This window comes from Paramisgurnus dabryanus, chromosome 23 (assembly GCF_030506205.2).
Source record: "Paramisgurnus dabryanus chromosome 23, PD_genome_1.1, whole genome shotgun sequence".
In the NCBI taxonomy this organism is placed as follows: Eukaryota; Metazoa; Chordata; class Actinopteri; order Cypriniformes; family Cobitidae; genus Paramisgurnus; species Paramisgurnus dabryanus.
Window position 1 is genome coordinate 28,430,240 of NC_133359.1, and position 139,699 is coordinate 28,569,938.

Genomic DNA, 139,699 nt, shown 5'->3' on the forward strand with positions numbered 1-139,699 from the left:
AAAGTTATTAAGTTCTCCTTGGTCAAGCTGTGGTTTTTTAATCAGCGGTTTAATAACTGCTAGTTTGAAAGCTGTTGGAACGTATCCTATTTCTAGCGATGAGTTAAAGATATTTAGAACCGGGGTTGACACTACAGGGAATACTTCTTTAAGTAGTTTTGTGGGAACGGGGTCTAATATACAGGACGATGATTTGGATGATGTGACTAGTTTAGAGAGCTCATCTATTGTAGTAGGTTTAAATGAATCAAGATGTTCGTATGGTAGTCTAGTGTTAAGTGAACTAATGGGTAGAGTGGTGGCTGCCTGGGTAGCTACGATGTTTTCCCTAATAGCCGAAATTTTGTTAGAAAAGAAGTTCATGAAGTCGTTACTATTGTGTTGAAGTTTACTATTGGTTTCTGTTTGTTCTTTGTTTCTAGTCAGTTTCGCAACTGTGCTAAAGAGGAAACGAGGGTTATTATGATTCTCATTTATAAGCTTGCTAAGATATGTAGATCTGGCGGTTTTAATAGCCTGTCTGTAGTGTTTAACACTCTGTTTCCATGCTGCGCGCCATACTTCTAACTTTGTGCTTCTATAATTTCTTTCCATTTTTCTAGCTGCCTTTTTAAGGGCTGCTGTGTGATGGTCATACCATGGAGCTGGCGGTTTTTCTTTAAATCTCTTTTTTCGAATGGGAGCAACGGCATCCAATGTGTTAGAACAGACATTGTTTAGGTTTTCTATTTCAATATCTAGATCGTCACAGTTATCTGCTACATGTTTCATTTGGGACAGGTCTGGAAGAGTGCTAATAAAGCTATCTTTAGTGGTGGAAATTTATTGTTCTGGCTAGTCGGTAGCATGTTGTAGATTGAGTGATCCTATCTAGAAGTACAGTGTATGACACAAGGTAATGGTCAGAAACTGCATCACTCTGAGGTGATATTTCGACGTCATTAATATTGAGTCCGAGTGACAGATTTAAGTCTAATGTGTGATTACGAGTATGCGTTGGCCCTGTCACGTTTTGTCTAATATTGAGAGAATTTAGAACATCTATAAACGCACGTCCTAATGCGTCTTTTGGGTTGTCCACATGGACATTAAAATCACCAACAATAAGAGCTTTATCTACAGTGACTACAAGCTCAGATAGGAAATCTGCTATTTCATTAAAGAAATCTGTATGGTGGCCCGGTGGTCTATAGATTGTCGCTAAAGCAAAAGAAAGCTGTTTGTGGTTACGATCAGTTATTTCCATATTTAACAACATTACTTCAAATGATTTAAATTTTAGCTCAGATTTTTGGTTTACTTTAAGCATTGTGTTGTATATTGTAGCTACACCACCCCCTCTCCCCTTTAATCGAGGTTCGTGTTTATAATAATAGTCTTGTGGGGTGGATTCATTTAAACTAATGTAGTCGTCTGCTTTAAGCCAGGTTTCTGTTAAACAGAGTACATCTAAGTTTTGGTCTGTAATTATTTCATTGACAATAGGTTCTTTATTGGTAAGCGATCTAATGTTAAGAAGGCCGAATTTTAAGATTCGAGATTCATCTGTTAATGTATTGTTTTCTAATTTTATTTGAATCAGATTTGTACCAGATGTAACAAGCGGTGCCCTGTATTTATTTGTTCGGGGAACAGATACAGTTGAAATGTGCTGATATTTCGGTAAGATTGACTCGAAGTGCTGGAATATAAGTGGTCTTGACATATCACGGCAGCTAACAGATGGACGGTTAAGCCGATCCGTCTGTTTCCTGACCTGGGCCCTGGATAGTCAGACTATATCAGAATTAAGACTATTGATCAGATTTTTAGTGAGTATAGCACTTCCTTCCGATGACGGATGAAGGCCATCTCGGGTTAAGAGAAATGGTCTTCCACAGAAATGCTTCCAATTGTCTATAAACCCTACGTTATGCTGAGGGCACCACTTTGACATCCATCCATTGAGAGACACTAATCTACTATGTGTTTCATCTCCCCGGTAGGCGGGGAGGGGACCAGAGCATATTACATTGTCTGACATTGTTTTTGCAATTTCACACATCTCCTTAATATTATCTTTGGTGATTTCCGACTGGCGGAGCCTAGTGTCATTCGTGCCGGCGTGAATAACAATCTTAGAAAACTTCCGCTTAGCATTAGCCAGCACTTTAAGTTTGGATCTAATGTCAGACGTTCTGGCTCCCGGTATACAGTCGACTATGGTGTTTGGTGCCTCAATGTTAGTGTTCCTGAGTATAGAATCTCCAATGACCAGGGCACTTTTAAAAGGTGTTTCAGCTGGTATACTCCTTAGGGGATCGAATCTGTTAGAAATTGCTGTAACGTTATGGGTCTTAGAAGGACGCCTTATATGACTATGCCGCCTAACAGTCACCCAGTTTGACCGCCGACTTGACTCTGATGACGGAACCGAGCCATGTGTATTTTGATAAACACTATGCGCGCTCGATACAGTATTTGTAATATTTATATTAGCATCTGATGTCGGAACCGAGCCATTAGTCTTTTCGCTCGATAGATTATTTGCGACAGTAACATTAGCGGTTTTGCTATCCTCAACTAGCGTTCGGATGCGCGATTCTAGTTCAGCAACCTTCTCAGTTAACCTTAATACTTCAATACACTTAGTGCATGTAAACCCCTCTATGCTAACAGCAGAAGCTAAACTATACATGTGGCAAGTAGTACATGTTACAATAACAAGCGGAGTCTTACCGCTTTCATGCTGGGCGATGGCGTCTTCGTTTACCCGAACGCGGTCCCCGGAGCTGCATCGCGTGGGGTGTTAGGTTGTGACACGCCTCGGTCGCCTGCGAACGTCTGGGGCCAGGGTGATGTTTGGCTTGCCGAATCTGCGAAGGCCGGGCAGCGGTTCATCCACAGCTTCCCGATCGCTTTCATGTCGTTCACGGTCCGTGAAGCTGCATCGCGTGGAATGCATGTTTGTTGCTCGCTTGTGGACGTCGGAAGGTAGGGTGAAGTGGGCGCTGTACCTCGCCTTGGATCTGCTAAAAGCGGGAAACAACTCCTCCACAGCTTCCCGCTCAGGTGAGGATAGGTCAGAAAAGCATATATCAGATGAATCCGCCATAAGATCGGAAAATGCTAGCTTTAGCCTCCACCGTGTGGATGCTAGCGGGCTATATGCTAACACTCGGTGTTTATTAGCGATAAATAGTTTCACGTGGTAGTGCTGCTCAATAATCGTCACGGTAAAGTATTCCTATGTAAAACTAATAAGTTATATTATATAAATAGGAATAAGATGGTAAAAAAAAGCTTTTAGATGATGAACTCGACGGAGCTACGATGCACGATCTGTTCAGCGTGACGTCACAAACCGGATGTCTCACGATGTGACTCTAGCACCATCAGTGGAATTCTGACTTCCTCTGTAGATACCAAATTCAAATATGCATTTCTTCCTGTCAGATTAATAGGAGTCTGATTTGATTTCAGAACAGGTAGTCACACCTAACAACAAAGTTCTTGATCAGCCTTTAAATGTGTCTAGCTGATTTTCTCATAAAGATTGTCTGTGTCCCTATAGTAACAAGGTCTTTACTAAACATTGAACGGCTGTTTACTCTTTCCCCTTTTTCACTCAAAGGCTCGTATGAAGATGAAAAAGTTCAGTGTCCAGTGTAATATTGTCCAGTTTCTCTTGCCTCCAAGAAAATTATTGTCTTTGTGAGTCTCTTTCTGGATTCCACTCAGTCTTTTTGGTGTTTCATCCTTGTGATTGTCTCTGACCATATGCAGTGCCCCCTTCACTGCTTGAGTTCAATTATAGTCCCATTCAAATACAATGTGTTCTCAGTCCAGTTTATGAGTTACTCCTCTCTTTGCAACTCCAACACTTTGATGTCACACACAGTTTTTCATTGTCTGTTTCTTGCCAGCTTTTTAGTCACTTTCTTGAATGTCAAAGGATGAGAGCTTTCAGCCTTTCAAGGTTTAACTTAACCCATTGCAAAATATTGCCTTTCAATTTAAAATAAAATGTATCTTGTGACCACCTTCCATCATCAGATGAAGACTCCTCTTCATTTTGTTAAATCTTTTTGTCCTTTATACAATTTATCTGTGTCATTCACCTTTTAACAATTTTCTGTCCTTTTTTAATTGTTCATCTTTATTTCCACATTTAATAACTTGGTCTCTACTCTTTTCTGTAATTTGTTGTTTTTCTTTCAAAGCTTCGCCTCTGTCTTTCTGCTAGATTTTGCTTAATCCCATTTATGGTTTTAACAGACTCAATATATCACAGACACACTACATTTTCACACAAATAAAATCTACATCTACATTCAATTCACCGCTATTGATTTGAAAAACAGGCTGTTGCATTGGGGCTTTGGCTTTCTCATAAGGAGGAGGTGTGTGCAAGGAGGGGTAGATCGATTTCACTGGGGGTGGAGCTGGAGGAGGAGCCGTAGGTGTCACACTTGAGTCTGGCTGACTGTTTCCATGTTTAACTTCCTTTGGCTTTGCAGCTGCACCACTGTAAACTTCCCCTTTTCTATTTGATTTAATAGCCTGCATGGCAGCAGCAACCAGAGCCAATCTTGTCCAAATTCTCAACTCTTTCTCTGAGTCTTTTACAGTTGGTCCCTTTCCAAACTATTAGCCTTTTTTCCATTGCTCATACACCGGTGAACACACATATTCATCACACTCTTTCTGAAATTCAGCCATTCTTTATACAACTGTAAATACAATTCCTCTATATATATATATATATAATGTCAAAATGAAATATACCCAAATATAACTGCAGAATCAAGTACACAATGGAATTTCCTGGGCCTTTAACCCAAAGGTTTCCACACCCTTAATTTAATACTGTACTCAATTAGATGATTTCTAGGACTTTCACCTAAAGGTTTCTCAACCCTTAAATTTAATACTGTACTCAATTAGATAATTTCTAGGCCTTTCACCTAAAGGTTTCTCAACCCTTAAATTTAATACTGTACTCAATTAGATTATTCCTAGGACTTTCACCTAAAGGTTTCTCAACCCTTAAATTTAATACTGTACTCAATTAGATGATTCCTGGGCCCTCCACCCATTGGTTTCTCAACCCCCTACGGGCTTCAACCCGAGTTGGTATTTTATAACGCCTAATGCGTTAAAGGAATCCTCAACCTTTTATTTAACAACAAAATTCAATGATTTCAAAAACTTTTTCACTCTGATCAATTTACAAAAATGTAAATTTGTAATTCAGTTCGGATCTCCTTATCAACACAAGTAATTTGGTATATCCAAATAGCAGAATTCGATAAAACAGGCTTCTGCTTACCTTGTTTTAGTAGAGCGCTCTTTTTGTGTTGAAATGGAGCCCTCCCTTACTCTGGTTTCTTCAATGTGAAACCCTCCTTCCTCTCACTCTCTCCTTTCCCTCCACAAAACGTCGGCGGTCACCAATTGTTGGACTTTAAGGCGTCCATTGCATGTTCATAATTTAGAGGAAAGGCACAAAATACAAATATCTAAGTTCAAATATTTATTGATCAGATATGAAAAAGTTTAACAGCGCGCTGGATCTTCTCATGACCACATTTGGTAAGCGAAGACACACAGCCTCTTTTTTGACAATTATTTATATATTATGTGACGTCGATCTTTCTTCAGAAAATCTCCACCCACAAAGGCTGCTTTTCCTCGTGAATCTGACTCCCTCACCACACCCAATTTTAGCCTGTAGGCAAAAATGGACACACACAGACACGAAGAACAAACACAGGAGATTCTGTTTCTTCAAGGTTGAGCTGCCCTGCCCCCATTAAGTTATTCTATATGCAACCTTCATTTCATTGGTTAATACAAATTTATCAAAGACAACATCTTATATTTATTACATCAATTATTCAATGATTAATACTGATTAAGTAAGAAATACATTGCATATTTTATCCTGTGAATATTAAAGCATTAGTTAATAACATGGTTCCCTGTTTGCTTTTCTCCCTCAGGCCTCTCTCTCTTATCTTAACAATTTCCAGACGTACATTCCTCAGCATATGCTGTTTCTCCCCCAACCGAAACCACACAGACTCTCAACTTTACACACAGACAGTCTCTCACATATCTCAGCACAGAAAGCATAATGGCACATATCAATTATAACATGACATACTGATTAATAAAACAACATAAAAATCCCACAAAAGTCCAGATGACAACAATCAGAACAGAGACAACAGAAACACGGTTGAAACCGTGACACACAATGCATTAGTTAAAGTTTTAATAACATGTTTATACTATGGGATATTACAATAACATGCTAACGTGCTAATTTATTAGCATAATAGGTGCTCTTTAAGGTGCAATTAAGCTAAGGTGCTGGGTGATGGATGAAGTACTACTGCAAATAAAATAAAATAGAATCAGAGGATATTTACAATATAGACTTTGAAATATAAACATTTGAAGTATACAAATGTACATTTATGGAGGCACTTGAGAGGTAGAATAAAAGTATTGTACTCAGGGCCAGTTCTAGATATTTGGAGGCCCTAGGCAAAATTTATGTTGGAGGCCCCTCGGACCCCTCTAATTTTCAGAATAATGTGAGAATGTGTTTTTTTACCCTGCAAGAACTAATTTAAGCACTATAGTGATCAAACTTGTTTTTCCCAGTATTTTTCTGTTTTATCAAGTTAACAAATTGATTGAATTTATGTTAACATTTTATTAGAAATTATGCAAAACTACATGTGTTAAACATTTTAAGGCAGGTCAAATTTGTTGTTGTTCTGGATGGAGTAATTTATGTAAAACACCACTTTTTGGGGATAACAGGATTTTGCTTCCTCCAAAGAGTAAAATTAAAAAGACAACACTACATTGCAAAAACCCTAAATGTAAAAAAGACATTGATGATTTCAACATGCTTTTCATTTATTTGGCAAAAAAGAGAATGTGTATTGCCATCTACATGAACTTTGTGTGCATTTTTAGCACTTAAAAATGCTTAATGCTTAAATACTGCAGAGAGTATATGAACATAACGAGAGAGAAACATAACGTTAACACCTGTAATATTTACATCCGTCTCTTTTGTCCACTTTTGACTACTTCTGTCATGATTACTTTGAAAATAATTTATGAAATAAGATCGCGCAACTTTCATTCTTTCGTTTTATCAATGAAAGGCTAAAAATAGCGCTGAATACGAAAAGACGTAAAATGTGTTCAGTACCTCAGATTAGATAAATGGTCGGAGAGAAGGCGATCACCTGGGGCTGTTCGAACACATTCAACCCATAGACTGCAGTTCTATCTATTGTTTTATTTCCGCTGTCATCATAGGTAACATGAAATAAAAATGTTTTCACACACCAAACTTATACGACGCTGGCGCATCCTCCAACTGCGGGCAGACTTCCTTTTCTCTCCCACTTGCCATTTCTACACGTAACATAACCCGTGATGAAGTTTGTTTTAATCCGAATATAAAGGAATTAAGTATAATCTTACTTTACCATTATGTTTTTCTATATGAATATAACCAGTTATATGTATCACTAAGTTTACCAGTGTGTGTGTGTGTGTGTGTGTGTGTAAGAAATTTACCTGCATGCATTGCAGTTTGTTCAAAAATGACATGGTGAGAATCTATACATGCTGAAGGCCTAGACAAAGGACGTACTGTAATCTTGACAAAGTGATGCCATATGTTTTCTATATGATACAAACCATATGTTTCTGAATATTAGACCAATGTATGGAGTTCACATTTATGGGGGTGGGGTAGCCACCATATATATATATACCACTGGTGGTACAGTAAAACTTTAGTGGATCTTGCAAGATCTCCTCACGGCTTTATTTCGCTAACAATAAAGTCCATCTTTGAAATCAAAACCTAAGACTGAAGATTGTTTCATTTGAGGAAAAGGAAAACCACAACATTTGGTGCCGTGACCCGGATGGGACAGGGCTGGACAGTCGTACCAGCTGGGCGGACCTGACGAACAACACAAACAAGAATGGCCATATACTAAGGTAAGCACTTTTTGCTTATTAGTTAGGTTTGTGTTGTTTGCCAGAATTGCCCAAAGTGGTGAGACATTTAAGCTCTTCTAAATTTAAGAACCGTATATGTGCAAATGGGTTTTGATTTCAAGATTACAATTTAACAAAGGCATGCATGCATGAATCTGTATTGACTTACTGATGAGTTGGCTTTATGATCATAGTGATTTGACACAGATTCGTAAGTGAAGAGAACACGTATATGGTTTGTGTGTAATGTTGGGGAAGTGCTATTGTCACATAGGGTAATGTACAGTGTTTATCTGTTTATTGTTTATGTGACATGTTGGGGAAGTGGTATTGACACATAAGGTAATATTGTGTTGAGGAAGTGCTATCAATATTACAAGTTGATATACAGTGTTTATCTGTATATTGTTTATTAATCATGTGGATGGAGGTGCAATGATTAATTGTTTTTAGTGTATAAGTTAAACTGTGTGGTTTTTTGGTGTTCAGTGTTGGAGTACTCTGTGTCTGTGAGCGTGGAAATTTTGAGTGGGGTTGCAAGCTGCAGTGTGTGAGTGTGTTAAATAAACTTTGCATCTGGCAGGCAGTGAGAGCGTTTCCCTTGGACAGTCCCTAGGGCTGAAAAAGGGGGGTGTGTAATTACTGTCTGGTGGGTGTAAGGTGAATGTTTGATAAGCCCTATAAGGGATAAGTGTGATTGATAAGCCGTGTAGGATGAAGGGATAACAGTCTGACTGCACGCGGGGAAGAAAAATCACTTAGACCTTTAACAAAACAGCTCCCCATTTTACTTAAAGGAGCGCAAGGTAATTACGTCCCCTGGGCTTCACAAGATCTCGAGGGACTAGTCAACCGACTCCCGGACATCCACGAGGGGGCTGGTAAGTTCATCAGGATTTTGAAGGAGGAATTAGCTGGGAAGCTGATTGCAGTAGGAGACATCAAAGCCCTCCTAGCGAAGATCGTAGGGGGAGCTAAAACTGATCAAATCCTTCAAGACGCTAATTTACACAGAGCCGTGAATTTCTATGACATGGATGGAGTTGTTTTTGATGTGTACCGCCCCGCAGTGTGGCTAGTTTTACGAACTGAATATGAAACCAGAATCGACCCCAAGGCACTGAAGGGGGAGGAACTGGGGGAAACAGAAAACCCCATCACTTACGTTCAAAGACAATTAAAGAGATGGAAACAAGAGACTGAGGGAGACCCCGAGGGGGATCCTCTGATGACCACGCTTTTCAGAAATGCCATAGTGGATGCTATGCCACAGACTGTAAAAAGCAAACTAGAAGATGTGGTAGGTCTAAACTCTAAATCACACAAAGAGTTTTGTGACCATGTGTCTCATGCTGTGGACTTGTTGAGAAAAAATTAACAAAAGCTTAAAAAACGCAAGAGAAAGAACTGCGAAGAAAACTGACACAGTTACAGCTGGAAGAACTTTCAAACAAAAATAAGAGAAAGATTCAAGCAGCAGTGCAGAAAGACGAACCCAACCAGATGTCAGTGATGGCTCCTGTGACTTCTCCTCCACCAGCTGTCCAGCCGACTCCGCCCACAACAAACCCCCCTAATGCACACCAGACCCCTGTGCCCGTCATCAATGTATACACTCAGCCCCCAGAGCCGATGGGGTGGACAAGAAATCCACCACAAGGGGACAGGAGAGGAACAGGCAGATTTCCTGAATTAAACTGTTGGGGGTGCGGAGAGAGGGGACATATCAAGAGTGCTTGCCCGACCAATCCGTGGACTCAGTCCCCTGGGGGTAGAAGGGGGAAGAATTGGCAGCGGTCTGTGCGAGGTCCTGTGAACCCCTGGGTAGGCACAAACCCAGACTTTTAGGGGTGCCCAGAGAATCCTATTGGGGAGAGTCAGTTACCAATTTTAACCACTAATGCAAATCAAGAACCAATTTTACAGGTTGAAGTAGAAGGCAAAAGCATACCCATGATGGTAGACACAGGAGCGGTTTATACATGTGTAAATTCAAATTATGCATCACATCCCCCCATGTCTGGCAAATTTGTAAAGACAATAGGATTCTCGGGACAAACGCAGTTAATTCCAATGACCGCTCCGATTTGTCTACAAACTAAAAACAACCGCGTGACCTTACCAATCCTGATATCAAACCAGACTCCTATTAATCTTTTAGGAAGAGATGCTTTGTGTAAATTGGGTCTTAAAATTTGGTGTTCTGTAGAGGGAGTGTATGTGGATATAAAAGGAACTCAAATGATGATCTCTGAGCCAAAAGCTAATGTGTACTGGTTAGGACAGATAGAGAATGATGTGAAACAAGCATTTGATAAATGGGGTAAATTCATTGAAGCACAGATTACTGATGCACAAATACCAAAATCACAGTTCCATTGTGCAATGATGTATGATCCTTTCAGAAGTACAGAACTTGAAACGAGATGGCAGGAAGAAACCAAAAAGCAACAAATTGAGTTAATTTCAGATTCTATCATTATAGGTAAACAGGGAGCAGCTATAACCTTAATGGAGAATGACTTCACAAACAAATGGTTTACCATAGCAGATTCTGTACCACATATATCTCTATATGTAGGAAAAAGCTGGAAAACAAAAGATGTTGGGCCTATGCTGAAAAAGGCTACACAAAGTCAATGGGAGACAACAGAAAATCCTTTCATTCTGCTGATAAGAATTACATTAAAATTCTGTATGGAACCTAGTGTTGTTTTTGGCAGCCTGTTTTCATTTTAGTTTTAGTCTAGTCTTTGTGTCAAGCTGTCATTTTAGTTTTTATTAGTTTTAGTCACGTCATACTCTTTTTAGTCTAGTCAAGTTTTAGTCGACTAAAATTCTTGCCATTTACGTCTTATTTTAGTCAGACTTATCCATTACTATTTTAGTCTAGTTTTAGTCAACGAAAACTGATGACATTTTAGTCTAGTTTTAGTCAGTGAAATTGTATTTAGTCTCTTTTTAGTAATGCAATTCTATTTAACCCATATAGTATAATGACCTAATAGTATTATAGACAAAACAATATTTTCTTTTAGCCAAACCCATTTCAAACAAAAGTTATATTATTGTTACCTTATAGACCCAATAATACATCCATTCCAGACATGGAAGATGCTCTGATTTGAATAGATATTTATTTTACTATCCTCTGAGTGAGTGACTTGACTGTTCGTAAGAGTCTACATAAAAGTCTACATAATCAAAACAAAAGTAGTCTAAGCAAACACACACACACACACACACACACACACACACACACACACACACACACACACACACACACACACACACACACACACACACACACACAAGGTCAAATGGGTCACACACAACTATAGTATGTGTGAGAATAGAAATATGCTATTGTTAACATTTATAATTGTATTTTGACAGCAGCACAAACTACAATCATACATATGTAATTATATATTATTATAGTTTATATTTCTGCATCTGTACGTTACCACCAGTGTACCTAATGGACTTTGGCTTAATCTAATGTGACAAAGCTGATCTTAAATGTCAGTATAAATCCAAGCAATTTTGGAGAATTACTAAATGTTTTTCTTGTAAGTAAATTAAAAGTCAGCTTTAAGAAAACAGCAGTTGTCTATTAAGAAAAGCAAAGTTGGTATGTATGATTATGTTCTCAACAGTACAGGTGTTTGATTGATTTAATACTCAAGTATTCAGCGAAGTATGTTTTGTTTATTTAAATAATAAATAAGTGTAGTTATTAAGCATATACAAAACAACGAATGTCTTTAGCATAGATATATTTACGTTTCAAAACGCAACGCAGCACAATGTCATTTAAACAACTGTTACATGATATAAATTTGTACATTGTTATACTGGTGGTGTCAGCAATCAAAGCTATAGATTTTAACAGGCTTGTTGAACTGACCTGAAAGTGATGCACGGGATTTATTTTGGACTTTTCTTTTACATTTGGAGCCAGAATGCTGCATCTTCCCGGTCGGAATCGCCGCGCGGCTACAGCTTTTCTCATGTAGTGGAAGCGTTTTGTGCAGCATTTAGTGGAAATGTGTTTATCTTCAACAGCGACTGCCATGAAGAGTCGTGTCCGTAAAAGGGAGAGGATCTTAGGTGCACGAGCAAGGCTTGTGGACCAACTCTGCTTCACCTCTGTAACCGCCCCCGTTTCTCCGCTTTCCGCATGTCTCGCGGTTGCCGCGTACACTGTTTGAAATGCCCATTAACGTGCAAATGGAGGCGTATGATATCACAGCATCGCGAGAGCAGACTGCTCCGCATGCTTTCTACTCACTCTCGCGGTACTTTCATGTTTTGATTGATCTACGCAGCGCCAACAACACACGTGATCACCTGCAGTCAGGTGGTGGGGGCGCGGAGATGCTGAGATGGGTAAAAGACGAAATAACGTTATAACATTTCGTCTCGTCTCGTTTTGGTCAACGAAAATGAAGAGACATTTTAGCTTAGTTTTTATTTTGTAAACCACTTTTAGTCTCGTTTTTATTCGTCAACAATATTGCATTATACATTTTATTATAGTCATCGTCACATGACCAGCATTTTCGTTACGTCTCGTCTCGTTTTCGTCACGTGAAAAAGGTTCGTTGACGACTATATTTCGTCATACTTTTCGTTGACGAAAGCAACACTAATGGAACCTCACTGTTAGGAATTCCTCAGGAAGTAATTATTAATCAGCAGAAACAAATTCAAATGATGACAGAACCTGAAACAGAAGAGAGTTATACTGCTAAATTACTCCAGGATGTAGAACGACAAGTCCCATCAGAGCTATGGTCCAAATATGAAACAGATGTGGGCTTGGTAAAATCAGCCAGCCCAGTAAAAGTGAAACTTAAACCAAACGCTTGCCTTCCCAGGAAAGCACAATACCCCTTACGCCCAGAGGCTGAATCAGGCATAAAAGATACCATTGAAGGATTAATGGAAGCTGGAGTACTTTTTGAAACAAGCAGCTATTGTAACACTCCAATTTCTCCTGTAATTAAAGCAAACAAAACTAAATGGCGCCTCATACATGATCTACGAGCAATAAATGACATAGTAGAGCAGGGGTGGGCAATTCCTGGTCCTGAGGGCCACAGCCCTGCAGAGTTTAGCTCCAACCCTAATCAAACACAGCTGAAAAATCTAATTGAAGTCTTCAGGACTGTTTGGAAATGACATTCAGGTGTGTTCGATTAAGGTTGAAGCTAAACTCTGCAGGACTGTGGCCCTCGATGCCCACCCCTGTAGTAGAGGATAGTCAAGTTGATGTGCCAAACCCACACACTCTGCTAACAAATGTCCCCCCTGATGCCAAATACTTCACTGTGATTGATCTATGTTCTGCATTTTTTAGTGTACCAATTGCTGAGGAAAGTAGATATTTGTTTGCATTTACTTATGCTGGTAAACAACATACATATGCAAAATTATCCCAGGGATTCAAATTGTCACCGACAATATTTAATCAGGTACTCAAAGCTGATTTGGCAGATCTCATGATAGACAGCACTTTGCTGCAATACATGGATGATTTGATGATTTATTCAACATCACTGGAACAATGCCAGAGAGATTCAATAACGGTACTGACTAAACTAGCTCAAGGAGGTCATAAAGTATCCAAAACCAAACTACAATATTGCCAGCCACAGGTGGAATATTTAGGGCGGTTAATCTCATATGGAACAAAGGCCATAGCCCCAGCACACCTAGAAGGCATAAGTAAAGCAGCATTGCCACAAAAAGTAGGACAGATGATGACTTTTTTGGGCATGACAGGTTTCAATGCTGATTGGATAGAAGATTATGCAATCAGAACAGCACCATTGAGAGACATTATGAAACAGGCTGGGCTACAAAATCTTAGTGCTCCCTTAAAGTGGACTACAGATGCATTAGCAGCCTTTGAGTCGATTAACTCTTTCCCCGCCATTGACGAGATATCTCGTCAATTAAGAGAAAACGCTTCCCCGCCAATGACGAGATTTTCCGTCTTTCCGCAATACCGCTATTATCCACCAGGTGGCGCCCTTCCGAACTTTTTAAAACCGGAAGTATTGCCCTATGGCAAGCTGCTGCATGTCCGTGTCTGTTTTAAAGATCGCTCTGAATGGGATCTCTATGAAAAGTCCGTCACAAAAATGGAATTCTCTCTGCTTTTTGCTCAAAATATGGTTTTTGCAAAAACCTACCCATATTCAAAAGCTGATTGCAAAAGAACCACTAAAGGTAGGATGAAACGGTTTTTTTTGTTTGAAAGCAGAGGGTCTGTTCTTTCATTTGGTGTATTGTTTGTTTATATATTTAAAGAAGAACATTTTCTGGAAGGCATTAAACTTTGGTGAAAATCATGAAAAACGCTGGCGCTGGCTGGCAACTTTTTTTAAAAACGCTGGCGGTGAAAGAGTTAAACAGGAGCTTCAAAAAGCACCTGCTTTAAGTACACCTGATTATACAAAACCCTTTCACCTGTATGTTGCTAACAGAGCTGATGGATATGCTTCTGCAGTATTAATGCAAGAAACCTGCAGTGGTAGGAAAAACAACCAATAGCATACTACAGTACTAAACTAGACAATGTAGCACAAGGATATCCACCTTGTTATCAACAAGGTCTTGCAGCAGTATTTCAGACATATGAAAAGGCCTCTTCAATAACTATGGGGTATCCAGTTCTCATATATACCCATCACAAAATTGCAGAGTTAATAGAACAGGGAAAGTTTGTTTTGACACAAGCCCGTATTTTGGCATATTTGTTACTACTGACACATCCAGATATAACAATTAAACGGTGTAACACAGTGAATCCTGTGGAGTTGATTCCTTTGGCTTATGAAGGTGAGCCACATGAATGTGTTGCTGACTCGTTAGCATTCACCAGGTTACGACCCGATCTCGAATCTGTCCCAATTACCGAAGCAGAAGTCACTTACTTTGTGGATGGATCCAGTTTCGGGGATCATTCAGGAATTCACACTGGTTATGCAGTAGTGAAAAAGAGGGAGAAGATTTTGTGTCTGTACTGTCCCAACACTGCACACAGCCGATTGGCAGAATTAAAAGCTCTTACAGCAGCATGTAAATTGGCAAAAGGGCAAACAGCAAAAATTTTGACCGACTCTGCCTATAGCCACGACATCTGTCACCACTATGGGGCAGTATGGAAACAAAGGGGTTTCAAAAGGAGTGATGGAACTCCTATTCAACATGTTGAACAGATAGTTGAATTAATCTCTGCTATGATGTTGCCAAAACGACTAGCCATTATCAAATGTCAAGCTCACAAAAAAGGAAATGGTTATGTCATCAAGGGTAATAATGCTGCAGATTTGGAGGTTAAAAAGGCCTCCGGGTGTCAGGTGGCAATAATAGCTCCAGGGGCCCTATTTTAACGATCTGAAACGCAAGTGCGAAGCGCAACGCGCAAGTGAGTTTGTGGGCGGATCTTGGGCGCTGTTGCTATTTTCCCGGCGTGAGAAATAACTCTAAAATTCCCTTTAAACGCAAGGGTGCAAGTTCCATGGCGGGTTGCTATTATTAGGACGGATTTACCAGGCGTACGCCAGAAGCGGTTTACAGCTGAGGAGACCCACGTTCTTGTAAGAACAGTTAAAGACAGAGAAGTTGTTTTGTATGGGGATATGAGAAATCCGCCCAAATCAGCGTATGTTAAACAGGCGTGAGAGGAAATAGCCACAATCTCATCAGCTGGGATCCCCATTGTTGCGCCAAGCGCTACAATGATGTCAGGAGACGGAGGAATCCCAAGCTTGCCAGCATAAATCGGGCACGCCATGTAACAGGAGGTGGATCTGCCTCAGGACCTGACGCCAGCAGAGGACATCGCTGCGTCCACCCTCACCGCTGAAAGGGTTTGGGGGCTTTGAAATCGGACCCAAGAAACGCAAGCAAGGTCCAACCCCAAAGTACTCTTACAAATCAAGTTCATGTACATTAAGGTTTCTTATGAAAACATTTTAATTATTATTTATATAAAATAAACGTAATACAGCCACACAACAAACTTATGAAAATATTTTAATCGTTATTTGCATGAGAATTTTTTAACGCAGCCACACAATAAATAAAAACTAACACCACAATGCTCACCACTATGATGTGTTAATATTTTTTATTGTAACAATTTATGATTTTAAAAAATAACTGTTGCATCTGTGTAGATTAGATAAGCAAAGTGTGTGCGCGTTGTGCACGCTATACATTATGGTCAAGCATGCGCCCTTAAAATAGCATAATGAACAACGCGCAACGCGCCACTGACTTTTTTTTTCTGGTCAGTGGCGCAATTGTTTTTTGAAACTGCAAAACAGCATCAGTGACCGACTGCAAACCCGTTTTGTTCGCAGCCGATTAATGATGATGATGATGATGATGATGATGATGAAAATAGCATCAGGGATGGTTTGCGCCGGAACACGCCTCCTTTTTTTGCGCTGAACCGCCCAGGGAGCGCAAGTTCATTCCCTAGTTTGCCGACGTGCGTCTGTGGAGGGAAAAACACGCTGTGCGCCGGTGCAAAATACGAATGATACATGCGTCACTGACAAAGTCAATTGCGCTGGGTGCAAGATAGGGCCCCTGAAGTTCTTATTGAACCCAACCCAAACATTGATGATATTGCTCAGATTCAACAACATGCAGGACCATATGAGCAATCTATGTGGCACCGAAGAGGGGCCACAAAAGACTCTCAAACTCGCATGGATTTGACCACTGTGCTCGAGCGGAAGTGATTAGAAAAATGAAAGAACAGGGATATTGGTCTCCTTATTTGTATGCAACAGTAGAGGAATTTTTGTCAGCATGTGAAATTTGTGTTAAGTACAATGTCAGAAAAGGAATAACAACAGCAATAGGTCATATTCCGGTACCAGAGGGACCGTTAAAACACTTGGTGATGGATTATGTGGATATGATTAAGAGAGTGCAGGGTAAGAAATATTTGCTTGTTGTTATTTGTAGGTTTAGTCGTTGGGTGAAGGCTGTACCGTCCGCTGACGAAGGAGCCGGAACAGTAATCAAATTTCCTAGATTCGGAATACCATCAGAAATAAGTTCAGACAATGGGTCAGTGTTCATACAAAAAACAGTAAAACAAGTACTTCAACATTTAAGAATAAAGCAAAGATTGGGATGTGTTTATCATCCACAATCTCAAGGGATGGTTGAAAAAGCCAATGGAATCATTAAGGCAAAACTCAAAAAAATATGTGCTAGTACTAAACTTAACTGGATTTATGCTTTACCTCTTGCACTAATGAGCTATCGCATGCAAACTAACAGAAATACACATTTAACACTGCATGAAATGCTTACAGGTCGACCTATGCCCGCTCCACACTGTAGAGGCCTCCATTAGAGCAATTGCAAATGGAATTAAGGTCATACATGAAAAAACTAACTGCTATCCATAAAGCTATTTATGTGCAGGAACAGAGAAAGCAGCCGAGTGAGGAGACGGAGACCACATGTCCAATTGTCCCAGGGGACCAAGTCTATCTGAGGGTTTTCAGGAGGAAATGGAACGAAGCCAGAAGGGAGGGACCATATAAAGTGGTGGCCGCTACCCCAACAGCAGTTCGAGTGGAAGGCAGTAACATGTGGTACCACTTAAACCACTGCACCAAAGCTCATAGAGAAAACACAGAGACCAGAGAGGACAGCCTTGGAACAAACAACCAAGAAACTTCTGCTAAAAGCAACGAGGCACAATGTGTGGCATCAGGAAATGACCATGGACAGAACACATCTGACGACATGCCTGATCATCATATGCTTGTGGCCAGTTCATGCTTTGAACAACATCACGACGCCGCCTCCGGTTACTCAGGTCCGGAATCACACCACACAGCCATTGACTCCAACACCTGTAACTCCGATTCTGAACCACACTTCCCTGTTATCAAATTCACTTGCAACCACACAGCCTTTTAATCTTACAACCTTCACATCAACGTAGCGTGAAACCAGACACACTCTGAACCATACCTCCTTTGCGTCAACTACGTTTGCAACCACACAAACTTTGAACTTTACATCCCTTACGTCAACATCGCTTGCACCCACACAGCCTTTGAATCACACATCTCTTATGTCAATGTCATATACAAACACAGAGACTTTGAATAACACATCCCTTACGTCTTCAACATTACTAACGTAAGGACTCTGCGTTGTGGCCGCAGCAACCCCGGTTCGAATCCGGGTCACGGCAGCCCTTCCAGGAAAGTCTGTTGGGGTCTTCTATGGAGCGAATTTTGTGCCAAAATTTTACAAACAAATCCAGCATTTTGCAAACAAACTCAATCTGCTTTGCAAAGGGAAAACTTGACTCGCAAACAAACAGAAAACGCTTTGCAAATAATAAAGGCAATTTGAGAGAAAATGCAGAGGTGTTACAAATATGTACTGTGTTTTGTAAATGTGACCATGATTTTCTCACAAATGTGACCATGATTTTCTCACAAATGTGACCATGATTTTCTCACAAATGGGACCATGATTTTCTCACAAATGTGACCATGATTTTCTCACCAATGGGGCCATGCAATCCAAAACAGCAGATGGTGCTGTTTCAACTTTTTCAGGCATTGGAAAAAAGCCCAGGGGAAAAGCCCTGAATTTTAACGTACATATCACCCCTGACAGTGGCAGCAACTGAATAAAGACATTTCATTTGTCGGGCTTCGTTCTGTTAATCTCACTGAATTTATTGTAAGTGTTAATAATAATAAATGTTTGTTAATAGTAAACAAATTCTGTGTGTCAAGACATTGAATTCAACTTGCAATGCTTATCAAAAGATGCAGGATAATAAATGAAACTCTTTGGAGAAAGTGTGTGGTAAGGACATAATAAACCCAACATCGGCTGTCTGGACAGAGTGGCCAGTTCAAACAACAGTAACCAACCAACCAGGATCATAGTCATTTGAGCACTTTGAACAAGATAAACTTCTACAAAATGTTAATCCTTTTAAAGTTGGTCTTAGCTTGTCAGGCTAGGAGTCCCAGTTTAAACCAGCTTCTTTCACCCTAGCCAAGCTGGCAAAGCTTCCAGCCTAGTCAAGCTGGTTTGGGCTGGTGTGATCAGCCTGACCAGCTACAGTATAAAAGCAAAAATCCTTCTAATACTAGCTTAAGCTAAAACCAGGCTGGAACACCATCTTGAACCAGTCAACCGGCATAGGCTGGTATTAGCTGTTATTTTTGTGCAGGGAATATAATACATTTTATTTATAATGCACTTTCTAGAACTCAAAGCACCATAATATAAGAGATTCTCAGGAACATACACTTACAACAGTAAACAAGTTAGTAATAATCATTTAGCAATAGTAAGCTATTGTAAAAGGATAAGTCTTTAAGGATCACTTAAAACAGTCCAGTGATGGTGAGTTTCTTATCACCAAAAGAAGAGAATTTCAGAGACAGAGAATTTAGAGAATCAGACGGGGAATAGGGATTGACAATTGCAAATGTATAGAATTCAGATGGAATTCAATGTCTTTACACACAGAGTGTGTTTACTATTAACAGACATTTATTATTATCAACACTTTCAATAATTCCAGAGATTAACAACATGAACCCCGAAAAATTAATTTTGTCTTCATTCAGTTGTTTGCACTGTCAGGGGTGATATGTAAGTTAAAATTCAGGGCTTTTCAGGGAGACTAGTTGAAAATGCCTGAAAAAAGTTGAAACAGCGCCATCTGCTGATTTGGATTGCATGGTCACATTTGTGAGAAAATCATGGTCCCATTTGTGAGAAAATCATGGTCACATTTGTGAGAAAATCATGGTCACATTTACAAAACACAGTACATATTTGTAACACCTCTGCATTTCTCTCAAATTGCCTTTATTATTTACAAAGCATTTTCTGTTTGTTTGCGAGTCAAGTTTTCCCTTTGCAAAGCAGATTGAGTTTGTTTGCAAAATGCTGGATTTGTTTGTAAAATTTTGGCACAAAATTCGCTCCATAGTCTTCCCGCTCCTGCCCCTTTTGTGATCGGCTGGTTGCCTGACCGTCAAGTTCTTTTCCAGCACACACCAGGCCCAGAGAGCTCACCAGCTTACCCTGTTGTAGTCGTGGCCGAGTGGTTAAGGCGATGGATTTGAAATCCATTGGGGTCTTCCTGCACAGGTTCAAGCCCTGCCGACTACGAGTGTCTGTTCCCTGGCTTCGGCCTCTCTCTTGTTGGATGTTCCAGCTCACGATTTGCTTTATTTCTGCAGCTCAAGTTGGTACCATGGGTTGCACAGTGGGAAAACTATGCAGCCTTTCATAGTTTCTCCTGTGTGTGTGTGAGATCGGCTCTGTTGTGAAGTGATGTGGCTTCCATTGTCATTTTGACCATATACTGCACGTGCAGCATGAAACCATAGAAGAGCTGGAACAAGACTTTGTTTACAACTGTTGTAGATCGTCGCTAATCGAGTTGATCCTGACCTGAGCAATTTTCTGAGAGGTTAAGGACTATGGCTCTACCCTCTTTGTTTTCAGGATTCCCACAATTCTCTCCCCCGGATTGTTTTCCTTAAATAATTCAAACGTGTATTTGCACTTTTGCTTTTCTAAGTAGAAAGCGGATAATGAACAAACTTTTTGTGCAGATCTCTCACCTGCTGAAAAGGCACAACATGCAGCAAAGCAGTACCTGAAGTCTAATTTCAGTTTAAAGCCTGAATACCACCCTGTCGTCCAGCGTCCGGGTATGTGCACAGGAGAGGTCGTGACCTTTTCCATCATTCTTTCGCAGAGGCAATATCGTAGCCTATGAGGTTTATCCGAGGCGTGATCATTGCTGGTTGAAAACTTTACACAATACCCCGCCAGGATGACTTGAAATACAGTCAGCTTTGGCAATTTTTCACAGTCTCTTGAGAGACTTACGAGTTTGTTGCAAAGAGAAGTTTGTTGTGTGTGTTTGTTTGTTTTGATGTTTATAGTCCTGAGGTTAAAAGCATCAAAGTTTGATTCCGGTACTTGACATCGCATTGATTTCCATCCTCTGTGTGGCAATCAGTACCAAGGACATCACGATGATGTTTTCAAACGACACCCTTTATGTATGTTGGACGGTTTTATGTAGAAAAGACCAAATCACAAAAAAGATTTTAGCTGGGTTTTCACGGGCAGGGTCACGTTTTGTCAAATGTGCTTTTTCTCGTGCAGCTCAAGAGTCACTTCGGCATGTTACGTAGATGTAGCTACATTTCCTTGAGCTTAGAAACGTTGCCTCTCTGGTGACGTTTTGGATGAAGAGTGTTTTTCCTGAAGTAAAGAGAGTCTCATGCAGAAGCAAGATTTCTCCACTTAAATAGATAATACGCACTCTGTTTGAAGACTGAAGCAGTTTCCTGCTCATTCTGGCATTCTAGTAATATTTAACCTGTCCATAGACCAAAGAGTAGCTAACAGGACATGGTACTGAAGTCCCGTACTTGGCTGAGGCGTGAAGCCCTGGAACTCAGGTGCGAGCCCGGATAGCTCAGTCGGTAGAGCATCAGACTTTTAATCTGAGGGTCCAGGGTTCAAGTCCCTGTTCGGGCGATGAGTAGCCTCGATCGCCTTTTGTGCTGCTGTGTCTAGAGCTCCGTTTCGTAGGGAACGGGGAAAGGATAAAGTTTCCCAACATCGACAGCATGTAGTCGTGGCCGTACCCACCAGTGTCTGGACTGCCTCCGAGGTCCTAACATCCGAACGAGGTCTGAACCAGCTCCTAACCAGGTCCGAACACATTCCTAACGAGATCAAAGAATTTCAAACGAGGTCCTAACACAGGTCCGGACAGTGACGTAGTCGTTGTGACGCGGGAGGGGGCGTGGTTATCGCTTTAGCGTGGCGGCCATTTTTTCACCGCATCAACTCAAAACACGGGATAAAGGTTTGGAAAATTGATTAATACTCATTAAGCAACACTCATAAAACACAAATCAATAAACGATTTCATTTCCCGTCCCGTTAGCATGATATTCAAATTGTATTTCAACGTTCTTATTACGTGGCCGCTTATAATAACCATCATTAATAGATGGTAAATTGATTGTTAATTAATCTTTAATTAACGTTAATTGTCATTTAACTGTTAGCAAACAGTCTTTTTACTGTAAACAAACAATGAAATTATAATTAATAATGTTTACTAATTATAAGTTGTGCTGTAAATTAACAGTTACAGTTATATTCGTCATATAATGTATAAGGTAACTTATCGGGTAATGGTTAATAACAATGTGTGTAAATCTTTAAGAAACCATTTTTAAAACATCTTCAACATTACATAGGCGGACCAGATATTCCTAACACTTTGTTAAGGGTTACTAGTAGTTGGTTTGTAAAGTTATGTGGCTATAAACATTATCTGGGTGGTTATTATAAGGTCGCAACAGATTACTATAATACCTTGTTAAATAGTTAATAAATACTTTGTAAACCATCTATAAACATTATTTTACCAGAAGGAGGCAGAGGAACATACTTTTAAACATATATTTATTTGTTTATTTGCCATATAAACTGTCGATTTCTCGGGAAAAGCCATAAGATGTGTAATAGTTGTGGCAAGTTTCATCCCCTCCGGTAATGGAGCCTGGTTTTGTGTTTGAGCAGAGCGAACAGATGTGCCCAGATGTGTTAATTTATTATATAGTACCTTTTAAATAACGTATATAGTACCTTTTAAAACATACATTTTCAAATTGCTTCACAACAACTATAAAACAATCATGCAAACATACCTACCTACCTACATAACATACACTCATACAAGTATAATTTCCTCTGCTCTGTTTGTCTGTCTACACACATAGTCTGGCTTGACCTTAACTTATTTTTTGTTTATTGTTTTCAGATGACTAAGACAGGAAAGCCAGATAGTTACTGGAGGGACATCTGCTTCAAATATGCTCGGGGCCAATACCACTTTTCAACTGGCAAACGGCCAGGGGCCAAGAAATGGAAAAAGGCCTTGGAGAGAATTGATGCTTGCCCCCTGCAGAGCCATTCTACTAAGGATCTGTTTGGGAGAAGCCTTCGGTGCTCCTGTGGGTTCCATAAGGTAGGTGAAACTATTTACTAATTTATTGTTTCTGGTTTGTTTGGTTGTTTTTCCTCTGGTGGGCTTCAGTGATTTTGCAGTAATGCCTGTTTATAAAGCCTGTTTGCTTTTTGTCTTTTTTCAAATTTTTTCTTTAATTGACATTGTATGAATAAACATTATTTTACATATTGTTCTATTTTTAAAGCTGCATTGTGTAAGAACTTCTCCCATCTAGCTGTGAAATTCTATTCCAACTGAATATTACTTTCTAGCCCTCCGCCCAATTCCGAGCGTGTTTTCACTCCTACGGTGGCCGTTTCATGCCAAGATTAACATGGCTTCCAGTACTACGACTTTGTCCAGTGTGAGTGTAGTATAACAGTGCGAAAGGTGAAGCGAAAGTATTTCAAAGATGAAGGCGCAACATGTATTCAGCCATTTGAGGGACTCGCCAGTATGTATTCTGAATAGCAGATTCTACACTTACGAGAATACTTTGATTAGTAGGTGGAAGTAATGACACATGAATGAGCACATATTTTTGAAAGAACAAAGGGGTTTTTGCAAAGAATTAACATAATCTAGGTTTAAAGGAAAATTCCGGTGTTTAGCACATTGAGTCTCTTTTCTGGTTTGTTTTGGATGAACTAGAGTGGTGGATACCGAAATTTTGACAATGCCAAATAAAAAACACCACAGAAACTGTATTTCGCTAAGCTACTTGTTTTGCAACCTTAACGAAAAAGTGAAAAAGTCGAGACAGGACCAATCTTCAAAATTTCTTTGTCAACCACTCTAGGTCATCCAAAACAAACCAGAAAAGAGACTCAAAGTGCTAAATACCGAAATTTTCCTTTAAGTCATGATAGTCATTGTAGCATCCCTTACGAAAATTAACCATGGTTTTATTGTGGTAAAAGTGTATTAACTGTGTTTTTTTGGTGTATTGATTACTATCAGCAAAACCATGGTTTTACTACAGTAACCATGTTTTTTTTGTTGTTTTAACTGTAGTAAAACCATGTTTAATTTTCGTAAGGGATGTGGATTTATTTATTGAATAATATATATATCTGTACAATTCTGGAGAAAACTATTAGTGTAGGATTCTTTATTAGTGTATGGCCCTCTTTTTGTACTCCTCCCCAGCCAGCAGATCTGTCATCAGGTGCTGGGTCCAGTGAGGCAGGAGTAGTTGAGACGGAGGCAGGGCAAGTCCAAGTCAGCATGGAGGTAGGGAGAGGAGGCATGGAGACATGTAGAGGAGACACAGAGGCAGGGAGAGTTCAAGACAACACAGAGGCAGCAAGAGGAGACACAGAGGCAGGAGGAGTCGGAGACCACACAGAGGCAGGGAGAGGAGACACAGAGGCAGGGGCATCAGTGGCAGGACAGAAAGTGCAGTGCTACAAGTGCAACCAGCTTGTGGAGGGAGACAAATTTTCAGAGCACCTGTCTGACCACCATGTGGAGGAGATGTGTGACACCTGTGGGACCAAGGTGCAGGGTACTCTTGGTCTTTTGAATCACATCCAAACGGCTCACTATAAAGCATTTATTGTGCCATCACCGCAAAAGCCACCCCCGAAAAACTACAAAAGCACTACCACCACAAAAGTTCTACCATCAAAGACAACACCATCTCTGCTCCCTCCTTCAAGTAGCTCTGCCACACCACACCACACTGCAACTCCACCAACTTCAAAACCAACTTCAATCAATTGGAAAGGTTTTCTTCCTGAGCAGTTTCGGAGAGTAGTCCAGGAAGCAGATCAGGTGTGGATTTCCAAATGCCTATATGAGCCTACAGGCCGGCTGAAACAAAAAATCCAAGCCTGCTGGTTTCACCCCCCACTGAAGCCCAAACCATCTCCTCCTGAGCCTGGGTGGTACTACCGGCAGAGGATGTTCATCTGGGCACCAATGAGGATGTGGGGAATTCTTTTAAAATGCCCAAAATGTTCCCGGAAAATGAACAGCTCCGGGATCTACAGAAAGATAAGGGAGGTAATTGATGTGGATAGCCGCTACTACCTAGTGGGAGGGGACTATCCACGTTGCAGCAAGTGCTCTCAGCCGGTCTGCCCATGGAGCCAGGATATGCTCTCCCAGGTGGATGTGGCACACAGGAGCATGTTCCCCGCTGTCCTCACAACACAGCTGGCTCTGGACAGGAAATGCATGACTTTCCTGAAGCCCAGGACCATTGGTAACAGTTCCTCCTACTTCCAGTCTGCAATAGAGGAAGCGCACAGCGAGGAGTGGGCTCGGCAGACCATCCGCTACCTCTCAGACTGTGAGCGTCATAGTAAGATGGCTACCTTCGTCCCCTCTGCAGCTGTATATCTTCCTCCACCACCCTTCAGGCCCCTTCCACTTGCTCAATGGTTTGAGACGGTCCATTCCAATGAAATCCTCAGCCATGTGGATGAAATGAAGGGAGTGATCACTTCTACCTATGGTAGAATTCTTAAAATGGATTCAACAAAGAAGGTTAGGATTTCAATAGTAAAAATGTATATAAAATAAAATATGTATAATTACAACAAAACAGGAAATTGGTTTACTTCTTGTGTTTGTTTTACAGATCACCAAAAAGCTGGCTGGCGAGATCGGGGACAGTGCTGCATGGATGACAAACATCGGCAACGAGTTTGGCCAGGTGTTGAACTCTGTTCTGACGACGGGTGAAGGTGCAGGGTTGGAAGAGTTGTGCCAAGGCATCGTCACTCGGTACAAGAATGCGGGCCAAGCTGAACCTGAGGTCATCTATGTCGACCGGGATTGCTGCAGCCAGTCAGGTGGGTGAAAATTTCTCTCTCTCTCTCTCTCTCTCTCTCTCTCTCTCTCTCTCTCTCTCTTTCTCTCTCTCTCGCACGCACACACACACACATACACACACACACACACACACACACACACACACACACACACACACACACACACACACACACACAGTACAGGTGTTGTGGTCTATGTTATTATGAATCGTTGTTTTTTACAGGTGTGTCTTCAGTGGCTAAGCTCTTTCACCCATGGAGGTCTGCAGTGCGCTTAGACAGCTTCCATTTCATGAGACGCTTTAACTGCGGCCTCACTACAGAACACCACCCTCTCTATGGCACCTTTTGTGCCAAGCTTTCCTCCTGCGTTTTTGAATGGGACCAGGAGGATGTGCAACGCCTGAAGGAGGCCAAGAGAGCAGAGTGGAAGAGCAGCCACAGCGGACATACTCCCACTGAAGAACAGCTCATGGCCACTATCAGCCCAGGGGAATTAAAGAGACACTGCAGGAGGAGAACGCGTGGAGTGGAGGAGATGCGGAGCATGATTTCAGGGCTGCTGGAATCAGTATGGGAGCTGACAGACACCACAGGGCTGCGTCTGGTGAGCCATGACAGCATGCGCCACGTGTGGAAAGTGCAGCAGAAGCACCTGGAGTGCCTCCAAGACCCTGCAGGTGTTGCACTGTACACAAAGGTGGGGACACTCCAAAAGGGCGGCAAAGAGCTGGACATCCTTAGGTGTGGTAGGGGGTCCTCCTCCCTGGAGAGTTTTCACCGACATCAGTGTGCTTTTATTCCAGGTACATTTGCATCAAGACATACTGTATTGTATATCTTTTCTAATTGTTATTTTCTGTTATGACAGAGAATGTGTTGTAATTATTCAAAATAACACAATTACCACTGCAGGGTATTCATATGTATTACCTTTACAATAATGGTTCACTGAACAGAGTATTTTGTTTCTTAGGCTGGAGGTGCAATGCTGTACATATGCAAATGTACATGCTCGAGGGGGCATCAAGATGGAACATGGGTCGGGCTAAGGAGGCAGTAGATGTGGAGGGGGCCTCGTCCCTAAGAAGCTTTGATGTTCGCTTGATTTCCCACCTTAACAACTTAAGCCAGCGCGTCCATGGTTGTGATCTGGTGCCAGAGATCACCCCACCCGGGAAACCTACTGGTAAGAGAGATCTTAGAGCAACACTGGCTTACCAGAGTATTACATCCTCTCCTCCTCTTTTTCTTAAGCACCCCCCTACTCAGAGGACATGCATTTCTTGGCTGTGAAAAACATGCTGTTTATGTAGGATAAGGATGTGCGTACACTACTGTTCAAAAGTTTAGGCTCACTTGACTAAAATGTTATGATCTTCAAAATCATTTAATCTGAAGGGGTATGGTTAAATGCTTGAAATTACTTTTACTTTACTGATTAATTATTGTTACTAGAAAAGTAACATTTTATTTTAGAATGATGACTTACACTGAATATTGAAAAAAGCAGCCAATAAGAGCCCAGATTAAATGTGAACTCCTATACTCTTTAAAATTGAAAATTTTGAAAACATGACACGCGTATTTTGCAATTTCTAGGCAATATAATATATTTTACTGAGTTTTGATTTATTTTGGATGCTTTTAATCACCAGCATATTTCTCACAGTTACATTTGTGTTATGCCATAGTGAATGTATGTCCTTTCTTCATTTTGTGTTTACACTGGTTACAGGTGAGCGTATAGCAGTGGAATATTTATTGGCCCAGACCAACAGAGGTGACCTGCTGGCTCCATCACAGGTCTCCGAAATCCCCTCGCAGGTGCTTGAGGAGGAGGATGAACCAGATGACACCATCAGCATGCTTGATATTGTCTGCCATTCAGCTGAGATAGGGGCTGGTGATCCTCCAAGTGCTGTGGAGGGTGACACTGAACCCGGACCCCTCATCACAGAGGTCAGAAACACTTTCTGTAACACCTTACTGAAAAACGCAATATTTAACTTATTTAACTTATTTTAAGTAAATGTGGTTACATTTTAATAAGGTAAATAAATATAAAATCAGCATTGCTCACATATTACCATGCCTGATATTGTCTGCCAGTCAGCTGAGATAGGGGCTGGTGATCCTCCAAGTGCTGTGGAGGGTGACACTGAACCCGGACCCCTCATCACAGAGGTCAGAAACACTTTCTGCAACACCTTACTCAAAAACGCAATATTTAACTTATTTAACTTATGTTAAGTAAATGTGGTTACATTTTAATAAGGTAAATAAATATAAAATCAGCATTGCTCACATATTAGAAATAAGAGTGTTCATTAATTTGCTTGTTTTTTTCTTTTTCTCACTTATCACTTTTCAGACCAGCCAATGTGACTCGAGGGGCGTTGTGGGATGGGAGGCAGTTGATGCCCTTGCAGCCTACCTAGTTGACTTGAATCGCACCATCACCGCCTTGTCAGCCAAGGAGGCGGCGTACATAGTCAACCTGTACACAGCTCTCCATGCCATGGACAAAAAACCTTTAAGGTACAACATAGTCATTATTTTGTACACCAAAATTAAACATACATTCCATGGAATGAATGAAGCATATGGATGTCTCTTTCACTGTTTAGGTTCACCCAGAAGGCTAAGAAAAAAGCACATGCATCAGGAGGACCATGGAGAGCACCCAGGAAGCCGAGTGGCTCTGCTCCTGGACAGCAGGCGGCAGAGAGGTGCTTGATCACAATTTGCTATTATTTTGGTTCAATACAAATCATTAAGAGACAGCACGAGTCACTGTGAAAAGTATTTTTTGAGTGTAAATTATTTTATTGCAATCCCTATTGACATTGTAACTTAGTTCTTCATCACTTTACATCCTTGTTCACAGTCCAGAAAATATCATCCTTCTCTCCCACAGACTATACATGATTCACGGCCAAGCAGCCCAGGACCCCGGAATACATAGGGTCAGTGACTGTGTTTGCCTCAGACTTGCAAAAGAGTTTGAGCAGTCATGCAACAGGCCAAAGGACGCAAAGGGGAAAACCATGCCCATCCCTCAGTCCATTGTCAGCGTCTACAGCCACATCAAACAGCTGCTGGAGGACAGCATGGTTGTCCTGAACCAGACGAACCTGAGTCTGGTGCCGGTTAACAACACCACAGTATCTTCATGGTATGTGTTATTTCATTTACCTTTCCCATACAGTCAAGACAGTATATGAAGAGTTTCGTTACAAAACGAGATAAATCCCTTTTTTTAACATTTTTGTCAAAACATGTTTATTATTATGTTATCATGTTATTATTTTGTTTTATGGTGCTACTTAGCTGTATTTTTTAAGTTATGAAGGTTTAAATGAAAACAAACCAACTGCAGTTGAATTGATATTAATTGGAATGCACAACCAAAAAATGAGATTTCTGAAAAATAAAAAAATGGAGTTATCTCGTTTTGCAACGAGATTTAACATGAAGAAAAACCATCCACCTGCATGCTTGTTAGAAAATATGTAATAACCTTAGAGAGGGAGGATAGGTTTTTATACATGTATAAAATAATGAATGTATGTCTTGTAGGCTGCTTAAGAGGGATAAGAGGAAGGACAGGAACATGCAGCTGCAAGGCACTGCACTTCCCAAACAGCTGTACCTGGCCAAGGAGCCTCTTCCTGCAGTGAACACACTTCCAGCTGCCCCTGTGCAACATGCACATGAACCTATGACATTTGAGGAGCCTGAAAACCATGAGGGGGAAGCTTTCCCCCGCCAGCGCACACTAGCGGTAAGCAAGCCTGTGTTCTCTCCACCATCTCCACCTCCCCAGTTCCCTCCACAATTTGGGCCAGCGCCTCCATTCCAGCAAACTCCTCAGTTGCAGCATGCGCCTCCATTTCCACATGCTTCTCCATTTCTGCATGCTCCTCCATATCCCCATGCACCTCCCTATACACATGCACCTCCATATCCCCATGCACCTCCATATCCCCATTCACCTCCATATCCGCATGCTCCTCCATATCCGCATGCTCCTCCATATCCGCATGCTCCTCCATTTCCGCATGCTCCTCCATATCCACATGCTCCTCCATATCCACAAGCTTCTCCATTGCAGCAAGCTCCTACAGAGTGCCTTCCATCCCAGCCAAGGCAACGTGCCTGGAGGCTGAAGAAAGCTGCCCAGGAGGATGAGGAGCTAGTGTCAAGGGGGGAACCGCCACGGAAGAGGCTAACAAAAGAAAAGTATCACTACACCTGCAAGTTGTGTGGCCAGGAAAAAAATAAAACAACTGGACACACCCAGCTGAAGGGGCGGTGGTACTGTCCAGCCTCAGGACTGACCCTGGATGACTGGAAGGAGAGTGTTTAGTTTCTGTCACCATTACATGTCTTTCTCTATGTTGATTGTCTGTTATAATAAAGTTTAATCATTTTATTGGAGCCAAGAACAGCCTTCACGTTTTTATTTCATTTCCTCTTAATACCAGCACAGTGAGTGTACTCCATTGAATGTAATTGTTAAAACTAAAGCCAGATTTACTTGCAGAATCATTTTACATTTATTCACAAAACCCAACACTCTATCCTCAATTTGGAATATGTTTTATTCACTTGTGCTGCACAGATGTAGTCTCTCAAATAAATGAGTTTACCAAAAAAAGGAGGGGGAAACATGATGGGGGAATTATTAACATTTACAGTTATACACTGATATTACTGTTAGCTTTAAATGTAGCATGTGACATTTTGAGTTAATTATTTGAATATTAATTAGTTTACATCACAAAATATGTTTATTTACAAGAGAATTTGCTTTAAATGCATTAATGTGCATAATTGCATAATCACAGGGTTATTACTATGGTGATTTATATGCAGAGGCAGACATTACTTGAGTACTTTGAGTAAATTTCCCAAGGATCTGTGCTTTATCAGAGTGTTTGTCTTGGAAAAAAAAATATACTTTACTAAAAAATGTTCACTACGTTCTAAAGCATAGAATCATACTGTGTATTCCTTTTATATTGCATATTAAACTTGATTTAATACCTAATTACATAAAAAATTGTGTACTTTTACTTTCTTGAGTAAAAGTACAAAAATACTTTTTACTTAAGTAAAAGTAAAAAAATACTAGATGTTTAATGTACTTAAATATTAAATATAAACCAAAAACGTGAAATTATGAAATGTAGTGGACTAAAAATTATATTAATATGCTTTGGAATGAATGTTTTCCAAAGAAAAACACTAATAAAATACGAATACTTGAAAATTTACTTTTATGTAGAAAGTAAAAATACTAATGTAGTGTCCGCCTCTGTTTATATGGAAAAGAGTTTAAAAAAAATGACTACGTTACCCACAATGCATTGCATGTGTACTTCCGGAATGCACTACGAGACTAAAGAACAACCGAAAATGCAAGCGACATTGCCATACCATAGGTTCGAATCCCGCAAAAGACATGAAAATTAAAGTGATGATAAACCTTGCAATAAGTATAGAACTGTGTGTAAACAATGTTGAAAAAATAAAGTGTACGTTTTCCTCCTCTTTTCTCCTTTTCTTTTTCTCTCTTTCCCCCCTCTTTCCTCTCTCTTTTCTTCTTTCCCCCCCATGGGCAGTCCCTTTTGCCCCATTTTTGGCCGAGTGGTTAAGGCGATGGACTAGAAATCCATTGGGGTCTCCCCGCGCAGGTTCGAATCCTGCCGACTACGTCTTCAGACTTCAGACTCTCGAGTAGACCGACTCTACTTCGAGAGGGAATCTGCTTAAGATTTGCCGTTGAAAGAAATACAAAAATGATTTTGACTTCTGCATAGAAATGGCAGTCCCCTCACAGCCATTGTACTCAGGCAGACCCGCAGGCATCTTTCTTGCGCAGCCCGGTGGCACGCCGTGATCGTATAGTGGTTAGTACTCTGCGTTGTGGCCGCTGCAACCCCGGTTCGAATCCGGGTCACGGCAGCCCTTCTGGGAAAGTCTGTTGGGGTCTTCCCGCTCCTGCCCCTTTTGTGATAGGCTGGTTGCCTGACCGTCAAGTTCTTTTCCAGCACACACCAGGCCCAGAGAGCTCACCAGGTTACCCTGTTGTAGTCGTGGCCGAGTGGTTAAGGCGATGGATTTGAAATCCATTGGGGTGTCCCCGCGCAGGTTCAAGCCCTGCCGACTACGAGTGTCTGTTCCCTGGCTTCGGCCTCTCTCTTGTTGGATGTTCCAGCTCACGATTTGCTTTATTTCTGCAGCTCAAGTTGGTACCATGGGTTGCACAGTGGGAAAACTATGCAGCCTTTCATAGTTTCTCCTGTGTGTGTGTGAGATCGGCTCTGTTGTGAAGTGATGTGGCTTCCATTGTCATTTTGACCATATACTGCACGTGCAGCATGAAACCATAGAAGAGCTGGAACAAGACTTTGTTTACAACTGTTGTAGATCGTCGCTAATCGAGTTGATCCTGACCTGAGCAATTTTCTGAGAGGTTAAGGACTATGGCTCTACCCTCTTTGTTTTCAGGATTCCCACAATTCTCTCCCCCGGATTGTTTTCCTTAAATAATTCAAACGTGTATTTGCACTTTTGCTTTTCTAAGTAGAAAGCGGATAATGAACAAACTTTTTGTGCAGATCTCTCACCTGCTGAAAAGGCACAACATGCAGCAAAGCAGTACCTGAAGTCTAATTTCAGTTTAAAGCCTGAATACCACCCTGTCGTCCAGCGTCCGGGTATGTGCACAGGAGAGGTCGTGACCTTTTCCATCATTCTTTCGCAGAGGCAATATCGTAGCCTATGAGGTTTATCCGAGGCGTGATCATTGCTGGTTGAAAACTTTACACAATACCCCGCCAGGATGACTTGAAATACAGTCAGCTTTGGCAATTTTTCACAGTCTCTTGAGAGACTTACGAGTTTGTTGCAAAGAGAAGTTTGTTGTGTGTGTTTGTTTGTTTTGATGTTTATAGTCCTGAGGTTAAAAGCGTCAAAGTTTGATTCCGGTACTTGACATCGCATTGATTTCCATCCTCTGTGTGGCAATCAGTACCAAGGACATCACGATGATGTTTTCAAACGACACCCTTTATGTATGTTGGACGGTTTTATGTAGAAAAGACCAAATCACAAAAAAGATTTTAGCTGGGTTTTCACGGGCAGGGTCACGTTTTGTCAAATGTGCTTTTTCTCGTGCAGCTCAAGAGTCACTTCGGCATGTTACGTAGATGTAGCTACATTTCCTTGAGCTTAGAAACGTTGCCTCTCTGGTGACGTTTTGGATGAAGAGTGCTTTTCCTGAAGTAAAGAGAGTCTCATGCAGAAGCAAGATTTCTCCACTTAAATAGATAATACGCACTCTGTTTGAAGACTGAAGCAGTTTCCTGCTCATTCTGGCATTCTAGTAATATTTAACCTGTCCATAGACCAAAGAGTAGCTAACAGGACATGGTACTGAAGTCCTGTAGTTGGCTGAGGCGTGAAGCCCTGGAACTCAGGTGCGAGCCCGGATAGCTCAGTCGGTAGAGCATCAGACTTTTAACCTGAGGGTCCAGGGTTCAAGTCCCTGTTCGGGCGATGAGTAGCCTCGATCGCCTTTTGTGCTGCTGTGTCTAGAGCTCCGTTTCGTAGGGAACGGGGAAAGGATAAAGTTTCCCAACATCGACAGCATGTAGTCGTGGCCGAGTGGTTAAGGCGATGGACTAGAAATCCATTGGGGTCTCCCCGCGCAGGTTCGAATCCTGCCGACTACGTCTTCAGACTTCAGACTCTCGAGTAGACCGACTCTACTTCGAGAGGGCATCTGCTTAAGATTTGCCGTTGAAAGAAATACAAAAAGATTTTGACTTCTGCATAGAAATGGCAGTCCCCTCACAGCCATTGTACTCAGGCAGACCCGCAGGCATCTTTCTTGCGCAGCCCGGCGGCACGCCGTGATCGGATAGTGGTTAGTACTCTGCGTTGTGGCCGCTGCAACCCCGGTTCGAATCTGGGTCACGGCAGCCCTTCCGGGAAAGTCTGTTGGGGTCTTCCCGCTCCTGCCCCTTTTGTGATCGGCTGGTTGCCTGACCGTCAAGTTCTTTTCCAGCACACACCAGGCCCAGAGAGCTCACCAGCTTACCCTGTTGTAGTCGTGGCCGAGTGGTTAAGGCGATGGATTTGAAATCCATTGGGGGTCTCCCCGCGCAGGTTCAAACCCTGCCGACTACGAGTGTCTGTTCCCTGGCTTCGGCCTCTCTCTTGTTGGATGTTCCAGCTCACGATTTGCTTTATTTCTGCAGCTCAAGTTGGTACCATGGGTTGCACAGTGGGAAAACTATGCAGCCTTTCATAGTTTCTCCTGTGTGTGTGTGAGATCGGCTCTGTTGTGAAGTGATGTGGCTTCCATTGTCATTTTGACCATATACTGCACGTGCAGCATGAAACCATAGAAGAGCTGGAACAAGACTTTGTTTACAACTGTTGTAGATCGTCGCTAATCAAGTTGATCCTGACCTGAGCAATTTTCTGAGAGGTTAAGGACTATGGCTCTACCCTCTTTGTTTTCAGGATTCCCACAATTCTCTCCCCCGGATTGTTTTCCTTAAATAATTCAAACGTGTATTTGCACTTTTGCTTTTCTAAGTAGAAAGCGGATAATGAACAAACTTTTTGTGCAGATCTCTCACCTGCTGAAAAGGCACAACATGCAGCAAAGCAGTACCTGAAGTCTAATTTCAGTTTAAAGCCTGACCCTGTCGTCCAGCGTCCGGGTATGTGCACAGGAGAGGTCGTGACCTTTTCCATCATTCTTTCGCAGAGGCAATATCGTAGCCTATGAGGTTTATCCGAGGCGTGATCATTGCTGGTTGAAAACTTTACACAATACCCCGCCAGGATGACTTGAAATACAGTCAGCTTTGGCAATTTTTCACAGTCTCTTGAGAGACTTACGAGTTTGTTGCAAAGAGAAGTTTGTTGCGTGTGTTTGTTTGTTTTGATGTTTATAGTCCTGAGGTTAAAAGCGTCAAAGTTTGATTCTGGTACTTGACATCGCATTGATTTCCATCCTCTGTGTGGCAATCAGTACCAAGGACATCACGATGATGTTTTCAAACGACACCCTTTATGTATGTTGGACGGTTTTATGTAGAAAAGACCAAATCACAAAAAAGATTTTAGCTGGGTTTTCACGGGCAGGGTCACGTTTTGTCAAATGTGCTTTTTCTCGTGCAGCTCAAGAGTCACTTCGGCATGTTACATAGATGTAGCTACATTTCCTTGAGCTTGGAAACGTTGCCTCTCTGGTGACGTTTTGGATGAAGAGTGCTATTCCCTTAAGTAAAGAGAGTCTCATGCAGAAGCAAGATTTCTCCACTTAAATAGATAATACGCACTCTGTTTGAAGACTGAAGCAGTTTCCTGCTCATTCTGGCATTCTAGTAATATTTAACCTGTCCATAGACCAAAGAGTAGCTAACAGGACATGGTACTGAAGTCCCGTACTTGGCTGAGGCGTGAAGCCCTGGAACTCAGGTGCGAGCCCGGATAGCTCAGTCGGTAGAGCATCAGACTTTTAATCTGAGGGTCCAGGGTTCAAGTCCCTGTTCGGGCGATGAGTAGCCTCGATCGCCTTTTGTGCTGCTGTGTCTAGAGCTCCGTTTCGTAGGGAACGGGGAAAGGATAAAGTTTCCCAACATCGACAGCATGTAGTCGTGGCCGAGTGGTTAAGGCGATGGACTAGAAATCCATTGGGGTCTCCCCGCACAGTTTCGAATCCTGCCGACTACGTCTTCAGACTTCAGACTCTCGAGTAGACCGACTCTACTTCGAGAGGGCATCTGCTTAAGATTTGCCGTTGAAAGAAATACAAAAATGATTTTGACTTCTGCATAGAAATGGCAGTCCCCTCACAGCCATTGTACTCAGGCAGACCCGCAGGCATCTTTCTTGCGCAGCCCGGTGGCACGCCGTGATCGTATAGTGGTTAGTACTCTGCGTTGTGGCCGCTGCAACCCCGGTTCGAATCCGGGTCACGGCAGCCCTTCCGGGAAAGTCTTTTGGGGTCTTCCCGCTCCTGCCCCTTTTGTGATCGGCTGGTTGCCTGACCGTCAAGTTCTTTTCCAGCACACACCAGGCCCAGAGAGCTCACCAGCTTACCCTGTTGTAGTCGTGGCCGAGTGGTTAAGGCGATGGATTTGAAATCCATTGGGGTCTCCCCGCGCAGGTTCAAGCCCTGCCGACTACGAGTGTCTGTTCCCTGGCTTCGGCCTCTCTCTTGTTGGATGTTCCAGCTCACGATTTGCTTTATTTCTGCAGCTCAAGTTGGTACCATGGGTTGCACAGTGGGAAAACTATGCAGCCTTTCATAGTTTCTCCTGTGTGTGTGTGAGATCGGCTCTGTTGTGAAGTGATGTGGCTTCCATTGTCATTTTGACCATATACTGCACGTGCAGCATGAAACCATAGAAGAGCTGGAACAAGACTTTGTTTACAACTGTTGTAGATCGTCGCTAATCGAGTTGATCCTGACCTGAGCAATTTTCTGAGAGGTTAAGGACTATGGCTCTACCCTCTTTGTTTTCAGGATTCCCACAATTCTCTCCCCCGGATTGTTTTCCTTAAATAATTCAAACGTGTATTTGCACTTTTGCTTTTCTAAGTAGAAAGCGGATAATGAACAAACTTTTTGTGCAGATCTCTCACCTGCTGAAAAGGCACAACATGCAGCAAAGCAGTACCTGAAGTCTAATTTCAGTTTAAAGCCTGACCCTGTCGTCCAGCGTCCGGGTATGTGCACAGGAGAGGTCGTGACCTTTTCCATCATTCTTTCGCAGAGGCAATATCGTAGCCTATGAGGTTTATCCGAGGCGTGATCATTGCTGGTTGAAAACTTTACACAATACCCCGCCAGGATGACTTGAAATACAGTCAGCTTTGGCAATTTTTCACAGTCTCTTGAGAGACTTACGAGTTTGTTGCAAAGAGAAGTTTGTTGTGTGTGTTTGTTTGTTTTGATGTTTATAGTCCTGAGGTTAAAAGCGTCAAAGTTTGATTCCGGTACTTGACATCGCATTGATTTCCATCCTCTGTGTGGCAATCAGTACCAAGGACATCACGATGATGTTTTCAAACGACACCCTTTATGTATGTTGGACGGTTTTATGTAGAAAAGACCAAATCACAAAAAAGATTTTAGCTGGGTTTTCACGGGCAGGGTCACGTTTTGTCAAATGTGCTTTTTCTCGTGCAGCTCAAGAGTCACTTCGGCATGTTACGTAGATGTAGCTACATTTCCTTGAGCTTAGAAACGTTGCCTCTCTGGTGACGTTTTGGATGAAGAGTGCTTTTCCTGAAGTAAAGAGAGTCTCATGCAGAAGCAAGATTTCTCCACTTAAATAGATAATACGCACTCTGTTTGAAGACTGAAGCAGTTTCCTGCTCATTCTGGCATTCTAGTAATATTTAACCTGTCCATAGACCAAAGAGTAGCTAACAGGACATGGTACTGAAGTCCTGTAGTTGGCTGAGGCGTGAAGCCCTGGAACTCAGGTGCGAGCCCGGATAGCTCAGTCGGTAGAGCATCAGACTTTTAACCTGAGGGTCCAGGGTTCAAGTCCCTGTTCGGGCGATGAGTAGCCTCGATCGCCTTTTGTGCTGCTGTGTCTAGAGCTCCGTTTCGTAGGGAACGGGGAAAGGATAAAGTTTCCCAACATCGACAGCATGTAGTCGTGGCCGAGTGGTTAAGGCGATGGACTAGAAATCCATTGGGGTCTCCCCGCGCAGGTTCGAATCCTGCCGACTACGTCTTCAGACTTCAGACTCTCGAGTAGACCGACTCTACTTCGAGAGGGCATCTGCTTAAGATTTGCCGTTGAAAGAAATACAAAAAGATTTTGACTTCTGCATAGAAATGGCAGTCCCCTCACAGCCATTGTACTCAGGCAGACCCGCAGGCATCTTTCTTGCGCAGCCCGGCGGCACGCCGTGATCGGATAGTGGTTAGTACTCTGCGTTGTGGCCGCTGCAACCCCGGTTCGAATCTGGGTCACGGCAGCCCTTCCGGGAAAGTCTGTTGGGGTCTTCCCGCTCCTGCCCCTTTTGTGATCGGCTGGTTGCCTGACCGTCAAGTTCTTTTCCAGCACACACCAGGCCCAGAGAGCTCACCAGCTTACCCTGTTGTAGTCGTGGCCGAGTGGTTAAGGCGATGGATTTGAAATCCATTGGGGGTCTCCCCGCGCAGGTTCAAACCCTGCCGACTACGAGTGTCTGTTCCCTGGCTTCGGCCTCTCTCTTGTTGGATGTTCCAGCTCACGATTTGCTTTATTTCTGCAGCTCAAGTTGGTACCATGGGTTGCACAGTGGGAAAACTATGCAGCCTTTCATAGTTTCTCCTGTGTGTGTGTGAGATCGGCTCTGTTGTGAAGTGATGTGGCTTCCATTGTCATTTTGACCATATACTGCACGTGCAGCATGAAACCATAGAAGAGCTGGAACAAGACTTTGTTTACAACTGTTGTAGATCGTCGCTAATCAAGTTGATCCTGACCTGAGCAATTTTCTGAGAGGTTAAGGACTATGGCTCTACCCTCTTTGTTTTCAGGATTCCCACAATTCTCTCCCCCGGATTGTTTTCCTTAAATAATTCAAACGTGTATTTGCACTTTTGCTTTTCTAAGTAGAAAGCGGATAATGAACAAACTTTTTGTGCAGATCTCTCACCTGCTGAAAAGGCACAACATGCAGCAAAGCAGTACCTGAAGTCTAATTTCAGTTTAAAGCCTGACCCTGTCGTCCAGCGTCCGGGTATGTGCACAGGAGAGGTCGTGACCTTTTCCATCATTCTTTCGCAGAGGCAATATCGTAGCCTATGAGGTTTATCCGAGGCGTGATCATTGCTGGTTGAAAACTTTACACAATACCCCGCCAGGATGACTTGAAATACAGTCAGCTTTGGCAATTTTTCACAGTCTCTTGAGAGACTTACGAGTTTGTTGCAAAGAGAAGTTTGTTGCGTGTGTTTGTTTGTTTTGATGTTTATAGTCCTGAGGTTAAAAGCGTCAAAGTTTGATTCTGGTACTTGACATCGCATTGATTTCCATCCTCTGTGTGGCAATCAGTACCAAGGACATCACGATGATGTTTTCAAACGACACCCTTTATGTATGTTGGACGGTTTTATGTAGAAAAGACCAAATCACAAAAAAGATTTTAGCTGGGTTTTCACGGGCAGGGTCACGTTTTGTCAAATGTGCTTTTTCTCGTGCAGCTCAAGAGTCACTTCGGCATGTTACGTAGATGTAGCTACATTTCCTTGAGCTTAGAAACGTTGCCTCTCTGGTGACGTTTTGGATGAAGAGTGCTATTCCCTTAAGTAAAGAGAGTCTCATGCAGAAGCAAGATTTCTCCACTTAAATAGATAATACGCACTCTGTTTGAAGACTGAAGCAGTTTCCTGCTCATTCTGGCATTCTAGTAATATTTAACCTGTCCATAGACCAAAGAGTAGCTAACAGGACATGGTACTGAAGTCCCGTACTTGGCTGAGGCGTGAAGCCCTGGAACTCAGGTGTGAGCCCGGATAGCTCAGTCGGTAGAGCATCAGACTTTTAATCTGAGGGTCCAGGGTTCAAGTCCCTGTTCGGGCGATGAGTAGCCTCGATCGCCTTTTGTGCTGCTGTGTCTAGAGCTCCGTTTCGTAGGGAACGGGGAAAGGATAAAGTTTCCCAACATCGACAGCATGTAGTCGTGGCCGAGTGGTTAAGGCGATGGACTAGAAATCCATTGGGGTCTCCCCGCGCAGGTTCGAATCCTGCCGACTACGTCTTCAGACTTCAGACTCTCGAGTAGACCGACTCTACTTCGAGAGGGCATCTGCTTAAGATTTGCCGTTGAAAGAAATACAAAAATGATTTTGACTTCTGCATAGAAATGGCAGTCCCCTCACAGCCATTGTACTCTCTCTTGTTGGATGTTCCAGCTCACGATTTGCTTTATTTCTGCAGCTCAAGTTGGTACCATGGGTTGCACAGTGGGAAAACTATGCAGCCTTTCATAGTTTCTCCTGTGTGTGTGTGAGATCGGCTCTGTTGTGAAGTGATGTGGCTTCCATTGTCATTTTGACCATATACTGCACGTGCAGCATGAAACCATAGAAGAGCTGGAACAAGACTTTGTTTACAACTGTTGTAGATCGTCGCTAATCGAGTTGATCCTGACCTGAGCAATTTTCTGAGAGGTTAAGGACTATGGCTCTACCCTCTTTGTTTTCAGGATTCCCACAATTCTCTCCCCCGGATTGTTTTCCTTAAATAATTCAAACGTGTATTTGCACTTTTGCTTTTCTAAGTAGAAAGCGGATAATGAACAAACTTTTTGTGCAGATCTCTCACCTGCTGAAAAGGCACAACATGCAGCAAAGCAGTACCTGAAGTCTAATTTCAGTTTAAAGCCTGACCCTGTCGTCCAGCGTCCGGGTATGTGCACAGGAGAGGTCGTGACCTTTTCCATCATTCTTTCGCAGAGGCAATATCGTAGCCTATGAGGTTTATCCGAGGCGTGATCATTGCTGGTTGAAAACTTTACACAATACCCCGCCAGGATGACTTGAAATACAGTCAGCTTTGGCAATTTTTCACAGTCTCTTGAGAGACTTACGAGTTTGTTGCAAAGAGAAGTTTGTTGTGTGTGTTTGTTTGTTTTGATGTTTATAGTCCTGAGGTTAAAAGCGTCAAAGTTTGATTCCGGTACTTGACATCGCATTGATTTCCATCCTCTGTGTGGCAATCAGTACCAAGGACATCACGATGATGTTTTCAAACGACACCCTTTATGTATGTTGGACGGTTTTATGTAGAAAAGACCAAATCACAAAAAAGATTTTAGCTGGGTTTTCACGGGCAGGGTCACGTTTTGTCAAATGTGCTTTTTCTCGTGCAGCTCAAGAGTCACTTCGGCATGTTACGTAGATGTAGCTACATTTCCTTGAGCTTAGAAACGTTGCCTCTCTGGTGACGTTTTGGATGAAGAGTGCTTTTCCTGAAGTAAAGAGAGTCTCATGCAGAAGCAAGATTTCTCCACTTAAATAGATAATACGCACTCTGTTTGAAGACTGAAGCAGTTTCCTGCTCATTCTGGCATTCTAGTAATATTTAACCTGTCCATAGACCAAAGAGTAGCTAACAGGACATGGTACTGAAGTCCTGTAGTTGGCTGAGGCGTGAAGCCCTGGAACTCAGGTGCGAGCCCGGATAGCTCAGTGGGTAGAGCATCAGACTTTTAACCTGAGGGTCCAGGGTTCAAGTCCCTGTTCGGGCGATGAGTAGCCTCGATCGCCTTTTGTGCTGCTGTGTCTAGAGCTCCGTTTCGTAGGGAACGGGGAAAGGATAAAGTTTCCCAACATCGACAGCATGTAGTCGTGGCCGAGTGGTTAAGGCGATGGACTAGAAATCCATTGGGGTCTCCCCGCGCAGGTTCGAATCCTGCCGACTACGTCCTCAGACTTCAGACTCTCGAGTAGACCGACTCTACTTCGAGAGGGCATCTGCTTAAGATTTGCCGTTGAAAGAAATACAAAAAGATTTTGACTTCTGCATAGAAATGGCAGTCCCCTCACAGCCATTGTACTCAGGCAGACCCGCAGGCATCTTTCTTGCGCAGCCCGGCGGCACGCCGTGATCGGATAGTGGTTAGTACTCTGCGTTGTGGCCGCTGCAACCCCGGTTCGAATCTGGGTCACGGCAGCCCTTCCGGGAAAGTCTGTTGGGGTCTTCCCGCTCCTGCCCCTTTTGTGATCGGCTGGTTGCCTGACCGTCAAGTTCTTTTCCAGCACACACCAGGCCCAGAGAGCTCACCAGCTTACCCTGTTGTAGTCGTGGCCGAGTGGTTAAGGCGATGGATTTGAAATCCATTGGGGGTCTCCCCGCGCAGGTTCAAACCCTGCCGACTACGAGTGTCTGTTCCCTGGCTTCGGCCTCTCTCTTGTTGGATGTTCCAGCTCACGATTTGCTTTATTTCTGCAGCTCAAGTTGGTACCATGGGTTGCACAGTGGGAAAACTATGCAGCCTTTCATAGTTTCTCCTGTGTGTGTGTGAGATCGGCTCTGTTGTGAAGTGATGTGGCTTCCATTGTCATTTTGACCATATACTGCACGTGCAGCATGAAACCATAGAAGAGCTGGAACAAGACTTTGTTTACAACTGTTGTAGATCGTCGCTAATCGAGTTGATCCTGACCTGAGCAATTTTCTGAGAGGTTAAGGACTATGGCTCTACCCTCTTTGTTTTCAGGATTCCCACAATTCTCTCCCCCGGATTGTTTTCCTTAAATAATTCAAACGTGTATTTGCACTTTTGCTTTTCTAAGTAGAAAGCGGATAATGAACAAACTTTTTGTGCAGATCTCTCACCTGCTGAAAAGGCACAACATGCAGCAAAGCAGTACCTGAAGTCTAATTTCAGTTTAAAGCCTGACCCTGTCGTCCAGCGTCCGGGTATGTGCACAGGAGAGGTCGTGACCTTTTCCATCATTCTTTCGCAGAGGCAATATCGTAGCCTATGAGGTTTATCCGAGGCGTGATCATTGCTGGTTGAAAACTTTACACAATACCCCGCCAGGATGACTTGAAATACAGTCAGCTTTGGCAATTTTTCACAGTCTCTTGAGAGACTTACGAGTTTGTTGCAAAGAGAAGTTTGTTGCGTGTGTTTGTTTGTTTTGATGTTTATAGTCCTGAGGTTAAAAGCGTCAAAGTTTGATTCTGGTACTTGACATCGCATTGATTTCCATCCTCTGTGTGGCAATCAGTACCAAGGACATCACGATGATGTTTTCAAACGACACCCTTTATGTATGTTGGACGGTTTTATGTAGAAAAGACCAAATCACAAAAAAGATTTTAGCTGGGTTTTCACGGGCAGGGTCACGTTTTGTCAAATGTGCTTTTTCTCGTGCAGCTCAAGAGTCACTTCGGCATGTTACGTAGATGTAGCTACATTTCCTTGAGCTTAGAAACGTTGCCTCTCTGGTGACGTTTTGGATGAAGAGTGCTATTCCCTTAAGTAAAGAGAGTCTCATGCAGAAGCAAGATTTCTCCACTTAAATAGATAATACGCACTCTGTTTGAAGACTGAAGCAGTTTCCTGCTCATTCTGGCATTCTAGTAATATTTAACCTGTCCATAGACCAAAGAGTAGCTAACAGGACATGGTACTGAAGTCCCGTACTTGGCTGAGGCGTGAAGCCCTGGAACTCAGGTGCGAGCCCGGATAGCTCAGTCGGTAGAGCATCAGACTTTTAATCTGAGGGTCCAGGGTTCAAGTCCCTGTTCGGGCGATGAGTAGCCTCGATCGCCTTTTGTGCTGCTGTGTCTAGAGCTCCGTTTCGTAGGGAACGGGGAAAGGATAAAGTTTCCCAACATCGACAGCATGTAGTCGTGGCCGAGTGGTTAAGGCGATGGACTAGAAATCCATTGGGGTCTCCCCGCGCAGGTTCGAATCCTGCCGACTACGTCTTCAGACTTCAGACTCTTGAGTAGACCGACTCTACTTCGAGAGGGCATCTGCTTAAGATTTGCCGTTGAAAGAAATACAAAAATGATTTTGACTTCTGCATAGAAATGGCAGTCCCCTCACAGCCATTGTACTCTCTCTTGTTGGATGTTCCAGCTCACGATTTGCTTTATTTCTGCAGCTCAAGTTGGTACCATGGGTTGCACAGTGGGAAAACTATGCAGCCTTTCATAGTTTCTCCTGTGTGTGTGTGAGATCGGCTCTGTTGTGAAGTGATGTGGCTTCCATTGTCATTTTGACCATATACTGCACGTGCAGCATGAAACCATAGAAGAGCTGGAACAAGACTTTGTTTACAACTGTTGTAGATCGTCGCTAATCGAGTTGATCCTGACCTGAGCAATTTTCTGAGAGGTTAAGGACTATGGCTCTACCCTCTTTGTTTTCAGGATTCCCACAATTCTCTCCCCCGGATTGTTTTCCTTAAATAATTCAAACGTGTATTTGCACTTTTGCTTTTCTAAGTAGAAAGCGGATAATGAACAAACTTTTTGTGCAGATCTCTCACCTGCTGAAAAGGCACAACATGCAGCAAAGCAGTACCTGAAGTCTAATTTCAGTTTAAAGCCTGACCCTGTCGTCCAGCGTCCGGGTATGTGCACAGGAGAGGTCGTGACCTTTTCCATCATTCTTTCGCAGAGGCAATATCGTAGCCTATGAGGTTTATCCGAGGCGTGATCATTGCTGGTTGAAAACTTTACACAATACCCCGCCAGGATGACTTGAAATACAGTCAGCTTTGGCAATTTTTCACAGTCTCTTGAGAGACTTACGAGTTTGTTGCAAAGAGAAGTTTGTTGTGTGTGTTTGTTTGTTTTGATGTTTATAGTCCTGAGGTTAAAAGCGTCAAAGTTTGATTCCGGTACTTGACATCGCATTGATTTCCATCCTCTGTGTGGCAATCAGTACCAAGGACATCACGATGATGTTTTCAAACGACACCCTTTATGTATGTTGGACGGTTTTATGTAGAAAAGACCAAATCACAAAAAAGATTTTAGCTGGGTTTTCACGGGCAGGGTCACGTTTTGTCAAATGTGCTTTTTCTCGTGCAGCTCAAGAGTCACTTCGGCATGTTACGTAGATGTAGCTACATTTCCTTGAGCTTAGAAACGTTGCCTCTCTGGTGACGTTTTGGATGAAGAGTGCTTTTCCTGAAGTAAAGAGAGTCTCATGCAGAAGCAAGATTTCTCCACTTAAATAGATAATGCGCACTCTGTTTGAAGACTGAAGCAGTTTCCTGCTCATTCTGGCATTCTAGTAATATTTAACCTGTCCATAGACCAAAGAGTAGCTAACAGGACATGGTACTGAAGTCCTGTAGTTGGCTGAGGCGTGAAGCCCTGGAACTCAGGTGCGAGCCCGGATAGCTCAGTCGGTAGAGCATCAGACTTTTAACCTGAGGGTCCAGGGTTCAAGTCCCTGTTCGGGCGATGAGTAGCCTCGATCGCCTTTTGTGCTGCTGTGTCTAGAGCTCCGTTTCGTAGGGAACGGGGAAAGGATAAAGTTTCCCAACATCGACAGTATGTAGTCGTGGCCGAGTGGTTAAGGCGATGGACTAGAAATCCATTGGGGTCTCCCCGCGCAGGTTCGAATCCTGCCGACTACGTCTTCAGACTTCAGACTCTCGAGTAGACCGACTCTACTTAGAGAGGGCATCTGCTTAAGATTTGCCGTTGAAAGAAATACAAAAAGATTTTGACTTCTGCATAGAAATGGCAGTCCCCTCACAGCCATTGTACTCAGGCAGACCCGCAGGCATCTTTCTTGCGCAGCCCGGCGGCACGCCGTGATCGGATAGTGGTTAGTACTCTGCGTTGTGGCCGCTGCAACCCCGGTTCGAATCTGGGTCACGGCAGCCCTTCCGGGAAAGTCTGTTGGGGTCTTCCCGCTCCTGCCCCTTTTGTGATCGGCTGGTTGCCTGACCGTCAAGTTCTTTTCCAGCACACACCAGGCCCAGAGAGCTCACCAGCTTACCCTGTTGTAGTCGTGGCCGAGTGGTTAAGGCGATGGATTTGAAATCCATTGGGGGTCTCCCCGCGCAGGTTCAAACCCTGCCGACTACGAGTGTCTGTTCCCTGGCTTCGGCCTCTCTCTTGTTGGATGTTCCAGCTCACGATTTGCTTTATTTCTGCAGCTCAAGTTGGTACCATGGGTTGCACAGTGGGAAAACTATGCAGCCTTTCATAGTTTCTCCTGTGTGTGTGTGAGATCGGCTCTGTTGTGAAGTGATGTGGCTTCCATTGTCATTTTGACCATATACTGCACGTGCAGCATGAAACCATAGAAGAGCTGGAACAAGACTTTGTTTACAACTGTTGTAGATCGTCGCTAATCGAGTTGATCCTGACCTGAGCAATTTTCTGAGAGGTTAAGGACTATGGCTCTACCCTCTTTGTTTTCAGGATTCCCACAATTCTCTCCCCCGGATTGTTTTCCTTAAATAATTCAAACGTGTATTTGCACTTTTGCTTTTCTAAGTAGAAAGCGGATAATGAACAAACTTTTTGTGCAGATCTCTCACCTGCTGAAAAGGCACAACATGCAGCAAAGCAGTACCTGAAGTCTAATTTCAGTTTAAAGCCTGACCCTGTCGTCCAGCGTCCGGGTATGTGCACAGGAGAGGTCGTGACCTTTTCCATCATTCTTTCGCAGAGGCAATATCGTAGCCTATGAGGTTTATCCGAGGCGTGATCATTGCTGGTTGAAAACTTTACACAATACCCCGCCAGGATGACTTGAAATACAGTCAGCTTTGGCAATTTTTCACAGTCTCTTGAGAGACTTACGAGTTTGTTGCAAAGAGAAGTTTGTTGCGTGTGTTTGTTTGTTTTGATGTTTATAGTCCTGAGGTTAAAAGCGTCAAAGTTTGATTCTGGTACTTGACATCGCATTGATTTCCATCCTCTGTGTGGCAATCAGTACCAAGGACATCACGATGATGTTTTCAAACGACACCCTTTATGTATGTTGGACGGTTTTATGTAGAAAAGACCAAATCACAAAAAAGATTTTAGCTGGGTTTTCACGGGCAGGGTCACGTTTTGTCAAATGTGCTTTTTCTCGTGCAGCTCAAGAGTCACTTCGGCATGTTACGTAGATGTAGCTACATTTCCTTGAGCTTAGAAACGTTGCCTCTCTGGTGACGTTTTGGATGAAGAGTGCTATTCCCTTAAGTAAAGAGAGTCTCATGCAGAAGCAAGATTTCTCCACTTAAATAGATAATACGCACTCTGTTTGAAGACTGAAGCAGTTTCCTGCTCATTCTGGCATTCTAGTAATATTTAACCTGTCCATAGACCAAAGAGTAGCTAACAGGACATGGTACTGAAGTCCCGTACTTGGCTGAGGCGTGAAGCCCTGGAACTCAGGTGCGAGCCCGGATAGCTCAGTCGGTAGAGCATCAGACTTTTAATCTGAGGGTCCAGGGTTCAAGTCCCTGTTCGGGCGATGAGTAGCCTCGATCGCCTTTTGTGCTGCTGTGTCTAGAGCTCCGTTTCGTAGGGAACGGGGAAAGGATAAAGTTTCCCAACATCGACAGCATGTAGTCGTGGCCGAGTGGTTAAGGCGATGGACTAGAAATCCATTGGGGTCTCCCCGCACAGTTTCGAATCCTGCCGACTACGTCTTCAGACTTCAGACTCTCGAGTAGACCGACTCTACTTCGAGAGGGCATCTGCTTAAGATTTGCCGTTGAAAGAAATACAAAAATGATTTTGACTTCTGCATAGAAATGGCAGTCCCCTCACAGCCATTGTACTCAGGCACACCCGCAGGCATCTTTCTTGCGCAGCCCGGTGGCACGCCGTGATCGTATAGTGGTTAGTACTCTGCGTTGTGGCCGCTGCAACCCCGGTTCGAATCCGGGTCACGGCAGCCCTTCCGGGAAAGTCTTTTGGGGTCTTCCCGCTCCTGCCCCTTTTGTGATCGGCTGGTTGCCTGACCGTCAAGTTCTTTTCCAGCACACACCAGGCCCAGAGAGCTCACCAGCTTACCCTGTTGTAGTCGTGGCCGAGTGGTTAAGGCGATGGATTTGAAATCCATTGGGGTCTCCCCGCGCAGGTTCAAGCCCTGCCGACTACGAGTGTCTGTTCCCTGGCTTCGGCCTCTCTCTTGTTGGATGTTCCAGCTCACGATTTGCTTTATTTCTGCAGCTCAAGTTGGTACCATGGGTTGCACAGTGGGAAAACTATGCAGCCTTTCATAGTTTCTCCTGTGTGTGTGTGAGATCGGCTCTGTTGTGAAGTGATGTGGCTTCCATTGTCATTTTGACCATATACTGCACGTGCAGCATGAAACCATAGAAGAGCTGGAACAAGACTTTGTTTACAACTGTTGTAGATCGTCGCTAATCGAGTTGATCCTGACCTGAGCAATTTTCTGAGAGGTTAAGGACTATGGCTCTACCCTCTTTGTTTTCAGGATTCCCACAATTCTCTCCCCCGGATTGTTTTCCTTAAATAATTCAAAAGTGTATTTGCACTTTTGCTTTTCTAAGTAGAAAGCGGATAATGAACAAACTTTTTGTGCAGATCTCTCACCTGCTGAAAAGGCACAACATGCAGCAAAGCAGTACCTGAAGTCTAATTTCAGTTTAAAGCCTGACCCTGTCGTCCAGCGTCCGGGTATGTGCACAGGAGAGGTCGTGACCTTTTCCATCATTCTTTCGCAGAGGCAATATCGTAGCCTATGAGGTTTATCCGAGGCGTGATCATTGCTGGTTGAAAACTTTACACAATACCCCGCCAGGATGACTTGAAATACAGTCAGCTTTGGCAATTTTTCACAGTCTCTTGAGAGACTTACGAGTTTGTTGCAAAGAGAAGTTTGTTGTGTGTGTTTGTTTGTTTTGATGTTTATAGTCCTGAGGTTAAAAGCGTCAAAGTTTGATTCCGGTACTTGACATCGCATTGATTTCCATCCTCTGTGTGGCAATCAGTACCAAGGACATCACGATGATGTTTTCAAACGACACCCTTTATGTATGTTGGACGGTTTTATGTAGAAAAGACCAAATCACAAAAAAGATTTTAGCTGGGTTTTCACGGGCAGGGTCACGTTTTGTCAAATGTGCTTTTTCTCGTGCAGCTCAAGAGTCACTTCGGCATGTTACGTAGATGTAGCTACATTTCCTTGAGCTTAGAAACGTTGCCTCTCTGGTGACGTTTTGGATGAAGAGTGCTTTTCCTGAAGTAAAGAGAGTCTCATGCAGAAGCAAGATTTCTCCACTTAAATAGATAATACGCACTCTGTTTGAAGACTGAAGCAGTTTCCTGCTCATTCTGGCATTCTAGTAATATTTAACCTGTCCATAGACCAAAGAGTAGCTAACAGGACATGGTACTGAAGTCCCGTCCTACAAAAAGTAGGACAGATGATGACTTTTTTGGGCATGACAGGTTTCAATGCTGATTGGATAGAAGATTATGCAATCAGAACAGCACCATTGAGAGACATTATGAAACAGGCTGGGCTACAAAATCTTAGTGCTCCCTTAAAGTGGACTACAGATGCATTAGCAGCCTTTGAGTCGATTAACTCTTTCCCCGCCATTGACGAGATATCTCGTCAATTAAGAGAAAACGCTTCCCCGCCAATGACGAGATTTTCCGTCTTTCCGCAATACCGCTATTATCCACCAGGTGGCGCCCTTCCGAACTTTTTAAAACCGGAAGTATTGCCCTATGGCAAGCTGCTGCATGTCCGTGTCTGTTTTAAAGATCGCTCTGAATGGGATCTCTATGAAAAGTCCGTCACAAAAATGGAATTCTCTCTGCTTTTTGCTCAAAATATGGTTTTTGCAAAAACCTACCCATATTCAAAAGCTGATTGCAAAAGAACCACTAAAGGTAGGATGAAACGGTTTTTTTTGTTTGAAAGCAGAGGGTCTGTTCTTTCATTTGGTGTATTGTTTGTTTATATATTTAAAGAAGAACATTTTCTGGAAGGCATTAAACTTTGGTGAAAATCATGAAAAACGCTGGCGCTGGCTGGCAACTTTTTTTAAAAACGCTGGCGGTGAAAGAGTTAAACAGGAGCTTCAAAAAGCACCTGCTTTAAGTACACCTGATTATACCAAACCCTTTCACCTGTATGTTGCTAACAGAGCTGATGGATATGCTTCTGCAGTATTAATGCAAGAAACCTGCAGTGGTAGGAAAAACAACCAATAGCATACTACAGTACTAAACTAGACAATGTAGCACAAGGATATCCACCTTGTTATCAACAAGGTCTTGCAGCAGTATTTCAGACATATGAAAAGGCCTCTTCAATAACTATGGGGTATCCAGTTCTCATATATACCCATCACAAAATTGCAGAGTTAATAGAACAGGGAAAGTTTGTTTTGACACAAGCCCGTATTTTGGCATATTTGTTACTACTGACACATCCAGATATAACAATTAAACGGTGTAACACAGTGAATCCTGTGGAGTTGATTCCTTTGGCTTATGAAGGTGAGCCACATGAATGTGTTGCTGACTCGTTAGCATTCACCAGGTTACGACCCGATCTCGAATCTGTCCCAATTACCGAAGCAGAAGTCACTTACTTTGTGGATGGATCCAGTTTCGGGGATCATTCAGGAATTCACACTGGTTATGCAGTAGTGAAAAAGAGGGAGAAGATTTTGTGTCTGTACTGTCCCAACACTGCACACAGCCGATTGGCAGAATTAAAAGCTCTTACAGCAGCATGTAAATTGGCAAAAGGGCAAACAGCAAAAATTTTGACCGACTCTGCCTATAGCCACGACATCTGTCACCACTATGGGGCAGTATGGAAACAAAGGGGTTTCAAAAGGAGTGATGGAACTCCTATTCAACATGTTGAACAGATAGTTGAATTAATCTCTGCTATGATGTTGCCAAAACGACTAGCCATTATCAAATGTCAAGCTCACAAAAAAGGAAATGGTTATGTCATCAAGGGTAATAATGCTGCAGATTTGGAGGTTAAAAAGGCCTCCGGGTGTCAGGTGGCAATAATAGCTCCAGGGGCCCTATTTTAACGATCTGAAACGCAAGTGCGAAGCGCAACGCGCAAGTGAGTTTGTGGGCGGATCTTGGGCGCTGTTGCTATTTTCCCGGCGTGAGAAATAACTCTAAAATTCCCTTTAAACGCAAGGGTGCAAGTTCCATGGCGGGTTGCTATTATTAGGACGGATTTACCAGGCGTACGCCAGAAGCGGTTTACAGCTGAGGAGACCCATGTTCTTGTAAGAACAGTTAAAGACAGAGAAGTTGTTTTGTATGGGGATATGAGAAACCCGCCCAAATCAGCGTATGTTAAACAGGCGTGAGAGGAAATAGCCACAATCTCATCAGCTGGGATCCCCATTGTTGCGCCAAGCGCTACAATGATGTCAGGAGACGGAGGAATCCCAAGCTTGCCAGCATAAATCGGGCACGCCATGTAACAGGAGGTGGATCTGCCTCAGGACCTGACGCCAGCAGAGGACATCGCTGCGTCCACCCTCACCGCTGAAAGGGTTTGGGGGCTTTGAAATCGGACCCAAGAAACGCAAGCAAGGTCCAACCCCAAAGTACTCTTACAAATCAAGTTCATGTACATTAAGGTTTCTTATGAAAACATTTTAATTATTATTTATATAAAATAAACGTAATACAGCCACACAACAAACTTATGAAAATATTTTAATCGTTATTTGCATGAGAATTTTTTAACGCAGCCACACAATAAATAAAAACTAACACCACAATGCTCACCACTATGATGTGTTAATATTTTTTATTGTAACAATTTATGATTTTAAAAAATAACTGTTGCATCTTTGTAGATTAGATAAGCAAAGTGTGTGCGCGTTGTGCACGCTATACATTATGGTCAAGCATGCGCCCTTAAAATAGCATAATGAACAACGCGCAACGCGCCACTGACTTTTTTTTTCTGGTCAGTGGCGCAATTGTTTTTTGAAACTGCAAAACAGCATCAGTGACCGACTGCAAACCCGTTTTGTTCGCAGCCGATTAATGATGATGATGATGATGATGATGATGATGAAAATAGCATCAGGGATGGTTTGCGCCGGAACACGCCTCCTTTTTTTGCGCTGAACCGCCCAGGGAGCGCAAGTTCATTCCCTAGTTTGCCGACGTGCGTCTGTGGAGGGAAAAACACGCTGTGCGCCGGTGCAAAATACGAATGATACATGCGTCACTGACAAAGTCAATTGCGCTGGGTGCAAGATAGGGCCCCTGAAGTTCTTATTGAACCCAACCCAAACATTGATGATATTGCTCAGATTCAACAACATGCAGGACCATATGAGCAATCTATGTGGCACCGAAGAGGGGCCACAAAAGACTCTCAAACTCGCATGGATTTGACCACTGTGCTCGAGCGGAAGTGATTAGAAAAATGAAAGAACAGGGATATTGGTCTCCTTATTTGTATGCAACAGTAGAGGAATTTTTGTCAGCATGTGAAATTTGTGTTAAGTACAATGTCAGAAAAGGAATAACAACAGCAATAGGTCATATTCCGGTACCAGAGGGACCGTTAAAACACTTGGTGATGGATTATGTGGATATGATTAAGAGAGTGCAGGGTAAGAAATATTTGCTTGTTGTTATTTGTAGGTTTAGTCGTTGGGTGAAGGCTGTACCGTCCGCTGACGAAGGAGCCGGAACAGTAATCAAATTTCCTAGATTCGGAATACCATCAGAAATAAGTTCAGACAATGGGTCAGTGTTCATACAAAAAACAGTAAAACAAGTACTTCAACATTTAAGAATAAAGCAAAGATTGGGATGTGTTTATCATCCACAATCTCAAGGGATGGTTGAAAAAGCCAATGGAATCATTAAGGCAAAACTCAAAAAAATATGTGCTAGTACTAAACTTAACTGGATTTATGCTTTACCTCTTGCACTAATGAGCTATCGCATGCAAACTAACAGAAATACACATTTAACACTGCATGAAATGCTTACAGGTCGACCTATGCCCGCTCCACACTGTAGAGGCCTCCATTAGAGCAATTGCAAATGGAATTAAGGTCATACATGAAAAAACTAACTGCTATCCATAAAGCTATTTATGTGCAGGAACAGAGAAAGCAGCCGAGTGAGGAGACGGAGACCACATGTCCAATTGTCCCAGGGGACCAAGTCTATCTGAGGGTTTTCAGGAGGAAATGGAACGAAGCCAGAAGGGAGGGACCATATAAAGTGGTGGCCGCTACCCCAACAGCAGTTCGAGTGGAAGGCAGTAACATGTGGTACCACTTAAACCACTGCACCAAAGCTCATAGAGAAAACACAGAGACCAGAGAGGACAGCCTTGGAACAAACAACCAAGAAACTTCTGCTAAAAGCAACGAGGCACAATGTGTGGCATCAGGAAATGACCATGGACAGAACACATCTGACGACATGCCTGATCATCATATGCTTGTGGCCAGTTCATGCTTTGAACAACATCACGACGCCGCCTCCGGTTACTCAGGTCCGGAATCACACCACACAGCCATTGACTCCAACACCTGTAACTCCGATTCTGAACCACACTTCCCTGTTATCAAATTCACTTGCAACCACACAGCCTTTTAATCTTACAACCTTCACATCAACGTAGCGTGAAACCAGACACACTCTGAACCATACCTCCTTTGCGTCAACTACGTTTGCAACCACACAAACTTTGAACTTTACATCCCTTACGTCAACATCGCTTGCACCCACACAGCCTTTGAATCACACATCTCTTATGTCAATGTCATATACAAACACAGAGACTTTGAATAACACATCCCTTACGTCTTCAACATTACTAACGTAAGGACTCTGCGTTGTGGCCGCAGCAACCCCGGTTCGAATCCGGGTCACGGCAGCCCTTCCAGGAAAGTCTGTTGGGGTCTTCTATGGAGCGAATTTTGTGTCAAATTTTACAAACAAATCCAGCATTTTGCAAACAAACTCAATCTGCTTTGCAAAGGGAAAACTTGACTCGCAAACAAACAGAAAACGCTTTGCAAATAATAAAGGCAATTTGAGAGAAAATGCAGAGGTGTTACAAATATGTACTGTGTTTTGTAAATGTGACCATGATTTTCTCACAAATGTGACCATGATTTTCTCACAAATGTGACCATGATTTTCTCACAAATGGGACCATGATTTTCTCACAAATGTGACCATGATTTTCTCACCAATGGGGCCATGCAATCCAAAACAGCAGATGGTGCTGTTTCAACTTTTTCAGGCATTGGAAAAAAGCCCAGGGGAAAAGCCCTGAATTTTAACGTACATATCACCCCTGACAGTGGCAGCAACTGAATAAAGACATTTCATTTGTCGGGCTTCGTTCTGTTAATCTCACTGAATTTATTGTAAGTGTTAATAATAATAAATGTTTGTTAATAGTAAACAAATTCTGTGTGTCAAGACATTGAATTCAACTTGCAATGCTTATCAAAAGATGCAGGATAATAAATGAAACTCTTTGGAGAAAGTGTGTGGTAAGGACATAATAAACCCAACATCGGCTGTCTGGACAGAGTGGCCAGTTCAAACAACAGTAACCAACCAACCAGGATCATAGTCATTTGAGCACTTTGAACAAGATAAACTTCTACAAAATGTTAATCCTTTTAAAGTTGGTCTTAGCTTGTCAGGCTAGGAGTCCCAGTTTAAACCAGCTTCTTTCACCCTAGCCAAGCTGGCAAAGCTTCCAGCCTAGTCAAGCTGGTTTGGGCTGGTGTGATCAGCCTGACCAGCTACAGTATAAAAGCAAAAATCCTTCTAATACTAGCTTAAGCTAAAACCAGGCTGGAACACCATCTTGAACCAGTCAACCGGCATAGGCTGGTATTAGCTGTTATTTTTGTGCAGGGAATATAATACATTTTATTTATAATGCACTTTCTAGAACTCAAAGCACCATAATATAAGAGATTCTCAGGAACATACACTTACAACAGTAAACAAGTTAGTAATAATCATTTAGCAATAGTAAGCTATTGTAAAAGGATAAGTCTTTAAGGATCACTTAAAACAGTCCAGTGATGGTGAGTTTCTTATCACCAAAAGAAGAGAATTTCAGAGACAGAGAATTTAGAGAATCAGACGGGGAATAGGGATTGACAATTGCAAATGTATAGAATTCAGATGGAATTCAATGTCTTTACACACAGAGTGTGTTTACTATTAACAGACATTTATTATTATCAACACTTTCAATAATTCCAGAGATTAACAACATGAACCCCGAAAAATTAATTTTGTCTTCATTCAGTTGTTGGCACTGTCAGGGGTGATATGTAAGTTAAAATTCAGGGCTTTTCAGGGAGACTAGTTGAAAATGCCTGAAAAAAGTTGAAACAGCGCCATCTGCTGATTTGGATTGCATGGTCACATTTGTGAGAAAATCATGGTCCCATTTGTGAGAAAATCATGGTCACATTTGTGAGAAAATCATGGTCACATTTACAAAACACAGTACATATTTGTAACACCTCTGCATTTCTCTCAAATTGCCTTTATTATTTACAAAGCATTTTCTGTTTGTTTGCGAGTCAAGTTTTCCCTTTGCAAAGCAGATTGAGTTTGTTTGCAAAATGCTGGATTTGTTTGTAAAATTTTGGCACAAAATTCGCTCCATAGTCTTCCCGCTCCTGCCCCTTTTGTGATCGGCTGGTTGCCTGACCGTCAAGTTCTTTTCCAGCACACACCAGGCCCAGAGAGCTCACCAGGTTACCCTGTTGTAGTCGTGGCCGAGTGGTTAAGGCGATGGATTTGAAATCCATTGGGGTCTTCCCGCGCAGGTTCAAGCCCTGCCGACTACGAGTGTCTGTTCCCTGGCTTCGGCCTCTCTCTTGTTGGATGTTCCAGCTCACGATTTGCTTTATTTCTGCAGCTCAAGTTGGTACCATGGGTTGCACAGTGGGAAAACTATGCAGCCTTTCATAGTTTCTCCTGTGTGTGTGTGAGATCGGCTCTGTTGTGAAGTGATGTGGCTTCCATTGTCATTTTGACCATATACTGCACGTGCAGCATGAAACCATAGAAGAGCTGGAACAAGACTTTGTTTACAACTGTTGTAGATCGTCGCTAATCGAGTTGATCCTGACCTGAGCAATTTTCTGAGAGGTTAAGGACTATGGCTCTACCCTCTTTGTTTTCAGGATTCCCACAATTCTCTCCCCCGGATTGTTTTCCTTAAATAATTCAAACGTGTATTTGCACTTTTGCTTTTCTAAGTAGAAAGCGGATAATGAACAAACTTTTTGTGCAGATCTCTCACCTGCTGAAAAGGCACAACATGCAGCAAAGCAGTACCTGAAGTCTAATTTCAGTTTAAAGCCTGAATACCACCCTGTCGTCCAGCGTCCGGGTATGTGCACAGGAGAGGTCGTGACCTTTTCCATCATTCTTTCGCAGAGGCAATATCGTAGCCTATGAGGTTTATCCGAGGCGTGATCATTGCTGGTTGAAAACTTTACACAATACCCCGCCAGGATGACTTGAAATACAGTCAGCTTTGGCAATTTTTCACAGTCTCTTGAGAGACTTACGAGTTTGTTGCAAAGAGAAGTTTGTTGTGTGTGTTTGTTTGTTTTGATGTTTATAGTCCTGAGGTTAAAAGCATCAAAGTTTGATTCCGGTACTTGACATCGCATTGATTTCCATCCTCTGTGTGGCAATCAGTACCAAGGACATCACGATGATGTTTTCAAACGACACCCTTTATGTATGTTGGACGGTTTTATGTAGAAAAGACCAAATCACAAAAAAGATTTTAGCTGGGTTTTCACGGGCAGGGTCACGTTTTGTCAAATGTGCTTTTTCTCGTGCAGCTCAAGAGTCACTTCGGCATGTTACGTAGATGTAGCTACATTTCCTTGAGCTTAGAAACGTTGCCTCTCTGGTGACGTTTTGGATGAAGAGTGTTTTTCCTGAAGTAAAGAGAGTCTCATGCAGAAGCAAGATTTCTCCACTTAAATAGATAATACGCACTCTGTTTGAAGACTGAAGCAGTTTCCTGCTCATTCTGGCATTCTAGTAATATTTAACCTGTCCATAGACCAAAGAGTAGCTAACAGGACATGGTACTGAAGTCCCGTACTTGGCTGAGGCGTGAAGCCCTGGAACTCAGGTGCGAGCCCGGATAGCTCAGTCGGTAGAGCATCAGACTTTTAATCTGAGGGTCCAGGGTTAAAGTCCCTGTTCGGGCGATGAGTAGCCTCGATCGCCTTTTGTGCTGCTGTGTCTAGAGCTCCGTTTCGTAGGGAACGGGGAAAGGATAAAGTTTCCCAACATCGACAGCATGTAGTCGTGGCCGTACCCACCAGTGTCTGGACTGCCTCCGAGGTCCTAACATCCGAACGAGGTCTGAACCAGCTCCTAACCAGGTCCGAACACATTCCTAACGAGATCAAAGAATTTCAAACGAGGTCCTAACACAGGTCCGGACAGTGACGTAGTCGTTGTGACGCGGGAGGGGGCGTGGTTATCGCTTTAGCGTGGCGGCCATTTTTTCACCGCATCAACTCAAAACACGGGATAAAGGTTTGGAAAATTGATTAATACTCATTAAGCAACACTCATAAAACACAAATCAATAAACGATTTCATTTCCCGTCCCGTTAGCATGATATTCAAATTGTATTTCAACGTTCTTATTACGTGGCCGCTTATAATAACCATCATTAATAGATGGTAAATTGATTGTTAATTAATCTTTAATTAACGTTAATTGTCATTTAACTGTTAGCAAACAGTCTTTTTACTGTAAACAAACAATGAAATTATAATTAATAATGTTTACTAATTATAAGTTGTGCTGTAAATTAACAGTTACAGTTATATTCGTCATATAATGTATAAGGTAACTTATCGGGTAATGGTTAATAACAATGTGTGTAAATCTTTAAGAAACCATTTTTAAAACATCTTCAACATTACATAGGCGGACCAGATATTCCTAACACTTTGTTAAGGGTTACTAGTAGTTGGTTTGTAAAGTTATGTGGCTATAAACATTATCTGGGTGGTTATTATAAGGTCGCAACAGATTACTATAATACCTTGTTAAATAGTTAATAAATACTTTGTAAACCATCTATAAACATTATTTTACCAGAAGGAGGCAGAGGAACATACTTTTAAACATATATTTATTTGTTTATTTGCCATATAAACTGTCGATTTCTCGGGAAAAGCCATAAGATGTGTAATAGTTGTGGCAAGTTTCATCCCCTCCGGTAATGGAGCCTGGTTTTGTGTTTGAGCAGAGCGAACAGATGTGCCCAGATGTGTTAATTTATTATATAGTACCTTTTAAATAACGTATATAGTACCTTTTAAAACATACATTTTCAAATTGCTTCACAACAACTATAAAACAATCATGCAAACATACCTACCTACCTACATAACATACACTCATACAAGTATAATTTCCTCTGCTCTGTTTGTCTGTCTACACACATAGTCTGGCTTGACCTTAACTTATTTTTTGTTTATTGTTTTCAGATGACTAAGACAGGAAAGCCAGATAGTTACTGGAGGGACATCTGCTTCAAATATGCTCGGGGCCAATACCACTTTTCAACTGGCAAACGGCCAGGGGCCAAGAAATGGAAAAAGGCCTTGGAGAGAATTGATGCTTGCCCCCTGCAGAGCCATTCTACTAAGGATCTGTTTGGGAGAAGCCTTCGGTGCTCCTGTGGGTTCCATAAGGTAGGTGAAACTATTTACTAATTTATTGTTTCTGGTTTGTTTGGTTGTTTTTCCTCTGGTGGGCTTCAGTGATTTTGCAGTAATGCCTGTTTATAAAGCCTGTTTGCTTTTTGTCTTTTTTCAAATTTTTTCTTTAATTGACATTGTATGAATAAACATTATTTTACATATTGTTCTATTTTTAAAGCTGCATTGTGTAAGAACTTCTCCCATCTAGCTGTGAAATTCTATTCCAACTGAATATTACTTTGTAGCCCTCCGCCCAATTCCGAGCGTGTTTTCACTCCTACGGTGGCCGTTTCATGCCAAGATTAACATGGCTTCCAGTACTACGACTTTGTCCAGTGTGAGTGTAGTATAACAGTGCGAAAGGTGAAGCGAAAGTATTTCAAAGATGAAGGCGCAACATGTATTCAGCCATTTGAGGGACTCGCCAGTATGTATTCTGAATAGCAGATTCTACACTTACGAGAATACTTTGATTAGTAGGTGGAAGTAATGACACATGAATGAGCACATATTTTTGAAAGAACAAAGGGGTTTTTGCAAAGAATTAACATAATCTAGGTTTAAAGGAAAATTCCGGTGTTTAGCACATTGAGTCTCTTTTCTGGTTTGTTTTGGATGAACTAGAGTGGTGGATACCGAAATTTTGACAATGCCAAATAAAAAACACCACAGAAACTGTATTTCGCTAAGCTACTTGTTTTGCAACCTTAACGAAAAAGTGAAAAAGTCGAGACAGGACCAATCTTCAAAATTTCTTTGTCAACCACTCTAGGTCATCCAAAACAAACCAGAAAAGAGACTCAAAGTGCTAAATACCGAAATTTTCCTTTAAGTCATGATAGTCATTGTAGCATCCCTTACGAAAATTAACCATGGTTTTATTGTGGTAAAAGTGTATTAACTGTGTTTTTTTGGTGTATTGATTACTATCAGCAAAACCATGGTTTTACTACAGTAACCATGTTTTTTTTGTTGTTTTAACTGTAGTAAAACCATGTTTAATTTTCGTAAGGGATGTGGATTTATTTATTGAATAATATATATATCTGTACAATTCTGGAGAAAACTATTAGTGTAGGATTCTTTATTAGTGTATGGCCCTCTTTTTGTACTCCTCCCCAGCCAGCAGATCTGTCATCAGGTGCTGGGTCCAGTGAGGCAGGAGTAGTTGAGACGGAGGCAGGGCAAGTCCAAGTCAGCATGGAGGTAGGGAGAGGAGGCATGGAGACATGTAGAGGAGACACAGAGGCAGGGAGAGTTCAAGACAACACAGAGGCAGCAAGAGGAGACACAGAGGCAGGAGGAGTCGGAGACCACACAGAGGCAGGGAGAGGAGACACAGAGGCAGGGGCATCAGTGGCAGGACAGAAAGTGCAGTGCTACAAGTGCAACCAGCTTGTGGAGGGAGACAAATTTTCAGAGCACCTGTCTGACCACCATGTGGAGGAGATGTGTGACACCTGTGGGACCAAGGTGCAGGGTACTCTTGGTCTTTTGAATCACATCCAAACGGCTCACTATAAAGCATTTATTGTGCCATCACCGCAAAAGCCACCCCCGAAAAACTACAAAAGCACTACCACCACAAAAGTTCTACCATCAAAGACAACACCATCTCTGCTCCCTCCTTCAAGTAGCTCTGCCACACCACACCACACTGCAACTCCACCAACTTCAAAACCAACTTCAATCAATTGGAAAGGTTTTCTTCCTGAGCAGTTTCGGAGAGTAGTCCAGGAAGCAGATCAGGTGTGGATTTCCAAATGCCTATATGAGCCTACAGGCCGGCTGAAACAAAAAATCCAAGCCTGCTGGTTTCACCCCCCACTGAAGCCCAAACCATCTCCTCCTGAGCCTGGGTGGTACTACCGGCAGAGGATGTTCATCTGGGCACCAATGAGGATGTGGGGAATTCTTTTAAAATGCCCAAAATGTTCCCGGAAAATGAACAGCTCCGGGATCTACAGAAAGATAAGGGAGGTAATTGATGTGGATAGCCGCTACTACCTAGTGGGAGGGGACTATCCACGTTGCAGCAAGTGCTCTCAGCCGGTCTGCTCATGGAGCCAGGATATGCTCTCCCAGGTGGATGTGGCACACAGGAGCATGTTCCCCGCTGTCCTCACAACACAGCTGGCTCTGGACAGGAAATGCATGACTTTCCTGAAGCCCAGGACCATTGGTAACAGTTCCTCCTACTTCCAGTCTGCAATAGAGGAAGCGCACAGCGAGGAGTGGGCTCGGCAGACCATCCGCTACCTCTCAGACTGTGAGCGTCATAGTAAGATGGCTACCTTCGTCCCCTCTGCAGCTGTATATCTTCCTCCACCACCCTTCAGGCCCCTTCCACTTGCTCAATGGTTTGAGACGGTCCATTCCAATGAAATCCTCAGCCATGTGGATGAAATGAAGGGAGTGATCACTTCTACCTATGGTAGAATTCTTAAAATGGATTCAACAAAGAAGGTTAGGATTTCAATAGTAAAAATGTATATAAAATAAAATATGTATAATTACAACAAAACAGGAAATTGGTTTACTTCTTGTGTTTGTTTTACAGATCACCAAAAAGCTGGCTGGCGAGATCGGGGACAGTGCTGCATGGATGACAAACATCGGCAACGAGTTTGGCCAGGTGTTGAACTCTGTTCTGACGACGGGTGAAGGTGCAGGGTTGGAAGAGTTGTGCCAAGGCATCGTCACTCGGTACAAGAATGCGGGCCAAGCTGAACCTGAGGTCATCTATGTCGACCGGGATTGCTGCAGCCAGTCAGGTGGGTGAAAATTTCTCTCTCTCTCTCTCTCTCTCTCTCTCTCTCTCTCTCTCTCTCTCTCTCTCTCTTTCTCTCTCTCTCGCACGCACACACACACACATACACACACACACACACACACACACACACACACACACACACACACACACACACACAGTACAGGTGTTGTGGTCTATGTTATTATGAATCGTTGTTTTTTACAGGTGTGTCTTCAGTGGCTAAGCTCTTTCACCCATGGAGGTCTGCAGTGCGCTTAGACAGCTTCCATTTCATGAGACGCTTTAACTGCGGCCTCACTACAGAACACCACCCTCTCTATGGCACCTTTTGTGCCAAGCTTTCCTCCTGCGTTTTTGAATGGGACCAGGAGGATGTGCAACGCCTGAAGGAGGCCAAGAGAGCAGAGTGGAAGAGCAGCCACAGCGGACATACTCCCACTGAAGAACAGCTCATGGCCACTATCAGCCCAGGGGAATTAAAGAGACACTGCAGGAGGAGAACGCGTGGAGTGGAGGAGATGCGGAGCATGATTTCAGGGCTGCTGGAATCAGTATGGGAGCTGACAGACACCACAGGGCTGCGTCTGGTGAGCCATGACAGCATGCGCCACGTGTGGAAAGTGCAGCAGAAGCACCTGGAGTGCCTCCAAGACCCTGCAGGTGTTGCACTGTACACAAAGGTGGGGACACTCCAAAAGGGCGGCAAAGAGCTGGACATCCTTAGGTGTGGTAGGGGGTCCTCCTCCCTGGAGAGTTTTCACCGACATCAGTGTGCTTTTATTCCAGGTACATTTGCATCAAGACATACTGTATTGTATATCTTTTCTAATTGTTATTTTCTGTTATGACAGAGAATGTGTTGTAATTATTCAAAATAACACAATTACCACTGCAGGGTATTCATATGTATTACCTTTACAATAATGGTTCACTGAACAGAGTATTTTGTTTCTTAGGCTGGAGGTGCAATGCTGTACATATGCAAATGTACATGCTCGAGGGGGCATCAAGATGGAACATGGGTCGGGCTAAGGAGGCAGTAGATGTGGAGGGGGCCTCGTCCCTAAGAAGCTTTGATGTTCGCTTGATTTCCCACCTTAACAACTTAAGCCAGCGCGTCCATGGTTGTGATCTGGTGCCAGAGATCACCCCACCCGGGAAACCTACTGGTAAGAGAGATCTTAGAGCAACACTGGCTTACCAGAGTATTACATCCTCTCCTCCTCTTTTTCTTAAGCACCCCCCTACTCAGAGGACATGCATTTCTTGGCTGTGAAAAACATGCTGTTTATGTAGGATAAGGATGTGCGTACACTACTGTTCAAAAGTTTAGGCTCACTTGACTAAAATGTTATGATCTTCAAAATCATTTAATCTGAAGGGGTATGGTTAAATGCTTGAAATTACTTTTACTTTACTGATTAATTATTGTTACTAGAAAAGTAACATTTTATTTTAGAATGATGACTTACACTGAATATTGAAAAAAGCAGCCAATAAGAGCCCAGATTAAATGTGAACTCCTATACTCTTTAAAATTGAAAATTTTGAAAACATGACACGCGTATTTTGCAATTTCTAGGCAATATAATATATTTTACTGAGTTTTGATTTATTTTGGATGCTTTTAATCACCAGCATATTTCTCACAGTTACATTTGTGTTATGCCATAGTGAATGTATGTCCTTTCTTCATTTTGTGTTTACACTGGTTACAGGTGAGCGTATAGCAGTGGAATATTTATTGGCCCAGACCAACAGAGGTGACCTGCTGGCTCCATCACAGGTCTCCGAAATCCCCTCGCAGGTGCTTGAGGAGGAGGATGAACCAGATGACACCATCAGCATGCCTGATATTGTCTGCCATTCAGCTGAGATAGGGGCTGGTGATCCTCCAAGTGCTGTGGAGGGTGACACTGAACCCGGACCCCTCATCACAGAGGTCAGAAACACTTTCTGTAACACCTTACTGAAAAACGCAATATTTAACTTATTTAACTTATTTTAAGTAAATGTGGTTACATTTTAATAAGGTAAATAAATATAAAATCAGCATTGCTCACATATTACCATGCCTGATATTGTCTGCCAGTCAGCTGAGATAGGGGCTGGTGATCCTCCAAGTGCTGTGGAGGGTGACACTGAACCCGGACCCCTCATCACAGAGGTCAGAAACACTTTCTGCAACACCTTACTCAAAAACGCAATATTTAACTTATTTAACTTATGTTAAGTAAATGTGGTTACATTTTAATAAGGTAAATAAATATAAAATCAGCATTGCTCACATATTAGAAATAAGAGTGTTCATTAATTTGCTTGTTTTTTTCTTTTTCTCACTTATCACTTTTCAGACCAGCCAATGTGACTCGAGGGGCGTTGTGGGATGGGAGGCAGTTGATGCCCTTGCAGCCTACCTAGTTGACTTGAATCGCACCATCACCGCCTTGTCAGCCAAGGAGGCGGCGTACATAGTCAACCTGTACACAGCTCTCCATGCCATGGACAAAAAACCTTTAAGGTACAACATAGTCATTATTTTGTACACCAAAATTAAACATACATTCCATGGAATGAATGAAGCATATGGATGTCTCTTTCACTGTTTAGGTTCACCCAGAAGGCTAAGAAAAAAGCACATGCATCAGGAGGACCATGGAGAGCACCCAGGAAGCCGAGTGGCTCTGCTCCTGGACAGCAGGCGGCAGAGAGGTGCTTGATCACAATTTGCTATTATTTTGGTTCAATACAAATCATTAAGAGACAGCACGAGTCACTGTGAAAAGTATTTTTTGAGTGTAAATTATTTTATTGCAATCCCTATTGACATTGTAACTTAGTTCTTCATCACTTTACATCCTTGTTCACAGTCCAGAAAATATCATCCTTCTCTCCCACAGACTATACATGATTCACGGCCAAGCAGCCCAGGACCCCGGAATACATAGGGTCAGTGACTGTGTTTGCCTCAGACTTGCAAAAGAGTTTGAGCAGTCATGCAACAGGCCAAAGGACGCAAAGGGGAAAACCATGCCCATCCCTCAGTCCATTGTCAGCGTCTACAGCCACATCAAACAGCTGCTGGAGGACAGCATGGTTGTCCTGAACCAGACGAACCTGAGTCTGGTGCCGGTTAACAACACCACAGTATCTTCATGGTATGTGTTATTTCATTTACCTTTCCCATACAGTCAAGACAGTATATGAAGAGTTTCGTTACAAAACGAGATAAATCCCTTTTTTTAACATTTTTGTCAAAACATGTTTATTATTATGTTATCATGTTATTATTTTGTTTTATGGTGCTACTTAGCTGTATTTTTTAAGTTATGAAGGTTTAAATGAAAACAAACCAACTGCAGTTGAATTGATATTAATTGGAATGCACAACCAAAAAATGAGATTTCTGAAAAATAAAAAAATGGAGTTATCTCGTTTTGCAACGAGATTTAACATGAAGAAAAACCATCCACCTGCATGCTTGTTAGAAAATATGTAATAACCTTAGAGAGGGAGGATAGGTTTTTATACATGTATAAAATAATGAATGTATGTCTTGTAGGCTGCTTAAGAGGGATAAGAGGAAGGACAGGAACATGCAGCTGCAAGGCACTGCACTTCCCAAACAGCTGTACCTGGCCAAGGAGCCTCTTCCTGCAGTGAACACACTTCCAGCTGCCCCTGTGCAACATGCACATGAACCTATGACATTTGAGGAGCCTGAAAACCATGAGGGGGAAGCTTTCCCCCGCCAGCGCACACTAGCGGTAAGCAAGCCTGTGTTCTCTCCACCATCTCCACCTCCCCAGTTCCCTCCACAATTTGGGCCAGCGCCTCCATTCCAGCAAACTCCTCAGTTGCAGCATGCGCCTCCATTTCCACATGCTTCTCCATTTCTGCATGCTCCTCCATATCCCCATGCACCTCCCTATACACATGCACCTCCATATCCCCATGCACCTCCATATCCCCATTCACCTCCATATCCGCATGCTCCTCCATATCCGCATGCTCCTCCATATCCGCATGCTCCTCCATTTCCGCATGCTCCTCCATATCCACATGCTCCTCCATATCCACAAGCTTCTCCATTGCAGCAAGCTCCTACAGAGTGCCTTCCATCCCAGCCAAGGCAACGTGCCTGGAGGCTGAAGAAAGCTGCCCAGGAGGATGAGGAGCTAGTGTCAAGGGGGGAACCGCCACGGAAGAGGCTAACAAAAGAAAAGTATCACTACACCTGCAAGTTGTGTGGCCAGGAAAAAAATAAAACAACTGGACACACCCAGCTGAAGGGGCGGTGGTACTGTCCAGCCTCAGGACTGACCCTGGATGACTGGAAGGAGAGTGTTTAGTTTCTGTCACCATTACATGTCTTTCTCTATGTTGATTGTCTGTTATAATAAAGTTTAATCATTTTATTGGAGCCAAGAACAGCCTTCACGTTTTTATTTCATTTCCTCTTAATACCAGCACAGTGAGTGTACTCCATTGAATGTAATTGTTAAAACTAAAGCCAGATTTACTTGCAGAATCATTTTACATTTATTCACAAAACCCAACACTCTATCCTCAATTTGGAATATGTTTTATTCACTTGTGCTGCACAGATGTAGTCTCTCAAATAAATGAGTTTACCAAAAAAAGGAGGGGGAAACATGATGGGGGAATTATTAACATTTACAGTTATACACTGATATTACTGTTAGCTTTAAATGTAGCATGTGACATTTTGAGTTAATTATTTGAATATTAATTAGTTTACATCACAAAATATGTTTATTTACAAGAGAATTTGCTTTAAATGCATTAATGTGCATAATTGCATAATCACAGGGTTATTACTATGGTGATTTATATGCAGAGGCAGACATTACTTGAGTACTTTGAGTAAATTTCCCAAGGATCTGTGCTTTATCAGAGTGTTTGTCTTGGAAAAAAAAATATACTTTACTAAAAAATGTTCACTACGTTCTAAAGCATAGAATCATACTGTGTATTCCTTTTATATTGCATATTAAACTTGATTTAATACCTAATTACATAAAAAATTGTGTACTTTTACTTTCTTGAGTAAAAGTACAAAAATACTTTTTACTTAAGTAAAAGTAAAAAAATACTAGATGTTTAATGTACTTAAATATTAAATATAAACCAAAAACGTGAAATTATGAAATGTAGTGGACTAAAAATTATAATAATATGCTTTGGAATGAATGTTTTCCAAAGAAAAACACTAATAAAATACGAATACTTGAAAATTTACTTTTATGTAGAAAGTAAAAATACTAATGTAGTGTCCGCCTCTGTTTATATGGAAAAGAGTTTAAAAAAAAATGACTACGTTACCCACAATGCATTGCATGTGTACTTCCGGAATGCACTACGAGACTAAAGAACAACCGAAAATGCAAGCGACATTGCCATACCATAGGTTCGAATCCCGCAAAAGACATGAAAATTAAAGTGATGATAAACCTTGCAATAAGTATAGAACTGTGTGTAAACAATGTTGAAAAAATAAAGTGTACGTTTTCCTCCTCTTTTCTCCTTTTCTTTTTCTCTCTTTCCCCCCTCTTTCCTCTCTCTTTTCTTCTTTCCCCCCCATGGGCAGTCCCTTTTGCCCCATTTTTGGCCGAGTGGTTAAGGCGATGGACTAGAAATCCATTGGGGTCTCCCCGCGCAGGTTCGAATCCTGCCGACTACGTCTTCAGACTTCAGACTCTTGAGTAGACCGACTCTACTTCGAGAGGGCATCTGCTTAAGATTTGCCGTTGAAAGAAATACAAAAAGATTTTGACTTCTGCATAGAAATGGCAGTCCCCTCACAGCCATTGTACTCAGGCAGACCCGCAGGCATCTTTCTTGCGCAGCCCGGCGGCACGCCGTGATCGGATAGTGGTTAGTACTCTGCGTTGTGGCCGCTGCAACCCCGGTTCGAATCTGGGTCACGGCAGCCCTTCCGGGAAAGTCTGTTGGGGTCTTCCCGCTCCTGCCCCTTTTGTGATCGGCTGGTTGCCTGACCGTCAAGTTCTTTTCCAGCACACACCAGGCCCAGAGAGCTCACCAGCTTACCCTGTTGTAGTCGTGGCCGAGTGGTTAAGGCGATGGATTTGAAATCCATTGGGGTCTCCCCGCGCAGGTTCAAGCCCTGCCGACTACGAGTGTCTGTTCCCTGGCTTCGGCCTCTCTCTTGTTGGATGTTCCAGCTCACGATTTGCTTTATTTCTGCAGCTCAAGTTGGTACCATGGGTTGCACAGTGGGAAAACTATGCAGCCTTTCATAGTTTCTCATGTGTGTGTGTGAGATCGGCTCTGTTGTGAAGTGATGTGGCTTCCATTGTCATTTTGACCATATACTGCACGTGCAGCATGAAACCATAGAAGAGCTGGAACAAGACTTTGTTTACAACTGTTGTAGATCGTCGCTAATCGAGTTGATCCTGACCTGAGCAATTTTCTGAGAGGTTAAGGACTATGGCTCTACCCTCTTTGTTTTCAGGATTCCCACAATTCTCTCCCCCGGATTGTTTTCCTTAAATAATTCAAACGTGTATTTGCACTTTTGCTTTTCTAAGTAGAAAGCGGATAATGAACAAACTTTTTGTGCAGATCTCTCACCTGCTGAAAAGGCACAACATGCAGCAAAGCAGTACCTGAAGTCTAATTTCAGTTTAAAGCCTGACCCTGTCGTCCAGCGTCCGGGTATGTGCACAGGAGAGGTCGTGACCTTTTCCATCATTCTTTCGCAGAGGCAATATCGTAGCCTATGAGGTTTATCCGAGGCGTGATCATTGCTGGTTGAAAACTTTACACAATACCCCGCCAGGATGACTTGAAATACAGTCAGCTTTGGCAATTTTTCACAGTCTCTTGAGAGACTTACGAGTTTGTTGCAAAGAGAAGTTTGTTGCGTGTGTTTGTTTGTTTTGATGTTTATAGTCCTGAGGTTAAAAGCGTCAAAGTTTGATTCTGGTACTTGACATCGCATTGATTTCCATCCTCTGTGTGGCAATCAGTACCAAGGACATCACGATGATGTTTTCAAACGACACCCTTTATGTATGTTGGACGGTTTTATGTAGAAAAGACCAAATCACAAAAAAGATTTTAGCTGGGTTTTCACGGGCAGGGTCACGTTTTGTCAAATGTGCTTTTTCTCGTGCAGCTCAAGAGTCACTTCGGCATGTTACGTAGATGTAGCTACATTTCCTTGAGCTTAGAAACGTTGCCTCTCTGGTGACGTTTTGGATGAAGAGTGCTATTCCCTTAAGTAAAGAGAGTCTCATGCAGAAGCAAGATTTCTCCACTTAAATAGATAATACGCACTCTGTTTGAAGACTGAAGCAGTTTCCTGCTCATTCTGGCATTCTAGTAATATTTAACCTGTCCATAGACCAAAGAGTAGCTAACAGGACATGGTACTGAAGTCCCGTACTTGGCTGAGGCGTGAAGCCCTGGAACTCAGGTTCGAGCCCGGATAGCTCAGTCGGTAGAGCATCAGACTTTTAATCTGAGGGTCCAGGGTTCAAGTCCCTGTTCGGGCGATGAGTAGCCTCGATCGCCTTTTGTGCTGCTGTGTCTAGAGCTCCGTTTCGTAGGGAACGGGGAAAGGATAAAGTTTCCCAACATCGACAGCATGTAGTCGTGGCCGAGTGGTTAAGGCGATGGACTAGAAATCCATTGGGGTCTCCCCGCACAGTTTCGAATCCTGCCGACTACGTCTTCAGACTTCAGACTCTCGAGTAGACCGACTCTACTTCGAGAGGGCATCTGCTTAAGATTTGCCGTTGAAAGAAATACAAAAATGATTTTGACTTCTGCATAGAAATGGCAGTCCCCTCACAGCCATTGTACTCAGGCACACCCGCAGGCATCTTTCTTGCGCAGCCCGGTGGCACGCCGTGATCGTATAGTGGTTAGTACTCTGCGTTGTGGCCGCTGCAACCCCGGTTCGAATCCGGGTCACGGCAGCCCTTCCGGGAAAGTCTTTTGGGGTCTTCCCGCTCCTGCCCCTTTTGTGATCGGCTGGTTGCCTGACCGTCAAGTTCTTTTCCAGCACACACCAGGCCCAGAGAGCTCACCAGCTTACCCTGTTGTAGTCGTGGCCGAGTGGTTAAGGCGATGGATTTGAAATCCATTGGGGTCTCCCCGCGCAGGTTCAAGCCCTGCCGACTACGAGTGTCTGTTCCCTGGCTTCGGCCTCTCTCTTGTTGGATGTTCCAGCTCACGATTTGCTCTATTTCTGCAGCTCAAGTTGGTACCATGGGTTGCACAGTGGGAAAACTATGCAGCCTTTCATAGTTTCTCCTGTGTGTGTGTGAGATCGGCTCTGTTGTGAAGTGATGTGGCTTCCATTGTCATTTTGACCATATACTGCACGTGCAGCATGAAACCATAGAAGAGCTGGAACAAGACTTTGTTTACAACTGTTGTAGATCGTCGCTAATCGAGTTGATCCTGACCTGAGCAATTTTCTGAGAGGTTAAGGACTATGGCTCTACCCTCTTTGTTTTCAGGATTCCCACAATTCTCTCCCCCGGATTGTTTTCCTTAAATAATTCAAAAGTGTATTTGCACTTTTGCTTTTCTAAGTAGAAAGCGGATAATGAACAAACTTTTTGTGCAGATCTCTCACCTGCTGAAAAGGCACAACATGCAGCAAAGCAGTACCTGAAGTCTAATTTCAGTTTAAAGCCTGACCCTGTCGTCCAGCGTCCGGGTATGTGCACAGGAGAGGTCGTGACCTTTTCCATCATTCTTTCGCAGAGGCAATATCGTAGCCTATGAGGTTTATCCGAGGCGTGATCATTGCTGGTTGAAAACTTTACACAATACCCCGCCAGGATGACTTGAAATACAGTCAGCTTTGGCAATTTTTCACAGTCTCTTGAGAGACTTACGAGTTTGTTGCAAAGAGAAGTTTGTTGTGTGTGTTTGTTTGTTTTGATGTTTATAGTCCTGAGGTTAAAAGCGTCAAAGTTTGATTCCGGTACTTGACATCGCATTGATTTCCATCCTCTGTGTGGCAATCAGTACCAAGGACATCACGATGATGTTTTCAAACGACACCCTTTATGTATGTTGGACGGTTTTATGTAGAAAAGACCAAATCACAAAAAAGATTTTAGCTGGGTTTTCACGGGCAGGGTCACGTTTTGTCAAATGTGCTTTTTCTCGTGCAGCTCAAGAGTCACTTCGGCATGTTACGTAGATGTAGCTACATTTCCTTGAGCTTAGAAACGTTGCCTCTCTGGTGACGTTTTGGATGAAGAGTGCTTTTCCTGAAGTAAAGAGAGTCTCATGCAGAAGCAAGATTTCTCCACTTAAATAGATAATACGCACTCTGTTTGAAGACTGAAGCAGTTTCCTGCTGATTCTGGCATTCTAGTAATATTTAACCTGTCCATAGACCAAAGAGTAGCTAACAGGACATGGTACTGAAGTCCCGTACTTGGCTGAGGCGTGAAGCCCTGGAACTCAGGTGCGAGCCCGGATAGCTCAGTCGGTAGAGCATCAGACTTTTAATCTGAGGGTCCAGGGTTCAAGTCCCTGTTCGGGCGATGAGTAGCCTCGATCGCCTTTTGTGCTGCTGTGTCTAGAGCTCCGTTTCGTAGGGAACGGGGAAAGGATAAAGTTTCCCAACATCGACAGCATGTAGTCGTGGCTGTACCCGCCGGCGATCGGAGAGCCTAACAATTTGTTACACTTCCTAACACATTCTAAATAAGTCCTAACACTTGCGAACCAATTCCTAACGCAAGTCCTAACAATCCTAACATCCAGATCTCTGAGTCCTAACAGGTCCGAACAGAGCGATGCAGCCATTGGCTAAACGGGGCAAAACAGCCATTGGTCGAAACACTGTCACGTGACTACATCCATAAAACCTGCAAGTACCAAAGATGCGCTCGTAGTTTTACACTGCGACACTTTGAATATTCATCTACAAAACACATTTTTATAATTTGGATATCTTCGGATAGATTTCAGGTAAGTAACTTTACAGTGTTACGTGAAAGAAAAGCGGAACGTTTGACTTGGTTCAGTCTCAACCGTTTACGTTGCATTCGTTTAATTTAGATAACGGTTCTTAACTTGGTGGTTTAATGCTTAATTTATATAACGTTAGTTATAAGAGGTTATATTTGGACAATATGGTGGTATAAATAGTGGGGGCATTTCATTTTGGAACAACATAGCCCGTTTTTTTAGTATATACAACGATGATATGATGATAACTAATGTAAAAATACAGTGTGTACATATTTTGTGTTTCCAGTGTAATAAATAAATAAAATCCAACCCGAGTTTATTAAAGTTTCCATCTTCTTAGCGAATATTTTATGTGAACAAAACAGGTTATCTTTTGAGGAAAAGAAAGCAGTAAGTTATTTAAATGAAGATGTATGTTTTAATACTAGAAAATACCTTTAGTAATGTTTTTTTATAATTTTTACGTAATTACTATATATTTGCTTTTTATAAATGCACGCTACAATAAACATTTTTACACGTAAGTTTAACAGTTCCTTCCGTTGACGAGCATGATGCGTTGCCATGGAAACCAAAACAGCCGTTATTAAAACTTACTCCAGAGTGGAGTGAGTTTTTTTTAACGGATATTTTTGTTTCCAAGGCAACGCATCATGCTCGTCAACTGAATGTGCCGCTTAGTGCTTGTCAGAACGGATTCAGTTTTTTCCCATTATAAACATTCTTACTTGCAGAGACGGACAAAACCACAATAAAATATTATAAACATTAACTTGCACTAAATGGTCTATGCTGTATGTTGTCTGTAATTCGTTTTAATATTTTTTGTATAATATCAGCATCAGTACATGCAATAAACCACCCAAATATACATATATTTTTCACTTTTAATGTTTGGTATTAACTATTATTAATGATTAACTTTGTTTATTGTTTACTTGCAAATGCTTTGAAAAGTTTGACTAGTTTTACCATGCTTTCATATTACTATTCATACAACATACTATACAGTCATATAATCAAACATGCATCCATAGGTTAAAACCACCAAAAAAAATCAATTTTTTCCTTGTATCTGTCTCAAGTGGTCTGATATTTACCCTGTTGTTTTATATTGGTAGACATGACTAAAACAGGTAAACCTGATTCCTACTGGCATGATATCATGCTGAAGTATGCCCAAGGGAAGTACCACTTCACCACAGGCAAGAAGCCAGGGGCAAAGAAGTGGAAAGCTGCCTTGGAGAAAATTAATAACTGCCCATTACACAGACAGACCAGCATTTATGATATCTTTGGAAAAAGAATCCTCTGCAACTGCGGGTATCATAAGGTAGGTACAGATAAATGTGAATAGTCATGCTTACCAACCTAGGTTAAAAACATAACAGAAAAATGCGCATGATTTCTGTTGTAAGGCCTGAAACATTATTTAGAAGCCTGAAGTATGTCAAAACTCCTATGAGTATAAAAAGCTTTGTAGACTATGTGCTAAGTATTGTTTAAAACATTTAAATTGGTGGACTGATGGACAAGTCATTGTACAGTTAAATGATTTGTGCTGTAAAGCTTTACATTAAAAATATAAGTCAGAAAATGTTGTGTGTGTGTGTGTATAATTTGTGAAATTCTACATGCATGAATACCTGAAGGTGGGTGTTTTTGCAACTATTCTAAAAGCTCCTTCTGTTCCCAAAAATGTGAGGTGTGAATCAAATGACAGAAGGCATGCAGTAATGCACAACATGTTTTTCAGCAATGTTTTATTTTTATAATTCAGAGGTATTAGATATTTGTGTACCAAATGATGCACCTTTATAAGGCTAAAAACAACATTGTTTACTGCACTGGCAATATTCTCAAGCCTAGGGAAAAACTAATCTTTTTGTTTACAGTCAGCTGAGCAGATAGCATTAGGCATGCAGGCAGGACCCCTCAGCAGTGCAGGCTCCAACCCGGCCCCTCAGATCAGTGCAGGCTCCAGCCCAGCCCTTCAGATCAGTGCGTGCTCCAGCTCTGCCCCTCAGATCAGTGCAGGCTCCAGCCCAGCCCCTCAAAGAAGTGCAGGCTCCAGCCCGGCCCCTCAAAGAAGTGCAGGCTTCAGACCAGCCCCTCAGATCAGTGCAGGCTCCAGGCTGGCCCCTCAGATCAGTGCATGCTCCAGCTCGGCCCCTCAGATCAGTGCAGGCTCCAGCCCAGCCCCTCAAAGAAGTGCAGGCTCCAGCCCGGCCCCTCAAAGAAGTGCAGGCTTCAGACCAGCCCCTCAGATCAGTGCAGGCTCCAGGCTGGCCCCTCAGATCAGTGCAGGCTCCAGCCCAGCCCTTCAGATCAGTGCAAGCTCCAGCCCGGCCTTTCAAAGAAGTGCAGGCTCCAGCACAGCCCCTCAAAGAAGTGCAGGCTCCAGCCCGGCCCCTCAAAGAAGTGCAGGGTCCAGCCCAGACCCTCAAAGAAGTGCAGGCTCCAGCCCAGCCCCTCAGATTAGTGCAGGCTTCAGACGAGCCCCTCAGATCAGTGCATGCTCCAGCCCCTCAAAAAAGTGCAGGCTCCAGCCCAGCCCCTCAAAGAAGTACAGGCTCCAGCCCAGCCCCTCAAAGGAGTGCAGTCTCCAGGCCAGCCCCTCAGATCAGTGCAGCCTCCAAACCACAGAGCAGTACAGCCTCCAGGCCAGCCCCTCAAAGCAGCAATTTAATAAAGTGTTCTCTTTGTAGTGAACATGTCCAAGAATGTTGTGACCAATGTGGTGCAAACGTGTGGGGTGCAGTTGGACTGCTTCACCACATTGAAAATCATCATCGTTTGACTAGTCTTTCAGACCAAGATCGACAATCTGTGGATCCACCAGCAACATCGACTGCTCAGTCACATGCAGACACCGAAGAGCAGCAAGGAGCTCCACCAGAAACATCGACTGCTCAGTCACATGCATACATCGAAGAGCAGCAAGGAGCTCCACCAGCAACATCGACTGCTCAGTCACATGCATACATCGAAGAGCAGCAAGGAGCTTCACAAACTACCTTTCACACTTCATTAATGAGGCCTCCTGAAGTGAATTGGGTGAGTTTTCTCCCCAAGCAGTTTTGTCGAGTGATCAAAGCAGCAGACCAGAAATGGATAGCTCAGTGTCTGTATGACAGCACGGGCCGACTGAAGCAACAGTTTTCCCAAAACTGGTTTCATCCACCAAGTCCCAGCAGGCCTACTACTACACCACCTAATCCAGGCAATTACTTCAGGCGGCGAATGTTTCTGTGGGGCCCTATGAGGATGCGGGGTATTCCTCTGAAGTGTACACAGTGCAATAGGAAGATGCACCATTCAGGGATCTACACTAAAGTGAGGGAAGTAATTGATGTTGACTCCAGGTATTACCTAATTGGAGCAGACTACCCTCGCTGCAGTAAATGTATGATTCCTGTCTGCCCTTGGAGTTCGGAGATCTTAAAACAACTGGATCCCTCCCACAGAAATAAATTCCCAGCTGTTCTGACTACTCACCTTGCCCTTGACAGGAAGTGTGTAACCTTGCTAAAGCCTAGAACTGCAGGAAACAGTTCTAGTTACTTGCAGCAAGCGCTGGAAGAAATTCATAGTGAGGAGTGGGCAAGACGGACTATAGATTACCTGACAGACTGTGAGTTCCATAAAAAAAATGTGCCCTGACCCAACTAGAAGTGGTTTATGAGCAGCCACCACCCTATTGCCCCCTACCTCTAGCACAGTGGTTTGAGACCGCCCATGCCAACGAAATTCTGAGTCACCATGATGAGCTAAAGGGTGTCATAACATCAACATATGGTAGCATCCTGAAGCTTGATTCTACCAAAAAGGTAAATGTGTGTGTGTGTGTGTTTATATATTTTTTATAAATATGCATATAAACTTAAATTGATGTTCAATGATTATACCTTATGTGTTTATGTAATTATATAGATCACTAAAAAGCTTGCTGGTGGCATTGCGGACACAGCTACCTGGATGACCAACGTTGGAAATGAGTTTGGCCAAGTCCTAAACTGTGTCCTAACCACTGGTGAGGGAGCTGCTCTAGACGACTTGTGTCAGGGCATTGTGAAGCGATACAAGGATGCTGGGGAGCCAGAGCCAGCTGTGATTTATGTTGATAGGGACTGCTTCTGCAAGACAGGTTTGTAGCTTTTTAACTATTCCTAATAGGAATGTGTATGCATTTATAGTGGTTATAAATGCATAATTTGTATTAGCAAGTATATGAGGTAAATTTCAGAATGAGAATAAATCACAGATCTGCATGGTTACCACAAAATTGGTAACAGGGTAACACTTTAGTATGGGGAACACTTATTGATTATAAATTATGACTTTTGTATCAGTTAACCTTTCAATTTACTGCTAATAATTAGATAATAAGGTAGTTGTTGTTGTAGCCGTTAGGTTTAGGTATTGGATTGGGTAAAGGGATGTACAATATGGTCATGCAGAACAAGGCATTAATATGTCCTTTATAAGCACTAATGAACAGCCAATATGTAACCTAATAAGACACTAGTTAAAAGTAAGAATTGGTCCCAATACTAAAGTGTTACCAAAATGGAAATATAGCATGAGAACCCCAGTTCACTGTTTGCAGTCAAGTAAACACAAATGTATTTAATTCAGAAAAAGCATAATTGTTTAATTATGTAAATTTAAATGTAAGAAAAGACTTAACCTTTCCTTGTTTCTTATTTGTCTAGGTGTGACTCCAGTTCTTACCTGGTTTCGACCATGGAAGGTCACAGTGCGTCTTGATGTATTCCACTTCATGCGACGGTTCACTGCTGGTCTTACAACAGAGCACCATCCCTTGTATGGCACTTTCTGCTCCAAGTTGTCCAGCTGTATCTTTGAATGGGACAAGGATGACATCTCTCATCTTAAAGAGGCAAAAAAGACAATGCATGGGGGGCATATTCCAACAGAGGCCCAAATCCTCTCAAGCATTACTTCCAGTGAGCTAGCCAAGCACTGCAGGAGGAGGACACGCGGAGTTGAAGAAACTCGTGCCTTGATTCAAGGACTGCTGGACTTCATGTGGGAACTGACCGACACGACTGGCTTGCGCCTTGTCAATCCAGAGAGCATGACACGCGTGTGGGAGGTACAGCAGAAACATTTACCCTGCATTCAAGATCCACCCGGTGTTCAGCTTTACACAAAACTGGGCTCCGGGTTACAGAAGGGAGACAAGGTTCTGGATGTACTGAGGTGTGGCAGAGGGTCCTCTTCTCTGGAAAGCTTTCATCGCCATCAGTGCACTTTTATTCCAGGTAAATTGAAATAATATGACAGTATGTGTATATTTAAGGATGTGTTGTCACAATACTGAAATTTCTAACTTTAAAACAATACCTCGAAAAACATCAATTACCATTTTAAAATTACATGGGAAAATTGCCACAAAATTAAAGGCATAAAATTTGAACAGATTTTGGTCAAAAATAAATTAACAACTGAATAAGTGTTATATCAATTGGGTTTATGATGGTATTTTAACCATATGAAACCTTATGTATTTCAGGGTGGAGATGTAATGCTCTTCATACTCAGATGTACATGCTTGAGGGTGCATCAAGATGGAACATCAACCGGGCTCATCAGGCTGTGGACATAAGTGGTGTATCACATACCAAAATGTATGACGCACGTTTAATGTCCTACATGAACATACTCAGCAACAGAGTCCTTGGATGTGCACTCCTTCCAGAATTTACACCCCCTGGGAAACCCTCTGGTAGGATTCATTATTGTACATTCTCTTAAAATTGTGATTTCAGGCACCAGTGTGTTTCAAAAGCTTTTCATCACGCCTGAACACTAAAACTTGTTCAGTTTCAGCAACTAGTCGGACCATTAAACAAACAGAAACCGGAAGTAAAGTTAGGACCAGACGCTTATCGCTTCACCTCACGTGCGCCCGATGAAACCATCTATAAGCACTTATTTTATTATTGTTTTGCCCTCCTATGATAACTATTTGTTTCCTAATTCTTGTAAGTCGCTTTGTAAGTCTGCTAAATGGTAATGTAATGTGAATGTGGTTATTAGATGTGTCTGTGAGGTTACAAGTATTCGATTTAGTTTTTCCATTCCACGTTGTTGATTTATTTTACTTTCATGTGTTTCTTGCAAATAATTGATTATTAGCCTGATATATTTATCTTATTACTAAATGTTTAATGACTCTTTATTGCAGATGAACGTATAGCTGTGGAGTACTTGCTGGCACAGTCTGACAGAGGAGACCTGCTCTCTCCACTGGAGCATGGTGAAGTGGGCTTAACTCTGCCAGAGATGCAGGTTGAGGTTCAGGAGGATGAGTGTCTGGATGTCACAATATGTGATGCAGCTTACATCAGTTTAGATACCCACACCTTTGGCAGATCAAGTAGTCATGATTCATTAAGCTCCTCTCTGGTAATGTCAGTTGTCTTGATCTTTTGTCATTTAAATGACATAGAAATGTTACTTTACTTGTTTATTATGATTAAACTTTTTATTAACCCCTTACAAAATTTGTTAACATTTGTTGACTACATCAGTTAAAATGAAGTAGCAATAACCACATTTTATAAAGCATTTATTGATCTTAGTTTCTGTTAATCTCAGCATTTACTTATACATGGTTAAAATCAGAGTTGTATCTATGAAAATAAATGAACCTGAACTGACATTAACTAACAAAAGAACAGCTTTATTATGTATGTTAACAAAGATGAACAAGTACTGTAACTAAAGAATTGCTTAGTCTTACTGTAGATATTAATGCATTAAATTAATAAAAATATTAACCATTATTGTTAAGTTTCACAAATTATTAATACTAGTAAATGTTTTGAACAATATGTGTTGTTGTAGCTCTAATTTATTCTTCTCTTACAAATGTTTAAAAAATATCTAGGAAGCCAGTGTTCCAATAGATGGCTCTTGCAGTCCTGATGTTGAAGACATTTTCTGTGCTGAGCCTAGCACATCAGCTCCGGTAAAGTTTCTAATAATTGATGCGAATGGTTGTAATTTGTAAAGAATGGTTTATCAGAGAACTGTTAAAGGAATAGTTCACCCAAAAATACAAATTCTGTCATTATTTTTTCACTCTCATGTTGTTATCAACCTGTATAAATGTGTTTTTTTCTGATGAACATGAAGGAAGATATTTTGAGGAATGTTTTGTAACCAAACCAATCATGAGCCCCATTCACTTCCATACTAGGATAAAATAATAGTATGGAATTGAATAAGGCTCATGAATGGTTTGGTTACATCAAAATATCTTCTTTTGTGTTTATTAAAACAAAGAAATGTATATAGGTTTGTAACAACTTAAGGGGGAGTAAATGATGACAGAATCTTCATTTTTGGAGAACTATCCTTTGATAAACTATTTTGTAATGTAGAGCTTAGTTTTTTTTGTTTCCTTTTTCAGGACAATAGATGTGATTCAAGGGGTGTTCCTGGATGGGAGGCAGTGGATAACCTTGCAGGGTTCCTTGTCAGCCTCAACCGCACTATCACTGCTTTGTCAACCATCGAGATAGGCCAGCAAGCAGCTGAGAGGTAAGTTAAGCTGTACGGCACAGATGTTAATCTCTAGTCTTGTTTCATGCTGCCTGTGTAGTAATTTAATTCCTTTCTAAGGCTAAAAAAACATTTTAGAGTCAGAGAATCATGAGATCTTGGACTTTTTTCAGTGTGTGGGCTTTATCTGTGTAAAATTTAAAAATATAAGTAGTCTATATGCCTACAAAGCTATAATGAGCCATAGTATACCAATCATACATAATTCCATCAAAGCATATTTATATCCACAGACTGTTCATGATTCATGGCCAGGCTGCCGAGAGACCTGATGCCAACAGGATTTCAGAATGTGTCGCACTCAAGCTTTTGAAGGAGTTCAATGAAGCAAGAAACAGGCCCAGAGACAACAAGGGCAAAGTCTTTGCCATTCCTCAGGCGATTGTGATGACATACAGTCACATTAAGCAGCTGCTTGAAGACTGCAGAGAGATACTGGAGAAGACCAACTTGGTGCTAGTTACGGTCAACAACACTACAGTGTCGTCTTGGTAAGTTTTGTTTTGGCTTCCTAGAATCACTTCAGTAGTATATTCCTATCAACGACAGCACGTACAGAAGTATCTACAGAACTAACTGTTCTTAATTGCAAATATATTTGTTGTCAAGGTGATCAGCTGTGCCATTGCAATGTCAGTTTCTCCACAATAATGGTCATCATTAACAGTTGTGTATAACAGATGGCTAATATAGGTATTTAAAGCCAGCACTTCTTATAGGTGTATTGAATCTCACTGCAAATTGTATATTTTTTCATTGCATTTATTTACATCATTTTGTTGTAGTTATCAATTGTATTGAAAAAAGTATTCATCTATATTCATCTATTTTTGCATACTGTGCACAGTGTAATTATATTATTATAAACTAAAGTAAGTATTAAGGAATAACAGACCTCAGAATGTTGCAACTGATGAATAACAATAAAATATTTCAGACAATGTATCCAGCTGTTTATCACCGAATCATATACATAAAAATAATATAGACTGTCCTGATCACATATTTTGATTTTGTTTTACAAAAATTGACAGATCTGTACATTTATTATTTAGACTTTGTCAAGTCACCTTTATTTCTATAGCACTACTGATTCAAAGTACCTTTACTGTGATAACCACAAAAAAAATGTTTCAGAGTTAAATTCTAGTGTGAAGCCGCTACTAAAAGGAAAAAAAACTGTAATTGTTCGGCTGAAGCCAGCTTAATGTTGATTCAAATCCATTTAATAACTGCAAAGTAATCAAATTGTGAAATTACTTTATCGTTATCATCCAGGGCCGGGTTTCCCGATAACGATTGAACTTAGCACTTAAGAGCGCTTTCTACGAGCTACGTAACGAACATTCTTTGTTCATTTACGTGCGTTTCCCAAAGATGCACGTGAAACAATCGCTCGCAGCTGGGTTTTAAGTGCTACTTACGAGTCGCTATCCATTTGTCAAGTGCTGAAATGTCACCAATAGAACGACTCGAATTTGTAGCAGAAGCTTGTTTAGGCTAATGATCTTCAGCAGATGTGCACTAATATTTTTAATAATATATTTTCATTATTGTTCAATGACTTTTTAAATGTTTTAATAATTTATTAAATATTATTTTCCGTATTTAGTTAGGACTCGTCCCACTGTGAAATGCCTTCTGCGTTTCTATTATAGTTTAGATTATTATTATTATTTGTTGTTTATTCTATATGTTTATTTATTATTAAGGATTATTGCATTGTACCGTAAATATATATTTGGTTTCTTTAATTAGATGCCATTTCCCTTCAAAACAATGTTTAGATTAATTATAGCAGCTATCGGTATGAACCATTTATCAATTTGCTATACCAACTTTTACCAAAATACAAAAAACTTTTAACAACTTGTACAAAATACGTTTTCCTTCTTTATTCATTTATGTTTAGTCATTTAAATTTGATTTCTCATTTGAATTGTAAATATATTATATTATATATTTAATATAAAATAAACAAAGAAAAACCCAATAAATAAATAAACATTAAAAACATTGCATTATCGTCATTGCAGGAGTGCAATTTGCGGGTTGTCCTGTAGGTGACCTTGTAACTCTGTTGTCTTACGATGCACTTATGAATGAACGATTACTCCAGACCACTCGTAGATCTACGAGGATTTTCAAGTGCAACTTAAGTTACGAAGCTTTTGGGAAACAGCCCGTAATTCTAAGATGATTCGTACGATCGTTTTTACGATCTACTTAGCCTTACGATGCTTTTGGGAAACCCGGCCCAGCTTAGTTTATTTCTCATACAATTTTAATTGTTTGAATAAACAATCATTTGAGATATTGCTATGTAGTACATAACATTAGGTGAGTGTACTAAATAGTAAATTTTTAATTTTGAAAGTAGTTTTGCTCTCTTCAAACCTGATGTTTGTTTTTCTTTCCCAGGCTTCTTGACAGGAAAACAAGAACGGGTCGAGACACCTTGCTGCAAGGAGTGCAATTCCATCAGCATGTTGGTTTGGCAAATGAGCCGCTTCCAAAGCCTAAAGAGCTCCCATCTGCACCTGTACAACATGGACATGTTGCCATTGAATTCCAGGAGCCTGAAAATCGGGAGGGTGAGGCAGTTATTCGTCAGCGTAAATATGCACGAACTGGAACTGCAATGTCTTCTATTACACACACAGAGCTAGGGCTAGGAGACACATCGCCATTAGGCACAGGCTATTCTTCTGCAGCAGAAGCCCAGCAACTGCCAGGGTTGCATACCTGGCCTGGATATTCTGACTGGTCTTCTCCGCTGTATCCACCACATCATGGTTTGTCTTTCCATCCACCACCGGCTCCACCAATGCCTCACGGGTGGTCTTCCCTTCCACCAGGCCAACAGCCATCAGCACCACCACCATACTCTCAAGGAAGGTCTTCCTTTCCGTCAGACCAACAGCCATCAGCACCACCACCGCACTTTCAGGGATGGTCTTCCCTTCCACCAGGCCAACAGCCATCAGCACCACCACCACCACACTCGCAGGGATGGTCTTCCTTTCCGCCAGGCCAACAGCTATCAGCTCCACCACCTCCTCGGAACCGACAACGTGCTTGGAGACTGCACAAGGCAGCACTTGCGGATCAGGAAAGTATGGCAAGAGGGGAGCCACCAAAGAAGCGTTACACTAAAGAACATTACCATTATCAGTGTAAAGCATGTGGGCACTCAAAGAGCAAACTTACTGGACATTCCCAGGTTAAAGGAAAGTGGTATTGTCCAGCATCTGGTCAGACCATTACAGAGTGGAAAGACTCTTTAACTCTTTAAGTTTTATTTTGTCTTTATTTTAATATAGAAAACAATCAGCATAACTTTTAAGTTCGGGTTTTAACTAGTACATTCACTAGCATCATTTATATTATATAATGGTCAGATCTGAAAGTTTCTTATTATATCTATCTATCTATCTATCTATCTATCTATCTATCTATCTATCTATCTATCTATCTATCTATCCAAATATTTATATCTAATATACATAGAAATAGAATATAATAGTAGAATGTATCATATAATATTCATGTATATATTTCTGTTAAAATGTAACTATTGTAATTATATGTAATTTTAATGTAATTATATATTTTATGTTTGTTTTATTTTAATTTTATAAGCTTAACTTTTTATATTTTTATTATTTCTTTATATTTTTATTCATATCTATATATGTGTATCTATCTATATCTATCTATATATAATGGCCCCTCAAAAAAGTGCAGGCTCCAGCCCGGCCCTCAGATCAGTGCATGCTCCAGCCCGGCCCCTCAGATCAGTGCATTCTCCAGCTCGGCCCCTCAGATCAGTGCATTCTCCAGCCCGGCCCCTCAGATCAGTGCAGGCTCCAGCCCAGCCCTTAAGATCAGTGCAGTCTCTATGCCGACCCCTCAGATCAGTGCAGGCTCCAGTCCGGCCCCTCAGATCAGTGCAGGCTCCAGTCCGGCCCTTAAGATTAGTGCAAGTTTGTGTATTTATATATTATTTTGTGTTTGTTTATACATTTCTTCTAATTATTGTTACGTATACATTTGCTTTTAAAATAAACCGTATTTGTGGAATTATGTTTTGTATGTTTTATTTTTCAGTTTTACCACAAGGAGTTGTTTTGTTATAAAGTAAAATAGGTTGAAATATTGACTTAGTTATACTAATATATTATATATATTATATTATATATAATGATATAGTTGTAATTTCTTAGTTAAAAGAAGTGAAAAGGAGAAAAACTAGGAATATTAGGAGTTGTTTTGTTATAAAGTAAAATAGGTTGAAATATTGACTTAGTTATACTAATATATTATATTATATATAATGATATAGTTGTTATTTCTTAGTTAAAAGAAGTGAAAAGGAGAAAAACTGGTAAAAAGAAAAAAAATCTCTTCAATTTTCTCTTTCAATTTACATGTCTTTCCTCATTTTTCCCTTTTCCCCCTTTTTTCCTCACTTTTTCTTTTCCCCCACCCATAGTAGTCACTTTTGCACCATTTTTGGCCGAGTGGTTAAGGCGATGGACTTGAAATCCATTGGGGTCTCCCCGCGCAGGTTCAAGCCCTGCCGACTACGAGTGTCTGTTCCCTGGCTTCGGCCTCTCTCTTGTTGGACGTTCCAGCTCACGATTTGCTTTATTTCTGCAGCTCAAGTTGGTACCATGGGTTGCACAGTGGGAAAACTATGCAGCCTTTCATAGTTTCTCCTGTGTGTATGTGAGATCGGCTCTGTTGTGAAGTGATGTGGCTTCAATTGTCATTTTGACCATATACTGCACGTGCAGCATGAAACCATAGAAGAGCTGGAACAGGACTTTGTTTACAACTATCGTAGATTGTCGCTAATCGAGTTGATCCTGACCTGAGCAATTTTCTGAGAGGTTAAGAACTATGGCTCCACCCTCTTTGTTTTCAGGATTCCCACAATTCTCTCCCCCGAATTGTTTTCCTTAAATAATTCAAACGTGTATTTGCACTTTTGCTTTTCTAAGTAGAAAGCCGATAATGAACAAACTTTTTGTGCAGATCTCTCACCTGCTGAAAAGGCAAAACATGCAGCAAAGCAGTACCTGAAGTCTAATTTCAGTTTAAAGCCTGAATACCACCCTGTCGTCCAGCGTCCGGGTATGTGCACAGAAGAGGTCGTGACCTTTTCCATCATTTTTTCACAGAGGCAATATCGTAGCCTATGAGGTTTATCCAAGGCGTGATCATTGCTGGTTGAAAACTTTACCCAACACCCCGCCAGGATGACTTAAAACACAGTCAGCTTTGGCAATTTTTCACAGTCTCTTGAGAGACTTACGAGTTTTTTGCAAAGAGAAGTTTGTTGTGTGTGTTTGTTTGTTTTGATGTTTATAGTCCTGAGGTTAAAAGCGTCAAAGTTTGATTCCAGTACTTGACATCGCATTGATTTCCATCCTCTGTGTGGCAATCAGTACCAAGGATATCACGGTGATGTTTTCACACGACACCCTTTATATATGTTGGATGGTTTTATGTAGAAAAGACAAAATCACAAAAAAGATTTTAGCTGGGTTTTCAGGGGCAGGGTCACGTTTTGTCAAATGTGCTTTTTCTCGTGCAGCTCAAGAGTCACTTCGGCATGTTACGTAGACGTAGCTACATTTCCTTGAGCTTAGAAACATTGCCTCTCTGGTGACATTTTGGATGAAGAGTGCTTTTCCTGAAGTAAAGAGAGTCTCATGCAGAAGCAAGATTTCTCCACTTAAATAGATAATACGCACTCTGTTTGAAGACTGAAGCAGTTTCCTGCTCATTCTGGCATTCTAGTAATATTTAACCTGTCCATAGACCAAAGAGTAGCTAACAGGACATGGTAATGAAGTCCCGTACTTGGGTGAGGCGTGAAGCCCTGGAACTTAGGTGCAAGCTTGGATTGCTCAGTCGGTAGAGCATCAGACTTTTATTCTGAGGGTCCAGGGTTCGAGTCCCTGTTCGGGTGATGAGTAGCCTCGATCGCCTTTTGTGCTCCGTTGTAGGGAACGGGGAAAGAATAAAGTTTCCCAACAATGAGAGCATGTAGTCGTGGCCGAGTGGTTAAGGCGTTGGACTAAAAATCCATTGGGGTCTCCCTGCGCAGGTTTGAATCCTGCTAACTACGCCTTCAGACTTCTCCCTTCGTGGACTGATTCTACTTCGAGAGGGCTTTTGCTTAAGATTTGCCGTTGAAAGAAACACAAAAATTATTTTGATTTCTGCATAGAAATGGCATTCCCCTCACAGCCATTGTACTCAGGCAGACCCGCGGCCACGACTACAACGGGGTAACCTGTTGAGCTCTCTGGGCCTGGTGTGTGCTGAAAAATAATTTGACGGTCAGGCAACCAGCCGATCACAAAAGGGGCAGGAGCGGGAAGACCCCAACAGACTTCCCCGGAAGGGCTGCCGTGACCCTGATTCGAACCGGGGTTGCTGCGGCCACAACGCAGTGTACTAACCACTGTACTGATCACAGTGTGCCACCGGGCTGCGCAAGAAAGATGCCTGCGGGTCTGCCTGAGTACTGCTTTGAAACAATTACTTATTGTGAAAAGCGCTATATAAATAAAATTTAATTTAATTAAATAGGGAGAACTAATGAGGACAACAGGTGAACACAATAACAAGCAAGGGAGCGGGTAAAAGTGAAAAGACACGGGAAATACGTGGTTAGTATACACGATACAAACTAAATACAAATTCCAATAACACAAGATAAGCAATTGCACTGTGTCAAGCATTTGTCAGAGCTTTCATTTATACAAATCACAAATTAGAGCTGAAACTAACGACTATTTCTTCTGTCGGCTAATCTAGCGAATATTTTTCCGATTAGTCGACTACTCTAACGACTATTTTTTATTATTAATAGTGTTCTTTTTTTTATTAGCTATTTAATCTGTTGGATAATCTGTTTTTCTACTCTGTCTGATCTGACAGTCATTGTTTGTTTTATTGTATTTAAACACAACTGAATGCTATTTTCACATATTATCTGTTCTGTTGTCAGACATATAGGGGCGGTTTCCCAGACAGGGATTAGACTAGTCCTAGACTAAAATAAATATAAGAGCTGTCCAAACTGAAAACATCTTGCACTGACATATCTTAAAATCCATCAGTGCCCTTAGTTTGGCCTCAAAATGCACACAAGTAATGTTTTTAGTAAGGCATGTTTGTTTAAACTATTTCTTAATTAAACTAAGGTCTAGTCCTGGCATAAGCTAATCTCTGTCCAGGAAACCAGCCCAAAGACTATTAAAATAGTGACTAAACATGACCCAATAACCTTGTGTTTAATCCAACCAGCTGTTATTTTAACTACTAAGTTACTAAAATCTTGATTTATAAACTCGACATCGCAGACAATTCGGCGCAAATTAAAAAATTGCCATTACACAGAGTTACTACAGAAGTCATGCGCGGGCATAGGAGAGAGAGAGCTCGCGCACAAGCACATAGAGAACCAGTGTGTGTGTGAAAACACTGCTAAACTTTCATGATAAACTCGAATCAGTCGTCTTCTCTGCCAGTAACATCTGACATTTACATGAAAATGCAAGTACACAGAGGAATCCGCATGGAATCCGCATGGAAAACACAGCCAAGTTTTAATTCTTTCACTCAGTGTCATGTATGAGAGGCGCTGTCTAGGGGCTTCACGCAGAGAAAGAGAGAGCGCGCGTGCACGTGCACAAGAGAGGCACCACCGAGCGCTCACAACAATAAATGAAGCCGTTTTAAATGAAAATAAAAATGTAAATGTTGCGGCCATTGTTGATTTTGTGACGCACACAAACAAATCAATGTATGGCTAACACTGCCAGGAGCAGAAGCCGCCATTAGGCGAAATGAATGTGAACAGCGACACGTCGACGCATTTTACGCATGTCAACGTTGTCACGCCTTCTGGGTGATCGGTTGTGTGGGTGTTTGTGTTTGTTTGTGTTACCTCTGTGGTGAAGGATCCTCACGTGCGCACTGGCTCCTCCCTCTATTTCTCTGATTTGTGTCCAGCTGTGTCTTGTTCCCTCTTGTCTATTTATACCTTTCTGTTTTGTTTTCCGTCACGCGCTCGTTGTTAGATCTCTGTCTCGCCGCCCGTCCAAGTGTTTCTACCACGCATAGGTTAACATCTCCTTTCTGCTCTCGCCATAGGTTCAGCCTGCCTGTGTTGGATTACGGTCTCTGTATTCGGGATCCTTATCCTGTGTTCGGGTTTCTGCTATTTGGTTCCCGATTGTGTTTGTCTCCTACTTTTTGGACTGGATGCTTTGCCTTCAAGCGTACGCCAGTCATTTACTGTGACTCTGTGTCTGCGAGGAGGATTATTGTGTGGCTCGGTGTGTTTCACGGACGGCTGAGACAACTGTGACTTTCATATGTGGATTATATTTTCCTGTCTACATCCAAGTGTTTTCTTCTATTAAAACTATACTTGCATTGAGACTCTCACTCTGGGTATTTCCTAACAGTACGAGCGCGTCAACATGGAGTCTGCGAGTAGTGACGGAATGGATGTTTTGCAGTCCACATTGAATCAACAGGGCGCTGTTATCGACCAACACTCTTCACTTTTAGCTGCTGCTTCACGGGACTTTCTAGCTCTCTCCAACCGGCTCTCTGAGCTAAGCGATCGTCTGCAGCTTATGCAACCCGGCGGAGAGCCTCCGCTTCCTGTGCCCAGCGTTGTTTCACCGAGCACCGACCGAGAACCACACACTGCCACACCACCCACCTATGACGGCGATCCCAACACCTGCCGGGCCTTCTTACAGCAGTGTTCCTTGGTCTTCGCTCTCCAGCCACGGAGATTTGCTTCTTCTATGTCACAAGTAGCGTTTGTCCTCACACTGCTCACCGGGAGAGCGAGAGACTGGGGAATGGCTGTATGGGAGGTCAAGGCCCCGTGCACGACTTCGTTTGAGGCTCTCAAGGAAGAGATGATGAGACTTTTCGACCGTTCTCTCCAAGGTGACATGGCAGCCGCTGAACTAGTTCGATTACTACAACGAGGATCGTCTGTTACTGACTACGCCATCACTTTTAAAACGTTAGCAGCTACCTGTGGATGGAATGATGCCTCTCTTCGAGTCCAGTTTCTTGAGGGTCTCGATCATAACATCCAAGATGAAGTCGCTGCACGGGATCCCCCTGCGTCATTGGAAGCCGCGATCGACCTGGCGTTGAGAATTGAGACCCGCCATCGTCAGCGTAATCTCCGCCGGTCGTTTCGTCAGGCTATTTCTTCACCTGAGGTCCTTTTACCCGTGTCTACACCTGAGCCAGAGGAACCTATGCAGCTAGGCAGGCTGCGCCTCACCAACAGCGAGAGACAGCGTCGTCTGACGAATGGACTATGTTTATACTGTGGTAAAGCGGGGCATCTGGCCGCATCATGTCCGGTAAAAGGAAGCGCCCGCCGGTAGATTCGGGAGTATCGGTGGGCGTTTTCTCCTCTAATTCTCCCTCTAGCCGCACAGTTCTTCCTGTTATGTTAAGATTTAATCAGTCTGATTTCCGTTCACAGGCATTATTGGATTCCGGTGCGGAGGCAAGTTTTCTAGATGCTGGTCTGGCTGAATCTTTTGGTATCCCTGCTATCCCTTTAGATTCTCCTTTATCCGCTTGGACATTAAAAGGGCAGCATATGGCAGTGATCTCTCATCGCACACCCCCTGTGAGTCTTTATGTTTCTGGCAATCATTGTGAGGTAATCGAATTCTTTTTACTTCATGCATCCCAATCGCCCATTATTTTAGGGCATGATTGGTTGGTAAAACACAATCCTCACGTTGATTGGCAGAATGGTATTGTCTTGTCTTGGAGTTCTTCTTGTCATGTGTCATGTCTCGGTCCTGCTCCTTTGTCTTCTGTTTGTTCTACGTTTCAGATCCCTGCTGCCGATCTCTCGGGGGTCCCGACGGAGTATTCTGATCTGTCCCAGGTGTTCAGTAAAGCTCGGGCCACCTCTTTACCTCCTCACCGGTCGTATGATTGTGAGATCAAACTCCTCTCAGGTACTTTTCCGCCTAAGGGTCGTATTTTTTCCCTTACCTGTCCAGAAAGAGAGGCTATGGACAAATACATAAATGATGCGCTTAGTGCCGGGCTCATCCGCCGCTCCTCGTCTCCAGCAGGTGCTGGATTTTTCTTTGTGAAAAAGAAAGACGGGTCTCTTCGTCCATGCATTGATTACAGAGGGTTGAATGACATTACTGTTAAGAATAAATACCCCTTGCCTTTAATGTCTTCAGCTTTCGAGTTATTACAGGGAGCTTGTGTATTTACCAAGTTAGATCTCCGCAACGCTTATCACTTGGTTCGTATTAAGGAGGGCGATGAGTGGAAGACAGCCTTTAACACCCCTACTGGTCACTGGGAATATTGCGTTTTACCATTCGGTCTTTGTAACGCCCCAGCTGTCTTCCAAACCATGGTCAATGAAGTGCTGGGAGACATGATTAACAGATTTGTCTTTGTGTATCTCGATGACATTCTCATCTTCTCTCCCTCCATGCAGATTCACACCCAGCATGTTCGCCAGGTTTTACAACGGCTTTTAGAGAATCAGCTTTATGTTAAGGCGGAAAAGTGCGAGTTCCACAAGGAGTCGGTTTCGTTTCTGGGTTTTGTCATTGCCGAGGGAGAGATTCGTTCCGATCCCGCCAAGGTCAAAGCGGTCGCCGAGTGGCCAGTGCCCGACACCCGTAAAGAGCTTCAGCGATTTCTGGGATTCGCCAATTTTTACCGGCGTTTCATCAGAAATTTTGGTCAGATCGCTAAACCTCTTTCCGCTCTCACTTCCCCTAAGATCTGTTTCCGTTGGAATAGCGAGGCTCAGGAAGCCTTTGATGCTTTAAAGACCAATTTTATCTCTGCTCCGGTCCTCGCTATTCCTGATCCGGCTAACCAATTTATTGTGGAAGTAGATGCTTCTGATGTCGGCATAGGCGCCGTTTTGTCTCAGCGATCTGTTGTTGACGGTAAGGTGCACCCGTGCGCTTTTTTCTCTCACCGGTTGAACCCAGCAGAACGAAATTACGACATAGGTAATCGGGAGCTGTTGGCGGTTAGACTTGCTTTAGGTGAGTGGCGTCACTGCTTGGAGGGAGCCTCGGAGCCCTTTCTGGTCTGGACGGATCACAAAAATTTAGAGTACATCCGTTCGGCCAGAAGGTTAACATCTAGACAGGCTCGTTGGGCTCTTTTCTTTGACCGTTTTAACTTCACCCTCTCGTACCGGCCTGGCTCCAAGAATGTTAAACCTGATGCTCTCTCCCATCTGTTCGATGGTTCTGAGGTTGAGCGGACCGAAACCATTCTCCCGGAGGGGAGAGTGGTCGGTGCCCTCATTTGGGGAATCGAGCAGCGGGTGAGAGAGGCCGGTCGAGGGGGGGAAGTTCCGGAGGGGTGCCCAACGGGTCGTCTATGGGTTCCTGAGCGGTTACGTTCCGATGTCATCCGGTGGGGTCATGAGTCTAGGTTTGTCGGCCATCCGGGTATTCGGAGAACACTGGCTGCCATCCGCCAGCGTTTTTGGTGGTCGTCGATGACTACGGACGTCAGACAGTTTGTATTAGCCTGTTCAGTCTGCGCCTGTAATAAGGCGGCTAATCAACCCCCTCATGGTCTACTTAAGCCCTTACCAATTCCCTCCCGCCCCTGGTCTCATATAGCCCTTGATTTTGTCACTGGCTTACCGGCTTCTGAAGGTAACACTGTTGTTCTGACTGTGGTGGATCGCTTCTCTAAAGCGGTTCATTTTATTCCCTTACCTAAACTCCCTTCTGCCAAGGAGATGGCTCAGATTCTGATCAAACACGTTTTTCGGTTGCATGGTCTTCCGACTGACGTGGTCTCAGATAGGGGTCCTCAGTTCATCTCTCGTTTTTGGCAGGAGTTCTGCAGACAGATAGGCGCTACTGCCAGTTTGTCTTCAGGCTACCACCCACAGACCAACGGACAATGTGAACGGGCTAATCAGGATCTCGGTCGAACGCTCCGCTGTCTGTCGTCACGTTATCCGAATTCCTGGTGCCAACAGCTCCCCTGGGTCGAGTATTCACATAATTCCCTCCCCATCGCATCTACTAATTTATCCCCTTTTGAATTATCGATTGGGTTTCAACCCCCCCTTTTTCCATCACAAGAACCCGATGCAGCGGTTCCGTCTGCTCTAGCTTTCGTCCGCAGGTGCAGACGCACTTGGAAGCGAGCTAGAACTCTTTTATTACAGAACGCCAGACGAACCAAGGCTGCGGCTGATCGATACCGGCGACCCGCCCCTCGTTATGTGTGCGGTCAGAAGGTATGGCTTTCCACCAAGGATTTGTCTCTCCGGGAGCCCTCTCGCAAGCTGGCTCCCCGTTTCATTGGGCCATACAGTATTGTTAAGGTCGTCAGTCCGGTAACGGTCAAGCTTAAGTTACCACCTATTCTTGGTCGGGTGCACCCTGTTTTTCATGTATCCAGGGTTAAACCAGTAATTTTTTCCCGCCTTAATCCCTCTGCATCTGCCCCTAAACCCCCCGCTCCCCGTCTAGTGGATGGTGCTCCTGCCTATACGGTTAGGAGATTGTTAGATGTGCGTCGCAGGGGCAGAGGTCATCAGTATTTAGTGGACTGGGAGGGCTATGGTCCGGAGGAGAGGTGTTGGGTTCCGGCTCGAGGGATATTGGACCCAGCCTGCCTGTGTTGGATTACGGTCTCTGTATTCGGGATCCTTATCCTGTGTTCGGGTTTCTGCTATTTGGTTCCCGATTGTGTTTGTCTCCTACTTTTTGGACTGGATGCTTTGCCTTCAAGCGTACGCCAGTCATTTACTGTGACTCTGTGTCTGCGAGGAGGATTATTGTGTGGCTCGGTGTGTTTCACGGACGGCTGAGACAACTGTGACTTTCATATGTGGATTATATTTTCCTGTCTACATCCAAGTGTTTTCTTCTATTAAAACTATACTTGCATTGAGACTCTGACTCTGGGTATTTCCTAACAGACGTATTTTTATAGTTGACGTAATCGATGACGTCGACGCGTCGTTGCAGCACTATCACAAATAGAGCTTTCATTTATACAAATCACAAATAAATCATTAACTTCAACACTGATTTGCTGTTACCATATTGACATTAATAATTTTTAACACCTGCTTGTGGATAATAAATACACACTTCTTTACTCACTGGAGATGATCCATACTCCGAGGTGTGCGTATATTTACACACATTTCTACGTATAAGTGCACTTTGATAAATTCCACACTTTGTGTAAAACTGTTCCTACGCACACTTTACGCACACTTCTGTTCGTACGCACACTTGATAAATGAGGTCCCTGGGGTCTCATTTATAAAAGTGCGACGTAGAAACTATCCTACATTTCACCTAAGACCATTTCTGAAATGATCGTACGTGTGATTCACAGAAAAGGAGCGTACGCACAAAAAAACGTGCGTAAGCCTTTTTTTCCAGATGTGCATGTCTGCAGTTTATAAATCACAAATGATCTTGAAATTGTGCGCAGCCGAATGCTCTTAGAACTCCGCCAAAGAGTATAGAAGCCCAAGAGGCGAAACTCAATAGAACGCTCCATAGTAACAGTTGCCCCCATGACGTGGCGGCGCGGCCACCATTATGGCCTGAAAACTGAAGGAAAACGCCGAAGAATAATGAGAGTCAATGGCACTGAACCAACTTAACATAACAAAAACTTGGCATAACTTTTTTTTTTTTCTGGTCGTCATATCTAAATACGAAAACAGCGTGGTTATGCATGGCCTAATTATCCTTAGGAAAATAGTATTTTGGGACAAAATATTACTTTAAAAGTACGATAAGACTACTATAGAAATACTATAGCGGCTCTGGATATTATAGAGGTATTACAGAACATTACATACTTCTGTGATGTTCTAATACCTCTATAATATTTTAAAGCTGCTATAGTATTTCTATAGTAGTCTTATCGTACTTCTATAGTATGTCCCAAATTACTATAGTATTCCTATAAGATTACTATACTATTTTGTCCCAAAATACTATAAGATTCCTATAGTACTTTTTCGTAAGGGTATGTCCCCCACCGAATCGGCTTCATTAGCCTACCACTTACGGTTTGCAAAGATACAATTATAAAATTACTGCAAACCTTTAATCTATCAATATTTATGTTCTATTATGCATTTTCCTTGTTATATGAATAACAGAAATTCATGAAATAATATAAAGGCAGACACACAGTAATAAGATATTTATTCAAATGTTGATTTTGAAATGAGTGAACATCACCATATATATGATTTGGAAAAATAAATAAATAAAATTATAAATGAACATTTCTTAAGAGTTAATCTTTTAGCCTACATAGAATATCACAAAAATATTAACACGTTTTTTCAACATCTTCAGTGAAATAGCACACAGTGAACGTTTCAATGGCAAGAACAAAAACAATCTGTGAATGTCCTATTACAGGCGGAAAGGTACAAAAAAGATGTGCAATCTAAGTGCACACATGAACTATAAACAGTACTAAAATGCAGCTATAAGATCTCAGTAATTAATCAGACACCACCATCTATTATGTAAGCATTTGTGTATGAGAAGTTTAGTTGTATTTTTTTCTTTTGTGAGAGAAGAGGCACTGACATAGAATGGAAGATTGTGGAACAGTTGTGAGGCGCGCTAACGATTTCAGCAGCTTTCAGTCCATAATGGTGGCCGTGGCTCCGCAGCGCCATCTACAGACTGTTACCCATAACACAACAGAGTTTCGCCTCTTGGGCTTCTATACTATTTGACTCCGCCTTGTAAACGGCCCTAATTTAGCATATAAATATTAAATTATCAAAGGCCAAATTCTCTGACTGCTACAATGGCAGTGGTAAAAAAAACATCTTTGTTGTTGATTGCTTAAGTTTTTAATATTTCTAAATTCTAACATGGAAACTTTATTGACATCACTCGAGTTAAGGCGATTATTAGTGGACCTTTCAATTCACGTGTTTTATTTAACTTTACAATAAGGTTCATTAGTTAACATAATGTAATGTATTAACTAACATGAACAATGAGCAATACTTTTCTTACAGCATTTATTCATCTTTGTTAATGTTAGTTAATAGAAATAAAGGTTTAATTGTTTGTCCATGTTAAAATGATTAAATTCGTATTCACAGTGCATTAACTAACGATAACAAGATTTTAATAAAGTATTAGTAATTGTTAAAATTACCATTAACAAATATTAATAAATTCTGTATAAGCGCAGTTCATTATTAGTTAATGGTAACTAATGTAGTTAACTAATGAACCTTATTGTAAAGTGTTACCCATTTAAATATATTTTTTACACGTAAACGTAATACAGTATTTGTGTCTTAAACATTTTGTTTCAGTTTGCCATGCCTCCTGCACGGCGGTGTACAAATAAGAGATTTTTCGACTTTAAAATTCAAAGATCGTATCATAAACTGTCTGAATATATTCCATATGAATTCATTTGTATTTGTATGCGTGGGAATAATTTATATGAATTTTTAAATACCCATCACTTAATGTCTTAAATGTCGCATGTCCCTATCGAGGCTTTAAAATGTAGTTCCTTTCATGTCCTTTTAAAGAGCACCAATTATGCTAATAAATTAGCACGTTAGCACGTTATTGTAATATCCCATAGTACATACATGTTATTAAAACTTTAATTAATGCATTGTGAGTCTTATAAATTGCTTACATACCTCACCGATTTCTGCCTGTCTGGAAAATGCTCGGTTTAGTTCCTGTCTCCGCCTCCCAAAATGTCTAGTGTATTCGGATTGGTCAGATGACTACTCAACTGTTATTGGTCAACTGGGTTCGGCGTGTGTTTGAAGGGTTACGCCCCTGACTAGGCGTGGGTTTTCCGGTTCTGACTGAGAGTCACAGCCTCAGAGGCAACGTAAACAAGCGTTATATTTCTCTATAAACGATGGTGTCTGTACTGCCTTACCACTTTGAGCTCAATCCAGAGAGTTCAGACGGCCGTTACGATATAAACGATCTCCGTCAATGAACGCAAATGGATTTAACTTTTTTAGGTGTCCTTAGTTCTGCCAGAATGCTAAACGAAGACGAAAATGTGTTGCAAAGACATCCAAAAGGTAATTATAATGTACTACATTACTTTGCAAACTATATGGAAACACCAAATGTAGCACATAGAAAGTATTTGATGAAATGATTATAAAACTATTTCATTTGTTAACATTATTTTACTATAGTAAACTGTATTATAAAAGACTGCTTACATACTATATTACTGTGCAAACAATATGGAAACACCAAATGTAGCACATAAAAAGTATTTTTTGAAATGATTATAAAACTATTTCATTTGTTAACATTATTTTACTATAGTAAACTTTATTATAAAATACTGCTTACATACTATATTACTGTGCAAACTATATGGAAACACCAAATGTAGCACAAAGAAAGTATTAATTGAAATGAATGTTCTACATTATTTCACTATGGTAAAGTTTATTATGAAAAACTGCTTACTTATAAGTGCTATGTTTTTACTTGTTAGGTTTAAGGAGAATGCAACAGGTTCCAGGGCTTCTTACCTGCGTGATTCATCATCCAGGTTTTGCACAAATTGTCTAAATCCCTACACACAGAACATTTATTGTACCGACTATAAGCCTTTGAGGTGCAGGACTAGAGTAAGTTTTATTACATTTTTAAACCAATAACACTTAAGTATCATTATAGTAACAAAGTACCCAAAAGAACAAAATATGTAACTTTAAAGAAAATATAGTAGTCAGTCAAAAGTTTTTTATTTATTACAAATATATATTTAAATGTTAAACAATATACAAATAAACATACTTTAGTAACCATATTGTGCTCTTCTTTCAAAAATTGTTCAATTCATTTCTTACAGCTATCTATTCAGATAAATGGCATATCAAAGCTTTGTCAGCTGGTGCTATTTAAGACGACACTATAAGGTTATCATCCTGTCGTGTGTTGTTCTCCAGATATGCTTGGAGCTTCCTGATCGGATTGGTCACAATTTTGGCTTTCGACCACCCCTGCACTGAAGATGGCATGCAATCACGTCCTCCTTTGAAGGTCTCTCAAACTGTGATGCCAGGTCCATTGGAATCGGGGTTTCCTTCAGCTCAGGGGTCGGCAACCTAAGGCACGCGTGCCACTGTTGGCACGCTGAGGGAAAATTAACGGCACGCCACGCACATGCTGTATTTTATACAACATTTTTATTATTTGTTAAAATAAAGAAATGTTGAAGGTTTTGTTGTATTCGCATGACAACGTGTCTTTAATACGTAATCATAATCAAGTTTACTTTAATATGCTGTATTATGTCACGGCGCTTTGAGGTCACGTGTCAGCGAGTGTGCAGTTTGCGCTCACCGTGGTGCTGAACTTCGAGGTACACAAATGGCGATGCAAAAAAAGGCAAAAATTGACGTTCGGTCATTTCAGCCCTCATGAAGAGATGAATATGGTTTTGTTTTTCAAAAGGATCGTGCAGTATGCACTTTATGTTTAGAAAATGTCGTGTGCCGTACTTCCAGCGTTAAGCGTCATTTTGAAACAAAACACGAGAAATCCTTTAAAGATCAGGGGGATAAGACGGAGTCCATCAGACGTGCTGTATCCAACTATGAGAAGCAAACCAGCACTCTTCATGTCTTTGCTAGACGTAAAAAATAATGCTACTGAAGCAAGCTACCAAATTGCTAATTGCATTGCAAAACGCGGAAAGCCGTTCACTGACGGAGAGTACATTAAGGATGCTTTCCTCTCTTGCTCAGAGGTTTTGTTTGATGGCTTACCTAACAAGGAGACTATTATGTCAAAAATCAAAGACATTCCCATGTCAGCCAGAACTGTTCAGCGACGCATAGAAGAAATGGCAGAAAATGTAAATGAGCAACAAACAGCTGGATTGAAGGATGCAATGGTATTTAGTGTTGCACTGGATGAGAGTGTGGACATAAATGACATACCGCGTTTGGCAGTCATGGCCAAATATTGTGATTCGAATGTAAGAGAGGAACTGTGCTGCCTAAAAGCAATGACTGACACAACAAAAGGTGAAGACATTGCCAAGGTATTCGTTGAGCATTTTGAGGAGCGTGGGGTTGACGTAGGAAGAATTTTTGCAATTACAACAGACGGAGCCCCAGCCATGGTCGGCAAACAGAAAGGAGCTGTCAGATTAATTGAGGAAAAAGTGGGTCACCCCATAATGAAATTACACTGCATAATACACCAAGAAAACCTCTGTGCAAAAATGTCAAATTCAGATCTTAATGAAGTTATGGCTACAGTTGTGAAGATTGTTAATTTCATTGTTAAGCGATCTTCCCTCACGCACCGACAGTTCCAGTCTCTTCTTGAGGAAATGGACAGCACATACAAAGATATTCCTCTCCACTCGGCGGTAAGATGGCTAAGCTGTGGTAAAGTTTTGGAGAGGTTTGTTGGCTGCTTCGACAGTGTTAAAGCCTTCCTTGCCGAAAAAGGCCAAGTCTACAATGAACTCGACGATGAGACGTGGGTTTTGAAACTTATGTTTCTCGCTGATATCACAGGCCATCTAAACGAGCTAAATCTTCGACTTCAAGGTGCAGAACAAACTATTTTGAACATGTTCGAAACATGGGCTTCCTTTGTTGACAAGCTAACAATTTTCTCAAGGGATATTTCTTCCTCAAAATTCCAATATTTCAAACATGTACGGGAGCTGTCCGCGCAGCGCAGCATTAATACGGGTGAGATTTCCAAATACATTTCCGAACTCGAATCAGAATTCAAAACACGATTTGGGGACTTTAGGAAATATGGACCAATGTTCCCTTTTTTGATTAATCCTGAAAGCTTCGATGGACACGAATTCGACGAATCTCTAATCGGGTGGATGAATACACAGGACATGGAAATGCAGCTAATTGAGCTCAAGACTTCAGCACTCTGGATGACAAAATTTGCAGAACTTCGCAAAGAGTTGGAAACCACGGCAGGGAACAATCAAGGATCTTGCATTTTTACTTGCTGGGCATCATTGCCAGAGAAATTCTGCTGTCTCAAAAGGCTTGCTTTGGCTTTGCTGACGGTTTTCGGGTCGACATACCTCTGCGAGCAAATATTCTCCCACATGAACAGTGTCCTTTCCCCCTCTCGAAATCGCTTGAGCGTTGATCACTCCGAAGCATGCGTGCAACTTAAAGTGACGCACTATACTCCCAAGATAACAGAGCTCAGCAAAGGAAAACAAGACCAGGGTGCACACTAACTTGTATTCAACTGGTTTGTTTGTTATTTATTTTAATTTTTTTCATTAGCCTGTGCAATTTTGGTATTCTAGAACACATAAAAAAGCAGCAGAACTTTATTTCAAAACTGTTTGTGTTTGTGTTCCATACACTTTCTGCTCTGATTTTTGTTTTTAAGAAATAAAAATGTTTTGTATGCATATGTAACAGTTTTAGTTTATTAGAAATCTGTGCAAATTTGTGTTATTAAAATAAAGATGATAACCTATGCAACAATGTTCTGGCTGTATATTAACAGTTTACATCTGAAAATTACATAGTGTTACATTTAAATGTAAAATTAATGTTGGTATGGCACAGTCATTGACAAGAAAAAATAAAATGGCACGTCATGTCAAAAAGGTTGCCGACCCCTGCTTCAGCTTATCTTCAAATACCTCAACAAACACAAGCCTGATCACATCATCCACATAACTGTACAAATATTGCAGTCAATAAATCTTTTGTTTTGATCATTTATTTCCCTGCTTCATACATTACGTTTTTAATTATGAATGTATTTGAAATAAAACATTACTGCTTACGGTATGTCATTTGTGTTTTGGGAACATAGCCTTGTACTTTCCCTCTCCTGCTTTTGTTACGGCTTGGTGACATTGTAATGGATGGCTGCAAGGTACAACCTGTAAAAATATAAGCAAGCATAAATTTATTGTAAAAGTAAATACTACTTTATTTAACACAGTTACTAAAATACTTAAATACCTGCACAGCATTCCAATAAATGAGAAAATCAAATTTTTTTGCTGCAAATCTGAAATCTCAGGCTACGGACGGCAAAGGCATCCACTGATGATGGTGATGGAAACATTGTGAAACGATGCTACTGCGTGGGTTCCTATGATTATGCAGAGAAAAAAAACTTTGTCATCATCAGTTATACATTTAAGACTGGTAGTGGTTTCACTAGCTAAATACATCATGTGTGTAACACACCTTTGCTCCTCATATGCCAGTCTGACTCCTTGTACTGTGTGTTATGATGTTGCATGTTTGCATACAGTGTAGAAGGATGTGTCCAGCTGCGAATCTAGGATATAGACAAATAAAACAAACATGTATTCAGTCAAAAAGACATATTATAACAATAGAGTACAACGACTATAAATCGTTAGACTATTCATTAAAACGTTAATGTATTACATATTACATGGCCCAACATTAGCAACACACATTACGTGTTTACTTCGTTTCAAAATCTAAGAAAGCTTCAAGTAAATACAACAGTAAAATACATATAACTTTAAACAAATCATCTGTACTTAGAGTTTCTTGAGTTTGATCATGAGAACAAATTTTACCAGTAACAGTTTAGCTGGTAACTTAGCAAGTTTGTAAACATGTCTAAACCAACATCGATAAAAAAAACGATAGTCTGCATAATTCAACATACACGTGTGTAAATATGGTACGTTGTTTATGACAGTATTACAACACAAAACAATTAGCTTGCAAGCTTAGCTCTTCACGCACATTATGTTAATCTCCGGTTACCGGTTACGTAATGTACAGTAAAAGGCAAATAATAAACGTGAATACTTACAGCCTGTGATCCAGAAGTGCACAGTAATCCAACTTTCAGGAGGAGACGTCCAGCTTCGGTTCATGAGAAGCAGTTATTGTGAAAACTCAGTGAACAACTTCTGACTGGATTTTTCCGGAACCGTATTAAACATGATGTCCTCTGTGTAAGTCCATAAAGTGCTATTTTGCCCTTGCATCTAAAGAGACAGCGTCTACTCGAGAGATTTAATCGCTTAAACGATGAAACAAGAGTTTGCAAACAGAGTCAAAGCAGGGACTCCCAACCTCCGCCATTTTAGCTCTCTTCTGACTCGGCGCTCCCCACCCTCGTCTTTGAGGGCGTACCCAAGCAAAGCAGAGAGGGCTGAACTATGATAATGTTGGTCTTATCTACGTCACTAATCCCAGGAAGTAAACTGTTGCCTACAATCCGAGTGTTTTTTGTAGTCCTCGAACGTTAGAGACGATAACTCGCGTCATCGTTTTCTTTGAGGTATGTACTTTTTGAATATCGTTAGCATGTACTAATACACACTTACACACAAAAGGATGTTTAAAAACGTGTATCCCATAATAGGTGCTCTTTAATCATTGAATTCGCTTTTTACTTTTTATTTAATAAGCACATTTTGTAACATTTACATATGCATTAAACACCGTGAAACAATTTAGCTATATTAGTTTTATATTTTTTGAAAAAATGACGAACTAGAAAATCGTTTCCTGAACCTATGGACACATTTTTGCATCGTAATTGCCATACATTTTAAAATATCAAAATAGGCCAACATATTTTGTTTAAATATATTCTAAAACCTTGTTTAATTATTTTGGAGTAGTATGCCTTTCCTTCTTGTTCATTTGCTGTATGCAACATTGTTAATGTTTTTATTATGTTTCTATTCTGAATAAACCAACAGCGCAGTTTACATGCTTCGTCCTCGTTGCATTAGTTCATTAAGATAATTCTGAACAGATTTCTGTACTTCAAACAACTCTGAATTGTAGTTGAGAACGTCATGGCGCACTATTAAAACATTGTCGGGCTTAAATTGGGCTCGGGCTTATAATTACAGTTAATTTGTCAGTCGGGCCGGGCTCGGACACAATGTGCAGGGAGCTTCGGTTACGTTTTTTTGGGCCCAATATGCTCTAATACAGATGATGCTGACGCTGTAAAAGTTTTGAATATGCCTACCTGCAATACTGCAATATTGCCACAAGGAAACGTGCGTACGTCAAGTCGGAACCTGACGTGGAGGTAAGTACTTTTCCACGTCAAAGACGAGTTTTATAAATCTGAGCGTTGGAGTGGATTTGAGCGTACGCACGGTCTAAGATGAAATCTGTGTGTACGGACGCTTTATAAATGAGGCCCCTGGTTACTATATATATGTGGTTTGGGCTAGTCAACTTCGGCCATGCTGATTAGTATTTTTTTATTATCTTTAACTTTTTTGTTTCTTTTTCTTTTATTGCTTTTGAAGTGGAGTGATCAACTGCATGCATCAATTTAGGAGGTTCAGTGTACATTTTTTTTATTATACGCACATGGTCACTCTTTAATAAGGTGGGTGTAATGTTTTTTACAAGTTCGTTCAGGGAGCAAATAGGGTTAAAAAGAACTGCAAAGCGTTACACGGCTCATGGACCATCCATAGTGCTTCATTCTTTATAAATCTTAGGTTTTGAATAATGAAAATAAAACAGTAAAATCACTTTTCTTTATCTGGTTTTATTTTTTTCCTCTGTTGAGTAAAAAGTTTATAGAGCTATTGTGAGGGTTTGCTGGACAGATGAACCCAATCGCAACGATGTCAGGGATAAACAGAAAACACTTTATTTTTTGACAAAACAAAACCCACGAGGGGGTACAAAACATGAAAACATATAACACTTTACTATGACTGGATTACTAGACTTGACTGCAACACGACCACGAGAACAGAACACAATGAACCTGCACAGAACTAAAGATACACTGACATTAAATAGAAGAAAGCAAACAAGATAACGAGCGGGAACAGGTGATGGGAATAAGTAGTAATTAACAATAAGCAGGAGGACGAGGGGGCGGGGACTAATGACAAGACACCGGAGGCACATGCCAAACACAAAAACAAGGCATGAACCTCCACACAAGGCCAGGGACTGCCAGAACTCTGCCACCATGACAAAATACAAATATAACACAAGACTTCAAGGCAGAGTCCTGACAGCTATCTCCTGTCACCATTTCTGTATTTTTCTACTAATCCCCAGCTTGTAAGTCTGCTTGAAACATTTTATTGTTTGCACTTTTGGAAAGATTACACAAATTGTGATTTTGAAAAAAATTACAGTACAAGTAAAAAATTTCACAAAAATATTCCAAATTTCAGGATTCACTTGACAGGAATTTATCAATTCAGTTCACATTTACAAAAACCCCATAGGAAACATGCTTCATGCTTACGGTAACAGATTATGACACATATGGTCAACAATTTTGCATGACATGCCTTGCACGATGAACTACTGTAATTCCTAAATGTGTTGAAGTGTACTATTCAAAAGAAACCAGTATAATGTATTTTCATGAAAATTAAATTGAAAATGAAAATTGAAAATGTAGAAAACAGCAGACAATTGTACATAATCATCTGCTTGATTGTATTAATGCATTTGCAATATGTCCAGTCAATGAGAGTTACACTGTAAAATGTACTTCTCCCTGAAAACTATGTTTTGAACAATGTGTTTTCTATTTTTTGGTGTAGTGTTTACTCACTGTTTGGTAGTGTATATCATTATGATTTTTTTTTGTATGGATTGAGAACAGTGTTTTGTTTTGAAGACAGGTAAAACTGTTTTGGGGCGAAAGTTTCATTTTGCAAGAGGAGTCAGAGGTTTGCAAATAGTGCTTGAAAATTAGGTTTTGTGTTCAATGTTTTCAGAAAATGGAACAAGGTTTCAGAAATTGTGTTTTAGCAATTGAGAAAAACTGTAACTGGATTGCACGTTATCAGTTATCTACAATTTCACACTATAACACTGCGTTATACCAGTACTCCTATACGGAGCAGAATGCTGGCGAATGACGCAAAAAGACCTTACGAAGCTGTCCACATTCCACACCAAGAGCCTCAGGAAAATACAAAAGATTTTCTGTCCAAACAAAATTTCTAACGAAGACCTACTGTCCTGCTGTAATCAAGAGAACATGGCCACAATGATTATGAAAAGACGCTATCGATGGATTGGGCATGTGCTTCGAAGTGAGGATGGCTCCATCATTAAAACAGCCCTACATTGGACACCAGATGGAAGGAGAAAGAGAGGAAGACCAAAAGTCACCTGGGGACGAACAGTGGAGCAAGAACTGAAAGACCACCACCACACCTGGGGAATGATAAGTGTCACCAACCGGAGCGGGCCACTAATGCCCCTCCGGACAGTCCACCTCGAGGAGGTCCCCAAAAGCACCCTAATGACCAAGCACGAAAACCAAGTAAGTAAAATTAAAACAAACTTTATTTAAATTAATTAAAATCAAACTGGGATGGGGAAGGGGAAATTTAAAATAGCTCTGGCGTGTTCCTTTTACTTCTGCAGGGGAGGAGAGGGGCCAAGGGGAAACAGGACGGAGCTCCTTCGTCCTGAGGTAAGTATCGCGACTTCCTAGGAGTTCTTATCCTTGTTTCTCCTTTTTCCTTGTAGTTGAACACGTGGCGCCCTCCTCTGCTCCTGGAGGCAGAAAGGACGACTTGCCTCGGCCCGCGGCTGTTTGGCTCCCACGCTTGTCTTTGGAGGCCTGCTACAGTCCTACACACACAAGAGACAGTTTAGAGAAAATCTCACTGTGTTACCGTGCCTTCCTCCGATGTTGGAGGTCTTCCACGACGGCCGATGAACAGGAACACTCCTTTCTATTTCAGGTCGTTCAGGGACGCTGCGGGGCCGTACTCCACTGGACTGGCGGATACACAAGGTAAGTATGAACCTCACTAGGCACTTCTAGACTGGATTTACAGAGGCTCTCAGGTAAGTGTAGCTCTACGTTCGCTGGGCCTGCTGCCCTGTGTCCACATGACGTCTTGGGTAAGTACAATTCTAGTTCTAGTTCTAGCGTGGCTCTGCGGTTCACTGGGCGCGTTGCTCTGGGTCGACAAACAACTTAGGTACGTATAGCTTTTAGCTCTGGCTCTAGTGTGGCCCTGCGGTTCAATGGGCGTGCTGGTCTGTATCAACAAGACAGCTTGGGTACGTATAGCTTTTAGCTCTGGCTCTAGTGTGGCTCTGCGGTTCAATGGGCGTGCTGCTCTGGGTCAACAAGACAGCTTGGGTACGTATGGCTTTTAGCCCTGGCTCTAGTGTGGCTCTGCGGTTCAATGGGCATGCTGCTCTGGGTCAACAAGACAGCTTGGGTACGTATAGCTTTTAGCTCTGGCTCTAGTGTGGCTTTGCGGTTCAATGGGCGTGCTGCTCTGGGTCAACAAGACAGCTTAGGAACGTATAGCTTTTAGCTCTGGCTCTAGTGTGGCTCTGCGGTTCAATGGGCGTGCTGCTCTGGGTTAAAAAGACAGCTTGGGTACAGATAGCTTTCAGCTCTGGCTCTAGTGTGGCTCTGCGGTTCAATGGGCGTGCTGCTCTGGGTCAACAAGACAGCTTGGGTACGTATGGCTTTTAGCCCTGGCTCTAGTGTGGCTCTGCGGTTCAATGGGCATGCTGCTCTGGGTCAACAAGACAGCTTAGGAACGTATAGCTTTTAGCTCTGGCTCTAGTGTGGCTCTGCGGTTCAATGGGCATGCTGCTCTGGGTTAAAAAGACAGCTTGGATACAGATAGCTTTCAGCTCTGGCTCTGCCACTCTCAAGGGTAGTACAGGTAAGTATCTCAACATAGATAAGAGAATCTATACATCACCCAATCTTGGCCCACGGTGAGAGAGTACAGTCGCTACCCCCCTTTCACACGATTGCTACTGGCCGGGTCACAGCCTGTGCCGTCCGAAGAGATGGAGGGAAATGTGGATGGGACTATAAGATGATGTCCGTAACCGACCCGTCAGCTCCTCTTCCTCTCCAAAGCCAGAACAACACCTAGATTAATGGAACTCTTCTCCACACAGGGTTTATACATACAGTTAACTTTACTCCTTCACAATTTCTCGACTTCCTTTGATTTGACTATGATCTCTTCCACAGCACGTCGATACTGTACTCACAGATCTCCTTCGTTGCTCGGACACACAGGTGGGGGGAAATAGGAAGGTAAATCCATGATGGTGATCACACTCCAGCAGCTTCACGACAACCTCACAGTGACAGGCTTGACCTGGAAGCGGTATGAGCGACAAGGACACGGCACAACACTGCAAGTACTTCAGGTGCACACACGTCAATAATTCACACTCACCCACGGCAATCCACACTCTTTAGTGACTGGAAAGGCCCATACCTCCACACTGGGTCAAATACTCCACTGGGGAAAGATGTTATAGTCGCTGCCACCGGCGATTTGTGTAGTTGGCACGAGTCCCCACACAGCAGTCCAGATGCTCTGCAACCTGTTGCCTCGCCCACCGGCTTCGTTCTCCACGGTGGGGCCACTATAGGACAACGCACTCCACACAACAGTTTACAGTCTGTTCTTCAATGTCTCAGTGAATGTAAATAATTGCTTGTACTCACAGTCTGATAACATATATCTGCTTCCCTCTGTATCCGTCCGTCCTCTTCTCGCGGCTCTCCAAGGCCCCTTGACTTTAGGAAATCTCCGCCAAAAATCGTGCAACACGATGGCCTTCCATATGCATATACACACACACACACACGCACACACACACAAGTAAGCAGTACTCCTTCAATATAATTCGTCTTTTGTCTAACCTGTTTCAGTGACTCGTCTCTCTGCTTTTTCTCCTCCAACAGATCCTCGATTCGGTTCCTGATCATCCGCTTTGCCACATCAATACACCGCTCTGCCACAACACCCGCTCCGACATCCACCAGAAACAATGGATCAAGCAATGAACAATGCCTTGTGTTCCACATGCTCCATTTATACTTCCTGCTTCCCGTGAACTGTCGAGTCAGCGTTCGCCACCTCATCGTGTACACCTGCAGCTTGTTTCCACTGATCCAGTTGCCCGGGGTTACCCGGAAGTGCCGGTGTTTGCACCAAGGTTATAATTGTTAACAAAAACGAACGAAAAAACGAAAACTAGGTGGGAAAAAACATTGTCGTTAAAGGAGCGGTGAATCAAATACTCAATTTTAACTTGATAATTTGTTATATAAGAGGTCATCATACTTAAATGAACATCCTGCAAGTTTCAGAACTGAAAACGTCCGTGCTACTGAAATATAACAGTTTTTGGCACCAAGCCAGTAAAACAAGCCAGTGTGGAATTCGGAAATCTATGACGTCAAAGTAGAATTGAAGCACCGCCCCATAGCCAAATACAAGGACCACTTTTGAAGTCCCGCCCACAGCTTTGCGTGACACACGTGTGTCTCAACAAGTAAATATGTCTTTAAAGATTGACAAATGTAACCAAAATGACTTTTAAATACATTTTTTCTGAGAGACTTTTATTTTGACGCGGTGATCTGTTATGATAGACTGGGAACGCATTTTCGGTTGTGGAAGAACCGCGTGGGAACAACACAGAAGCTAAATACTTTAATTCGGAGGCTTGGAACATAACATTAAATGCCTGGAAAAAGTTTGCTTTTTAAGAAGTTCCAGCTCGTGTGGGGAGTGTTTGTTAACTTTGGTTACACGGATTTATTTGGAAAGAAGTCGATGCTGGATTTGCAGAGAGACTGTGATTAAAAGCACCACTTATATTGGATCTGACAACAATGACACAGCATTATACACAGTAAGACATTTTACTTTATTTAAGTTACTGCGTTTCACTATTGCTTTGTTAGAAGAGATCGCTTGATATGTCTGTTGTAACATCCGTGTCTAAACACGTATGTTTGACTGTTTTAATGTACTAAAAACATTAAACGATTAATAAAGATACACCACTTAACAACACGACTGTAATTTAACGGTAGAAATATACAGTGTTATTTATAAAGAAGGATTTATCAGCCGCAGTTTAGATTCTGATGCCCGTTTACTGTGTTGTATACGGTAATTTAGGCGAGTTACGTTTGAAAGGTCAAACACTCAACAAAGCTTATTTTTTATCATATAACTGTGGTATTTAACATTACGTGAATGTAAAAGCAACCTCACAAGCACAATCGAATTATACAAAGTTATTGATAAGGATTTATTAGCCGCAGTTTAGATTCTGATGCGCGCTTACTGTGTTGTATACGGTAATTTAGTCACGTCGAGTTTTGTTTCTACTTTAATATACGTATTGTCATTTATGTGTATCATATTTAGCACCCAGAATCTTTTGTGGCTCAAACATATTTGTGTTCGGCTGCTATTTTTATCACATTAATGTTTTTAAAACATTTGCCCACATGTAATGATGGGTAATGAAGCCTTCCAATCATAGCAGTGGGTGTTTACGTCCAGGTCTTCAATGCGGCCCGCCCCTTCAAACGAACCATTTCTCCAGACAGCCACTATTCTATGTTACAAAATAGCCTATTACTTATTGTTTTTGATGTTTTTGAATGTAAAAACCACGCGGACATCAGAAGTAGACATCAGGCAACAGTATAAAACAATAAAATCGACAAATTCACCGCCCCTTTAACTGAAATAAAAATAAAAACGAGGCATTACAAAAAACGATAACTAACTAAAACTGTAATGTGTGTCTGGCAAAACTAACTAAAATAAAATAAAAATATAGATTAAATGTCCTTAGTTTTCGTCTTTTTCAATGTTTTTCATAGAGCAAATTACGTTAAGCTTCAAATTCCTTTCCATGCGTATCTCACTCACGCGTCACACACATTCGCGAATGAATGACTCTTTTAGGTTGATTCCTTACAAGGTGATGAGTCTTTTGAGTCGATTCTTTACAAAGCAAACGGGCCAAACGTTTTGAATTGGTTCGCGAATCAGTTTAAATGAATTGTTTAGATCGTTGCAAAAACTGAATCGTCTGAAGCGGTTTTGCTAGTGTCTAGAAAAACGCACAACATAAAGAGTGTTGTATTACGTGAATATGAATTTACTAATCTTTTAACTAAATGCAAAACTTCACACGTGTACCCGCCATTATATACACGCGACCTGTTCGTCGTCAGAAACATTTAAACGTGCGCAAACTCCAGAAGCACTGTGTACACGTGACTGAATGAAGAAAGTCCATCTATGATTGACGTCTGATTCGCTGTCTACTGTACTGTAAGTGCTTCTCACAACACACACACATGACATGAGATTCACAACATAAGAAAACATGAGATTTTTTCTAAAATCAGTTTGTATTTCATGTAAGTATGTTCTCAGACCACCTTAGGAGATTCTCTGAGTTAACTTTAATATGCATAACTGCATGCAAAACTCTTGTCTGTTTACTTGTCTGATATTTCAGCTATAAGCTGTATACATCAACATTAAGTTTTCAGACAATACAGGCAAAAATCCTCAGTTTGCTGTGGAGTCAAGAAATGTCTAAACATTAAAAGATAAATAGACAAAAGTACAGAAATGTCATCTGTTTTAACTGCACCATTCCAACTCAATGACACAACACGTTTGTATTTTAATACTATCTAATGTGGCCACGTTTAGACCATTGACTCAGAAGTGTTCAAGTGAACTGTGTCCTAATGCATTAATTGTTCACATGTATCAGTTTGATCCATTTCTTTTGAGTTTTGAGTTTGGGTACAACATACAAGTCAGCATTAAAGGCTGTTTTTCTTTGTTGTTAAAGCATGTATGTGTTGAAACATAATCAAAGGTTGATCAAATGTGACTTCTGTACTTCTGACACACTGATATTCATCTTACCAATTTCTGGTCTCCACAGCAAACTTTTGTCTTTACTGTCCTGATACTTATGGTGTGCACTGTATACTGTGTGTGCATGTATGTGTGTATTTTTTTTCTCAAGAGTAACTAACTTTTCACCTCTGGTTATTTGTCATGGTCTTTTCTCAGCTGAGCTCTTGTTGTGGCTCAAAATTAGGTTGAATACATGCAGTTCATGTATGTCTTCTTTAGTCTGTTGGCTCTTTAGATTTTTTACTGGCACACAGCACATTTTGCACTTCCTGCGGAGTGTTGAGACTGTTTACATATTTGTGCCCAAATGCACATTTTATGTATTGGTTTTATTTTTGAATGAATATTTTCTAAAATTGTATGATGTTTTTGTTTAGTTATTATTACACAATTATTTTTCTGACCTTTTTGAATCTTGCCCCTGACAAATAACCCGAATTATGAAAAAGACTAAAACTAACACTAAAACTAATAAAAACTAAACTAAAACTAAGCATTTTCAAAAAATAAAAACTAAACTAAACTAGCAAACCCACTTCAAAAACTAATTAAAACTAAAATGAATTTGAAAACAAAAAGTCAAAACAAAATAAAAACGAATGAAAAAAGCAAAACTATAACAACCTTGGTTTGCAAAAAAATGGCCCGGGCAGAACTTTTCTTCTCCACACTTTAGTTCCGCCCCTACAGTCACTCGTGACATCAGCACTCTGGCCCAAGACCGACAGAAGTGGAAAGATTTTGTTGCTGCCCTATGCGCCTTCAGCGTTAAGGGCAGTAAGTAAGTAATTACACTTTCATTTTAATTAAAATTTATTAAAATTCACATAAAATGTTTAGTCATAATTAACCCTCATGTTTTTCAAAACTATTTGATCAAATTCACTTTAAAACCAGAATTTATATCTTGCAATTGCTAAAAAAAGTAAAAATTACACAATCTTTATGAAATGTATGTAATGTATGTAATCTTTATGAAAAAAAGTAGACAGAATTGCTGCAGTAAAGACTTTTACAGTATTTACAACAGGACATTACTGCAAGATAACAAACATATTCAATATTACTTCCATTTACAGTATAAAAGTAAAAAAAAAAAATACAGACAGAAAAAGCCACTTAAAAATAAAGTAAAAAAGAAAATCTCATAATCGAATCTATTGCGTTTTTATTTGACCACATGTTCTCATTCACATCACACCTGATATCTTCTCTGGCAAAGCATCTTGGGAAGAATCCTTTGCCATGTCTTTTTCACCCCTGACAGTGTTCAGGTGTGATGTCTGTGAATGCACCATCTATAGCATCCAGGTGGGACTGGAGAAAACCTTCCCCTTGTCCTGGTGGTCTTCCGTTGACTTGTGCAGCCATATATCTTTTCTATTTGTGTTGCTCATATTGTTCCTTTACCACACAAGATCGACCTAAAGAGGTTCTCTTTTACTGTATTGTATACCATATGGTCATGCAATTGAAAGAACCTGAGTGTGTTTCCTAGCTGGGAATCAGCTGTGATTTATATATTTGCATTTGTACAATAAGTAGTTTTTTAGTCCAAATGAAATAAAATACACTGAATATATTTATGTTTCAATTCATCATATAAACAACAGTTTACTTTAACTATAAGTGCAGGGGCGTGTCTAGAGGGGGGGCATGGGGTGGTGCCGGCCCCCCCGGAATATGATTGGCCCCCCTGGTGCCCCCCCTCCAATCTCATTGGGCCAGCTAGATTTACTGTCAACCTGAAAATGCCCACCGCACTGTGGACAAGAGAGCTTTCAATCACTTTTTGATTTGAGACTCCCGCGAAGACGAAGCGAGCACAGTAGTTGCGCGTTTTTAAAACAGGAGGAAAGAGACACCAAGACACCCACGCACCTTTGGACCAGATCACGAGATTAAATGTGTTTCGCGAGATTACATGTGTCTCGCAAGATTTCTTGTGAAATGCTGCCCGTTTCTCAAATAAAAAACTGCCTCCTTCGGAGGTCGCATTTTTAAACTGCTTTCACTCCCATATGTTGATTTATCTGTGGCGGGCCGCCACAGAATCAACACTGGCCGCCACAAATAGATTTTTCATGATTCCCATTTACATTTTAATTTTACTATTTAAAACGGCTTAATTCATTGCAGCGAGCGCTCAGCGCGCCTCCATCCTCCCTCTCTCGTTGTTTGCAGCGCCTCAACAGCGCGTGCCTACGGCCCCCTCCCCTCTCTTTGCAGCGTGCCTCTCTCACATAACAGTGAAAGGTATTTTAACTCCGTGTTCCTCTGTGTACTTTATCTTTTTCGCGTAAACATCAACAGTCACGGATGTTACTGACAGCTGATCAAGTTCATCATGAGTCACTTTACAAAACTTTAGCAGTAGTGTTTCCCACACATACCCTTTCTGATGTGAGTCTGTGTCCGAGCTCTCTCCCTACCTATGATGCGGCATGCCCGTGCACGTGTTCTGTAGTAACAGCAACCGTGTATTCTATCATATTTATGAATTTGCAACAAATTGTCTGCGCTAAACGCTATATACATTAAAACTACCACTCGTATTTAAATAAAAAAGCGCTCATAACACAACAACAATGATGAGAAGAGCAACATCAGTACAGCCTCAATGTAAATGTATGATGATTTTTTTCAGACGATATCGCGTTTTTAGCAGCAGTTAAAGAAAGAGCTGATTGGATTAAACAAAGAGTTACTGGGTTGTGGGTCCTTACTGGGTCCTGTTTAGTCACTATTTTATAGACAGCAGAACAGAAACTATGTAAAAATAGCTTTCAGTTGTGTTAAAAAGCAATATGTGACGGATGCAGGCATACATATGTCCACAAATGTAATGTTTTTGTTAATGTTGTTTAATGTTACTTGGTTTTAATACTTTATTTGAACCAATTATTATTGCATCTTTGTTATTATGTAATTTTAAATGCTACTCTGCCCTCCAAAGCCTAAGTGCAGTATCTACGCAAACACTGAAACTGAGAAAAATGGCTTTAAAGTTTTTACACTAGCCAGCCAAACATGTTGTAGGTAGATTAGTGGTAATGCATTCATGTAATGCCTTGTTAGGAAGACATTTTTTATAGATAAAGAACATGACCACCGATGTGACCTTTGACTCCCAAAATGCAGATACTGCACTCTGCCTTTGAAAGACCTTACACAACTAAAACACTATTGCAAAAGCAAAGTGCAGTATCTACGAACTAAATGTGTTCATTCAACTTTTTCTCATGCTTCTTAATACATTTTGATTGTTTTTAATAACTGTAATAGTTTTATTTATGTTTGTGAATCCTAAAAATGCTCCTTTTACCACAAAGAGAGTATTTAACTCACTTTATTAATTTTTATTTATTAAAAAAATTACATTAGACAAGGTTTACTTTAAAACAGTAGTTAAAAATTAACATAATTTAAAAATAGAAGAACATGTTTGTCCCAAAGATATTATTGTTTCAAATGTACTATAAGTGGTAACTAACAGTATGTACATTTTAGTTAATTTTCATCTCAAAGTAGCACAGTTATGTAAACTTAGATATTTTTAAGATTAGCTTAAGAAGTACTAAACTAAATGTTTTAATATTAAGTAGCCTACAAAATCAGTTCGTGGAGAAAGAGCACTTATTATGGAAGTGTACTTTTTCACATAGTGTGCTTTCTGCTGGCCCGGCTGCGCTCGTCAGGTTGACTGGGCTCCGCTATCTTTGCCTAACAATAAAACTTTACCAGACTCTTATCAAACTTTTGAAGGAGTAACCCCTGTCAATACAATTGGATTAGCTGCCTAAAAAGTGGAGAGATGTTCGAATCAACAAACACAATGCGCTTGAATCGGATTATATCATTATTGTCAGAGGATATTGCCTTCAATGGACGAGCACAGGTAGGTCAAAACTTGCTAGCAGCTGGCTAGTCAATGTTAACTATAAAGCTGTAATTTGCCTTAGCATGAGATATTATTTAGCTATCTTCCTTACCAGTATTTGTTTTTTTGCGTTTTAACCCGAGTTCAACCATCATTTGGCCGTGGGATTGTGCCATGGTTTGTTGTTTCTGTGTGTTACGATCGGGGGAAACCGCAGTATCTGCGGTATCAAAGCCGGAAAAACAAAGCCAGAACGCAGTAACATCACTTATTGCGGTTTGCCTTGGTATTAGCATGGATTTTGTAGTTACTGCAATTTTGACACCCTCATTTCTCTGAAACGGGACAAAATTGAACCAGGAGACTTTGTCACAAGACAGAACAGATGTCATAAAGCTCATTTCAAGCCTTAACTCAATTTCGACCAAGTGTGTAGTTACTGCGCTTTCGCTTTGGACGGCAGCACTGCTCACTTGGGTTTATTTTTATTACCCCAAAATAACAAATTACTTCATTATCAGTTAGCAAAATAATTGTTAGAGCCAGTCCTTGATTAGTTAAAACATTTAAAAATAATGTGATTTCAGTTTCTTATTCATTTATTTTATCATTGAGGGTTTCTTAAAAATTGTAAAAATATCGTCTCGTCTCGTTCTCGTGAACCCAATCTCGTGTTTCGTCTCGTCTTGTGGATTAAGTGTCTCGTCACACCCCTAACACACACACACACACACAAGTTCTATGTGCACGAGCTCTGTCCCTCCCTATGGTGCTGTATGCGCGCGCACGCGTAACAATATTCTCTGATATTTTTTAATTTGTGCTGAATTGTCTGCGCTATACGCGATCTACAATTAAACTATCACTCACATTTAAAATTAAAAGCGCTCATAAACACAATCAGATGAGAAGAGCAACCCTGCATGAGACCCTGCTCGTATCAGCTCTTCAATTTAAATTGTATCAGACAATGTCGCATTTAAATCAGGATTTTAGCAGTATAAAGTAACAGCTGGTTGGATTAAACACGAGGTGTTATTGGGTCGTGTTTATTCACTATTTTAAACTCTTTCTTTATGTCTGACAACAGAACAGATAAAATGTCAAAATAGCATTCAGTTGTGTTAAAATACCAGTGGTGTCAAAAGTATTCATATTCATTACTCAAGTAAAAGTATAGATACTAGGGTTTAAAAAGACTTTTGTAGAAGTTGAAGTAGAGCTGTAATCGGGCCTTAAAAATTAGGCCCGAAATGTCCGGAGCCCGACAGAATGCAGCCCGAACCCGAACGTACATTTAGATTGACAGCTTTTTAAAAGCCCGAACCCGTTTACAGCCCGACATTATTTAAATGTGCGCACACACACAGCTTTTGTCAAGAATGAGAAATTTACACAGGTTTTAACATTATTTATTCATGACTAATAATCTACACGCCACTTGGAAGTTGAAACAAAGAAATAAAATAAGTCATCTGTAACATTGTAACATCTCATTCTAAATAGGCTTATGCAATACACTATAAATATGCCAATAAAATTATTATTTCTTAACGAATTAAATTAAGATAATACATTCTGAATTAAGATGGGTATTTGGCAATAACGAAATTAAGAGGCAGGCTCCGCGGGATTTGCGTCGGCACTTCTCTCCATTACTGCCAACATTAATCTATATCCTCTATCTAAATTATGTAAGACTCGATTCATATTTAGTTATACATTGAAAAACCTACTCACCAAGATTAGGCTACATGTTTTTGATGAGGAAAATCATTAAATCCACTGTAAATGAATTCAGCGCGATCCTGCGCTACTGATTTGAACTTGACCGCTCATTTACCTCACAAAGCCGGAGCGGAAGCCCGAGCCCGCCCCGAGCCCGTGTAAAATGTTAGAAATGAAGCCCGAACCCACCCGAGCTCGTCGGGTCCCGACGGGTCCCGTCGGGTTCGGGCAAAGATCTTCAGCTCTAAGTTGAAGTATCAACTCAAGCTTTTTACTCAAGTAAAAGTGTAAAATTACTGGTTTCCATACTACTTAAAGTATAAAAGTAAAAGTAATGTAAGGAAAAAAATTTCATTAGAGAAAAAAGCCTAGGCCGCACCACAGGGGCCTTTTGTGTACTACCCTATCTCCTCTAAAAAACTTTTCTAAAGGCCATAATAACTATAGTGTTATATTAAAATGTTAAAAAACTTGGGATTCACTAGGGCCGGGGGTAGGCAAACGCCCGTCCTGGAGTGCCGTTGTCCTGCAGATTTTAGCTCCAACCCTTATAAAACCTTGGCTACCTGTAGTTTCAGGTGACTTTTTAGACCTTTATTAGTTTGTTCAGGTCTGCTTGATTAGACCTGGAGCTAAACACTGCAGGACATCGGCACTCCATGTTGCCTACCCCTGCACTAGGCTATCTGTTTTAACCACATACGGTATATGCCCATTAAAAATGAACGCATTTCAATACAATGCAAACAAATACATTAAAGCAGTGGTTCTCAAACTGGGGGTCGCGAGATGGTGCCAGGGGCCCCAGTTTTGTAATATTTTATGAAATACATTACTTTATTATAAATTCTGTGTAATTAAACCTCAGAAAAATAAGGCTACTAAACAAAAGCAATATATTGTATAATTTAATATGTTTTGTTTAATTCAAATTTTAAGTTTTATAAGGTTTTATGTCATACATTTTCTTTGGGGGGGCCAGGAAGGAATCCACTGTACACAAGGGAGGCAGCAAAAAAAGTTTGATAACCACTGCATTAAAGAATCATATATGTGTACTACTGAGCATAACCAGTGTTCAATAGAGAGGAAGATATGATGACTTGTTGCCTATAAATATTGTAATGTTGCAAAAAGTCAAATTATAGAGCAGGGCCGCTGCTGGCCAAACGTTTAAAGTGGTGCCCTCTTTAGTTAAAAAACAACAAAATCACACACAACTATTCACCTTATTTTTCACGACAACAAGGGCGGCACCATTGCGCTCATTTTGTCAACGTACTTCCGGCCGCATAGATGATGAGCAGCTGAGGCAGTGGCTGAAGGCGACGCGTTAAACTTAAAAAGCTCACTCAAGCACCTTTATGTTTGTTTCTTACCAATTTTAACGGACCGGAAGCCGACTGAGGAACACCCTTATCCCAAGTAATGGTTCGACTACGATGCTCTGGTAATTGAAGCCACGCCGGGTGTTGAAAAGGTGGTCAGTTTCAGGTAAGCTATCTTGGCTAAATGTGCTCTTTCGCCTAACGTTAGATTTGTGATGTCCGTTCTATGAATAAACTTAAGACCAGTAACGTTAGTTTATAAAATGCAACTACTTTGAATGGTTTTAATTGTCCACCTATATTTTTATATTTACGATAGTATAACGAGATATTATAGTACATTACATTCTTACAGTAGCCCACGTGATTCCTACAAGTTACTGAGATTTTAGATGCTAGAATTTCAGGTCATTTCTCATTCAGATATTGATGATAATGACCTATTAAACGACATCATATTTAACACTGAAGTTAGAGGTTGTGTGTATAATGTTACTGTCTCTTTTTAATGTATCTCTCTCACACACACTGTTCTGTTTAAGTATGGATGTCATTTATATATTAATTCTCATGATGCAAGTTTATTTTAAATACAAACATAAAAATGTTTATGGTTATATTATTTTCACAGATGCGTTGATAGTGATGCAGTGGACAACTGTGAGGATGATATTCAATGTCAACATGTTCCTAAACTGTGATGCAGAAACACAATGGGAGGATCAATCCGTCTCTGAACACAACTACACTTTAAAAGCACAACTCAACCTGAAGCAACCTACATCTGATATGGGAAAACAACCGTGCAGTTTCCAGGACAGGGCTTATTCTGGTCCCAGGCTAAAATGCTTATTTGAGCTACGATAATTTAAAAACACCTTGTACTTGTTTTAGTTCTGTGAGTCCATTAAATGAAACTAATAAACATTTGAGAGGCAACGTTGGTTATTTATTAAAGACACAGCTCTCACTATGGCGTACTGCCAGCATGCCAAACAATACATACGTCTTCCGCACATGCGCACACATGTATATCTCTTTAAGCCAGGTTGCCATTACCCACTATCATTACATCTTCCTTTTTTTTTTTTTTTTACAATCATAATTCACACAACATTAATATTAGACATAATTCAACAATGTATACACATTAATTGCATTAATCAACAACATGATTCAATAAATGATTCAATGTTAAAAAGAGTCACTCAGAATGTTTCAATAAGTCTTCAATAAGTAATGTTTCAATAAGTCTCTCAGCATGTTTCATTAAGTCTCTTAGAATGTTTCAATCAATCTCTCAGCATGTTTCAATAAGTCTCTCAGGGCATTTCCGTACACGAACAGACCTTCTCAAGGGTGTCATGACTGCTGGGTGATCGATGGCTGTGTGATCTGTGTGTGTGTGTGTGTGTGTGTGTGTTGTTTACCTGTGGTGCCGGTTCCTCGTGTGTTCACTAACTCCGCCCCCTTGTTTCGGTAATTGTTCACCGGTGGTGTCTCGTTTACCTTTTCCTTTATATTGCACGTAGTCCTGTCCTTTGTTGCGCGCTCATTGTTTAATCACAGTCCTGCTGCCCTGCCCTGTCTTGTCAGTCGTTCTCTGTCTTCTTCTCTGTTACCCCAGGTTTGGTATCGGCGTTCGGGGACTCGTCTTCACCCGGACCGCTCGCTTGTGGCTTGTTGGATTATATTGACCTTGTTTGTCTCTCGATACAGCTGGTTCGCTTCGTTACTAGGCGGTATACCAGCTGTCTCCCTCTCTCTCCGGTTTGCATCATCATCCGTGAGTGGAGTACACCCATTTCACCTTTGTGGATTATATTGACTCTAACGACTGTTGTTTCTCGGAACCGCTGGTTCGCTTCGTTTTTAGGCGGTGACCAGTGGGTTCCGGGAGGTCCTTCTACATCTGGATTACACAGTGGATTACCCGTCTGAGTACTTGGACCTCCTATCTTCCATCTCTGCCGGTGGTGACGGTGCTGGCGTTCTCGACGGTGCGCGTGGGTGGCTCTCTCTCTTTCCTTGGATCTGTACTGGATTATTGTGCAGCACCGACTCACTCTCTCCTACTGTGGGAGTGCTCCATTCCCACAGTAGTGTTTCCACCAGAGTGAGTCAACGGGTGTACGCCGTGTGTGGATCTACCAGTGACTTGCTCTCCTGTTCTTTTTTTCTAAATAAACTATTTAACTTGCACTTGACTCTGAGTCCGTTTTCCTGACAAAGGGTATCTCAGTGGTTTTCATTTGTTCCAATTCAACAGATGCATCCCTCAACAAATGTTGACGATTTCTCCTTAACACAGCACCACTTGGCAGTTCGATATTATAAGATCTTGGTTGAATTTGCTCAAGTACAATGCCCTTTTGATTCCAGATCTTGGATTTATCTTTAAATCTGATCTCTTCACCAGGAGAAAGTTCCCGGAGCAATCATACGTCTTTGGCACATGCGCACACATGTATATCTCTTTAAGCCAGGTTGCCATTACCCACTATCATTACAGTACTGACATACCATAACATATATGAGTGCCATTGTTTTGTCACAAGATGTGGTTTGTTTGTAAAAACTAAAATGTCCTAATATAATTAAGGCCTAGTCCTGTAAACCCTGTCCGAGAAACTGCTTCAATGTGTTGAGCTGGCACACATGTACATATCTCTGCTGAGATTGAAACAACTATCTTTGTCAGCTTTACACAGGGTTGATATTGCATGCATTACATAGTCGCCAAGCACGTCACCAGTACATACACCAACAGCTTCCAGATAAACACTTGGGATCAGCTCCTGATGACTCTGATAAAGCTGCGTCTTAATTCATTGCAGGGTGGTCTTGCTGACAAGTTAGTTGTTTCTTAGTCCATAGTTATTTTTATTAACCTTTACAATGTGACCTGATTTTACCTGTTGTAAAGTTACCTTAAACCTTTATACACTGAAAAAAATGATTCATTGAATTTAATAGTTTTTTTTAAGTGGTTGCAATCAATTTATTTAAGCTACATTTAAACAAAAGTTTTATATTTTATTTTACATTACTAATCTTTTTTGTTTAAAGGGACACTTCACCCATTTGCATTAAGTCTTGTATAGTTAGAACCCCAGTCATGTTTTTGAATGGTCATGCATCATTTCCTCAGTTGCCACTGAGACAGGAGAAATACAGATTTCAGTGTTGCACTTCCTTCTTTCAATGATGTAAAAATCATCATTTTGCATCATTGAAAGAAGGAAGTCCCAATATCTTTGTTGAGGGGGTGAGACTACAAACACTCCTTTTCTCAGTCAGATAGGCACCAAATTCTAAATGTATGTTACATTTTGACTACAAATATGACACACTTTCAATAAAGATCAATGTTTCTATGGGTGAAATGCTCCTTTAAATGTAGCTTAAATAAATTGATTGCAACCACTTACCTTAAAAAAATGATTAAATTCAATTAATCATTTTTTTTCAGTGTATGTGATCAGATGTCATGCAGTGATATTAAACATTTACAATGTGATCTGTTGTGCATTTATATTAAACCTTTACAATGTGATCAGATATTACCTTCCATGCAATTATATTAAACCTTTACAATGTTATCAGATGTCATGCAGTGACATTAAACATTTACAATGTGATCTGTTGTGCATTTATATTAAACCTGTCAGGGAAAACTCAGAGTCGAGTCTCATGCGAATGAAAGGAAGTTTATTCAGAAAAGAAGAGACAGAAAAAATAGAAAACTCAATAATCCTCAGTCCACTGGAGATGACGAAGACCACACGCGGCGTCCAGCGATATAATCCTTACTGAAGGAAGGAATTCCGACGGAGAGGTAATCCACACAATCAGCACGAAACTCCTCAGAAAACCGGAAAGGCTGGTGTACTGCCTAAAGGCGAGGCAACCCAGCTGCACCGGAGAAGGACAAAGCTCAGATGAGGACATCAACACAGTCACACACTGGCTGAGGATTCCGAGCTGATGCTAGCATCCAAATGTCGGCGACAGGATCTGAGACAAGAGCAGAGAAGAGCGACAAAAACTACCAAACAACTGTCTGGACTGGACGCGTGACTATGATCAACCTTGACAATGAGCGCGTGACAAGAAACCGAACAGAGGAACATAAATAGAGATAGGAAACGAGACAGAGCTGGCAAATGATTACAGAAACGAGCGGGAGGGGCAAGTGCACACGTGAGGAACCGTCACCAACCGGTAAAAAACAAACGCACACATACACACCACAGATCACCCAGGAGTCGTGACAGTACCCCCCCCCTCCATGACCGGCACATGACGGACCAGAGGGGGGCTCACCTTGTCGCCGACGAAAGTCCTCGATCAGACCGGGGTCCAGTATATCTCGAGCCGGAACCCAACACCTCTCCTCCGATCCATAGCCCTCCCAGTCCACTAAATACTGGAAACCTCTGCCCCTGCGGCGAACATCTAGTAACCTCCTAACCGTATAGACAGGGGCACCATCCACTAGACGAGGGGCGGGGGGGTTGGGGGCAGAGACAGGAGAATTATTGCGGGCAAAGATCACAGGTTTAACCTTGGATACATGGAAAACAGGGTGAACCCGACCAAGAGTAAGTGGTAACTTAAGCTTAACCGCTACCGGACTAATGACCTTAATAATGGTGTATGGCCCAATGAAACGAGGAGCAAGCTTACGAGAAGGCTCACGGAGAGACAAATCTTTGGTGGAAAGCCATACCTTCTGTCCACACACATAACGGGGTGGAGGTCGCCGGTGACGGTCAGCCGCAGCTTTGGTTCGTCTGGAGGTCTGTACTAACAAGTCTTTGGCTCTCTTCCAGGTGCGTCTGCACCTGCGAACGAAAGCTAAGGCAGACGGAACCGCTGCATCGGGTTCCTGTGATGGAAAAAGGGGAGGTTGATAACCGACGGATAATTCAAAAGGAGACAAATTAGTGGATGCGACAGGAAGGGAATTGTGTGAATATTCGACCCACGGAAGCTGTTGGCACCAAGAATTCGGATGTTGCGACGACAGACAGCGAAGCGTTCGACCGAGATCCTGATTAGCCCGTTCACATTGCCCGTTGGTCTGCGGGTGATAACCAGAAGACAAGCTGGCCGTGGCGCCAATCTGCTTACAAAACTCCTGCCAAAACCGAGAGACGAACTGAGGACCCCTATCTGAAACCACATCAGACGGAAGACCATGCAACCGAAAAACGTGGTTAATCAGAACCTGAGCCATCTCTTTGGCAGAAGGGAGCTTAGGTAAGGGAATGAAATGAACCGCTTTAGAGAAACGATCCACCACAGTCAAAACGACAGTGTTACCATCAGACGCCGGTAGCCCAGTGACAAAATCAAGGGCTATGTGTGACCAGGGGCGGGAGGGAATGGGCAAAGATTTAAGCAGACCAGCGGGAGGTTGATTGGATGCTTTACTACGAGCACAGACTGAACAGGCTAATACAAACTGTCTGACATCCATGGCCATAGAAGACCACCAAAAACGTTGACGAATGGCAGCCAACGTCCTCCGAATTCCCGGATGGCCGACAAACCTGGATTCATGACCCCACCGGATGACATCGGAACGCAAACACTCAGGAACCCATAGACGACCCGCTGGACACTCCTCCGGCACTTCCCCCTCTCGGCCGGCCTCCCTCACCCGCTGCTCGATTCCCCAGACGAGGGCACCGACCACCCTCCCTTCCGGGAGGATGGTTTCGGTCCGCTCGCACTCGGAGTGATCGAACAGACGAGAGAGGGCATCAGGTTTAGTATTCTTAGAGCCAGGCCGGTACGAGAGGGAAAAGTTAAAACGGTCAAAGAAAAGTGCCCAGCGAGCCTGTCTAGCTGTTAATCTTCTGGCCGAACGGATATATTCAAGATTCTTATGATCCGTCCAGACCAGAAAGGGTTCCGAGGTTCCCTCCAACCAGTGACGCCACTCACCCAGAGCGAGTCTAACCGCCAGCAGCTCCCTATTACCTATGTCGTAATTACGTTCCGCTGGGTTTAACCGGTGAGAGAAAAAGGCACACGGGTGCACCTTCCCATCAAGGGACGACCGCTGAGATAAAACGGCGCCTACTCCGACATCAGAAGCATCTACTTCCACAATAAATTGATTAGCCGGATCAGGAATAGAGAGAACCGGAGCAGAGATAAAACAGGACTTTAACTTATCAAAGGCTTCCTGAGCCTCTCCATCCCATCGGAAATGCAGCTTAGTGGAAGTGAGAGCAGTAAGGGGTTTAGCGATCTGACCAAAGATCCTGATGAAACGCCGGTAAAAATTGGCGAAACCTAAAAATCGCTCAAGCTCCTTACGAGAGTCGGGTACTGGCCAATCGGCGATCGCTTTAACTTTCGCGGAATCGGGACGAATCTCTCCCTCGGCAATAACAAAACCCAGGAACGAAACCGACTGTTTGTGGAACTCGCACTTCTCCGCCTTAACAAAGAGCTGGTTCTCTAAAAGCCGTTGTAAAACTAGGCGAACATGCTGGGTGTGTAACTTCATGGAGGGAGAAAAGATGAGAATGTCATCAAGATACACAAACACAAACTTATTAATCATGTCTCCCAGCACCTCATTTACCATAGTTTGGAAGACAGCCGGTGCGTTACAAAGCCCAAATGGTAAAACGCAGTATTCCCAGTGTCCTGATGGTGTATTAAAGGCTGTCTTCCACTCATCGCCCTCTTTGATGCGTACCAAATGATAAGCATTGCGCAGATCCAATTTGGTAAACACGCGTGCTCCCTGTAATAACTCGAAAGCCGAAGACATTAACGGTAAGGGGTACTTATTCTTAACAGTAATGTCATTAAGCCCTCTATAGTCAATGCACGGACGAAGAGACCCGTCTTTCTTCTTAACAAAGAAAAACCAGCACCCGCTGGAGACGAGGAGCGACGAATGAGACCGGCATTAAGTGCTTCATTTATGTATTTATCCATAGCCTCTCTCTCTGGTTTAGCAAGGGAAAAAATTCGACCCTTAGGCGGAAAAGTACCTGGGAGGAGATCGATGGAACAATCATATGACCGGTGAGGAGGTAGGGATGTGGCCCGAGCCTTACTGAACACTCGATGCAGATCAGAGTAATCCGCCGGGACCCCCGAGAGATCGGCAGCAGGAATCTGAAAAGTAGAACACAAAGAAGCAGAAGGAGCCGGACCAAGACATGAAACATGACACGAAGACTTCCAAGACAAGACAACACTGTTCTGCCAATCAACGTGAGGATTATGTTTGGACAACCAGTCATGCCCTAAAATGACTGGTGATTGGGATGAATCCAACAAATAAAATTCAATTTCCTCACGATGATTGCCAGAAACAAACAAACTCACAGGGGGTGTGCGATGGGTGATCATAGCCATGTGCTGTCCCTTTAACGTCCAGGCAGAGAGAGGGGATGACAAAGGGATAGCAGGAATATCCCAGGATCCAGCCAACCCAGCATCTAGAAAACTCGCCTCCGCCCCGGAATCCAACAAGGCCTGCGACTGGAAGTTAGACTGATTAAAAATCACAATGACAGGAAGAACAGTGCGGCTTACGGGAGGTTTGAGAGATGACACGCCCACCAAAACTCCCGAGCTCATCGGCGGGCGGTACCTTTTACCGGACATGAAGCGGCGATGTGCCCCGCCTTACCGCAGTATAGACACAATCCACTCGACAGGCGACGTTGTTTCTCCGCGGCGGTAAGGCGGAGCTTACCCAGTTGCATAGGTTCCTCTGCATCAAGCGATGGTGATGAAGCCAACTCCTCTGATGAGAAAGCGATTTGGCGAAACGACCGGCGGAGCTCTCGCTGATGGTGTCGTGTTTCGATTCTTAGCGCCAGGTCGATCGCCGCCTCTAGAGATGTAGGGGGATCCCGTGCAGCGACTTCTTCCTGGATGGAGGGGTTGAGACCCTCGAGGAACTGAGCCCGAAGCGCCGTATCATTCCACCCGCTGGTGATGGCTAGCGTCTTAAATGAGATGGCGTAATCTGTAACGGACGATCTTCGTTGTTGTAGCCTCACCAGCTCGGCTGCCGCCATGTCGCCTCGGAGTGATCGATCAAAAAGGCTCAGCATTTCACCCTCGAGAGCCTCAAACGAAGCCGTGCACGGGGCCTTGGCCCCCCAAGCAGCCATTACCCATTCCCTCGCCCTCCCGGTGAGTAAAGTCAAAACAAATGCTACCTTGGATGTAGCGCTGGCAAATCTCCGGGGTTGGAGGGCGAAAACTAGGGAACACTGCTGCAGGAAGGCCCGGCAGGTGTTGGGGTCGCCGTCGAAGGTGGGAGGAGTCGCCGCGTGTGGCTCACGATCAACGTTGGGCGGGGCTCCGCCAGACGTAGGAAGAGATGGCCCTCCGATCGGCTGGGTGATTTGGTCCAATCGGATACTTAACTCCGAAAACCGTTCTGATAAAGTACGGAAGTCTCTGGCAGCCGCAGTGAGCATCGATGAGTGCTGAGCGATAACCGCCCCTTGTTGATTAAGAGCAGACTGCACCGGATCTGAATCCTCTGAATTCGCAGACTCCATCTCTGACGCGCTCATTCTGTCAGGGAAAACTCCGAGTCAAGTCTCATGCGAATGAAAGGAAGTTTATTCAGAAAAGAAGAGACAGAAAAAATAGAAAACTCAGTAATCCTCAGTCCACTGGAGATGACGAAGACCACACGCGGCGTCCAGCGATATAATCCTTACTGAAGGAAGGAATTCCGACGGAGAGGTAATCCACACAATCAGCACGAAACTCCTCAGAAAACCGGAAAGGCTGGTGTACTGCCTAAAGGCGAGGCAACCCAGCTGCACCGGAGAAGGACAAAGCTCAGATGAGGACATCAACACAGTCACACACCGGCTGAGGATTCCGAGCTGATGCTAGCATCCAAATGTCGGCGACAGGATCTGAGACAAGAGCAGAGAAGAGCGACAAAAACTACCAAACAACTGTCTGGACTGGACGCGTGACTATGATCAACCTTGACAATGAGCGCGTGACAAGAAACCGAACAGAGGAACATAAATAGAGATAGGAAACGAGACAGAGCTGGCAAATGATTACAGAAACGAGCGGGAGGGGCAAGTGCACACGTGAGGAACCGTCACCAACCGGTAAAAAACAAACACACACATACACACCACAGATCACCCAGGAGTCGTGACAAAACCTTTACAATGTGATCAGATATTACCTGCCATGCAGTTATATTAAACCTTTACAATGTGATCAGATGTTGTGCAGTTATATTAAACATTTACAAATGTACATTTTATAAACATTTTATAAATGTAGCTTAAATAAATTGATTGCAACCACTTACCTTAAAAAAAATGATTAAATTCAATTAATCATTTTTTTCAGTGTATGTGATCAGATGTCATGCAGTGATATTAAACATTTACAATGTGATCTGTTGTGCATTAATATTAATCCTTTACAATGTGATCAGATGTTGTGCAGTTATATTAAACATATACAATGTGATCTGTTGTGCATTTATATTAAACCTTTACAATGTGATCAGAAATTACCTGCCATGCAGTTATATTAAACATTTACAATGTGATCAGATATTATCTGTAAGGAATTTCTTAAACCATATGTGAGCTTTGTGGATTCCACTTAAAAGGATTTAAGTCTTCTGATTTGAAGGAATAAGTGTTGGCAAGTTTGCAAATGAATTCTATCATGGTACAAGTTATTGGACTGGTTAAGGTGCACATTTGCTTTAAAAAGACGAAATCACTGTGTAAATATTGGTAGGCATAAGTACTTTAATAATTTTCAATGCTGCTCCATCAACTCCTTCTGACAGGATGAGGAAATTAAATATGTCCCATAGGTTACTTGCTGCGGCTGCTTCATATCGTCTAACCACGAGACAATTGATGGGACATTATAAGACTATCCGAGCGTCGTATGAAGTTTTCTCTGTGCTCCTAATTGAAAACATTTACAGCAGTTGCGACATTTGTCATTTCGCTAAAGTTATAGTGAACTACAAACAATCTTCTAACCACTAAACTAGCTACTGAATGCACTGTGCCGTGTTAGCAGCGGAAATCGGTTGACAAAATGTGGAAGAGCAAAGAATTAAAAAGGGGCGTGGCGGAATAAGGTGAATAGAATGTGTGAGAATAGAAATATGCTATTGTTATCATTTATAATTGTATTTTGACAGCAACACAAACTACAATTATACAAATATGCAATTATATTATAGCCTATATTTCTGCATCTGTACTTGTGTTAGCTAATGGACTTTAGCTTAATCTAATGTGACAAAGCTGATCTTACATGTCAGTATAAATCCAAGCAATTTTGGAGAATTATGTCTTTCTTGTAAGGAACTTAAAAGTCAGGTTTAAGGAAACAGCTGATGTATATTAACCAAAGCAAAAGTTTGTATGTATGGTTATCTGTTTTGATTGATTTAACACTCAAGCATTCAGCTAAGTAGGTTTTGTTAATGCAAAAAAAATTTAGGGCAGTTATTAGCATATACAAAACAACAGATGTCTTTAGCATAGATATCTTTTCCATGGCTCAAAACGCAACGCAGCAGAATGTTATTTAAGTTGAACAACTGAAGTTACATGATATAAATTGGTATTATACTATTTAAATCACGCAGATGAGTTGGTGTCAGCAGCCAGCTATACATTTACATAGGCTTCTTGTGAATGTGAACTGACCTGAAAGTGATGCGCAAGTTTTATTTCGTACTTTTCCATTTGAAGACAGAATGCCACGTTCTGTTACTGTACAAACGGATGGCGGATGATATCAAAGCATCGCGAGAGCAAACTGCTCCGCATGATTTCTAATCGCTCTCGCGGTTCTTTTATGTTTATCTTTGCAGCGCTATCGAACAAACCTTTGATCATCTGCAGTCAGCTGGGGGCGGGGATTGTGTACAAACCAATAGGGTGTCGGAATGGTGTATGTTAATACTTCTCATCCAACCACAATCGCATTCATCCGGATGATGCAATTTATCAAGATAGTTTTTTTAACAATGACAAGCCGGAATGTAAAAAAAGAAAACAATCCGAAATTAATAGAAGTAACGAGGCGATTTTTAAAATGTAAGGAGTAGAAAGTACAGATAATTGTGTGAAAATGTAAGGAGTAGAAGTAAAAAGTCGTCTGAAAAATAATTACTCCAGTAAAGTATAGATACCCAAAATATCTACTTAAGTAAGGTAACAAAGTATTTGTACTTCGTTACTTGACACCTCTGTAAAATACAATATAATAAACAATGAAAGTCGAATCAGACAGAGTAGGGTAATATTTTCCCAAAATCCTGATATGTCAGAACATTAACTAATACCAGCTACACGCAATTATATAGCCAGGGCCGGATTAACATAAGGGCTAGGTGGGGCTGAAGCCCCAGGGCCCGCGGGATTAGGGGGCCCGTGATTGGCTGGAGGAAATGAGATTGTCAAGTCATAGGTTGTTGATTTGTGTATAATAAAATAACAAGAAGTTATTGGAAAATGTGCCTGATTGATATAATTCACCGCCCAATCAAATTAACTCTACAATTTGTGCCATGACGTTGGGAAACGGCTCTTTTCGTTATGCTTTTATAGAAAATGCGTAGGCCGATAAATCGCTGCCTGGAGTTGCAAAAATGTTTAAGAAAAGTGATAGTGCCTCGAAAGGCAGAAAAGGGATTCAAAAATTCCGAAACTAACGAACTATTTTGGATCACTTTCATCCGTGCCCGTGGAAGACCCCGAGTGCAGCGGAAGCAGCCCAACCCCCTGTGTCGTCCCTGATCCGCGTGTTGAAGGTAAGCAAGCAGCTGAAGAAGTTAATGAGTTAAGCATTATTTTGATGGTAATTGTTTCTCGTGGAGTCATGTATTTTCAATATTTATAGCATAGGGCCAGGGGCTATATAGTCGGTGATTTTATTGCAGTCTGAATCCACAATTTCAGGGTTCCCCCACCACCCGCGTAAAAATCCCCGGCCAAATTACAGTTTTTTTGAAGAACATAAACGTCCAATATCCAAGGTACATGCGCATTTTTGCCCCGATGAGTTTGTCTTATTGTAGTATTACATAATATTAAATAGATATCACACAGGTAAAAGCGCAGTTTTCCCCAAATATCAGCACAATTGCTAATGTGATATTATGTTATGTAAAAATGAATGAGTTGGTTTACCGTCATTTCGCCGATGAAAATTTCAAAATGAAACCACAGCAGAAATAGTCTTTGAAATTGATAGTGGTGATGGTGATTTACTGAATAATCCGCGATTTTAACGAATGTGTTCATTTGAAGGACTCGCTTATTAAAACCAGATAATGGGCGATCCCAGCGAATGTAGCTGATGTTTACTTATTTTGTTTAATGTAAAAGATTTAACTTAACAAACAATACATCATCAGAAAGATCTAAGGTTCCAGCATTGGTATTTGATCTTTATTTTATTTAGAAAATCTTATAGTGACAGTAATGCTTTGATTTGTGCCACGAGTTATAAAAAGGAAAATCGGAGTTCCCTTTCAATACGGTTCACTTCGCATTGCGTCAGTTAGCTGACGCTATGGGGGAAACTCCTGTTTACTCCGTGACTGAAGCCTATTGGTTAACGTCTGTACAAAGTACAGACCAATGACGTTTGAACCCGCGCGCGGGAGGAACGCGTCCCTATATAAGCGCGGTTCAATCGTCAGGAGCTCATTATTTTCTCCTTCAGCGCGAACCTCTCGCTGCTCCGAAGAAAAAGAAGAAGCCTTACCTCGCCGTTGACAAAAGCCCTGCAGCGGAGTCCAGGCCTAGCGTCTTCCCTGCCGTTTTCCGGCTGAGAACCGAAGATAGCAGAGTCCAGGTCTAGCGTCTTCCCCTGCCGCTTTCCGGCCGAGAACCGAAGATAGCCTTCGCTTGCCGTGGTACGAGCCCTGTGCAGCGGACACACGCCTGACGAGGTCTCCCCTGCGGCCGCCCGGTAAGATCAATATTTTTAATATAAAGCTATAAGCTAAAAGAGCAGGCGCTGTTGTAATAGCGTCCAGCACAGCGGCTCGGTGAGCCTCTCTGCTATGAATTTCCTCCGAGCGCGTTACCGGTCTGGCACCTCCCACGCCGGGACCGCGCTTATGCTTTGGTTGTCTTATCCATGTTTCGTGCTCCCCCTGCTGTTCCTCTCTCGCCGGGATGAACACACGGCGAGCCATGAGACTAGATGGATGCATAGACAAGCACACACGGACTAACCCCCCCTGTGTTCTGTCACACCGCAACCGTTCATGCTTACAGAGTCCCTTCGCTCCTCTTACATTCAGTGGCGAGATCTCTGGCACATATATTAATCCCCCGAGTGCATCGGGTGATACCGTCACGACGCATGGCTGTTCTGTCTGTGTTGCTGCTCCCCTCTGCCGTTCCTCTCTTGTTGAGATGAACAAGCGGGGAACCGTAGACCTGGATAGATGCATACGACAAGCAAACACGGGCGGTCTGCCCCTGTCTCTGTCATAGCACAGCCACTCGTGCTCCACGCTCACGGAGTCCCTCGCTCCTTTCCCCACAGTGGTGAGGTCTCTTAACGGCTTAGCTAGCACGCGGTATTACGGCTCGCTGCCTCTAAATGCAGCTGTCCAGTGTTCAATGATTACAGAGCTTCATGCCCCTCCCCTCCTGGAGCGGCGCGATCTCATTCGTCTGCTCGATAGGGCCGATTCGCCGCTATTGGAGCACCAAGAACACTCATTATAAGAGAGCTTCATGCCCCTCCCCTCCTGGAGCGGCACGATCTCATTCGTCTGCTCGATAAGGCGGACACGCCTCTATTGGAGCGCTAAAACACTTATTATAGAGCTTTACTGGCCTGAGCCGATCTCACTTCAGATAGCTCATTCTTTGTCTGCCTGGTAATTTCTCTCTGGTTTAGACGGAATCAGAGGCAGAACGAATTTGTTTATAATATACTGAGGCCCGAATACCTCCCTTTATTCAGTCCCGTCCTATATCAGTGCGCTGAATATTGGTACATTCTTATATATATACCCGGTTTTTCTGCCCTTTTAATAAACGGCAAAACCGCGGGCCTCACGGCAGACTTCCTCTCTGCGATGGGTTCAGTCTGACATTAAACCACCTAGACATACTACCCTGCTCCGTGAGCCGTTCGGTCACCGTCACTACTGAGGCTTGTGCACCTGAACGGCTGAGCTCTGGTCTCCGCAGCACAGCTGCATCAACAGAGAACGAAACTGTCTGGGAGAAAAGGGGTTATGTCGCGCCTCGGCTGGACTGCCCTGAAATGTTTTCTGTGTGCTGTTTATCCAAACATACTGTGTAATACTGTCGGCTATGCGACCTCACTATAGTGGCGAACGGTATTTAATTCCTCTAAAAAGAGTAATTTCCGTGCTTACTATACTGTGTTTTGACACCCACGGTTGTACGGTGTCTCTAAACACTTTATCGCCTTACTGACAAGCAATCAGTAATACGCACACACGGCCCGCTGTCCATAATTCTATCGACGCTAGCCGAAAAAACCCCGGTTTGGCCATATACTGTGTATTGACACCCCACGACTGTACGGTGTCTCTAACACCTTTCTGCCAAATTCGCTCGCAGCCCACCTCAGTTTCTCCGCTACGATGCTGATGGCGCAAACGAGCACGGTCTTACGGCTGTTATTTTCTCTTCCTAGAGGAAGGACAGCCTCAGACTTTTGCATGGCTCCAAGCGTTTGAATCGCGCCCTCTCCGGACGGCCACTCAAAGGCTTACAGCCAAGCGGTTTATGACGTTTTTCGGCCATATAGCTGATTTATATTAGCGGATCCGAAGACGCTCACACCTCCGCTCCAATACTCGGAGATATTAAGGGTAATATCAACCTCAAGTGAGCTTGCTACCCGCCACAATAAGTTTCAAAGCTTAAAGCGCGCGCACAGTCAGACGCGCGCGGCATCTCGTTTAAGACGGGCACACGTACCCCTCTAACGAGCCTCAGAAAGCTGAATATCGTGGCATTCTGTTCATAAGTCCACTTCAGTTTGACTAAGCAAAGGTCCCGCCCCGAGCTGACGGCCGGGAAGCTTGCTTAAGTTACACACGGCTGCATGAAGTGCTGTCATTACGAGCTAGCCCAGCATTTGCTGTGGGTTGAACACGCTTTACGACGGCAATCAGCCTTCGGCGCGTGGAACGCCGTTTGTCTCATATAAATCACCTTGTACTGTGAATACGGTACATTAAGAGGATGATTTAGCACTGCAGCACTCTCGACCGTGTTATTGTGATAATGCGGTCGGGCAATCTACGGTGGTTTCATTATTTACCGAACCAGACTGAGATCTCGCCCCCTGAACAAGCTGACGAGTCATCTCCTTTATAAACTCATTGCATCGCTTTATAAGCTATGTTCAATCAGAGTGATACGCATCTCATGCTTAACTACCAATATTAACCCATTACGATGGGCGTGCGGAGATGGCATCCTTGGGACACGACCTACATTACGTGCCTTATGACACATTGACACAAGCTGCTAGGACCCCTTTCACGAGGCGTCCTTATGCAAAGTCTGATCCATTCTGTCTAGTGACATTTGAAAGTCAAAACCCCCCGCGAATCGCCGGTGGAACACTTTTCTCCTCACTACAGAGGCACGGCGGCTCTCTCCCCTACCTATATCTATGTGGCCGTGATAACAGCGAACCACGCTTTTACGACCGACCATTCATTTAATTCACAAGCCTGTCATCTCTCAGATGCGGACGGCGGCGGTAACAGCGAACCATGCTTTTACGGCTGGCCATTCACTTTATTCATAAGCCTGTCATTTCTCAGATGCGGACGGTGCCCGAGGCACAGCGCTCTGGAACTGTCCAAGGTCCTGTATGACACATACGTCTGACGTACATCAGACGATCAGCTGTTCATCTGCGTCACAGATCACTCACTAGAGCACCTGTCAATACAGGCTATTTATGGATCGTTGACGTTATCACCTCCCGTGACAATTATGCTCACTTGTCTTAGAGCATGGGCATGGTCTTATAGGTTTCTCATTGACAATTGTGACACGGCCGGCTGGTCCCCGCCGTCCACGTTGTCAGTTTACAGCTTCGACATCCCTGCTTCGCGCACTACTGAGGTTTGTTGCATTAAAGGTGCGCCCATTAGCTCACCTGTATGCACGATATGGTTTTTAATTATATGCGTCCACCGTGCGCTTAGAGAAGCTCACATGTACACGCTATAACATTTGGTATACAATAAGATGCGCTTGGGAAAGCTCACCTGTATACACAGCTGTGTTATGCTTTGTGACACATACATTGTTGTTCATCTGTGTACGTTCACGGTGCGTTGGGTGCCCACCGTTACGTTCATCAATCATATCTGTACACATTCACGGCGCGTTCTGTGCACTGATTTATCTATACGCATTCACGGTGCACTGAAGAGTTCACCCGTGTGCGCACAATTTATTATCAGAACACATGACGGCGCGCTCGAGAATCTTGCCGGCCTGTGCATTATAACACTCTGATTCATCTATATGCATTCACGATGTATTCAAGTGTTCACCTGTGCCCGTGCAATTTATAGTCAATACACATTTACGGCGCGCTTGGAAAGCTCACCGATCTGTGCACTATAATACTACCTATATGCATCCCGATGCGCTCGAGGGTGCACCTGGGTTCACACTATTGTGGTATCTGTATAATCCCACGCTACGAACCGTTCTGCCGCATATTATAGTCAGATCGGCCGTTCGTGAGCTGCGCAGATCACTCACTACGTATGTCTGTTGCTAACAGTGGTTATTTAGATGGATCGTTGAAACCATCGCACTGGCTCACGCCCCTCTATGAGCTATGTCCTATATAGAGCCCACTCTGTTCGAGTTTGGCTTCTTCATGAACTTGGTCTACAGGGGTATCTATATCTATATTTGATATCTGCTACGCGGCCGGCTGGTCTTCGCCGTCTACGTTGTCAGATTGTACAGCTTAGACGTCCCTGCCCTACGAGCGCAGGTTCTCTCGGCTCAATCATGCACGCTCATGCGTTTTATGTGTACACCACGGTGCGCTCAGCGAGCTCACCAACGTGACTCTGAATTTACTTATCTCGCACAGCCGCGGCGCGCTCGGTACCTCGCCGTCTTGTGCTATGTTATGTGCCCCCGGTGCGTTTAAAACCCCACCGTGTGCGCGTCAACAATTTATATGGTGCTTACACATTTGCTTTTAAAGCTGTGAATATGCCGGGTATAGGGCCACACGCAGTGTCTCTCCGGTAAGGCACTTCAGTACGTTGTGTATGCACGGCGTGATGGGATTACGTTCCCCCATAGCGTCAGCTAACTGACGCAATGCGAAGTGAACCGTATTGAAAGGGAACGCTTAGGTTACTCACGTAACCCCGGTTCCCTGAAATAACGGGAACGAAGCATTGCGTCTCTTGCCGTGCTACAAACGTCTACGCAGCGAGTGTTATTCGGCTGCGCGCTTCAGTCGAATATAATGAGCTCCTGACGATTGAACCGCGCTTATATAGGGACGCGTTCCTCCCGCGCGCGGGTTCAAACGTCATTGGTCTGTACTTTGTACAGACGTTAACCAATAGGCTTCAGTCACGGAGTAAACAGGAGTTTCCCCCATAGCGTCAGCTAACTGACGCAATGCTTCGTTCCCGTTATTTCAGGGAACCGGGGTTACGTGAGTAACCTAAGCGTTCAAACCTGTAAAATGAAATATGACCCTCAGTCGCAATAATTGAGAAAAATCTAATGCCTGGTCGTCATGATGAAAGCACTTCAACATCCTTCAGGGCTTTTGGTTCAAAGGCGTGCATTTTTGGAGAAATATTGATTGATTTTATATGTTAACTTCAAATTTCTTAAGAGAGGAGTAATATTTATTCAATTTTTAGTCCAAACACGGTGATATTAGCCACTGATTTTACTGACATTTCCAATAGTCCATTCATACGTGAAGCCTGAGGGCGCCCTCGTGCAGATACAGTCCAGATTTGACACACGAACGAGAGGTAATAACTACAGTATATTTATTGTAATGCAACGCTTATAAACATTGCCGTTGGACTTTAAGGCGTCCATTTGCATGTTCATAATTTAGAGGAAAGGCACAAGATACGAATATCTAAGTTCAAATATTTATTGATCAGATATGAAAAAGTTTAACAGCGCGCTCAGGAAGTAACATGCTTATTTATAAAATATGTGACGTCGATCTTTCTTCAGAAAATCTCCACCCACAAAGGCTGCTCTTCCTCGTGAATCTGACTCCCTTACCACACCCAATTTCAGCCTGTAGGCAAAGATGGACACACATAGACAAAGAAAAACAAACTGTTCTCCTCTCATCCCTGGGAGCCCTGCAGTTCTTCTCTAGTACTCCTCCACTTCAAATAGCATGTTATAATGCTTTCTTAAAAACAAATCATTAATAAAACATTCATTTATAAAAAAACATAAGCTGTAAGATGAAAGTGATTATTATGTAAAACATATTTCAATATCATTACATCATTTCATTATTCGTAAAATTGGTTATATGAATAAGGCACACATTAACTTCTTTAGATAGATAAACACATATTAAATCTTTTACTGCAATACTACTTCTAAGGAAACACTTTAATCATTATTAAAAACCATCTGTTAGGAAAGAAAACACACACACACACACACACACACACACACACACACACACACACACACACACACACACACACACACACACACACACACACACACACACACACACAGGAGACTCTGTTTCTTCAAGGTTGAGCTGCCTTGCCCCCATTAAGTTATTCTGTATGCAACCTTCATTTCATTGGTTAATACAAATTTATCAAAGACAACATCTTATATTTATTACATCAATTATTCAATGATTAATACTGATTAAGTAAGAAATACATGGCATATTTTATCCTGTGAATATTAAAGCATTAGTTAATAAAATAGTTGCCTGTTTGCTTTTCTCCCTCAGGCCTCTCTCTTATCTTAACAATCTCCAGACGTAAATTCCTCAGCATATGCTCCTTGTAGCTTTTACACACATACAAAAGCTGGTAACTTTCCACTCACACAGACATTTACTCACATATCTCAGGACAGAAAGCATAATGGCACATATCAATTATAACATGATTAATAAAACAACATAAAAATCCCACAATTCCCTCTCTTGACCTCTGAAAGAGGTCACACATTTTCTTCTTCCTCCTCATCCAGGTTCTGTAGGCCTAATAGCGGCATGCTGTATTTGGGTGGATTTTCTTTTTTCTCTATTGCAGACACTATCAGTCTGTTACACAGGGATCTCCATTGTTTATGCCAAATATTATGGTGACTATAATTGCAGTTATAACTCCTACGGCCCACAGAACCTTCCAATTTGCATATAGCTTCATCTCTGTGGAAAAAATACACTTATGCCTATTGGCTAATACTCAAATAACAATCGTAAATTCAAAAAGGAAAAGAAAAATGAAATATGAAATTAATACTGTAGAATTGTATAAGAAACTTAAGAAATTCAAAGGTCAATATGGTATGTTACCAGGTTATAATGAATATATGGTAATTGTGATATTCAGGTCTCTAAACACTTCTGTCAGGATTTCCAGCACTTTGTGGAAATCCAATTTATCCAGGCCACACCCCAGCCGGGGAGTGGATACACTTGTTATGTTTTCTTTCTCACACCACTCTCTCATACATCTGAGGCTGTAGGTAAAATTCTCATATGTTGGTAAATCAGTACAATTTTGTTTTGTTATTAAATGAAAAATCAATCTGCCGTCGTCCTCATGGGTAACTGCACATTCACCTGTGTGTTTGTTCTGTCTTACAACCTTTTGTGTACCGTACTTCGCTTTGAACTGTACGGCTATACCTGCTCCGTAGGCACAATCTGTGCTCACACAGTGTGCTAGGGGTTCTGTTACTGGGCTGGAAAAAATGTCACCTTTTTTATGCACAATTTTACAGAATGTTTGTTGACTTTGTTGTTGGTGTTGTGTGAGTGTAACCACTGATGTGTTACCACTTCCTGTTTGTCCTCTCTGTATTCCAGCTGATTCACTTTCACTTTCAACACTTTCCCTCTCTTGGACCTGAGTCCTCAGGTCCACACCTGTGTCTGTTAGAAACCCAATCATAATTTTTAACAGCTGGGTCGTTCTCACAATTTCGTTGTGTGGTAGCCTGTCAGGAAAAATGTTCAATCATAGCAGTTAGTTTGTCAGATGAAACATCATGTGTTAGAGGCAGGATGGGATCCTGCACCACGTCATGCCTTGGACCAGGAAACTGTCGACCTGTAAGCAATTCAAAGGGTGTGAAACCAGTGATCCTGTTAACAGAAAAGTGAATAGACATTAATGCAATTGGTAATGCGTCAAGCCATGTTATTTTTGTCTGTGCACATAGTTTGTCAAGTCAAGTTTTAATGTCAAAGTCAGGTTCACTATTTCAGCTTTGCTCTAACATTGGGGTGATAAGCAGCCCCGAAACTATATTTCAATTCCAGTGCGTGTTTGTCAATTTTGTCAGATCTAACTTTGTCTTGGGAAACCATGGTTGGGGATATAAGTGGTTTATTAGGCAGTTTACAACAGCCACTTCATTAGGTACCTTCACAGCCTGTAGTATGTGTCAGGCTTTGCTAGCATTTACTATAGGCCGGCCTTTCCTGGTTTCAAACCCACCTATCTGCCATATGGCAGTTCCATATATACTGCACCAATCACATATGCAGATTCACTATAAACAATCACCCTCTCTTCACCAGTGTAGTGCAAGGCTTTGATAACAGCTGTCATTTCAGCTCTCTGTGCTGACCGTTTACCTTTCAATCTACCACTCAGTCGTGTTACAAAATCACCCACAACTTGCTCAACCACAGCAAAGCCTGCCTTCAATGTGTCATCTGCTGCTCTGAAACAACAACCATCTGTAAACAGTGTGATTAACGGTGGGGTAGTTGTCAGTGGTACCGCGAACAAACCATCTCTCAATTTATTTGCTTTTTCAGTCAATGGTATAACAATTATAATTAATTACAATAATAATAATTTGTATATCAGTCAATGGTATCCAATCATTTGGCTCACCCTCAGTGATTAGATCTGCCATTTGAACACCTTCATGCACATATATGATGTCTGGGCTGGCAATTTCCTTAAATACAAAGTTTGTTACAATAATCAGTTATTTTTCTATTGTCACAGCTTTTCTTGTTTACCTTTTATAGTGTTCTATGGTGTTCTTTTTTCTTTTTCAATTTATTTCTTTTATCTATTTTAATTTCCTTTCTGCCATAGCTGTTCTATGCCATATATATTTGCTTTTTAGCTCAGTACCATCAGTGGAATTCTGACTTCCTCTTTAGATACCAAATTCAATTATGCATTTCTTCCTGTCAGATTAATAGGAGTCTGATTTGATTTCAGAACAGGTAGTCACACCTAACAACAAAGTTCTTGATCAGCCTTTAAATGTGTCTAGCTGATTTTCTCATAAAGATTGTCTGTGTCCCTATAGTAACAAGGTCTTTACTAAACATTGAACGGCTGTTTACTCTTTCCCCTTTTTCACTCAAAGGCCCGTATGAAGATGAAAAAGTTCAGTGTCCAGTGAAATATTGTCCAGTTTCTCTTGCCTCCAAGAACATTATTATCTTTGTGAGTCTTTCTGGATTCCACTCAGTCTTTTTGGTGTTTCATCCTTGTAAATGTCTCTGACCATATGCAGTGCCCCCTTCACCGCTTGAGTTCAAGTATAGTCCCATTCAAATAGAATGTGCTTTCAGTCCAGTTTATGAGTTACTCCTCTCTTTGCAACTCCAACACTTTGATGTCACACACAGTTTTTCATTGTCTGTTTCTTGCCAGCTTTTTAGTCACTTTCTTGAATGTCAAAGGATGAGAGCTTTCAGCCTTTCAAGGTTTAACTTAACCCATTGCAAAATATTGCCTTTCAATTTAAAATAAAATTTATCTTGTGACCACCTTCCACCATCAGATGAAGACTCCTCTTCATTTTGTTAAATCTTTTTGTCCTTTATACAATTTATCTGTGTCATTCACCTTTTAACAATTTTCTGTCCTTTTTCAATTGTTCATCTTCATTTCCACATTTAATAACTTGGTCTCTACTCTTTTCTGTAATTTGTTGTTTTTCTTTCAAAGCTTCGCCTCTGTCTTTCTGCTAGATTTTGCTTAATCCCATTTATGGTTTTAACAGACTCAATATATCACAGACACACTACATTTTCACACAAATAAAATCTACATCTACATTCAATTCACCGCTATTGATTTGAAAAACAGGCTGTTGCATTGGGGCTTTGGCTTTCTCATAAGGAGGAGGTGTGTGCAAGGAGGGGTAGATCGATTTCACTGGGGCTGGAACTGGAGGAGGAGCCGTAGGTGTCACACTTGAGTCTGGCTGACTGTTTCCTTGTTTAACTTCCTTTTGCTTTGCAGCTGCACCACTGCCAACTTCCCCTTTTTCTATTTGATTTAATAGCCTGCATGACAGCAGCAACCAGAGCTAATCTCGTCTGAATTCTCAACTCTTTCTCTAAGCTTGTCACATTTGGTCCTTTACCAAACCACTTTTTCCTTCTGCTTTTACAGTCTTAATTTTGTTTACCAGTCTATGTTCCATGGCAAAAATAATAGGCGTGAGAGGAACTCTCTTTTTCTCCACTGCCTCCCAACAGTTTTCTTCTCTCAACGTGTTCCACGCTAATGCAACCTCTTTTTGTCTTTTCTTTATATACAAAAGCATTTGGATCTGTTCGGACCATCCTAAGCCTCACAATCTTTTGCGATTACACATACACTGGTGGACACTCATACTCATCACATTCTTTCTGAAATTTAGCCATTTTCACACAATTTACAAGCATGCAGAATTTCAAAATACCACAAAACGTCACTCTAATCTAGCAAAAGAATATATACACCAGTAGTTTTCAGGGGTTTCACCCGCGCGACTACTGACCCGTCTTTTTAGCGAAAGTTGAAAGCGATTAAATAATATCCGGATTAAAATTAGAATTTACGGAATTTGCATCCGAGGGACTTTAACCCACTTGGTACTTTATAATGTCTAATACATTAATGGACTCCAACCACAATTTACCTTTACGGGACTTTAACCCGAGGGCCTCAAACCCAAACTTATTGCTTTATAATGTCTAGTACATTAAGGGCCTCAAACCCAATTTTAATAAATCTCTTAATATCTATAAAAATAAAAGTTTTTCACTCTGATCAATTTACAAAAATGTAAATTTGTAATTCAGTTCGGATCTCCTTATCAACACAAGTAATTTGGTATATGTCCAATAGCAGAATTTGATATAACAGGTTTCTGCTTACCTTTATTTTAGAAGACCGGTCTTTTGTGTTGAAATAAAGCCCTCCCTTACTCTGGTTTCTTCAATGTGAAACCCTCCTTCCTCTCACTCTCTCCTTTCCCTCCACAACACGTCGGCGGTCACCAATTGTTGGACTTTAAGGTGTCCATTTGCATGTTCATAATTTAGAGGAAAGGCACAAGATACGAATATCTAAGTTCAAATATTTATTGATCAGATATGAAAAAGTTTAACAGCGCGCTGGGTCCTCTCAAGTAGCGAACAACCAGCTCAGGAAGTAACATGCTTATTTATAAAATATGTGACGTCGATCTTTCTTCAGAAAATCTCCACCCACAAAGGCTGCTCTTCCTCGTGAATCTGACTCCCTTACCACACCCAATTTCAGCCTGTAGGCAAAGATGGACACACATAGACAAAGAAAAACAAACTGTTCTCCTCTCAACCCTGGGAGCCCTGCAGTTCTTCTCTAGTACTCCTCCACTTCAAATAGCATGTTATAATGCTTTCTTAAAAACAAATCATTAATAAAACATTCATTTATAAAAAAACATAAGCTGTAAGATGAAAGTGATTATTATGTAAAACATATTTCAATATCATGACATCATTTCATTATTCGTAAAATTGGTTATATGAATAAGGCACACATTAACTTCTTTAGATAGATAAACACATATTAAATCTTTTACTGCAATACTACTTCTAAGGAAACACTTTAATCATTATTAAAAACCATCTGTTAGGAAAGAAAACACACACACACACACACACACACACACACACACACACACACACACACACACACACACAGGAGACTCTGTTTCTTCAAGGTTGAGCTGCCCTGCCCCCATTAAGTTATTCTGTATGCAACCTTCATTTCATTGGTTAATACAAATTTATCAAAGACAACATCTTATATTTATTACATCAATTATTCAATGATTAATACTGATTAAGTAAGAAATACATGGCATATTTTATCCTGTGAATATTAAAGCATTAG

The 139,699-nt window shown here is 41.9% G+C and overlaps 4 protein-coding genes, 1 long non-coding RNA gene and 50 other non-coding genes across 55 annotated transcripts; 54 read left to right on the forward strand and 1 right to left on the reverse strand.

Moving 5' to 3' along the window:
- The first annotated feature begins 5,528 nt into the window (after window positions 1-5,528).
- Window positions 5,529-30,386, forward strand: LOC135781654 (uncharacterized). Its single transcript, XM_073813277.1, has 15 exons — window positions 5,529-5,574; window positions 8,512-8,568; window positions 8,820-9,322; window positions 17,488-17,955; window positions 22,916-23,122; window positions 24,254-25,597; window positions 25,692-25,905; window positions 26,109-26,690; window positions 26,861-27,073; window positions 27,623-27,846; window positions 27,958-28,071; window positions 28,259-28,425; window positions 28,515-28,616; window positions 28,805-29,062; window positions 29,467-30,386. The coding sequence occupies exons 1-15, from the start codon at window positions 5,529-5,531 to the stop codon at window positions 30,254-30,256; spliced, it is 5,289 nt and encodes a 1,762-aa protein (XP_073669378.1). The 3' UTR covers window positions 30,257-30,386.
- Window positions 20,145-20,226, forward strand: trnas-uga (transfer RNA serine (anticodon UGA)). The gene has a single exon. It is a non-coding gene; the product is annotated as a tRNA-Ser (tRNA).
- Window positions 20,810-20,950, forward strand: LOC135781976 (U4 spliceosomal RNA). The gene has a single exon (XR_010545380.1). It is a non-coding gene; the product is annotated as a U4 spliceosomal RNA (small nuclear RNA).
- trnak-uuu (transfer RNA lysine (anticodon UUU)) lies at window positions 21,543-21,615 on the forward strand. Its single transcript has one exon. It is a non-coding gene; the product is annotated as a tRNA-Lys (tRNA).
- Window positions 30,387-31,522: 1,136 nt separating the features above from the next.
- trnas-aga (transfer RNA serine (anticodon AGA)) lies at window positions 31,523-31,607 on the forward strand. Its single transcript has one exon. It is a non-coding gene; the product is annotated as a tRNA-Ser (tRNA).
- A 375-nt stretch (window positions 31,608-31,982) lies between these two features.
- Window positions 31,983-32,064, forward strand: trnas-uga (transfer RNA serine (anticodon UGA)). Its single transcript has one exon. It is a non-coding gene; the product is annotated as a tRNA-Ser (tRNA).
- Window positions 32,065-32,647: 583 nt separating this feature from the next.
- On the forward strand, window positions 32,648-32,788 carry LOC135788336 (U4 spliceosomal RNA). Its single transcript, XR_010547406.2, has one exon. It is a non-coding gene; the product is annotated as a U4 spliceosomal RNA (small nuclear RNA).
- Window positions 32,789-33,380: 592 nt separating this feature from the next.
- trnak-uuu (transfer RNA lysine (anticodon UUU)) lies at window positions 33,381-33,453 on the forward strand. Its single transcript has one exon. It is a non-coding gene; the product is annotated as a tRNA-Lys (tRNA).
- Window positions 33,454-33,547: 94 nt separating this feature from the next.
- trnas-aga (transfer RNA serine (anticodon AGA)) lies at window positions 33,548-33,629 on the forward strand. Its single transcript has one exon. It is a non-coding gene; the product is annotated as a tRNA-Ser (tRNA).
- Window positions 33,630-34,003: 374 nt separating this feature from the next.
- trnas-uga (transfer RNA serine (anticodon UGA)) lies at window positions 34,004-34,086 on the forward strand. The gene has a single exon. It is a non-coding gene; the product is annotated as a tRNA-Ser (tRNA).
- Window positions 34,087-34,663: 577 nt separating this feature from the next.
- LOC135781974 (U4 spliceosomal RNA) lies at window positions 34,664-34,804 on the forward strand. The gene has a single exon (XR_010545378.1). It is a non-coding gene; the product is annotated as a U4 spliceosomal RNA (small nuclear RNA).
- A 593-nt stretch (window positions 34,805-35,397) lies between these two features.
- On the forward strand, window positions 35,398-35,470 carry trnak-uuu (transfer RNA lysine (anticodon UUU)). The gene has a single exon. It is a non-coding gene; the product is annotated as a tRNA-Lys (tRNA).
- Window positions 35,471-35,564: 94 nt separating this feature from the next.
- trnas-aga (transfer RNA serine (anticodon AGA)) lies at window positions 35,565-35,646 on the forward strand. Its single transcript has one exon. It is a non-coding gene; the product is annotated as a tRNA-Ser (tRNA).
- A 375-nt stretch (window positions 35,647-36,021) lies between these two features.
- On the forward strand, window positions 36,022-36,103 carry trnas-uga (transfer RNA serine (anticodon UGA)). The gene has a single exon. It is a non-coding gene; the product is annotated as a tRNA-Ser (tRNA).
- A 577-nt stretch (window positions 36,104-36,680) lies between these two features.
- On the forward strand, window positions 36,681-36,821 carry LOC135781973 (U4 spliceosomal RNA). Its single transcript, XR_010545377.1, has one exon. It is a non-coding gene; the product is annotated as a U4 spliceosomal RNA (small nuclear RNA).
- Window positions 36,822-37,413: 592 nt separating this feature from the next.
- trnak-uuu (transfer RNA lysine (anticodon UUU)) lies at window positions 37,414-37,486 on the forward strand. The gene has a single exon. It is a non-coding gene; the product is annotated as a tRNA-Lys (tRNA).
- Window positions 37,487-37,580: 94 nt separating this feature from the next.
- On the forward strand, window positions 37,581-37,662 carry trnas-aga (transfer RNA serine (anticodon AGA)). Its single transcript has one exon. It is a non-coding gene; the product is annotated as a tRNA-Ser (tRNA).
- Window positions 37,663-38,036: 374 nt separating this feature from the next.
- On the forward strand, window positions 38,037-38,119 carry trnas-uga (transfer RNA serine (anticodon UGA)). Its single transcript has one exon. It is a non-coding gene; the product is annotated as a tRNA-Ser (tRNA).
- Window positions 38,120-38,696: 577 nt separating this feature from the next.
- Window positions 38,697-38,837, forward strand: LOC135781972 (U4 spliceosomal RNA). Its single transcript, XR_010545376.1, has one exon. It is a non-coding gene; the product is annotated as a U4 spliceosomal RNA (small nuclear RNA).
- A 593-nt stretch (window positions 38,838-39,430) lies between these two features.
- trnak-uuu (transfer RNA lysine (anticodon UUU)) lies at window positions 39,431-39,503 on the forward strand. Its single transcript has one exon. It is a non-coding gene; the product is annotated as a tRNA-Lys (tRNA).
- Window positions 39,504-39,597: 94 nt separating this feature from the next.
- Window positions 39,598-39,679, forward strand: trnas-aga (transfer RNA serine (anticodon AGA)). Its single transcript has one exon. It is a non-coding gene; the product is annotated as a tRNA-Ser (tRNA).
- A 687-nt stretch (window positions 39,680-40,366) lies between these two features.
- Window positions 40,367-40,507, forward strand: LOC135781971 (U4 spliceosomal RNA). The gene has a single exon (XR_010545375.1). It is a non-coding gene; the product is annotated as a U4 spliceosomal RNA (small nuclear RNA).
- A 592-nt stretch (window positions 40,508-41,099) lies between these two features.
- trnak-uuu (transfer RNA lysine (anticodon UUU)) lies at window positions 41,100-41,172 on the forward strand. The gene has a single exon. It is a non-coding gene; the product is annotated as a tRNA-Lys (tRNA).
- Window positions 41,173-41,266: 94 nt separating this feature from the next.
- On the forward strand, window positions 41,267-41,348 carry trnas-aga (transfer RNA serine (anticodon AGA)). The gene has a single exon. It is a non-coding gene; the product is annotated as a tRNA-Ser (tRNA).
- A 374-nt stretch (window positions 41,349-41,722) lies between these two features.
- Window positions 41,723-41,805, forward strand: trnas-uga (transfer RNA serine (anticodon UGA)). Its single transcript has one exon. It is a non-coding gene; the product is annotated as a tRNA-Ser (tRNA).
- Window positions 41,806-42,382: 577 nt separating this feature from the next.
- On the forward strand, window positions 42,383-42,523 carry LOC135781970 (U4 spliceosomal RNA). The gene has a single exon (XR_010545374.1). It is a non-coding gene; the product is annotated as a U4 spliceosomal RNA (small nuclear RNA).
- Window positions 42,524-43,116: 593 nt separating this feature from the next.
- On the forward strand, window positions 43,117-43,189 carry trnak-uuu (transfer RNA lysine (anticodon UUU)). The gene has a single exon. It is a non-coding gene; the product is annotated as a tRNA-Lys (tRNA).
- Window positions 43,190-43,283: 94 nt separating this feature from the next.
- On the forward strand, window positions 43,284-43,365 carry trnas-aga (transfer RNA serine (anticodon AGA)). Its single transcript has one exon. It is a non-coding gene; the product is annotated as a tRNA-Ser (tRNA).
- A 687-nt stretch (window positions 43,366-44,052) lies between these two features.
- On the forward strand, window positions 44,053-44,193 carry LOC135781969 (U4 spliceosomal RNA). The gene has a single exon (XR_010545373.1). It is a non-coding gene; the product is annotated as a U4 spliceosomal RNA (small nuclear RNA).
- Window positions 44,194-44,785: 592 nt separating this feature from the next.
- Window positions 44,786-44,858, forward strand: trnak-uuu (transfer RNA lysine (anticodon UUU)). The gene has a single exon. It is a non-coding gene; the product is annotated as a tRNA-Lys (tRNA).
- Window positions 44,859-44,952: 94 nt separating this feature from the next.
- On the forward strand, window positions 44,953-45,034 carry trnas-aga (transfer RNA serine (anticodon AGA)). The gene has a single exon. It is a non-coding gene; the product is annotated as a tRNA-Ser (tRNA).
- A 374-nt stretch (window positions 45,035-45,408) lies between these two features.
- trnas-uga (transfer RNA serine (anticodon UGA)) lies at window positions 45,409-45,491 on the forward strand. Its single transcript has one exon. It is a non-coding gene; the product is annotated as a tRNA-Ser (tRNA).
- Window positions 45,492-46,068: 577 nt separating this feature from the next.
- On the forward strand, window positions 46,069-46,209 carry LOC135781968 (U4 spliceosomal RNA). Its single transcript, XR_010545372.1, has one exon. It is a non-coding gene; the product is annotated as a U4 spliceosomal RNA (small nuclear RNA).
- Window positions 46,210-46,802: 593 nt separating this feature from the next.
- On the forward strand, window positions 46,803-46,875 carry trnak-uuu (transfer RNA lysine (anticodon UUU)). The gene has a single exon. It is a non-coding gene; the product is annotated as a tRNA-Lys (tRNA).
- A 94-nt stretch (window positions 46,876-46,969) lies between these two features.
- trnas-aga (transfer RNA serine (anticodon AGA)) lies at window positions 46,970-47,051 on the forward strand. Its single transcript has one exon. It is a non-coding gene; the product is annotated as a tRNA-Ser (tRNA).
- A 375-nt stretch (window positions 47,052-47,426) lies between these two features.
- Window positions 47,427-47,508, forward strand: trnas-uga (transfer RNA serine (anticodon UGA)). Its single transcript has one exon. It is a non-coding gene; the product is annotated as a tRNA-Ser (tRNA).
- A 577-nt stretch (window positions 47,509-48,085) lies between these two features.
- LOC135781967 (U4 spliceosomal RNA) lies at window positions 48,086-48,226 on the forward strand. The gene has a single exon (XR_010545371.1). It is a non-coding gene; the product is annotated as a U4 spliceosomal RNA (small nuclear RNA).
- A 6,929-nt stretch (window positions 48,227-55,155) lies between these two features.
- trnas-uga (transfer RNA serine (anticodon UGA)) lies at window positions 55,156-55,237 on the forward strand. Its single transcript has one exon. It is a non-coding gene; the product is annotated as a tRNA-Ser (tRNA).
- A 583-nt stretch (window positions 55,238-55,820) lies between these two features.
- Window positions 55,821-55,961, forward strand: LOC135781966 (U4 spliceosomal RNA). The gene has a single exon (XR_010545370.1). It is a non-coding gene; the product is annotated as a U4 spliceosomal RNA (small nuclear RNA).
- Window positions 55,962-56,553: 592 nt separating this feature from the next.
- On the forward strand, window positions 56,554-56,626 carry trnak-uuu (transfer RNA lysine (anticodon UUU)). Its single transcript has one exon. It is a non-coding gene; the product is annotated as a tRNA-Lys (tRNA).
- A 3,588-nt stretch (window positions 56,627-60,214) lies between these two features.
- Window positions 60,215-65,397, forward strand: LOC135781701 (uncharacterized). Its single transcript, XM_065292302.1, has 10 exons — window positions 60,215-60,608; window positions 60,703-60,916; window positions 61,120-61,701; window positions 61,872-62,084; window positions 62,634-62,857; window positions 63,008-63,082; window positions 63,270-63,436; window positions 63,526-63,627; window positions 63,816-64,073; window positions 64,478-65,397. The coding sequence occupies exons 1-10, from the start codon at window positions 60,216-60,218 to the stop codon at window positions 65,265-65,267; spliced, it is 3,018 nt and encodes a 1,005-aa protein (XP_065148374.1). The 5' UTR covers window position 60,215; the 3' UTR covers window positions 65,268-65,397.
- A 1,137-nt stretch (window positions 65,398-66,534) lies between these two features.
- Window positions 66,535-66,619, forward strand: trnas-aga (transfer RNA serine (anticodon AGA)). The gene has a single exon. It is a non-coding gene; the product is annotated as a tRNA-Ser (tRNA).
- Window positions 66,620-66,993: 374 nt separating this feature from the next.
- Window positions 66,994-67,075, forward strand: trnas-uga (transfer RNA serine (anticodon UGA)). The gene has a single exon. It is a non-coding gene; the product is annotated as a tRNA-Ser (tRNA).
- A 577-nt stretch (window positions 67,076-67,652) lies between these two features.
- Window positions 67,653-67,793, forward strand: LOC135781965 (U4 spliceosomal RNA). The gene has a single exon (XR_010545369.1). It is a non-coding gene; the product is annotated as a U4 spliceosomal RNA (small nuclear RNA).
- A 593-nt stretch (window positions 67,794-68,386) lies between these two features.
- On the forward strand, window positions 68,387-68,459 carry trnak-uuu (transfer RNA lysine (anticodon UUU)). The gene has a single exon. It is a non-coding gene; the product is annotated as a tRNA-Lys (tRNA).
- Window positions 68,460-68,553: 94 nt separating this feature from the next.
- Window positions 68,554-68,635, forward strand: trnas-aga (transfer RNA serine (anticodon AGA)). Its single transcript has one exon. It is a non-coding gene; the product is annotated as a tRNA-Ser (tRNA).
- Window positions 68,636-69,010: 375 nt separating this feature from the next.
- On the forward strand, window positions 69,011-69,092 carry trnas-uga (transfer RNA serine (anticodon UGA)). Its single transcript has one exon. It is a non-coding gene; the product is annotated as a tRNA-Ser (tRNA).
- A 577-nt stretch (window positions 69,093-69,669) lies between these two features.
- On the forward strand, window positions 69,670-69,810 carry LOC135788355 (U4 spliceosomal RNA). Its single transcript, XR_010547418.2, has one exon. It is a non-coding gene; the product is annotated as a U4 spliceosomal RNA (small nuclear RNA).
- A 592-nt stretch (window positions 69,811-70,402) lies between these two features.
- trnak-uuu (transfer RNA lysine (anticodon UUU)) lies at window positions 70,403-70,475 on the forward strand. The gene has a single exon. It is a non-coding gene; the product is annotated as a tRNA-Lys (tRNA).
- Window positions 70,476-78,744: 8,269 nt separating this feature from the next.
- LOC135781653 (uncharacterized) lies at window positions 78,745-81,893 on the forward strand. The gene is made up of 2 exons (XM_065292277.2): window positions 78,745-78,995; window positions 80,926-81,893. Exons 1-2 carry the CDS (start codon window positions 78,745-78,747, stop codon window positions 81,797-81,799), a joined length of 1,125 nt encoding a protein of 374 aa, XP_065148349.1. The 3' UTR covers window positions 81,800-81,893.
- A 1,117-nt stretch (window positions 81,894-83,010) lies between these two features.
- On the forward strand, window positions 83,011-83,095 carry trnas-uga (transfer RNA serine (anticodon UGA)). The gene has a single exon. It is a non-coding gene; the product is annotated as a tRNA-Ser (tRNA).
- A 583-nt stretch (window positions 83,096-83,678) lies between these two features.
- Window positions 83,679-83,819, forward strand: LOC135781952 (U4 spliceosomal RNA). Its single transcript, XR_010545357.1, has one exon. It is a non-coding gene; the product is annotated as a U4 spliceosomal RNA (small nuclear RNA).
- Window positions 83,820-84,561: 742 nt separating this feature from the next.
- Window positions 84,562-84,643, forward strand: trnaf-aaa (transfer RNA phenylalanine (anticodon AAA)). Its single transcript has one exon. It is a non-coding gene; the product is annotated as a tRNA-Phe (tRNA).
- An 11,558-nt stretch (window positions 84,644-96,201) lies between these two features.
- Window positions 96,202-97,836, forward strand: LOC135781651 (general transcription factor II-I repeat domain-containing protein 2-like). Its single transcript, XM_065292276.1, has one exon. The coding sequence runs from the start codon at window positions 96,202-96,204 to the stop codon at window positions 97,834-97,836; it is 1,635 nt and encodes a 544-aa protein (XP_065148348.1).
- A 396-nt stretch (window positions 97,837-98,232) lies between these two features.
- LOC135781700 (uncharacterized) lies at window positions 98,233-99,982 on the reverse strand. The gene is made up of 5 exons (XR_010545204.2): window positions 99,420-99,982; window positions 98,813-98,906; window positions 98,582-98,714; window positions 98,401-98,499; window positions 98,233-98,290 (listed from the first exon to the last, which is right to left on the reverse strand). It is a non-coding gene; the product is annotated as an uncharacterized lncRNA (long non-coding RNA).
- Window positions 99,983-139,699: the final 39,717 nt, after the last annotated feature.

Bases quoted from the DNA above. Each gene is read 5' to 3' on its own strand.
- LOC135781654 (XM_073813277.1), top strand. From the start codon at position 5,529: ATGAAAAAGTTTAACAGCGCGCTGGATCTTCTCATGACCACATTTG. The intron at 28,426-28,514 runs GTACAACATAGT...TTCACTGTTTAG, and splicing joins ATGGACAAAAAACCTTTAAG to GTTCACCCAGAAGGCTAAGA. The intron at 28,617-28,804 runs GTGCTTGATCAC...TCTCTCCCACAG, and splicing joins GGACAGCAGGCGGCAGAGAG to ACTATACATGATTCACGGCC.
- LOC135781701 (XM_065292302.1), top strand. From the start codon at position 60,216: ATGCTCTCCCAGGTGGATGTGGCACACAGGAGCATGTTCCCCGCTGTC. The intron at 62,858-63,007 runs GTCAGAAACACT...ATTGTCTGCCAG, and splicing joins CCGGACCCCTCATCACAGAG to TCAGCTGAGATAGGGGCTGG. The intron at 63,628-63,815 runs GTGCTTGATCAC...TCTCTCCCACAG, and splicing joins GGACAGCAGGCGGCAGAGAG to ACTATACATGATTCACGGCC.
- LOC135781653 (XM_065292277.2), top strand. From the start codon at position 78,745: ATGATTCATGGCCAGGCTGCCGAGAGACCTGATGCCAACAGGATTTCA. The intron at 78,996-80,925 runs GTAAGTTTTGTT...TTTCTTTCCCAG, and splicing joins AACACTACAGTGTCGTCTTG to GCTTCTTGACAGGAAAACAA.
- LOC135781651 (XM_065292276.1), top strand. From the start codon at position 96,202: ATGAGAAGCAAACCAGCACTCTTCATGTCTTTGCTAGACGTAAAAAAT.